This window comes from Homalodisca vitripennis, chromosome X, assembly GCF_021130785.1.
Source record: "Homalodisca vitripennis isolate AUS2020 chromosome X, UT_GWSS_2.1, whole genome shotgun sequence".
In the NCBI taxonomy this organism is placed as follows: Eukaryota; Metazoa; Arthropoda; class Insecta; order Hemiptera; family Cicadellidae; genus Homalodisca; species Homalodisca vitripennis.
In genome coordinates this window covers 29,597,997-29,732,726 of record NC_060215.1, presented here as the reverse complement: position 1 = coordinate 29,732,726, position 134,730 = coordinate 29,597,997, and the positions used below count along the sequence as shown (strand labels likewise).

The following is a 134,730-nucleotide window of genomic DNA, read 5'->3' as shown; positions in this document are numbered from 1 at the left end:
TCCAGTATCAGATAATGCTTACGTAGTGTAGCCCAATAATAAAAATATCCTTTTCAGCGATGACACTATTGCAAAAAAAGTCGTGGTGATGGCAGATTAGGTTACTACCAAGCCGGTGTAATCTGGGGATGACACTGTGAAATTCATAGTTGGTGGAGCAATGCTGTACACAGAAGATGTCCAGAGACCGAGTTCTACCAGGTATACTGAGATTAATGAGGTGGAGTAACTCCGAGCAATCGGACATCGCCAGTGAGGATCTTCTGTAGAAACACCAGGTCATGCAGTCTCCTTCTCGCATATAATGGAGCCAGCCCCAATTGATCCGCTACCTAACTCCAAGGAACTTCACTGTAGTTTGTATCCCAGCTTGGTACCAATTATCCTAACAAAGCGATCTTGTATGCTCTGGAGTCGCTGAATATGTCCAAGTTGGTAGGGACACCACACAACACAGCCGTACTCCAACACAGATCTAACTAGCGCTGTAATATGCTATCTTCATCGCCTCAACACTAAGACCGCCTCCTAGAAGTCCTTATGATAAACCCCAACATCTTAGCAGCCTTCCTGGTGATTATGTCTATGTGTAATTCAGGGCTTAGGTCCCGAAGACAACCCAATTCCAAGGTCTCTAATGTAAGACTTACGGCAAAGTATAGTGTTGCTTAGACAGTAATCAAATATCAAAGGCTTGGAGTTCCTGTGAAATGTTACAATAGCACACTTCTCGGCATTCAGTCATTCAGTCATTCCGTTGAGTAGGCACCACTCTTCGATTCTCTTAAAGTTACGTTGTAACAGATGGCAATCCTCAATGGATGAAATAGGACAAAAACCTTAAATATCATCAGCGGAAAAGCAAGCATCTTACGTTGATAACATCCACCAAGTCATTGAGAAATACAGTAAACAAGAATGGGCCCAAATGAGATCCCTGAGGCACCCCCGATGTAGCATAAAAAGGCCGAGAAGTGGCACCCAAAAACTTCACAGAAAGACTACGGTCTGCCAGGTATGATTGAAACCATTGTAGAAGATTGCCAGTGATACCATATGCGTCAAGTTTGGCGAGAAGATGCGGATGGGGACTCACAGTGTCGAACGCTTTGGAGAAGTCAATATAACCGGTGTCAACCTGCATTCCCATCTCCAAAAGCTGCGATGATAAAGCTTTCATTACAATGCAAGGTTAGTAGTAGTTGATCTATCCGGCTGCAAAACCATGCTGCGCAGATGTAAGAATGTGGCGAAAGGAAAATCCCAATGCGATCCAGTACAAGTGATTCAAACAGCTTCCCAAGTGCAGGCTGTATGACAAACTGGGCGGTAGTTTCGGACATCCTCAATATTTGAGGACTTGTGTATAGGAACCGACAAAGCTGGACTTGAGTCTATCCGGAAAAGCACCTTCGAGTAGAAACTTATTAAAGATAACGGTTAGCTGGGGAGCAAGAATATCACTGCATCTCTTGAGAATTAGAGGAGGTATATCATCAGGGCCAGTACCCTTGTAGGGATCCAGTAAATCAAGCTTTCGTTTAACTTCATCAACTTCAAACACACAAGAAGATAAATTTGTATGTAGATCAAAACTATATGGTGGCACAGTCACATTTGAAGCAGAGTATACGGAAGAAAAATGGTCGGCAAAAAGATCACAAACTGTAATTGGAGTTGAAGCCATACGATTCTCCAAGGGTATATGGAGTCAGATGATGTCCGATGACTTCCCAAAGTTCCATTGACAAAAGCTCCAAAAAGGACTTAATGTTCCTGGGAATAGAACCATTTACAGAGTGCAATATAACCCCTATAACATTCAGAGCTGAGGTCCCTGCAGAGAGCGCGGACATGCCTAAATTCCTCGTAATCTGAAAGTCGATTAGTGACCTTGTATCGCTTGTGAGCAGTCTTCTTAAGAATTGTCATCCTCTTCAAACTCGGCCGTGAACCAAATGGGAAACCTTGATTTGCCAACCTTCCTAGTAGGTGTGTTTTCGATCACAATACTCCGAATCTTGTCCAACAGATCATTGAAGAAATCAGAAAACATCAGGCAGGTCATATTGAACAGTTCCAAGTAAATAATGCAATCTTCGAGCAATTTCACTCCACATTACATTTAATAAAATTGTAGAACTACACGTTGGGTCATCGACAGTCCATTTGGGGAGAAGGTATTTCACAACAAATAGCCGGGAGTGAGCAGGTTCAATAGGCAATAGATGATCCAGGGCAGCAGTAACCAAAACAGAGGGGTCAGAGCCAAATATGAGATCCAACAACACCCCGCGCAGATTGAGCACAGCATTTATCTGGGTTAAACTATAAGTGGCTGCCATTTCAATAATATAGGAAGCAGCTCCATTAGAAGCGAGAGGATTCAATTCGATTCCAATCCACATCCGGCAAGTTGAAGTCCCCCAGCAACAAACTGTGGCAAAAAGTAGTACCATTTGAGAAAACTTCATCGACTGCACTGCAGTAGCGGGTGTAGGTGACAGCGGGCTGTTGTGGTGGAATATAGACTCCTCCAATCAGTATAGGTAAATCTAACTTATTGGCCTTAACAGACAAAAAGATGCATTCAATATCTTCTACAGAAGTATGTATAACATTAGATCCCAGATATGTCCTAGTGGCCACTAGAACCCCACCTCCACTTTCTTTATAACTAGTATGAGAAGATCTGTCGTGGCGATACACATTAAAAATCATCAAGACCCAATTCGGAGCTATGAATATCAGAATTTAAGTTTGTCTCTGTGAAAACCAGTATATCATAGATGCATGTAGCTGCTGCTTTACAGAGGTCATTTAATTTGGTACGGAGACCATTAACATTTTGGTAATATACCGTGAGATGAGATATCGAGAGTTAGCTAGTTTTTTGGACTCTGTTTGACTATCTTAGGAATGCCGAGAGTATACTTGATTGTGAGACCAATCTCACCAGCGTCCTCCTCTTCTCCTCAACTCAGCCCTAAGATTAGAGAGATGCTTTCTTTCCTGAGGGGTTCTGTCCCGGGAGAAACTAATTCCAGAGAGACGAGAATCCAGGCCGTCTAATGAAGATTGATCAAAGTGTTTCGCAAAGTCGGTGACATCATTGCAACTATTTAATGCTACCTTTCAAAGGTCTGGGCTTTTACAGCAGATGTTTTCCTATACGGAAAGACTTAAAAGTCATATCCTTGCTAGCACAAAATTGCTTATCAAAGACGGCGATAAGCTGATTGTCGTGCTCAACTCTTACAGCCAACGTTTTACTACTACTGCTTTCAGGTAAATCATGTATGATAAGGTTTCTAGTAACCGACGAGATCTATCAGAACATCTCCTCCAACACAGACTCAATCCCGATTCCGGGACTCATTGCCAGTCTGTAAATCCCCCATTCAAATGGGTCCTCAAGTGTCTCCACCCTCCACCCGTTTCTCAATTATCAGCAATGCGGGGGCTCGAATTGTTTAACTTTTCGTTAACTGAAGCAAGTTCATCCTTAATGGCGCCAATGTTCGCAGGAACATCCATTAAGTTATCCAATATTTGGTCAAAACAAGTGCCATTTGCGAAGCGACCACATCAAACCGAGAAAACATTTGGTTGAGCGGATGCTGGTTTGGCTTAGTACAGTCCACCCTATTACAAAAACCATTTACTTTATTATCAGTGGCCAACTTGCGATACTCCGTATCAGTCACAATCATTCATGCAATGGGAGTGAAACCATCTACCACATTCCTTCTCACACTGAATCCCTTTCTCAGTGTCTAATACTAAACCTTCATACAAACCAAACAGACAGCCACATCGGGCAATAAAGACATGTTGGAGTATAGTTAATTGAACAGAAGAATATGCGCTAAAGGCCTTCAGAAATGAATCTTTGACAGGGATGAGCAAAATACACAAAGCATCGATAGCTACCTCGATCCCACCAACGATGAAAGTGCATTTTGCTATAGTATAGGTGAAGAAAAGAAGAGATATGCGATGTATATCGAGAAGGCTGTGGCGCTTGTGCAAACTGACCGTGGAGACTTTACACGATGACAGTTGTTTGCTTTGACAATCGTTAGTGACAATACAGGGATATAGAGCAGAGTTATTCGTAAAAATATTTATTCTCAGATGAGTTTAATGAAACATTCCAGACTTCTACAGACACAAATCACTTAGCTGATAAAAATTAATTATTAAGTTGAGATCACAAAATCAGCAGGACACACGTAATTGAAGCATAAATTGAAGAGTAAATCACAAGTAATCCAAGCTAAGCAAACATGCAGGCATCATCACGGTGATAAAGTAGCTTACATGCACAGTTCATACGAATTGCAAACTGTAGGCATCATGCATAAAAGACGTTGCTGGGCTAATATACACTCTCTATATTTCACAGTCTATGACTATAAAAGAAGAAGACAATTTAAGCCACAATTTGTAAATCGTCTGCTATCCAGCACATTCAATGTTAATGAGATAGGCCTAGGTTGTTTTTAATTTAATTAATAGTGAAATATTTAGCAAAGCATACTTAAAGATTACAATATTGTTGCACTCACTCGATTAAAATGAAGAGATTAAATCCAACATTATAGCACCTGAACACCAATGAAACTAAGAAAATCAGCTTAATTATTAGAGAGATGCAGTCTATTGTTCTCAAAGCCGTCGTGTCGTGGTTTTATTTATTTATTCATTCATTCGCGAAATCACCATAATAAATTACAATATAGATCAATACAATGCAATGATGGCTATTGGCCAATAATTTAAAGCTAATATTGAGTTAAGCTAATACTAAAATTAATGCTAAGTAAACAATAACATTATTAGATTAATGAATATAACATGCAAAGCAATAATAACAAATACATAATAACGGATAATAATATTCTAACAACAACTCAATACAACAACAAATAATAAATAAACATAATATAACAGACATGTAATTGTGCTGTATGAGTAGAATATCAGATGGTTACAAGCAATAAATTAAATAGAACAAATTAATTAAGAGTATCAAATTATTGACACAACAAACAGACGAAGAGTAACAAATTGAAATATATAACATCAGCCAAATATAGTTGATTAGAGGCATTCATAAGGAAAAGAAGCAACAGTAAGTCATATAATCAATAAATATTAAATATAATAATGATTTATAATGAGATTTATAAATCATTTTGGGTGGAGTCATAGTTGAGTTTTTCCTAGAGTTACAGATGAAGACACAAAGGAAAAGATTAGGTCAAGGCATACCCCATCTATGTTGGTTATTGAGTTTGTTTGAGACAAGTTGGATGTAGTTGCAAAATCAGCAAGTAGGCAGGACGACTGTGTTCCCCTCGTAGCAATACAGCTCTCCCAATGATCTCCCGGAATATTAAAATCTCATTAGGAATATGTTTTCATACAGCCACATATTACATTTTACAGCCACTTACAACCTCTTCAACAGCATAGCTGGTTTGCTATAAGCTCGCTTGATATCGCTCTCTCACTCTCTCTCCCGTTCTAAATTTATAACCTTTAAAATTCTACTAAATTATATGTAAATTTCAAATTGTTCATAAAATAAAGTTCATTATTTAATTTGGCCAATCAATGGAGAGTTTCTATTTATTATAAATGCCTACATGATGACCTAGGGTCCATCATCGCGTTTTGAAAGTATTACTTTGTCACTTAATAGTTAACTCACTACTCACAATTTTAAGGCTAACATCTCTGGCTACGACCCTAAAACAACGGCCGCAACAAAGGAAATCATTATATATATATATATATATATATATATATATATATATATATATATATATATATATATATATATATATATATATATATATAGAGAGAGAGAGAGAGAGAGAGAGAGAGAGAGAGAGAGAGAGAGAGAGAGAGAGAGAGAGAGAGAGAGAGAGCAAAATGTTGCCCTGCATTACTTCACGGCCCACACATCTTTCGCTTGCCATTTAACGTCAAACTCACCTTACCGAAGCTCTTTACGTACTCTTTCAAGATTCAAGATCTTTATTGGCCATTGAATAACATTTTCAGTTTCAATAGACTTCGTCATACAAAAAACATTTGACATAAAAACTAATGTATACGCCTAATTAGTTATATATATATATTAGTTTGCTTATTTAAACGCATATGTGACAGATACGGCCAAATACAAAATAATTGAATCGGAAAAAGTAAGCGCTCTGTGGTGTAATGGTAGCACACTCACCCGGCAAGTGAGAGATCCGGGTTCGACTCCCGGCGGAGCAAGTACTTTTTTGTGATTCAATGTTTATTGAAATTAAATAAGGCTATTGCCATTTATACAATTTAATGTAAATAAAAGTCGTTTGACAGGTATTTGGTCTTCCGATCATATGTTTAGTTTGCTTATTTAAACGCATATGTGACAGATACGGCCAAATACAAAATAATTGAATCGGAAAAAAAGTAAGCGCTCTGTGGTGTAATGGTAGCACATTCACCCGGCAAGTGAGAGATCCGGGTTCGACTCCCGGCGGAGCAAGTCAAGTACTTTTTGTGATTCAATGTTTATTGAAATAAATAAGGCTATTGCCATTTATACAATTTAATGTAAATAAAAGTCGTTTGACAGGTATTTGGTCTTCCGATCATATGTTTAGTTTGCTTATTTAAACGCATATGTGACAGATACGGCCAAATACAAAATAATTTGAATCGGAAAAAGTAAGCGCTCTGTGGTGTAATGGTAGCACATTCACCCGGCAAGTGAGAGATCCGGGTTCGACTCCCGGCGGAGCAAGTACTTTTGTGATTCAAATGTTTATTGAAATTAAATAAGGCTATTGCCATTTATACAATTTAATGTAAATAAAAGTCGTTTGACAGGTATTTGGTCTTCCGATCATATGTTTAGTTTGCTTATTTAAACGCATATGTGACAGATACGGCCAAATACAAAATAATTGAATCGGAAAAAAGTAAGCGCTCTGTGGTGTAATGGTAGCACATTCACCCGGCAAGTGAGAGATCCGGGTTCGAACTCCCGGCGGAGCAAGTACTTTTTGTGATTCAATGTTTATTGAAATTAAATAAGGCTATTGCCATTTTATACAATTTAATGTAAATAAAAGTCGTTTGACAGGTATTTGGCCTTCCGATCATATGTTTAGTTTGCTTATTTAAACGCATATGTGACAGATACGGCCAAATACAAAATAATTGAATCGGAAAAAAGTAAGCGCTCTGTGGTGTAATGGTAGCACATTCACCCGGCAAGTGAGAGATCCGGGTTCGACTCCCGGCGGAGCAAGTACTTTTTGTGATTCAATGTTTATTGAAATTAAATAAGGCTATTGCCATTTATACAATTTAATGTAAATAAAAGTCGTTTGACAGGTATTTGGTCTTCCGATCATATGTTTAGTTTGCTTATTTAAACGCATATGTGACAGATACGGCCAAATACAAATAATTGAATCGGAAAAAGTAAGTAAGCGCTCTGTGGTGTAATGGTAGCACATTCACCCGGCAAGTGAGAGATCCGGGTTCGACTCCCGGCGGAGCAAGTACTTTTTGTGATTCAATGTTTATTGAAATTAAATAAGGCTATTGCCATTTATACAATTTAATGTAAATAAAAGTCGTTTGACAGGTATTTGGTCTTCCGATCATATGTTTAGTTTGCTTATTTAAACGCATATGTGACAGATACGGCCAAATACAAAATAATTGAATCGGAAAAAGTAAGCGCTCTGTGGTGTAATGGTAGCACATTCACCCGGCAAGTGAGAGATCCGGGTTCGACTCCCGGCGGAGCAAGTACTTTTTGTGATTCAATGTTTATTGAAATTAAATAAGGCTATTGCCATTTATACAATTTAATGTAAATTAAAAGTCGTTTGACAGGTATTTTGGTCTTCCGATCATATGTTTAGTTTGCTTATTTTTAAACGCATATGTGACAGATACGGCCAAATACAAAATAATTGAATCGGAAAAAAGTAAGCGCTCTGTGGTGTAATGGTAGCACATTCACCCGGCAAGTGAGAGATCCGGGTTCGACTCCCGGCGGAGCAAGTACTTTTTGTGATTCAATGTTTATTGAAATTAAATAAGGCTATTGCCATTTTATACAATTTAATGTAAATAAAAGTCGTTTGACAGGTATTTGGTCTTCCGATCATATGTTTAGTTTGCTTATTTAAACGCATATGTGACAGATACGGCCAAATACAAAATAATTGAATCGGAAAAAAGTAAGCGCTCTGTGGTGTAATGGTAGCACATTCACCCGGCAAGTGAGAGATCCGGGTTCGACTCCCGGCGGAGCAAGTACTTTTTGTGATTCAATGTTTATTGAAATTAAATAAGGCTATTGCCATTTATACAATTTAATGTAAATAAAAGTCGTTTGACAGGTATTTGGCCTTCCGATCATATGTTTAGTTTGCTTATTTAAACGCATATGTGACAGATACGGCCAAATACAAAATAATTGAATCGGAAAAAGTAAGCGCTCTGTGGTGTAATGGTAGCACATTCACCCGGCAAGTGAGAGATCCCGGGTTCGACTCCCCGGCGGAGCAAGTACTTTTTGTGATTCAATGTTTATTGAAATTAAATAAGGCTATTGCCATTTATACAATTTAATGTAAATAAAAGTCGTTTGACAGGTATTTGGTCTTCCGATCATATGTTTAGTTTGCTTATTTAAACGCATATGTGACAGATACGGCCAAATACAAAATAATTGAATCGGAAAAAGTAAGCGCTCTGTGGTGTAATGTTAGCACATTCACCCGGCAAATGAGAGATCCGGGTTCGACTCCCGGCGGAGCAAGTACTTTTTGTGATTCAATGTTTATTGAAAATTAAATAAGGCTATTGCCATTTATACAATTTAATGTAAATAAAAGTCGTTTGACAGGTATTTGGTCTTCCGATCATATGTTTAGTTTGCTTATTTAAACGCATATGTGACAGATACGGCCAAATACAAAATAATTTGAATCGGAAAAAAAGTAAGCGCTCTGTGGTGTAATGGTAGCAACATTCACCCGGCAAGTGAGAGATCCGGGTTCGACTCCGGCGGAGCAAGTACTTTTTGTGATTCAATGTTTATTGAAATTAAATAAGGCTATTGCCATTTATACAATTTAATGTATATATATATATATATTATATATATATATATATATATATATATATATATATATATAATATATATAAAAAAAAAACAGTTGTACATTAACCATATGTATTGTTTTACAGATCAAACATGTTGCACTTCATGTACTCGTCAACAGAGTAAAACGCTTTGGTCTTAAGCCAAGTTGTAATCCTTAGTTTAAAATTATTAATTGGTAGTTCTCATAAAGCTAATAGTAGTTTGTTGAATAATCTAGTTTGTTGGGAATTGTAACTGTTATAGGTCCGAGTTAGTATTACAAGGCGAGTTGCTACAAGATTATATCGAAACCTAGTGTTGTAATAATGTAGTAACTAATGAGAGATACAGGTGTTGATATTTTCTCTAGCATACATTAATTTCTGATATACGTAAATACAAGCAAGTCATTATTTTAAAGTTACAAAAAGCCTTAACCTGATTCCCTTTTTATTCACACAAAAACTTTCTGGAGGCACTAGAGTTGCCCCATAGACGGGTACAATAACAAAGGTGTATATGGAACAGTCCAAAGTAGGTCATTATAAGTACTTCAAAATTAACACAGTACTTAAGTTTACGTAGGAGAAAGATTACACTAGAAAGTTTTTACAGACACCTTCCACATTTGGCATCTAACTATGTTTACTGTCAAGTACAATCCCCAAGACCCCCAAGGCTCATACATTTTGAGAATGCCTCAGCACAGGACTGCAGTGTTTGATGTCATTCCATGTAATGGCTTGTAGGTTGTGGAATGCCCTTCCCCAAACAATTACTTCCATCGATAGCCGTTCCCAGTTTGTGGCGAAACTGAAAGATATGTATCTTGAGCGGTTAGCCGAGGCAGTTCCGGTCTGAGATGCTGTGGGCGTGACACTGGCAGAGGGATGAATGTGAGATTGTGTGTGATAAAAGTTCATTTAGCAATAAATACTTTAACTTATTTCTATATTAAAAATATAATTTTATATTATATGTTTTAAGAATAGTAGAGATGGTTAATTTATTAATGAATTAATGTGTTAAATTTTAATTATAACACGTTAAAATATTACATTAATTTCACCACTTTGTGTAAATGTAATTATTTCTTTATTTTATTATCTTTATTATTTTTTGTTTTATTCTTAGATAATATTAATTTAATGTATTAAAATTTACATTGCAACAGGTTAAGTGTAAGAAAGGGCCATGCGGCCCTAACTTTGCCTGTAAAAATAAAGAGTTTTTCATTTAATTTCATTTCATTTCAAGACCTTAACAGGTTTAATGTAGTTATTGTCTAAATATAAATTATTATTGCATGTAAAAATTATGTTATGATTCTTATTTTAATTTATAATACTTGATACACAAACGACATTCCCATATTCTATTCTCCAAAGCAACAGCGATGCCAAAGTGGTTCACACTAATAAATGCCTTAACGAAATATAACAAAGGACTGTGAAGCTAAAATATATTCAATTGCGCTTTAGAAGACAGCACTTTAAAACTGTAACATTCTTATGTTAAAGTACTTCATTCTCAGTCCGGGTTGAGTCCCAAGCAGATAACAGCTCTCTGTTATCGCTCCGCATCGCTGTAGGCAACGACCGACTCTGGCCTGACATGTTTTGAAATTTGTATTCTGTTTTGTTTTGAAAGTAATTTAAATTTAAAGCATGACCTCTTGTGGCGTTTGTAAAAATTCAGTCACTGGAAATAATGATGTGGTGTAGTGGAAGTTGTGATGGAGTGTTTCATCTGGAGTGTTACTTAGAGGGTAGGAAGACCCGCTCGACCAAGGATTGGAAGTGCAGAAGTTGCAGAGAAAATGGACACTGGTAACGCACGGCATAGTGTTACAGAAGACCTAAATACTTTAAAAGATTGGTATTATAAAATCAAAATGCAAGTGAATGTCAGCAAAACTAAATTTGTAAATTTCAGTCATGTAAACTTTGATTTCCCTTCTGACATAGTATACCACGTGGATAAATGTATTCAAAATCACGTAAATTGTCAAACTACAGAAATTATACAATATTTAAAATACCTGGGAGTTGTATTGGATGATCGGTTGAATTGAAAAAAAAACACTATGTAACTTTGCATAGTAAAACTAAATCATTTATAAAAAACTTGTACTATATAAGACATTTTGCAATGAATTAACTTTAAAAACTCTTTATTTTTCCCTTCAGTACGCAATGTAGTGTTGGGGAGGTGCTTACAAGACTAACATTTTGAAAATAAGGACAAACAAAAATCACCTTATTAGAATAATTATTTATAAGATAATCAGATATAGTTCTTTTTATTCTACAAATTAACAATTCTTCCAATTGAAACACCTTTTTATATATAAAGTGTTAGGAATATTTTACGTCGAAAGTGGCAATCAATCCTGGCACTGCACATCTGTTACACAATACGAGAAGTGGATCAAATAGAAAATTAAACTTCCAAAACTTTCCATAAGTATTTTTTTAATTCCTTCGAATACATTGCACTTAAGTATTTTAATATATTGCCACACGACGTGAAGGGTTCTAGGAACCTAAAGAGATTTTCATCTAAATTAAAATATTGGCTATTCACTCAACTAGATGTAAATTTTATGAACGTTTCCTTAGTTTAAATACGATACACTTAATGTCAGTATTTTTCTGATGTTTTTTTAAATGTTGTATTCCAAATGTGAATTTCATTGTTCAAGAATGTATATATTAAATTAGGAATCCTAATATAAACTGCAAACTCATATTTTAAACTTACTAATTTATAAGTCATCCAAACGCCACAGAGAGTGTTTTCTCTTTCTTTGTATAGAATATGGACTTGTTTACTTTATTTATAACCTGTTTTTTGTTAAATTAATTATTTTGTTGTTAACCTGTTTTAATAAATACATTTTATATTGACTAAAAATATTTGTAAATGTGGTAAGTTATTTCCGAAGTTAATGCAGGGTTAGGAAACGACACCTCCACAATTTTTGTATGCTGCCATATGATAAATGCTGCAACGCTGAATCATCTGCTTTATTACCTTAAGTGAACTGTGCAGTTTTAGTAAACATGACATTTAGGAGTCGCTAACACTTTGCTTTTGGTGTAGAAATGTATTTTAAGCACAGTGGTTCTTATCTAAAAACTGACAGATCCTGTACAACTCATTTTAATATTGGTTGACATGGCTCTGTTCCAGATTGAAAAAAAAAAAAATTAAAAACTAGGTAAGTGTATTTATAAATACGGCCTTTACCCAAAAGAAAATTGGGAAAAGTCTAAAACTGTTCGCACACCAAACAATGTGGTAAGAGTTAGAGTTGCAATTACTTGCAGGAAGTAAGTGTTGGCACTTGGGCTTTCAAACACATCCCTGCTGAGGATTTTGCACCAGGAACTTAATTTGTATCATTAAAAATTCTAACTATGTTCTAATTCTTAATACAAATATAAATTATTAATAGCCAGACTATAGTAGAAGAGTTGTATTCTGCGATGAATTATTGACATTAAAAATCAGTTATATAATTTGTATGACTTGTTGGTTATGCTTGATGAAGCAAATTTGTATATTTCTGGCAATGGTAACAAACATAAAATGTGTTACTGTGATGCTTATAACCCCAGAGAGCTTCAACCCAAGCCTTTCCATAGCTCCAAAATGACACAGTACGGTGTGCAATTACAACAGAGCGAATGTTTGGACCTTACTGCTTTGAAGATAATGGGGGAAACACGGTATGTTACAATGTAGAATAACCTTAATAATATATTACTAGAGGAGCTGGATATTGATACTGATGCTCTGCACACTCATCAAGACGGTGTACTTTGCACACTGCAGACATAAAAAACGTTGAAATGGCGGAACTGTGAAGAATACGTTTTAAAATCGCTACCAAGTTGTTTCTCATGTTTCGTGCTAGAACAGTGATTATTTTGCCTATAAACTGTATTAATTATTATCTGCTAATGACTGTAAGTCTCTGTGTCTCTGATAAATGTAAATAATCTTGGGATTTTAAAAGGGGATTTCACCTATTCTGTCCTTCACTAACCCTCTGAACATTTGAGCCAAGATAGGCCTTATCCAGCGATCTTTTTCATTGCTCCATGTCCATCATTCCTACTGTCCGATTGTCTATGCTGTCTGCTGTCACCATAGAGTCTCAACCTCAACCAAAGACATAGAGGATACTTCGACCTGTTTGAGTCTACAGGGAGGAATAAGGCTTTGCGTTGGATTGACTCCTGCACTATATAAACTGTCCTATATCGTGACTTATTATACTAATTATGTTATTTATGTTCTATGTCTGTAGTGTTGTAATGTATCTGTAATATATACATATATCTGTAAATATCCTAGTTAAATTTTTAAGTATTATCCTGTTGTCTTTATCTTACTTGTTTATTGTTGTATTACATACAGCATTTTGATCGGTACATTACACTTTACCATACACTCCATCACAACAACATGTCTTGCCCAGAGGTATGCCCAGTTTGCGTTATCCTTGTGACTGATGCTGACAAAGGTATACAATGTGATGGACCTTGCAATAGATGGTTTCATGCGTCTTGCGCAGGTATATCTCAAACTGAGTACAATAAATATAGCTAAAAATGATAATCAGAAGTGGTCCTGTGGGCGTGATGATTGCATCAATGGTTCTAAACAGCCTCTAAACATTCTACTACGCCAACTATCGCTGTTTGAATGAAAATGATCACGAGCTTGGCAGGCAAAATTGATACACTTACACCTTTGCCCAGCTAAGATCGATCAAATAATTGAGCAAGTTGATAGTCTAAAATAAAAATCTTGCCTCACTTGATAAACGTGTCTCGGATAATGAGGAAAAAATTGTTATTCTTGAGAAATCAATCAAAGATATTCCTAGGACTAACACTAACGATATTAAAAGGTGTCGTTGCTGAGGTCAATGAGCGCGCCCGCCGCCGTGCATCAAATGTGATGATATATGGTCTTCCTGAATCTAATAGCCCTGATGTCAAGTTTAGAATTACCCATGACCTTGAGATCGTCACTGAGCTACTCAAGTCACTTCACACTCTACTTTCAGCAGCGAGGGGGTTAAAACTTACCGCATTCGCAAAAAGACAAATGATAAACATGAGACCCCTCAAAGTAATCTTGAAGAGTGAGCATGATGCTCGCCTTGTGTTGACTAACTTCTCATCTGAAGCTGCGGCAAAGGTTGACCAGATTTTCTCAGCTGTTAAAATTGCTAGGGATCGCACTCCACAGGAACAAAAGTATCTGAAATCTGTGATAGCTGAGCTTGAGGAGAGAGAATCCCGCGGCGACGAAAAACCTGACTATAAAGTACATAAATAATGTCCCACAAATTGTTAAGAATTTAAAAAACTAGTAAGGCACAACGGTTCCCCATTGTTTATTTCCTGTTATTTTCAAAAATGTCAACGGTCTGAGGAGTAAAATGAACTCATTAACGCAAGGAATAAATACTTCAACCTATGATATTATAATCGCTGGTCGAAACCAATCTATCACCTGATATACACGATGCTGAGCTTAATCTTACGGGGGTTCCATATCTTCAGGTGTGATAGGTCATCACTTACTAGTGACAAGTCGGTGGTGGTGGTGGAGTTCTCATAGCCGTACGAAAATGTATTTCTTGCACCAGATTCCCACCAATGTCAATGACATTGAATGTTATATTTTATCTTGTGTAAGTTTCCCACCTCCTCAGTACTTCTGGGAAATGTCTATATACCTCCTAATCAGCCAACCATTAAGTATATTCGGATTTTAGAGATGCTATGGATGAGGTCTATAATTCCCTGGGTGAACCTGCAGATGTCATAATAATGGGAGACTTTAATCAGCCTGACACAAAATGGACGCGGCCCGACATTACTTCTGTGTCAAACTCTTCCCGTTGTCTGCTTGAACTTATTGGGTGCATATAGCCTGAGACAGTTAAATTATATAACCAACTACCGAGATGTATGTCTTGATCTGATACTCTCTTCAATTGAGACATCTGAAGTTGTGCATGCGCCTGATGTACTGTTTGGAGGAAGATAGACACCATCCTGCTTTGTCTTTTGAATTTGAAGTGTTGCAGCCTTCCACGACTGAAAGCCAGAAACGGGTGCTTAACTTTCGAAGGTGTGTGATGTCGATGCTGTTTTTCAATGGGCTGCAGGTTCTAAGCTACCCTGCATCAAGTGAGTTTGGCGATCCTTGAGCGGGCTTTCACAAACTTCAGCGACTACCTGGCCTCTTTAGTTAGGGTCAATACTCCACTCAAAAAGAGTTGGTGGAGCTAGATTCCCCTCCTGTTCTCTAAAAAATTGAAACTGCTGGTTATCAGGAAGAAACAGTTTACATAAAGTCTACAAGCATACAAGGGCGCACATTGATTATGATAATTTTTCGGAGAACTAGAAGGGGAGTGCAGAGACCTCACCCACGCGTGCTATTCAGAATACATCGGTAAGGTTGAAAATGGTATTCCTAGAGATATTAAGTCCTTTTGGTCTCATGTTGGTAGCCTTAAAAGTTCTCCTAACGTTCCGACACACATGACTTTAGACAAAAAGGAAGCTACTGATCTTACTAGCAAGTGTGATTTGTTTGCTCGGTATTTTTTCTTCAGTATTTAGTGATACTACAGTTCCTATTATTCCTAGATTTGATTATGGTTGGAACCAAACATTATCCAGCTGTTCAATAACAACCTTGGATGTCCAACAGACCCTCGAATCACTGGATGCCAGGAAGAGTGCTGGGCCGGATGATATACCACCACGAGTTCTAAAACAGTGTGCTCCAATACTTGCAGTTCATTTAACAATTCTCTTCAGGCCTCTACTTGCTTCTGGAGTCTTTCCATCAAACTTGAAGCAGAGCTATGTAAATCCCAATATTTAAGTCTGGAGATAGAGGGAACATAAGAGACTATAGACCCATTGTGATACAGTCTGCTCTCGCTAAGTGTTTGAAAGTATCATCTTGAACAATATATATTCTCAACTCAAGAGTCGCATCTGTTTGGAGCAACATGGTTTCTGAAGGGCCCGCTCTACCACAACCAATCTACTGATGTTTCAGGAATATATAATGTCCGCTTTTGCAAATTCCTCACAGGTAGATTGCATATATCTAGATTTTAGCAAAGCATTTGATAAGATTAATCACAGTCTACTTATATCAAAGCTTGAAGGTTATGGCATTTGGGGACCTCTGCTTCGTTGGATGAGTAGCTATTTGCGGGAACGTACTCTTATAGTCAAGTACGATGGAGGTACGTCCCTTGCCATTCTCTGTCCCCTCAGGTGTACCACAGGGATCTCATCTGGGCCCACTGCTTTTTAACCTGTTTATCAATGATATTTCTAGTGCAATATCATCGAAGTTTCTTCTTCTGTTTGCTGATGATATTAAGGTTTTCAGCAGGGTTACATCTCCTCATGACCAAGAGGAACTCCAACATTTCCCTTGACAGGATAAGTAACTGGTGCAGAGTAAATGCTATGGAGGCTTAATATAAGCCAAGTGTCTTGTCATCAGCTACACTCGAAGCAACACAGCCAGGCCCTTTGACTATTCTCTAAATGGATCCCCTCTTAAGATAGTAGACAGAGTCAGGGACCTCGGAGTTATTATGACACCCTCCCTAAGCCCTTACGAACACATAATGCATGTTACAAATAAGGCCTCTTCTATGCTTGGGTTTATTGCCCGAACTTGCAAAGACTTCAAATCCCCCTCTACATTGGCTATCCTCTATAAGACTCTTGTGCGTCCTTTGTTGGAGTACTGTTCCTTTGTTTGGTCTCCATATCAAGCAGGCCACATTGTGCTGCTGAACAGAGTACAGGTGCGTTGCTTAAGACTTCTTGGAGTCAAACTGGGATTTAATTATCTTGCAACCCCCGTCGCTGAGATTGAGATGCTATAATGGACTGCAACCTCTCCAGGAAAGAAGAAGAAAATATATTGATATTTTATTCCTGTACAGGCTGGTGAACGGCTTCCTCGACTGCCCTCATCTAGTGTCGGATATAGACTTCTCTATACCAAGAGGTACCCGCTCTAAGACACTTTTCTGCAGAAGATTTAGGCCCACATATTATGCATCAAACCATTGGAATATGCAGACTTCTAAAACTGGGTAGCGAGGCAGCGCACATCGACTTTTTTCACGATTCAAAATACACCCTGAAAAACCAAATTATTAAATGTAAAACACCTAACACATGCTTTAAACAGATCCACTTACAGTAACTAACAGCTACGATTGTATTAATTATTTGATAGTATATTGTTGAGTTTCTAAAATTTTATTAATGTTATAGCATTGGTCAACTATTTATTTATCGTTGCTGTTACTGTATTGTTATTATTCCTTGTTATTTATTGTTGTTTTTGTTATTTATATTTTATAGTATATCACTCTGTTATTGCCTATGTTGTTCAAGTTAGAGCTTACATAAGACTGTGTTATATTGATTATGATTTGTCATCTTGATTGCTAAGTACTTGATTTGTTGAATTACTTTTGTAAAAATGGTGGAACCGTTTGAAATAAATAAATATCAATGATAGCTATCAGAAATGATTTTAATGGTTGTTTGATCTTAAGATTTGGTGTCATACACTGGCTAGCGCGATCACCAGATTTAACTGTTTGTAATTTTTTCTACGGGGCTACTTAAAGTTCAAGGGTTTTTAAACTCGATCGAGAGTTTGCTTAAACTGAAGAAAATTATCACATAGGAAGTTAAGGTAATTCCTCTCTGTAACTAGTATTCGGCGGCTTTTTAGCCGTCTTGCGGAATGTCAGCGGGGTCAAGGTTGTCATTATAGGTTATGGTTTTCAAAAAACGACTTTGAAGAAGTAAAATTCCATAGTATTATCCATGTATTTATGTGTTTTTAGCAGTAATCATTAAATTTGTGAAAACAAATGTGGAGTTCTCATTGTCTCACTCTGAATTTTGTTTATATTTATTAAATCAAGGAATGGAAAGAAATCATTATTTCATTAGTTAGCTGACCGTAATTCATTACGTCAATTAACCGAAGACGCCGTACCGAAATCCAATAGAGATGTCAATCTGCCACTAACGCGATGCGAATTGATTGAATGTTGGTTGGGTGGACAGAATCGTATTTTTAGCAGTACAACGTTTGTAATCTTTGTACAATCACAGGTTTGCAAGAGTTTTCAGAACCAAGAACGAGGCCAAATTAAGATCTTACAATAGATGCTGTAAAAACATTTTGGTAATATTAAAGCCTAAACAAAGACGAGACAGGGATCTCAGCAGTATAAAATTTCACACATCTTACGTGAATCTTAGAGTGACAATTAAACCGTATTCCAAGGAATGTTGTACGCCACCAGAACTAGGTATGATAGGGTAACCTAATATTATACTATCACAGTTATGAGAGGAATTTACATTTCTCTGGAGACACTATACAGTACCTTTCTTTCAGCTGTGTTGTCATCCTTTCTATAACACTTTAAAACTCATCCTTATTTTTTTTTCAATTGAACATCTAGTTTGAAAGAATTGCGAATAAATAATGCAACGTGATACTCTCTGAAAACTTCATTAAATTTACTCCCACACGATTATTTCCACAAAACAGCCATTAAAAAAAAATTCACCTAGATTGCACTAGAAATCATTATTCCGACTTCACGTAGATCTAATTGCTGTTAACAAATAAATTATATTACATTAAGGAGGAATATTACAATTAACGTTGCCTTCATATCGTCTGTTGTTTCTTCACATTTTAATTTGATATTTGTTACATATTAAAAACAGTGACTTTTTTACCGAGGCTGATCATATCGGTGCTTAGTCTATAGAAGTGTTGCTGGAAACATGGATGTGATTGAAGCGTAAGAACTCTGTTATACCTACATAACCCTATATCAAGTAGCCACTAGCAGGTACATAACCTATATCAAGTAGCCACTTAGCAGTAGCCGAGCCAGTCAACAGACTAAACGTGCACACGCTGTATCGTGTTCTGCCCGACGCACGGCTTATCAACAAGCGTTCAACCCATCTACGCCAGGCTTCTGCGGTCTAGTGGTCAAGGCACTCGCTATCGGAACCCAAGATTCAGAGATCAATTCCAGACTGGAGACCATAACTTTTTGCAAGTCAGCAACCTATTAAAATAATAATATTTTAATATATAAAGGCCATTTCTACCTCTGTACGTTATTATTATTTATTTTTATTTTATTTCTTATTTAAATCTGCATCTGTATATAAAACAAGGAATCTTATTTCCAGTGCTCTCATAACTACGAGTTTACAGTGCTTTATCCTACCTGTCAATATTATCCTATTTATCTATTCTAAATCTGAACACTGTACTGTAAACAAATACCATCATCAGCCCCAGCTGCTGTTGGTGGATCGAGTAGCTAACAGTGACTGGTGTGGAGATTTACGGGAGATTATTTTTTGTATCCTCATTTAATTGTGGAACGATCTGCTTACAAATACAAGCTAGAATATGTCTAATCCTTGTCCAATATGTGTCAGGCTTGTCTTGGATGCCGACGATGGGGTCTCTTATGATGGAAAGTGTCTGCGGTGGTTTCACAGAACATGTTTAAACATGTCAAAATCTGAGTACCAGCGCCTAAGTGGTAATAACAATCAAAAATGGCACTGTAATAGAACAGACTGCACAGATACCGCTAGTCAACCCCTTCAAAAACTCGCATCACAAATGTCTGAGGTATTGGGAAAGCTTGACAGTCTTCTTGGAAAGGTGGGCAAGATCGATGAGATCTCTAATGATGTCAACAGAAATAAAAGCGGAGATCTTCCATGAAGGCTGGTTTGTCTGCCCTGGAACCTAGAGTAGCGCGTGTGGAGGACAGAATTACATCCGTTGAAGCTGCGATCGAAGATACCCAATCTGGAGCAAATTCAATGTCTCTCCGAATCCACCTTTGCTGAATTCCATGACCGTGCTCGCCGCTCCAAGAATATTATGGTCTAACAATTTGAAGGAATCCGAAAAACTGATGTAAATAAAAAGATACAGCACGACTTTGGACCTCTTAAACAAATTGTTCCCTGCAATTAACACTAATGTCTCCCTCACAGGAATTAAAGCTTATCGTGTTGGGCAAAAACAGCAGAATAAATCACGCCCCCCTTAAAGTAATATTGACCAGTGTGCTGCGGATGTTGTGGCTCTTATTGGCAAATTTAAACCGAATCAGTGGATCCCCTGTTTTCATCTGTCAAGTTGTCAAGAGACCCGTACCCCACGTGAAATCAAGCACTTACAGACTCTCAATGCTAAACTGATTGAAGCGTACATCACATGGTGAAAACAGGACTCACTATCAAATATATCCACAGCGTTCCTCAAATTGTTAAGCAGCAAAAAAAACGCATAAAGTTCAACGGTGCCCCACACAATCTAAATATTTATTTTCAAAATGTAAATGGTATAAGAAGTAAACTTTCCCAATTTTCACTCAGCGTTGCTACTTCTTCCTATGATGTTATTGCCTTAGTGGAAACCAATCTCTCTCCGGAAATCAGTAACTCTGAAACTTGGACTTTATGATTTTAATGTCTACAGATGTGACAGGTCCCAAACCACCAGTGCTAAGGCCAGCGGAGGTGGCGTGCTTGTTGCTGTACGTAACACTGTCCCCCTGTAAATTACTGAAGAATTCTCATGACTCAACTGAATGTCTGTTTGTGTCTTGCACACTATCATCATGCAGTTTTTCTTCTTGGTTGTGTTTATATCCCTCCAAATCGGCCGAATTTAGTCTACAATAGATTCTGCGACTCTGTTGATGAAGTCATCGCTTGTGCTGATTATCCTGAGAGAGTTTTACTAATGGGTGATTTCAACATTCCCGTTAAGAGTTGGCCCTCCAATGACACATTACCAAGTTTCAGGATCGACTCGCCATCTGATTGAACTGGCAGCAACCCACAATCTGCAACAGATAAACAATACTCCAAATATCAGAGGTGTTTATCTTGACCTTATTTTCTCATCCATCCCTGGCTCTGCAGTTGCTCCTTCTCGGGATGTATTGGTTGTTGAGGATGTACACCCACCCTGCACTCTCTATTTCTTTTAACATTCGTATGATATCCTCTTCTAATAATGTAAAATATATACTTGATTTCCGTCGTTGTAACTTGGAAGCCATTTTCCATGAACTGCAGAGCTTGGACTATCCTATAATACTAAGACCTGTGGAGTCTGAAGATTGTTTCAACTTGTTTTGTCAGAGTCTGCAGCAAATCATTCTTAAGCATACTCCTAATGAAGAAATGCTGTAGGACAAGCTTTCCCAAATGGTTTACTAAAGAGCTTCAAAGGTTTGTGATCGAAAAGAATATGGCACACAAGGTGTATAAGAAGACTGCCGACGCTGTTTCATCTGGAGAATTTCCGTAGGCTTAGGGATATTTGTGGTGAACCTGGCCAGGACCTGCTATAACGGATACACCAGAAACGTTGAAAACAGCATTCCGGGAAACATTAAATCTTTCTGGTCCCATATTAATAACATGAAAAGTGACTCAACCATTCCGAACACTCTTACCTTAGATTCAAGAGTGGCTCAAACGCCAAAGGAGAAATGTGATCTTTTCGCTGAGTACTTTTCTTTCCGTCTTTCAAGTTGCAAATGGTGCCAGCTCCAGACTTTGATTTTGGATGGAATTCTACAGTCCCTCAGTGTATCATTACACCAACTGATATTGAACGTAGACTAAATGCGCTTGATGCTGGTAAGAGTGCTGGACCTGATAACATACCGCCATTGGTGTTAAATTTTTTTGTTTCATCCGTCTTGGCCCCTCATCTTGCCTCCTTGTTCTCCCGCATTGCTTCAGTCCGGCATCTTTCCCTCTGCTCTTAAGCATGGATTTGTTGTCCCTATATTTAAGTCTGGTCACAACAACAATGTTAAGAATTATAGGCCGATTGTGATCCAGTCTGCTCTGGCTAAAGTGTTTGAGAGTATCATCATGGATCATCTGTATTTTCATCTCAGCAAATTCATTTCTCTGGAACAACATGGGTTTTCTACGCTCTCGCTCAACAGTGTCTAACTTGCTTGAATTCCAAGAGTATGTCATGACAGCTTTCAATGATTCTTGTCAGGTGGACTGCATCTATTTGGATTTATCTAAGGCCTTTGACAGAGTTGATTTTTGCTTGCTCATTTGCTAAAACTGAAGGATACGGTGTTTCAGGGTCACTCCTAAATTGGTTGAGTAGCTACCTTAGAGACAGAATTCTTACAGTTAAGTTTGATGGAAGTACTTCAATACCTATAATTGTTTTATCTGGAGTTCCCCAAGGGTCCCACTTGGGTCCCTTACTCTTCTTGATTTTTATGAATGACATCCATGGGATTATACTTACAAACTACCTCATATATATGCTGATGACATAAAGATTTTTGATAAGGTTCATTCTGATGGTAAAGCCCTGGCAATGGTCACTAAATAACATCGTTAACTGGTGCAGTTCTAATGGTATGGAGCTGAATGCTAGCAAATGTGTTGTACTACCTTTTAAACGTGGTTCTAAACATCAATCTTAATAGACTATTTGCTGGATAATGTTCCACTGAAAAGAGTTGTTAAATTCAAGGACTTGGGTGTGTTTCATTCATCTTCTCTCAGTCCCTACGATCACATACAGCATATATAGTTTCTAGAGCCAACTCGTTGCTTGGATTTCATCTTCAGATCAACTAAACACTTCGTCTCGCCATACTCTATGGTAATCTTGTACAAAAGCCTTAGTCCGCCCTATTCTTGAGTATGGGTCTATTATTTGGTCGCCTTATCAACTCAACCATGTACACAGTCTAAACAACGTACAGAAACGCTTTGTCAGGATGCTTGGCTGCCGGCTTGGCTGGACCTATTTTGGCACTCCCATTGCTGAGATTGAAAACCAATTTGCTCTCCGTCCACTGGGATTCGAGGCGTCAAATCAGTGACTTGGTTACGTTATACAAGCTAGTAAATGGATTGATTGACTGCCCGGTTCTACTCAGCAGTGTTGATCTCTTTGTCTCAAGAGGAACCCGTTCCAGAACGATATTTCAAAGACGCCATCGTTCGACTTATTACTCCTACCACAGCGGCCTCTCTAGACTCCTGAGAACTGGAAGTGATATTGCTACTCATGTAGACTTTTCCATATGAATCTGTTGTGTCTTTTTAAAAGTAAGGTAGCTTCCATTATTTGAAATGTAATTTAGCTCACCACTGGCCTATAGGTACCAATGTCAGTCTTGTTATTTATTTTCCTAGTTTAATTCAATATTGTTTTGTTACCATTTGTTAAGTAATGTATCTATTTGTTTTCATATTTTGTTATTGTTGTGTAGTATTTATTAATCCTAGTCATATTCTTGTTACTGTTGTACTTATATATGAATTTAAAACACCAAGTTACTCTGTACTATTCTATTTGTATAAATGGTGGTGCACCGTTGAAATAAATAAATAAATAAAAAAAAAATAAATAAAAAATGGACATGGAACTCTACTCTGTTGACGTAGCTTGAGATAGAGTGAGCAGGCCGGTTGCAATAGTTTTGATCCAAGGGAGGACTTTGAAAGTCATATCGAAGGGGATTGATTTCAACAAACTTCATATAATGAACTGTTGCCCCAGAAAAGGCTTCATACCGGGAGATACATCAGACATTCGTGGTTTCACCTAGAGAAGCGTTCACTGTTCATTCATCCTAGTTAGCGATAAATAGCTGGCATGTGAATAAGTTTTTCTTGTGTTGAAAGTATATTTAATATTATTTTTTCCACACTTTCAAATAAAATAAAACATTATTATTTTTTTATATGCTTGTATACGTACATTGAAAACTAATGTATTTAGTATGTAACCGGACCAATAATTATATTCTGTTGGTGAAATGAATCATTTAAAGACAACAGCTGTTAACCAGATGTTCTGTGTGTTGGCACCACTGCATTCCTGGAATTGCAGTCACAACTCGCCCTTTAGTTGTTTTGTGTCTGAGTGCACCCGAATTACAAGGGAAATAGGAACGATGAGTGAACGTAATATTTTGTGTAGAACTAGTGTTTATTTTAGACCGAAGTAATGCATGAATTCGTAGAATACTATTTTTTACCATCGGCAAACGTAGCAAATTTATTTATAGTTAAAAGCAACTTATTATGAGTAACCGAAATTACAGTATTATTTCTCGCAGCCAGAACCCTAAGTTAATTTTTTAGGTAATTATTGTCTATTACATTTTACAATAAAGCAATTTTATGGACGTTGGAAAGAATAGGCCCAGCAGGGCCAGATCACGTCTATATTCATTGTCAGTGAGGTCAGGATTAACGTTAACAATGGAAGAAAGTTTATTTAATAAGTCAGTGGATGAAACTGGACATAGGAGGTATTCTGATTCAGAAGATATGCCTAGACCTGCCAAGCCAATTAGCAGAACAGGTTTGTAATAAATATATCTATTATTTAACTGTAAGTGTGTTTTAAGTATTAGAAATGTTTAGTTGGAATCAGTGTTTTAGTATTATATCTGTAGGTTTGGCATTTTGATATCATCTATTTGAAAAAACAGTGTTTGGCCCTTGGCTATCAATATTATTGTTACCAGGTTTACTTATTATATACAACAGTAAAGGCATCATCGTTGTTAATTTCATTAAAATTCATTGCCTATGTCTTTAGTCAAGTTGGGTAAGTGATATGCCTGCAATGAAGCATCCCGCTAACTGCCTATAATGTTAATGACAGAATAGGTCATTGATTTATGGGATATGTCTAAGTTAGCTCATTTTTTAATATCAAGATATTGTAAGATTAGGCCTATAGATTTATTTAAACATGTTTAAATAAAGATAGGTAAGTCCAGACCTACCACTAATTCGAATTTAGCAGTTAGAACAGTTCTAGCATAGGGATTTATATATTTTATGATTCTCTAGTACCGATAATGTGATTTGATATTTAAAATATATAGAAGGCTGCAAATACCTTCAAAACCTCACTTGATCATTTTTAATTCTTTCAGTTAGGCATGCAATAAAAGTAACAGGAATATGTAGCCTAAATACAATAAGTGAATCTATTATTCTGACAATAGCCTTTTTAAATAAAATAATTTAGGATTTAGGCCTAACTAATTCTATTCAAAAACGAACTAACAAAATTTAACTATTGTAGGCCTCTAGCTTTAATAATGGAGCATATTTAGTTTTGTATTTATGATGTTATTGTAATCACAAAACTGGGTCCTGGCAGTAATCAGATGAGAATAATGCTTAGGTAGGCTACATGGGTGTAATCTGGAGGCCACTCTGTCCCCATCTACTACTCATTATTATGCGATATAGGCCTAAGCTGGTTTAGATTAGGTTATTATAAATATGTTATTAGTAGTAGTAGGAAACACACAACCGTCTATGTAGCCTAATTCAAGCTCAGAACACGTGAGCACTATTAAATGTTAACTTTTTATTTTCTAATACTATCTATTTACCTAGTTGTAGTAGTGGGAAAAAATAGCGTCTGGATAATACCAAAGTACCCATGCTTATTACAACAGTAGCCTGTATATATTTGCCAATAATTGCATCTTGTCTGATACATAAAATGCAATAAAATGCACATCAATTGCTTTTGCCCAGTAGTCCAAATTATAATCACATCATAATTCCAATAATGTGTTAGCTTAATTTCTTATAGCTGAACCTTTCTATTCAGGTTTACTGTTAGGTTGATAGAATATTTTTCACCAAAATGAACAACTGAAAGTACGGGAATGTTTGCTTATACTGTAATACGATTGACATTCCACAGTGAATCTTTTAAGATTTTAATTTACAGTCAATAAGCCGATCCTTAGTAACTTATTTATTTTATTGAAATAGAAGTGTATCAATATATTTTCAAAATTTAAGTTAGACTTGCAATATAAGAAACTAAAACATTAATTTAGAAGCTAGTTACCAATATTAGAAAATAGATTTACACACTTTAGTGTCCTGGGACTAATACTGGATTCAAAATAAAGACAAATCTTCTTGTAAACTGTAATTTTGAGTCTTCACATTAAAGATGCCGATCTGAAACTTTCAAAATCTGTAGTCAATGGCTCGATCTTTAACATAAAACTATTAACAGTAAAATATTTAAAACTGCAAGAAAATTAACGTGTGCTATTGTACGAATGCTGCTATGGCACCTAAGCATAGGCTACTTGAAGTGAGTGGTCAATATTGGGAGGAATAGTCATGTCCTCTCTTGACCCATTATACAAACACTACTGAATTCATGGGTTCCAACAGTAAAATTATTGGGCACTATTATAAAGATGCTGAGATGATTGCTAGCTTATCAATGTCAGTGATGAAATGCTTAAAACAAATTAAAAAACAATTAAGTTTTGGAAAGGGTAAAATTATTTTAACGTAAAAGATACTATTAGTTGAACTGTCAGTAATGTCTCTGGCTATCAGCTGGGTTGTGGTGCTGCCCGCACTATGGTGATGAACTATAAACATCTCTCAAGAAGTACCAATCAATAAAATATAAAATTAAAAAAAAAAAATGATCACTACAGTAATGTTTGAAAGCTAAAAATATTACAAACTCACCTAATCATATTATTATATGTAGCAGGGCAGTGGAAGCTATAGTGCAACTAGTTAACCCTCCGAGCGTCCATCATATTTCCCTAAACATCCACCTGTTTTTATAGGTTTTGCAGTCTGTTTTTGCATAATTCATAAAAAATCTTAAGAATAGTTTAAATATAGAGTATTGTACATCATTTTTCTTGGAAAGAATCACAGAGTATGATTGTATAAAAATAAAAATAAAAAAAAATTTCTTTTTGAAACAGCCTGTGAAAGGGAAAAAATATTTTAGAAAATATTTTTTTAATACAAAAGTATCCACATGTTATTATTATATTACTTCTAGAACAATTTCATAATAGGCAAATTATAGCAAATTTAGTCATGAACACATAAATATACAGGGTTATAGGGTTCTGTAAATATATTCATAATGTTATACAAGCGTACATGGATATGCACAAATTTGAGTTTTTGCCTATTTGGTATTGCTAAGTAACACAACAATAAAATGTTCTACTGATGTTGGAGCAGGCTTAGGGGCTACTTCTTCTGGTGCTGTTCTTGTGAGTTCATCAATTAGAACCATCACAAATTTTCTTCTGGGCATAGGCTAGTCTGTGTTTTTTTTTAATATAAGATGAAGGAGTCAAAAATTGCCATGTCAAGGAGATTATAAAAGATTTTTTTCCAATAGCGATTGGTGGTCCGCGAGCATGATATGTGATAGATGGATTTATCTTTCATGTCCACTCCACCCATGTATAAATTGTACTGCTGTATCATGTATGGCTTTACAGCCTCACGGTGACTTTTGAACCAGTAGGTCTTGGGCATGACAAGCTGTTGACAAAAGGTATACTGGTTTTCGGGCTTTTTGTTTGTTTGTACCCTACTGCTAACACAGGCCCTCTTCTAAAATAAACACTCTGTTGTTATATTATTTTAATATTATATGTATATTAATATAATATTACGTCAATAATAGTGCGGGTTGAATTAATTTGATCGGCAAGTGCCCGCCATCTTAAAATAAGACGGTGACGTTTAGAGAAAGGTACTGTCAACTTAAAACAAATCGGCCGACGCTCGGATGGTTAAGTTGGACCCCAGATAACCCGGATCGGTTTAGGAACATTTTAAATTAGCTTTTGACATCCGCCCAGCATGGGATGGATTTTTTAAAACTGTTGACTCAATAATTTCATGTATTGCGACTTGTTGCGATAAAGATGCCAATAACAGGGAAGATACTGACAAAGAAAAGACTGAAAATATCACAGTTATAAGCCATGCAGAGGCAGCATCTCATTTGGGCGAGTTAATGGTTTATTTTGAGCAACAAGAGAATACAGCACCGGCCTAACTTCTTAAAATGTTGAAAAGAATGCATGACTGCACGGCACGGAAACAGTATTCATAGCTGACGCATAATACTAAAGTTTCGAAATTCCCATCTTCTCCTGACCCTCTGTATCAAGGTAGGGAATTCGTGAGATCCAACTGGAAAATCTATACACCCCAAAGAAAAATATGGTAAAGAATAGTCATGTTACTAACCAATAATTGCAAACTAGGAATTATTTGGAGAATGCACCATTCTTTAATAAGTGGGCTATAACGAATCTTGATACGTGATCATCTATCGTTATTTATAATATGGAACTATGTACACAATTTGCTACTCAGCATTTACAAACTTAAGTAGAATGCATACATACATTATTTCTTCATTGATTCTAGCAAAAATAAATCATAAAGCTTATATAAACTAAACATATATAAAGTATACTAAGTTATATAATTGTAATAACAGACTGAAATAATTGCCGTTTTTAAACATGTTTTAAGTTAATTTACAAAAATATTATCAATGTTTTAATTATTTTTTTCTGCCTTGTACGTGTATGTACTAATCTGAGTTTAATTTTGCAGATGTATCTAATCTAGTTTTGATGAGGAACTCCACTCTGGGTCAGTCAGCTCCTAGTCTCTCCAATTGCATGGTATGTTTTCCAGATTCATTTCCAAGATAATTAGTCTAATTACTTTAGTAATGTAACAGTTATTTATGAGACAGTTTTTGTATTATATTTGCCTGGTATAAAATTTTATGAAAGAATACTGAAAATATTTCTTTCTTAAGGCGCGTTTCCACTGAGGCAACAATATGCGTCATGTAGCATGCTACAAGTGTCGTTCTGTTGCTATATGTGTACCGTGCGTCTTCATACTTTGTTGCAAGTAGTTTGTTGCCCAATAATATGTCGCCAGTTGTCACTTGCTACTTGTCGCCGTTACTTGTAGCAAGACCCAGAACATTTCAAGTCGTGCAACATTTCTCTGTCAGTAGTGTGCTAAAGGTCTTCAGAAGCAGTGATAGCTGCTGCTTATTTGATCCTCGCAAATGGCAGAAGAAGAAATAGGAAGAAGCCTAGGTGGTGGATCAGAGATTTATTTGTTAAAAGCGGTGACAATCGCAAGGAATTTTTTGAAAAACTCCTTTCAAACGATGATGTTTGTTTAAAAATTTCACACGTATGAATAGGCAGGATTTTGACTACTTAATCTAAAAAGTCACTCCTTTGGTGAAAAAAGCAGACACCAACTGTCGGGATGCGATGCCGGTTCAAATGCGAGTATTGTTGACTTTACGGTACCTAGCTACTGGTGATAGTTATGCATCTCTTATGTATCTCTTCAGAATTTCAATCCCAAGTATTTGTCGCATAAATTATTAAGATAATACAATTTTATTATATATAAACATTATTATGTAACAAATAATTAGTTGATGATATCGGGAACATAGTGACGTAAATTCAATCAAAGTTTATAGAAATTAAATGTCACATAATGTATAAAAAATAACAAGGTGTAAAAAAATTAGGTTTAAATATTTAAAGGTGGAATATGAACTCTATTGTTATGAAAAATACCCAAATAATTTAAAAAATATATACTTGTTAAATCACTATTGACCTACAAATGTACGTGTATGTAAAGACACTCTGTTCCTAATCCTAAATTTAATTAACTTACCTCAGAGTCTCTGCTGTTGAAAATGTTTCTCTTGGGATGTCAACATCTAACAAAAATTTCAGGAGATTGTACCCAAACCATTTCTCTTTTTTCGGAGATGAGCCACTCTTCGGTTTAGTGATTCTTTTATGTTCCCGATGAAAAGCAGATCTCAATTTTTTTACTTTCTTTTTTAAATCAGTAACTGAACAGTTGTAGTTGATAGCTAGTTGTTTTAATTTGTCACATTTAATATTTCTATCTTTATAAAACACACTTCTGTTGTCCCATAGCTCTGGTGTATTATGGTAGTCTTCAATAAATAATGTAGTTTTTTGATTACTCCACTCCATGTCGCCCGTCTACTGCCACACTCATCCACCTCTGCCTGGATAATGGCAACAGCGTGCGACACACTGTATTTTTGTAGCACAGTGTGGCATTCGTCTAGCGACACGTCGCAACAAGTAGTATGCGTCAGTGCCGCATGCTACATGTCGCAGCATGTTGCCTGACTTGAAATACACCGTGCTACATGCGACAGTGCCGCATGCCACATGTCGCCTACAAGTTGCCTCAGTGGAAACGCGCCTTTAGATATAAGACTAAGTGGATTTAAGCTAGAGTTTCCATATGAAAATGTTAGAAACGTACTCAGTTCTGTGTGTTTCGTACTAATGTATTTACAAAATTTAGTAGGTTTGAAGTCTAAAAAGTTATATGTAATGAGTAACTTAAATGTTTGTTTGCACTCGATAAATGAAGTAAGGAAGTATACGGGAATGTTCATGTTAATGAGCCTGTACCTCGAGGGTACCATGTAGAACTTTTTAAAAGGCTACAGATATTAAAAATACCGTCACTTTATATTTTTGAGATTGTAATTTGTCCATTTAGAGGCAAAATTTTATCATTAGAAGCAGTCATTCTCCGCAGTTATGATACTAAACGTAAAGCTCTGCTTTCAATTCCAATGTATAGGGAAATAAATACTATTTTGTGTAGGAATAGTAATATTAGGAATAGAACTACTGTGGAGGTCGCTGGTGACCGTGCCGAACACAATGTGCCACATTTTAAACTACAGTAGAGTCCCGTTAATCCGACCTAATTGGGACCGAGCCCTATTCGGATTATGTGATTGTTCGGATTAGCCAGAATTACAGAAAAATACGGTTTTAAACTTGAGAATGGGTCTATTTTCTTATAGATCAACATTGTTTATTAAAACATGTTTTCTGACTGTTGCATTGTATTTCTTGACAAATAAACGTGTTTGCGAATACTAAGCACATTTACCGTATTTAGTGTGAGAGTTCTATTGTTACGCAATGTGAGCTTACTGGATATTGTACGGATCCACGCGTTCAATAGTTGTACGAAACTACGCGTCATCCAATAGACTCTCTTTAATGCGACAGAAGACAATAACTGAATTTATGTCTTTTAACAATTAATATTGTACTCAATAATAATATCAGTACTGTACGTCCAATTTTTGTTTGATTTCACTTCTTAATACAGTAATTTAACTCATACTTAACCTATAAGTTTCAATTTGGTACTGTATTTAACTTCATTATTTATGTACTGTACCGTACACAATTTGTCTTAATAAAATACTGTATGTCTATTTAATTAAAGTTTTCTTTGTTTATGTACGAAATGATGCACCCATTTTCATTTTTTATGTAATTAGTTCCTATAACTGTTCATTATCGTTATAAATAATTCCTCCTGGACCTGTTCGGATTAACCGACGTTCGGATTACACGTGTTCGGATTAGCGGGACTCCACTGTATAAGTAAAAAAGATTTTCTGTGATTAAACATAGGAGCCCATCAGTTTAAATAATGGCATGAATGAAAGTTAAATGTTGTAATGGATCTCCCACACTACCTATCTTTCACTGATCCTCCCACTAGCAAACAATTCCTCTAAAGATAACAAGTCCAGAATAGTACTGAGAGTGTAGTTCGCACACTCTTGAATAAATGTGATCATAAAAAAGCTGGTTGTAACAGTAAAATTTGTATAGACCTGTCTTCTGCTTAAAAAGCATGCTGCATTGTAAAGCGTGAAGAGAAATCGTGCATTTGATGAGGTAAAACAGAGTAAAGTTTGGCATCTAATCCAGTAAGCTCTGCCAGTCTTCAGTTGTTTCACAAGATTATCACAGATATTAATCAAGATTATAATAATCATGATTCTTATACTGTCAATAGTGGAATATTCACAGTGATTTCTAACCTAAACCCTGTAAAATATCTGACAGATAGTAATGGTTGTTTAAAAACATCACAAAATCCATATGACCTAGCTGTAGAGATAGCACTGTTTATATATTCAGAGATCAACTTAGAAACCATCAAAACACCCAAGGCCTTGCTTGATAAGGTTTCTCTTGATCATCCAATTGTATAAAAAGAAACAGAAATATTTTTGGTCTATTATCGAAGATAACCACCTTGATGTTTTGTGTGATTTAAATTACAACAGATTTATTGTATAGTACGTCTATTTAACTCAAAAAATCGTAGATCGATTTTAACATCATTAAATAAAGGTTCATATCATAACTCAGGATAGTTGTTTATACAATTGATCAGGAAAATGAAAACAGTTCATGAATTGAAATCTGTTGAGGCATACCTGTAGAAGGAATAAAAGTCTTCGATTAACTAAACCTTCTTTTATTAACTCTTCTACAAATTGGTTGGATTTTACTCAAGAATCAACTATATGATATGTACTAGAGCAGAATGTTCTTCCATGTTTGTGGATTATGTGTTGATTATAATTTGAATTGTTATTGATTTGCCGATTATGATTTGTTTGGGTAAAAATAAACAAGTATACTAAAAAAATACTTAAAAGTGAGTCGTAATTCAATCATCATAAATAAATTGTAATAGTGTAACAGGTATTATAACTACTCATGTTTACCGTTGGATCAGACACTGACATAATAATAATATAACTTTATTGTCACAAAAATTACATATTTTATAGAGAGAGCCTAGATTCTAGGCTATACAAAGACAGGTGACATTGTCAGATAGAGAATATACATAAATAATTTACAAATGTTCACGACGATGTGTACCCGTTTAGGTATACACCATGCTTCGTAAAGTGCTGTTAGTGGTCTGTTAAATTTAATACCTCGTTTAAATAAATATTTCAGAGTATTGTGTACCCCGTTGGGCGTACAATTGCTTAATTTTTAAGGTAAATTAATCTTTTTTGGTACCCCTTGGGGTATACAGTAAAAAATTGAAAAAATGTAATGAAATATTTGTTTTTGTGCAACATTGGAAAGCCTACATACCTTTCTCATTATACTTAAATGTCTGATGCAAAAAAAACAAATCATGGTGTTTTGCCACTACTATTGAAAAAATTAACGGCAAATAAAAATGTCCGGAAAGACGCTGACTTTTTGAACATGTTAATGTAGATTTGAATTTGACATTATCCTAAATAAACTTTAACTCTTGTGAAAGCTATGCTCTCTCAATGTTAACCTTAGCTGACCATGTAATAGTTAGCATTGCCTAATATAACAACATATTATATGTAAATTATTACTCGATCAATGAGTATGTATCTGAACAATAGACTGAAGAAAATTGTCATAATTCCCAATGTTGCTTATTATTGTGACTTGCCTTATACATTTGTAATGAGATGTCTCTTTGGCCAATAAATATTATATTCTATTCTAAATCATGCAAGCACGTAAAATAATACTTGATATATCTGTATCATGCAATGGAAATTCAGCAGAGCTGAGCGCTCGCACTTTATGGATGATTCAAATGTTCGTGTACTATCCTCCAAACGGTGCTCTGGCTAACATTTGACTCTTGTGCTACAGCTCATCCCAGGCTTGATAATCTCGTCCATGATAAGTGCCACCAAACGCCCCCTTGTCCCTTAGGTGCTGATCGATGGCAGGGAAAGTACGCGCATTGGGAACAACTCTGCCTGGGTATTTTTCTTGATAAAGTTGGCGTGCATCTCGTGCCGAGCCAGCTGTGCCCAGTGCCAGTTGCATATCGGACTGTTCTGCCCAAGTGTAATAGTTCATCGGGTTTAGTGGGACCTCTGTCTCTGTATTTGAAACTAAGCTCAATCTCGTTCTCCACCTAAATGCAATGTTTGAACGGGACAAGCGAATAATACAGGAATAGACGTAACCAGAAAATTACAGCAACTGAAAAGAGAACACAACAGAACAACATTAAACAGAATGGAGATTTACTGTGCGGAAGCCGGCTAGGATGCAGACGTGCAAACCAAAACATGTTGTGTTATGATAAGTCAAGTGGATAAGAGCGGTGATAAGATAAGTCTACCTTCTGGTGTATCAGTACTTTTAATGGTTTTCATATCGATATGTTTGCGAACATAGTGTACTAAAAAAACATTACATCTCTACAACTTAATGTACATAAAAAATTAATATTATTTTACATTTTTGTTTCTATGAAGTAGTCTTTTATTTGTATATAAGAAGAAAATCACATTTATTTTCAGTAGCGTTGCATTTTTGTGGCTGAATCTCAAAAGAAACACTACGTGTTTCCTATAAGGAGGCGTTTCACAAATTCTCAATTTTCTCGGAAACGGAAAATTAGTGACTCAGTTTGTACTGGATAAAAATGTTTGCATTTACATCCTCTATCAACCCTGAAAAATGCGCACTTTTATCAGAATACATAATGTTATATAGCACAAAGCCAAAAATGAAAATTTTGAAAAATGAAACAGAGGAATATATTTGTGTGTCACACAACACAGAACTAAATAAGCCAATCCGGATAACCTTCAGTAAACAAAAATTCGAATTGAGTGATAAAACTAAGAAGAAAAGTTTCAAATTAATCAAAATTTACAAAGATCTAAATTCTAAACACCAATTGGACAAATTTCTAAAACCATAAAAGATTCATTATTGAATAACCAGAAAAGATCCTTAATCTTATTGAATACTATGCAACTTAATAATATAAAAACCCTGAAAAAATATGTTAATTAAAAGAAAAGTTTTCATTGTTATCTGTTTATTTTTTTGTTATACTTAGAGGTTAATTTACTATTACTGTATGATCATGGGCTTTATCTTGAAACATGACAGTGAAATATTAAAACACTAAAATGTTTAAAGCTGGTGTATTTGATAAAACATATGTTTATAGTATGCTTATTGATTGAATTTACAATAATTCTAGTACACCCAAAATTACATGATCACAATAAGCACAAAAACAAGAAAACAAGTCGGATGACATCCTTGCAACAAACCCAGATGTTTAGTATACAACATGTGCTCCACTTCAAAAACATTTACAAGCAGTTGTACAAATAAATCTCACAGAATATTTGATGACTTACCCTGTGAATTCAAAAATATTATTTATCAAATTCAATGCAAGATATATCATAAAGATTCCATTGGCTCCACAATAAATTCTCTGAGAACACAAATGACAGGGCATAGGAATGTTTATGAACATAAAAATACAGAGTAACCTGTAGTGGTGCAGGGCTTGATACATAATTTAAATTTTGAAGAAAACTATTTAGTCAAACCTAACAGGAAAATTTCACAGAATTTAAGTACAAACAACCGAAGAACATGGGACAAGCCAGCCCATCACCTTGTCTCATAATAAAAAATTCCAAATGGATCGAATTTAAGATGAATTATTCAACAAAGATAATTTACAAAATCAGTTAATATGTTAAAAAAATTCTAACCCATTTACCTCATTAATGATTTATTTCGATTTTCTGTGTTAATTTTTATGTTTATTATGTTCTTACAGCCCTATTTATAATATTTTGTTTAATATCCTGAAAACAGTTTAGTTGTCCATTTTTTCTGAAGATTATTTATATGTATATATACATAATCTTCAGAAAAAAAGATGATAATAATGGACAATTTATATATATATATATATATATATATACCTATATATATATAAATATATATATATATATATATATAAATTGTCCATATATATATATATATATATATATATATATATATATATATATATATAAAAACAATACTAATAAATACAGTTTGTTACTTATAGAAAAAACTATTGAAAAGATGCCTTACCTATTTAATTTGTTTAGATATCTTGCACTACTGTCAAATCTAGATTGTATTTTTTAAGGAAGTTTTAGGGCTTCATATTTTAAATCATTTAATTGGAATTGTAATGTTCTCTAAGCCTAAATATTTTAAACATGGTGGTTAAAATAGTGTTTTAATGCTGAACACTTTAAAAATATCCTAGGAAGGAGTTCCTCCTATAATAAATTAGTTAAGGCTAAAAGACACTCAACCGCAATTTTGAGTCCCAATTATTCTCAAAATGCCTGGTGGAACAGTGTAGGATGTGTATATCTTTTAATCCAAATTATTTTTAAAGTGAGGACGAAACTATGTTACTAAATACTAAGAAATGTTTAGAGAAGTAACATGGGATTTGTATTTTCACTTGAATTGAAAATCACTTGTATTTCACTTAATAACTACCTACAAACTGTGTTTTAGGGTGCTACATTTTCAAAATTTTCTTGGGGAGTACCCCTGAACCTCCCTTCCTCTTCCGTTGCTCAATTCTAGCCTATGCCTTGTTGAATGTTGTGACATTGCCAGGTGCAGTGAGGTAACAAATGCAGGTTGCCAAATGTTCAGCTGCTAAACTTGAGTTAGCCTAATTACTACTCTTTGTATTTATAAACTCTTTAAGTCCATCAACTGAACTGTTTACAAGCAGTAATTAGTAGAAGGAAAAGATAACTAATATTTATAATAAGATAATTAATATTTGTCAAATAGTATCAAGTAAAATATAGGATTTTAAATATATACAGTTTTAGTGTTGTTGATAAAATGATTTATTTGACCCTGAAGAAATTTCTTAGTAAGCGCAAATGTTCATTTATGAGTTTTTCTTTAAAATACAATACAGATGTATAAAGATAAGCTGATTGTGTTTTTATATATGCGCATCATCCAGTTTCCCATTAATATTTGTTCTTATATTAAATACAGTTTGAGTCACATCTTTAAATATGGAACTAATTTTTATAATGTTAAAAATAATTTTGCATATATTTAACATTATAAAATAGACCGAGATTCAAAACGTGTTTATTGTTGTTACGCACAATTTCAAATGGTAATAGAGATAGTCAATAATGTAGTGTTAAATACAACCTAACATATGATTCAAGATTTTATTTATACAATAGCATTTACACAATACTATTTCTTGGTAATTGAATATAATAATAAATAAAATATATTCATCTGTTAACAAGCTTTATAAAAAAATAAACACTTTTTACAAATTCTTGAAGTAATAAACACAGGTCATATTATATTTATTTACAGTGTAAAAAAGTGCCAAAAATATTAAAGTACGAGGGGTATTAGAAAAATAAGGTTCCCATGATTTTTTAAAATAGGTAGCTCTATATTTCTACTTAGTGTTATACATCAATTTAAAACTTAAAACTTAAGCTATTTTTTCACATAATCACCGTCTCTGTCCAAACACTTTTGTAGACGATGCTCCAAATTTTCTATCCCCATGTTGTAGAATTCTGCCGCCAATTCTTTGAGGAATTGAGTAACCTCTTCCTTGACTTCATCATCGGTATTGAAGCGTTGGCCACCCATGTTCCTTTAATTTTGGGAATAAGTGATAATCACTTGGGGCTAGGTCTGGGCTGTTGGAGGGATAGGGCACAATAGCCCAGCCAAAATTTGTCAGCAGTTCTTGAGTTTGACGTGAGACATGAGGTCGAGCGTTGTCATGGAGAAGTCTCACACCACTGGACCATCTTCCTCTACGACGGTTCTGGATCGCGCGTCTCAGTTTTCTTAATGTGTCTTATTGTTTCCCTATAAACTTCGATTCACTGACGATGAATTTCAATAGGTGAAATCTGTTTTGCATTTAAAAAACGTATCACAGCACGAATTTTGCATCTGGCGTTAACAAGGATAGGGAGCTCCATCTTCGAAGGCAGCTAGACCGGCACTGTTGGACGTAGCGAGGCGCGAATGGTATGGATAGAGAGAGGGACAGCTGATGAGTAAGACAGTGTTACCAGATTTCTCCCAACATATTGCGTTCTGTCTCGGCGGCATAGGGAACCTTACTTTTCTAATACCCCTCGTAATTATCAAATATTTAATTCTGTAAATAATATTACTATTTTTAGTTCTACGTAACGAAACTAAGATCAGGCAAGAAAAAGAGCTTTCTGTTTGTTTTGTTTATTTCAACAATAAACATGTGTGATATCAATATATTCCAGAATAATATTATTAGTTCTTAAAAACAAATCTATTATTCTTGTAACGTTACTGAAGCTTAAAGGTCAATTATAAATCAACTTAGTTTTCCCTTAAATATCACCATAAATAATGTGCAAAAAATGTAGGCATAATACCAACATTCATCCAAAACAAGACCACAAGGTAATTTAGGTTATGTAAACCGAATAACACTTTTTATTATATGAGCGTAGATGACATTGCTCATTGTACATATTGTAATGTAGTCATTAAAAATTATGACTATAACTTCAATGAAAGTACTCAAACATGCTTTCAACACGCAATTCAAAATGTTTCAACTTAGAGGTGGTAGTTTTTATTGCATACCAGCAATTTATTTTGCATCACCTATGAATATTTTTTCTACAAGCAATTTATTTTGGGTCACTTATGAATATTTTATCTATAAGCAATTTATTTTGTGTCACCTATGTGGATATTTGGTCAATTCTCAATTATTCAAGTGTCAATCAATGAATACAAGTAAAATGTAGTATATATTGTATTTCATAAAATACACATAGAAAAGTTTAATTTTGTTTGGTAATACTAGTCTCAAAGTTAGCAATTGACCAATGTGACTTTAAATACATCACATGGCCTTGGGTCTACTCTTATAATAACCGAGACACTGTGCCAGGCACCTCTCCAGTTTAATCTATGGACATTTTAATATTTTGGATCAGTGAGGCTTATTTATAAGTGCATCGTTCACATTACTCAAAGAATTTGAAAAAAAAAAAATGAATATTCGTTCAATATTGAACTGAACATTTTTCAGTATAAAGCGGTAGAAATCAATATTGATGTTGTAAGATTTGATCCTGCGGTTGTGTAATGATTATTTGTTTAATATTGAATTAGATTTTTTATTTTTTATTTTATTTTATTATTTTTTTTTTTTTTTTAAGGAGAAGCCCGTCCTCATGGGCCACTGGCCTGTGCGAGGATCTTATCAAACAGAATAAGGGGGAGAGTCGATACAGTACAAGGTCAATGGTACTGATAAAAAGTGCAAGGGTCACAGACAGGATTCGAACCTGCGCTTTCTCTAACTCAGACTCAAAGTCCGACGTCTTAGACCGCTCGGCCATCGGCACTCCCAATAGTATTAAAAATTTCAATAATATTTCGTGAGAATAAATATTAAAGATCAATGTGAGTATTGTAAGTTTCAATCTTGCATATCTGCAATGGAAATTTGTTCGTTATTTATCTAAACATTTCCTGAGGGTAAATTAAAGATCAGCATAAAGCAGTGACAATCAATTCCAATAATGTAAGATTTAATTCTGCGGGTGTACAAAGAATATTTGTTTGCTATTTGACTAAAAATTTATAAGTGTAAATTAAAGATGACCTTAAAGTAGTGACAATCAAAGTCAATATTGAAAGATGTAATCCTGTAGTTGTGCAGTGAGTTGTAACTGTTGCTGGCATTTAAGAGATGGCTGCGCATTGAGGCTCCGTCTTTAACATGGGGCCTAAAGTTTAAGACTGTGTTATAAGTAAAAACTCGTTTCAAGTTAAAAATGGATTTTGTTCTGAAACTTAAATTTTAGTGCCTTATAATCACACAATTATATATTTATACTTATTCTTTATTATTTGTAATTAACTTCATTGTACATATAAGTAAATCTATATGAATTTGTCTTGAGATTTAATTGTAATAGAAATTGTGATTTAATCGTGTTTTTTTGTGCATACTCCAAGTATACACAGAGTATACTTCAATAACTTCATAATTTTCAAATGATTTAACTTAAACTTACAAAGTGAAATTTTATGCAACCTATTATGTAAAATCCTAATATTTTATGCCATCATTCACTATCTCTTGGAAACTAAAAGTTGAAAATCCTACATTTTTGAAATTTGGTATATTTGTTCCTATTTATATAGAAAATAATATAAAAGGTGCATAAAAATAAATAAACAAAAATCAAATCAAAATCAAAACATCCTTTAATAACATGTTCATTGAGAACAGAAATGGTGTCAATTATACATAGTCATAATTCAAATCACATAGAGAAACAAATTATACATTTGTAAATGAGTCAGTGAAATGTTTTAACAGATAAAGCGTTCTTTGGAATCGTTTTATTCATGTTGAAGGAACTCGTTGATGGAGTAAAATGGACGTTCGGCCAACCAGCTGTGAAGTCTTGATTTCAGCTTGCTTCCACTTCCTGTTCTTATGTCCCTTGGTAGACGGTTGAAGAATTTAGCACCTTTATATGTGGTTTTTTTCTCATATTGAGTGATGCGATGTGCTGGGAGGTTGTAGAGGTTGGCATTACGTGTGCAGTAGGTGTGTAGATCCGAACCTCTCAGGAGATCTTCTCCATCCACGTACATCACAACTTCTTTGATGTAGAGTCCAACAATCGTTAAGATATTTAATGATTTAAATGCTTCTCTGCAGCTGTCAAGTCGGTGCAGTCCGGCTAAAGTTCTGACTGCCTTTTTTTGAATGACCAGGATTTTCTTGATGTTTTCTGCAGAAGCTGCACCCCAGACGGCAAGGCCATACCTTAAGTGTGTTTCGAAGAGTGCAAAATATGCAGTTCTTGCTGTTGCTAGGTCACTAATGGCCTTAATTTGTTTAATTGCATAGACACTAGTGTTTAATTTTTTACAAAGATTTTCTATGTGTGGGGTCCAGCATAACATGTTGTCTAGAGTTATGCCTAGAAATTTCACTTGGCTTTCCAAGGTGACGCCTGGTATCTGTGGTACATCTTCGTTTCGGTGCCCAAATCCAACTTGGTTAGTTTTTGTAAAGTTGACGACCAGGTCATTGTTATGGCAGTACTGATAGGCCATGTTAAGAGCTATGTATGCGGTAACGGCTAATTTATCAGTTGTTTTGTCATTTACAACAACAACATAATACAAACAACATAATAAAACAACAACATAATAAACAACATAATATTACAATTTTTGTAATTCAAAATTGCAAACAAAAATTTTTTGAATGTTTAAAATTATTTGTGGTATTAAAAAAGGTTTATATTTGTTTTAATTCAAATATATATTTTAATTTATAGCTCAGTTTTATCCCTACATAATACAACAAAAATCATCTTGTTATGTTTATTTTTGAAAAAGTTATAAATGATTTAGTAGAACACTTCACAAACACTAAAAGAGTGCTTGGCACTGAAAGAGGTGACCTATCATAAATGCTTGGCACTGACAGCACCACCCCATCAAAAGCGCCCTGCACTAAAAGGGTTAATTATATTATTAAGATGTGTTTGTTTATTTAACCTACAGGTATACAGATTGGAGACATGTTGATTAATGATGAGGCTGCCTGTTGATGTTGACTTCTACACTGTACAGTTTTCCTTAAAGACTCAGTATTTTGTACAAGTGACTTCTTCTAGCTCCAACGCCTCTTAAGTTTATATATATATATTTTTTTATTACTTGTTTTTCGTTTAATTGTATTGTTCTTTATGTTTGTTACAGAAAGAGTTAAATCTCGGAAGACGTAGTAGCCGTGTGATGCAAAGGAAAAGCTTTATTTCGAATACTTCTCCCACCTTACCTCGTTGCCATTCTCCAATGTCAGGTAACTTCTTAAAATTTTACACCATTTATAGATATGTTTTGACTTATTATATAAAGGCAATCAAAAAGTTGTTCTGCCCTACTCATTTTTAAAGAAAGAAAAATAAAGCTGGGGCGTATGTTTCGGTAAGTGGGACGTATTCAAAATTGTTAAAAGTTTGTCCTCTAAAAGAAGTCAACTACTCAAAAATTTTAAAGAGTAATCAATCCCTTTTGTGATACTATATTTTAAAGGGAACAGTAACCAAGAGTTTTGCCAAATCGTGGAGATCTTTATCATTCAAAATTGAAATAATAAGTTCTTTATTACCGTTAAATAACATTAATGTTACAATAGGTTTTGTCACGTGTCATCTAGATATGTTTAGTATTACATACAGTGGTATGGTCATAAGTATATAACAAATTTTAAAGTTGTATGTTTTAGTTTCATTATAATATTAAAATTTGAAATATTTTAATATTATAAAATATTAAAATATTGTTTTCCACGCAAGTGAAACAATATTTAAAACAACAAATACTATTGCAATAGATAAGGTTCTTAAGATGGAGAGAAGAATAGTCAGAACTTGCTTAAACAAAAACTATCAAGTAGATGGAGTTTGGAGACTAGCTTCCAATGAAACAGTCTACAAAAAATATAGAACCCATTACAAGTATAATTAAAAAGAAACGAATATCATTCCTGGGGCATTTGTTAAGAACACCTGAAAATAGAATTAGCAGGAAAATAGTAGAAAAAACTGTGGTATAGTAAAAGTGACATTAAATGGATCACAGAATTAAAAGAAGATATGAGAGAGTTACAAATTACAGTAGAGGATTTAAAACACAAGACAAACACATTGAAGATATTGAATGACAAATACTCTACACTACAGCTGAAAAGAAACAAACAACGAATAGGAAGAGTGGTTCCGGAGGAGGAAAGGAAATTACGCTCGGAAAGGATGAAGAAATATTGGGTGGATAAAAGAAGAAAGACTAGAAAATATAAAGTGACTAAAGTGGTCCAATGTAGGCCATAACATTATAAATAAAATAAATAAAATAATATTAAAATTATAGCATCTAGATTTAAATAAGTAAATAATGATAAAATGCAAAACAATTAATAAGGAACAAAAATAACGGCAATGTAACATAATCAACAAGAATAATTGTATAAAAAACAAAAGAAGTTGAAGTAACACATATAATCTAAATAATTAAGTTACTACTGATGTCAGAGGCTAGAAAATCATCTATAGCATAAAAACATTTTCATATAGCCATCGTTACAATTTCAAACTTTTTCAAAGCTACATACCATGCACTATGATATGCTTTGTAATTACAATAAAAACGATTCAAATTCTACTAATTAAGGTAAGTTATAAATTATTAAAATGTTAACTAACTAATAAATAATCAATAAATAAAATAACAAATATTAACAAAGTCACACACAAATAAAATAAGATTTCATAGCTTTCTTTACACACATTATTTCTTTAAACGTATCATAAGCTTTTTAATTTGTCAAACTCAAAATACTTAATAGTTCTGTTCAAACAGATGAAAAGTTAAATATGAGTGGAAATTAATCAGCATTGTTAGCACTTTCAACATAAAAATACATGATAAACCCTCAATAAGGTTTTTAACCCCAGATAAAGTTCACTTGATGTCTGTCTGTGGTTTATCAAATTTAAGTGTGTTGTTATCCTGTGTTTTATCCTAAGTGTGTGTGTGTCGAACATTTTTCACTGATGATTTAAATAGGAATTAAGAGTTACTTTGTTAAAATAAATTCTTAATCTTGAATATGGTATCTAAAAAACTAATAAAGACAAACACTTTTGGGGTATACCTGATTGCTTGGATTTTCTAATAGTGAATTATTTGGCGTTTGATCATTTTTGTAGTGAATACCCCATAAATATTGCCTATTGCTTTTATAGTTTAATTCATCAAGAATACCCTGGTAATATATTTATGGACATTAATATTTATATTGATGGTTTGATACATGGTGAAAACAAAATCACAACACTTCAACTACGTTCTAGTCTATGGCTATTTGATGAGTTAAGATCAAGTCAATGGAACATTATAAATGGAAGTTTTACAAGCTGCTATAAACTTAAAACAAAATTGTAGCGAAAAGTTAGCAAATTGTGCGTATAGAATCTATTCTTATACAATTAACCTCCAGGGTTAAAAAATATTTTTAAATAGTCTTTTGGTAAAAATTACCTTATTGTAAAATGTGCTACAATTTTCTATTAAATGTTTCTTTTTAACAAAAACATAGCATTCATTTTTAATTTATCAAAATTCATGTATATTCATGTATTTAAAATATTAATATTCTTCAGCAGATCTTTTCAGTTAATTGTGAGAGAACCCCACACTCACAATTTAATTAACAGCTATTAAACTGATGTTCCCACAACCTCAGCTGGTACATATATCAGTTTTATAATGAAGAGTGTGTCAATACGCTCTTCCTGAAGGGAGAGCCCCTTGCTCACAATTTAATTAACAGCTGCTAAACTGTTGTTCCCACAACCTCAGCTGGTACATATATCAGTTTTATAATGAAGAGTGTGTCAATACGCTCTTCCTGAAGGGAGAGCCCCTTGCTCACAATTTAATTAACAGCTGCTAAACTGATGTTCCCACAACCTCAGCTGGTACATATATCAGTTTTATAATGAAGAGTGTGTCAATACGCTCTTCCTGAAGGGAGAGCCCCTTGCTCACAATTTAATTAACAGCTGCTAAACTGATGTTCCCACAACCTCAGCTGGTACATATCAGTTTTATAATGAAGAGTGTGTCAATACGCTCTTCCTGAAGGGAGAGCCCCTTGCTCACAATTTAATTAACAGCTGCTAAACTGTTGTTCCCACAACCTCAGCTGGTACATATCAGTTTTATAATGAAGAGTGTGTCAATAGGCTATTCTTCATGGGAGTGCCCCTTGTCAACAGTTCAATTAACTGATACTAAGCTGTTATTTTTCCCCACAAGCTCCCAAACTGTTATATACAAGTGTTTATAGTGATGTAGCTTATATCCCTTCAGAAATACGTTATTTTTAACTATGAACAAGATGTGATATCTGTACAATTAATATTATATGTATAATATAGGCTTGGCAGTTTCCTCCTTATTTCTATATATTTTCGACAACATATAAAACTTAATAAAATGTTTATTTGCCATCCATAGTATTAAGAACCAGCCTTAACCTGTTTTCACCTTTTTTTAATAATGAATTTTATTAATATAAAAGAATGAATAAATTTTGTTTGAAAAGTGATCAAGCCCATGCTGTCCTATTGCCCAATATAAAAACTAATATATTTATATCAAAATATCAATAAAACTCCAACCTAAGACCAAATTACTGTATTATATTTGTTTTGATACAAAAATCTGTAACAATCTAATTTAAATTTTTAGAATTACTTCTTTTGTAAACTCATTAAAGCTGTTAGCACAAGAAAGGAAAATATGAATTTCTCAGTTATGTTTTGTTTAACTACTACGTTCACTATCTTTATTTCCATAGAACTATTTACTCTTTAAAGTGTATGCCAATGATTCATTATCAGTTGTACTAGATTATTCAGTGCGTTCACACTTACTGTTATTTACAATAAATAAAAATGATGGGAATGTGTAACTAAGTTAGCGTGAGAATAACATCAGCACACTCATGTTATACAAAAATCTAATATTTGTGTCATATCGAATGTTGAACAAAGATATACGTTTTGTTCATATATCTTATATACGTTTAATGTATGTTGTACATGATTATATTTTTAATAATATTAAAGTAAACGTTATAATGTAAAAACTATTAAGGCTAGTTTCATGAAAACAGCTTAGATTAGGAAATTAATGTGAAAGACAATTTAAAGTTTGTTCTTGTAAAATAATGCTTCCAGAAAATGATTATATCTATTTTGTACACCAGTGGTAATTGTTGACACACAGAAACTTATTTAAAAATTTATTATCGAAATATTTAGAAAAATGAAAAATATTTTTGATAATAATAGATTTGTCATTTACTGAAATGGAGTTCGGTTTCTATAATAAATGCAATTTTTACCCGATTTAATGTGAGGAATTTCAGAATGTTTAATTGTTATAATTTACTAATAACAATAACTATGTACCTTCGTACAGCTCAAACTGTAGTCATATACGAATATAGTTTCGACTTTCAATAAGTCATCTTACGGTGTTGGTGTCAATAAATATTTAAAATGAGGATTATCCATCTGGAGTCGTCATAGTTTAAAATGTATGAACACAGCACAAAACACAATGAATAAATGAATAGTACGAGAAAAACAACATTTGATAGGCCTATCACACACAAATATTAAACATGATATTCAGATCTTCTCCTGAGGATATCAAACTTTGTTTTTTGGTTTGTGTGAATGTATATTCCACCCCAAAAAATGTGTATGTTATTTTAGTGTTCAGTCAAATATGTATAGATTAATTACAATACAAATCTTTGCCCATATGAAATGTGATCTACAGTGCTTTTTATCTCAGAACTTCGAATCATTAAAATGTGTTTTATTTGAATCAGCAGGGTTTGTAAAACTGCTGTTTAGTTACCTCACAAGATAAAGACTGGAAGAGACCAAGATAAGCAGTTCTGAGATATTCAAGTGAGATAAAGTCCTCAGTGTTCACAGTAATAAATTAGAATTATTTTTCGGAAAAATAGATGTGAACATGCTTTTCCATTGTTTTTTAGGCTAAGAATACTTCCACTGCGGCATCTATATGTTTTTAAAGTGCTATGGTTATTTTTCCAAATTAGTGGTAATCCAGGAGTCACTGTTGATCTGCAAACAACTCTTGGAGGTTATATTACCAGGCAGATCGGCATGATCAGGCCACCGAGAGTTAATAGCTCTTTGCTACAGAAGTCTTTTATATACCTCGGACCCAAGTTTTACAACAGTTTACCTGTTTATATTAAAAACTCACCCACAATGAATACCTTAAAAATCCGTGTCAAGGATTGGCTCTTGAATCATGATACTAATCAATTGGAACAATTGTTTGCTGTATTAAACTAGTTAATAACTACACTTTTCTTAAACAATACTATAATAACCAAACAGGTAAGATAATATGTCCCTCTAAAGAATAAGTAAAAAATCTATTTAAAAAAATAAAGTTATAAACAAATTTACTTTTGGGTAAATTATTTTTGTCTCAAATGTACAGTAGTTGCCTCAAGACAGATAATAGATACAGTAATGATATTGCATGTGATAGCTTATGTTTTCATATTGGATGTGTGGATATGTGTGTTTTGTGTGTGTGTGTGTGTGTGTGTGTGTGTGTTTGGTTAACAGGAGACAACAGTAAAATTCCAAATTGAAAATATAAAATACTGGTAACTCCCACGCAAAATCAGAAGAGTTTATCTTCTCTTGCGTGTGTATTTATTCTCTCAGCAGTTCTGCATCAGCTTATATTTCTGTTTTGTTTAATAATTTCTATTATAACATTTATTTTCAATAATAGAAAAACACATCCTAATTAGCTAACACGTTATTTGATCAAACACTAAGTATAGAAGTATAATATTGTTGTTGTTTTGTTACAATTAATTGATTGTGAAGAGAGAATAAACGTTTCATTTCATTTCATTTCATTCATTTCATTTCATTTCATTAATAATTTTACTCTGGACATATTTTTTACATATATTTTTCATACGGGCAATCCATCTTCATTTAGGATCAATGAAGAAACCTAATATTGTTACACTTTCATAGCTGGCAACCAAATAGTATGTTTTTGTCCTTTCAAATTAAACAGAGATTTATTCGGGGAAAACCAATAAAGCAACGGATTGAATTATTTTAATTTATGATTTCAACTATTCCCACCGTAGTGTGCAAACCAATTGTACGTTTCTTTTTATTATATAAAATTTAATCATCAGTGTAAATAATCAATTTTATCCCACTACTTTCATATAAGTCATTTATCACGAAAATTATGAAAAAGATCCAAGAACAGCCGTGGGGAACTCCACCACACTTCGTGTAACGTTGATTCTCTTCCCTCTCTTCCCCTAGCAGTCAACAAATATGATTGTATGACTTTTCGTTAATGTTCAGATATTCCCCAGAAGTTTTGTTTTTGTTTTGTATAGATAGTATCAATTGAAATGCAACAAAAGCCTTGTTGCTTGAATCGAATTCAGATAAAGCAATGGCTTCTTTACTATCCTACGCTTTAATGACATTATCAGCTATAGAGTCATCGCTGCATTAGTAGTAGAGCATCTAGTTCTAAAACCAAATCGTGAATTTTAAAGTAAACTATAGATCTCAAAACATGACCTTTGAGAAGACAAGTACAATCAAAATGAATTAATCATTTTAAGGCTGTTTTTGTCTTAAAGACAAGTTCTTAAAAACTGAGGTACATTTTGAAATTTTAGTGTAGTCTTTCAGAGTTAGGTCTAAATAAGTCAGAGAAGTATCCAAAGTAAAAAAAATAGTTCTTTTGAGTAAAGTTGATTCCCTCAATAGTTCTGATGTCATATGATATCAAAAATATCAAATGATGTTAGTGATAAGAATTTATCGGTCAGCTCTTTTACAGAGCCAACAAAATAATTGTTTATTTGATCCATGTCAAGTGTAGTGTTTTGCACATGAGATGATTGATGTTCTTGAGAAAACATTGCAGCAGCTATGCTTGTTAGGAGATCCATTAGTAAACTTTACTCCATTGGTAAACAAGATAACTTTACCACAAGTGAAACTTGAAAATGTTCATTTAACATTACAGATTAAACGTTAGCGGGACAGTTTTTGTACAAATTCATCGTTATCTTCTTGGCAAAGGAGGGCAATGTCCAATTGACAGTGTTATTCAAGTGATTGTATCTCATAATATCTCTTAGACTGGTAGAGCTTGGTAGTCCTGGTTGTCCCCCAGATCGAATTTCGATCACTTGATTGTTTGCTTCACTTAAATGTTTATGTTTTGAGGCTTTTCCAAAATTTCTTGTGATTTTTTTAACATTTGCAGCTTACATTTATTTTTAATAGTTTAGAGTAACCATTAATAGGATTATGATTAAGCTTTCAATTTCTGTTGTGCTTTTTGCTGTCTTTAGCAAAATAATAAATTTTAAACTTTTCATAAATATTTTGAGTTACCTAATTTTATCAAAATAACAACCAAACAATATTATAAAAGATATATGGAAATCTGAATAATGGTTATACATTTGTAATAAAAAATTCATAAAATACACATCAAACGGATGAGATTTTAACATTTAGAAGTGTAACTTTAAATTTTATATAATAGCAGTTATTAATTCAAAATAAGGTGTTATATTGAAAGATACCTAATGTTTGTAGCTATTTAATTACATTTTTTATTGTTTTACACTTCTTCAGTAGATTAAATACGGGTTTTGTCATAACTTTCCAACCAACAACCATCATCATATTTTCATTTATTATGAATCACATAAAATATAAAAATTCTTAATTTTAAAATGTAATGTGGTAGCTTAAAACTAAACAAAATGAATCAGTACCGTGCTAGGGGGTCTCTCAAATGTTTTAAAACGGTTATATAATAAAATAAATAAATAATACTAAAAAAGAGATTTTTAAACAATCCTGTATAATTATTTAAACGGTTAGTTCAAATTTGGTTTTTATTTTCTATAGTTTCATTTTAAAAAGAAAAAAGTAACAAGGGATAATTTATGCTTAAAAATCATTTAAGCGTTGTACCGTTATTATAGTACATATATTAAATTTATATGGAGCTAATACTTCGTAAATCAAAACAACTTTTCGGAAATACTTGATTTATTCTGAGATTAAAGTTCACTCAAAATTTGACAAAGTTTACAAACTTTAGATTCAATTTTCTTCAAAACTTCACACAATTGAACAAATCTAATTAAGAGTCTGATCAAAAATGAATTAAAATTAAAATGAAACTAAAAATGTATACTTCTCCAAAAATGGTTTAAATTAACAAAATAAAATAAAAAGTTCTCTTCTCAAAATACTCAAAAATCAATGTAACACAAAACTTGATATTAACTTTACGACCAAAATTTAATTCACAATACTTCCAAAAAAATTGAATTAAATTCTCAGACTCTGTAAGATGGGAAACTTTAGAAATTTAATTACAACAGTATAAAAATAAAAGATATTAACTAAACGCTGGTACGGGACTTACTACTTTGAAGATTACGGAGGCTGATAGGGATTTAATACGCACTGAAGAAAAAATTAAATACTTGAATTAAATTTACACGCGATAAAAGAATTACTCTAGATCCCAAAACTATAGGATTAGAGGAAGAACACTGCTTCTCAACTCGAAGTCTGCACCTTCTCGTTCTGGCTTCAAGACTGATCTCCCTCTCTCCACCCAACAGGTTCGGAACGTATCACCGTAGATAACACGATCAGCTGATTGACCGGTCTCGAACCAACAATGTCCACGCACCGCGTCTAGTTAACAAGAGCCTACTTCCTACCGCGATTCAGCATAAATAATTACGACTACGGTACAGCGTGGTTAAGAGAAGGAGAGGACTTTTGATTTAAATATAATTTGTTTTATGTTCTTGAACCTGCTTAAATAACCAACAAACAAAACTTAGAATATTTTAATATGTTTATGAGCACCGGATGTGGACAGTTTTGAAATGAATACCCTGTACCAAATTCAGAGTTGTTAAGAAACATTTTCCTCGTAGACAAAAAGTAAAAGCTATCATTTTTTCATTCATTGGCAAAACAGATATGCTTATAAAGTTTTATCCCTATTATCATTCGCAACATTGTTAGCTGTCCCCTTTGTTAAAAGCTTGTTTTTGACATTAGAAGGAAATAGGATTTTCCGAACATTCCCTATCATTCTTTGATTTTTTTTTTATTAGTTGACTTAAATTTAGGTTATCGCAGAAATTCCTAATGTATTCCCTGTATAAACATTTATATAAGTAATAAACTAACTTAATAATTTATTTGTGTTAATATTTCTTGATTTATGTCACTTTTTATAATACAACCTAGAAATAGTTCATTGGTATAGAGCAGTTCTTAAAAGGCCGTGTTCTTAAAATCTAAGTCCGTGATCAAATAGGGATTTTTTCAATATCAACAATTCCCAATGAACTCAAAGGGGTTAGGTTAGATTAGTGTGCCAAGTAACATAAGCTTTTAAAAACATTCTTATAAAAATTTGACAACACTAAAAATGACCTTTAGTTACTTGCAATTATGTTTGGTTGTTCTGGTAATGCCTATACACTCAAGGACCTATTTATGAGAAGAAACAAGATTCAAGATCTTTATTGGCCATTAAATAACATTTTCAGTTACAATAGGCTTCGTCATGAAAAAACATTTCACATAGAAACTAATTTACTTACTAATAATTTAGTTACATTAACCAGATGTATTTTGTAACAGATCAAACATGTTGCACTTCATGTACTCGTCAACAGAATAAAAAGCTTTTGTCTTAAGCCAAGTTGAAATCCTTAATTTAAACTTTTTAATCGGTAGTTCTCTTATAGCTAATGGTAGTTTATTGAATAATCTAGTTTGTTGGGAATTGTAACTATTATAAGTCCGAGTTAGTCTTACTTGAGGAACTACAAGATTATATCGAAACCTAGTGTTGTAATCATGTACTAACTCATGAGAGATAAAGGTGTTGATATTTTCTCTAACAAACACTAAATTCTGATATATATAAATACAAGTTAGAGTCATTATTTTAAAATTACAAAAAGACTGTCTGCAGGACTCTTGATTAAAAAGATCCACCATTAACCTGATTGCCTTTTTTTTGCCACAAGAAAACTTTTTTGGATGCAAACAGGATGTAATACAACATTTTGGATACAACAGGTGTAAGTTAGAAAAATAAAGAGAAACCGTTGTCAAATGATGACTTTGCCATATTTTTTTATTACTTATATATTTATATAGTAGTACTTGTGCAGTAACTATCATTTACAGTTCACAACCTGTTGAAATATTGCTTACTCAATTAGATTCTTGAAATATTTTGTCCTCTTTATTAAGAGCAAACTTCAGGTAATAGATGTTCAACCGAACCGGTTGTTACATTTTCGGATCCTTTAATCCATCAAATTAAAATAGTGTACTGTTATAAAACCTTTGATTATAAGTAGATAACAAGTCAATTTTAATGTACACCTTCTGTATGGGGTTTTACTGTGGGGCAACTCTAGTGGAGCCAAGACTGTGTTTAAGTGGCAAAAGAAAGCCATACGCTGCATAGTAGGAATTAGCGACAATGAGTCCTGTAGGCCATTTTTTGAAGAACTGGGTATACTTACGCTTCCATGTATATATATATATTACACAGTTTAGTTTTTGTTAAGGAAAATCTCGACTCTTTCAATCTTAGAAGCTTTAACCATGAACACAACACTAGAATTAAAAATACAATTGATGTACAATATGCTAGGTTAAGTAAAACTCAACAGAACTATGCAATAACCGGAGCTAGGCTATTCAATAAGTTACCATTAAATGCTAGATCAATTTCTGTTGGTAGGTTTAAGAATGTTGTTGCAGAGTGGCTCAAGAGAAAAACGTTTTATTCTGTAGATGAGATTTTTAATGCTAATTTTAGTGACTTACAATTTTAAACTTTTAACATAGATATAGGTTGTATTTATTTTAGGCTCTGTAGGCCTACTTAGTGATATTTTTAATATCATATTTGACTTTACAATACAATTTGTAATTGTTGGACGACAATAAAATGATTCTGATTCTGTTTCAATTATTAAATAAATAAAATAATTTAGTATTAAAAATAGAAAAGAATTCGTCTATTATAAAAAGAAATTATTAATTCGAAATTCAAGTAATGTACTTTTAAGTAACTTTTATACGTTTTTGGATACATTGTGTTGGTTGAAAGATCGTTGGATATCCTCAAGTCCAAATAGTAATGCTCAGTTTCATTAGTGCAGCATTAAGAATTAGATAAGATATTGTGTCACAGTATTGGCATGAAATCGTGATAGAATCAAAGTTATAAAATGAGCTTGATTTTACTTTTGAGGTTTCAGGAAAGTGAGTTTCCTAATTAAAGTAAGTCAATCTTAAAAACAATATCGGAAACTTTTTTATTTTTCATAATTTGAAAAGTCACTCTTAGGAATAAAATTTATTGCCTTCTATTATTTATTTATGTAAATTGTATTGAAAACTGTTTAAAGATCAGTGTTTTACATTCATTAAATGCTAAATTTGCCTCAACACAGCCATTCATTATCCTCATCCACATACACTATCACAATAAATATCACAGATGTTATCTTCAGCTGATTTAATATTCCTTGTATTTAGAAATCTGTCTGACTCGCCATACTTCACAGTTGAGTATAGTTTCAATGGACTTTACAACATTCTAAACAATGAAATCAAGCAATAAATATAACCTGTTGTTGCTGTAATGACATTGCACAAAGTAGTATAAATCGTGTATAAGTACTGTTTCACAATAACAGAATGATATATCACACTTACTTTTCAAAGATGTTTTGTAAATCACATAGATGATTGTCTGTAGTGCCACTATGCATGCTCTCTACAAGTACAGTTTAACATGGTGTAATCGGTACCAAGGTATGTAGTGGCTAAATTATCCTTTTAAAATCAAACAAACTCTGCTGCTATGTGTTTTGGTTCTTAACAGTCTTAATTCATAAGAATAAGAATACGTTTACTGTCATAAAGCTTACACAAGCATCGAGACATGTCATGTATAAAATATGAAAACTAGTAGAAGTCCAGATAAGGAAAATTTTATACCCAAAACATAAGTTGCCAAAACAGTCGTGCCACTATTCAAATATTATTTTAAAATTTAAATAAATAAATAACAAATTAAAACAGGTATATAACAAATAAGTAAATAACAAATAACAATAACAAGTAAAACAGCCTCAAAAATTACAATGACAGAATTATATAACATTGATAAATTTTCTAATATAGTCTGTATAAATAAAAAAACACATGGCATTAACATTTAAAATCTTATTTTTGAATCATACCACCTTATAATTCCATCCATATTCATTGTATGTACCATTATAACATAAATCATCATGATGTCTATTATGCTGATGATGCTGATCATTGGAGTTGCAAACTATTCAGTTCTGCAATCAGCTATTATTTCTGCTGTTCAATGTGTTGAAATCAACAACATAATACTGAATCTCCCAGCGGATCTTCTCTGAACATGTAAGCAGTGTTGTTTAAACACCTGGGATGAGCTTAAGTCTTATTTATTATGTGGACCATCAGATTTTTCATACTTGTCATATACATTACAGATCCGAGGTCAGAATGCACCTTGAATGTACCACATTCGTCAGTAACAGAGCTGAAGGACAAATAGATTTAGCAACAAAAGCTGTGCAGAGGAAATTTCTTTCATAGTCTAAAAGTTTCCAGTGATAATTGGTGCAAGTGAGCACAAGAACTTTGTCTTTCTACTCTTTCAACTCATTGTTATTTGACAGACTTGTTTTTCTCTAGAGTTCTGTATTGACACGATTTATCAGCAGAAAATATAGGTATATATAAAACACAGGGTACAAGAACAGTATTTATAATATAAATACGGTTATTATTATGTAATAATGTGTCATATTTTTCAGCTGGAAGTCCCCTAGAGAGCCCAAGAATGTCACCAAACCAGCACTTTCCATTTGCACCAATTAAAAGGTAATTTATAAAATTCCATTGAGCTTTTACAAACTTAAGTCCTATTCAATTTCAAGAACAAGCCTATGATACTGGATCAAATACGATACAGACCGTTTTTGACTGCTTACTAAATGGAGCCATTTGTGGCCAGACACCTTAAGTTCTATTTTGTCAAAAATATAGAATATATAGTGTCCATTGTCCCGTTTTCAATTTTGTACTTATGCGAGCCATCATTACGGCACAAGAAAAATATTGAGAAACATATAACAAATCCATATTCCAATTCTTTGTTTGTTCAATTTTGTTGTAACCCTTAAGGAATACAAGATTATTTTGTTTATTTGTGTGTATGGCATAGACTGCTGTAACTCAAAATGAATAGAAGGTTATTGTATTTAATTTTTGTTTATGCTATGGATTTTGTTGTAACTGTAAAAGAATAGAAAATTATTTGATTTTGTTTGTATGTGTGTTTTTGTTCAATCATTAAAGATGAAGACAGGCTAGAACTAAGAAATAGTATTAACAGAACATAATTAAAAAATCAAAATAATCTTTTCATTACAGAACGAGAAAATTTTGATTGCAAAACATGTAAATAGGAGAAAAATTACAACTGTAACAACACCGTAATGATTATAACATACACAAAAAAGGTTATCATAAAGATCATCAGTTTACAAATTTGATGTTGTTACAGAGTAAGCAAAATATTAAACAGTGTACTGAAATACATACCAATATTACCATGTAGTACCTAAGGTAAAATAATTAAAAATTACTATTTTTAAATAATAATAATTAATTTGCAACTATTTCATTGCATCGTTTGGTGTAGCATACCTATAGATACAATATTGTGTAAAAAGCTCTCATGATTTATCCTCGTAACAGCATGATCTGTAGGATTATTAATAATGCCTTTATCATCTGAAGATTACCAGAGTTAACTACAATCATAAAAATACATTGCAACGAAATCTCTTATTATAGCTCAATTTTTTTATCAAAGTACAAAATGCGTTAATAAAATCCACTGTGAAAAACAGTTTATCAGACATCATGGCATTATGACCTTATTAAAGATGCAGAGTAGTACATTATTGTAGAAATGTTTTGACACCTGATGAAACATTAGACATTGTAACATTCTGAAGGGGTACATCTTTGGTCGATTGGAAAACACCAACTTTTATCCATTTTACAGAAATTGGCTTAACAAATTTCTCTATTAAATTTTTGAATTGTTATATAAAACAATAAATCAAAACAGAAAATTATGAAATTAACAAATGTTAGGTAAGGTTTCAATTTACAGAAAAGTAATATAAGATTTATTGTAAGTTTTATATTTGACAGTTCAAGGTTCAACAGTGAGATAAGTGACCAGAGTTAGTATTAACGTTCCATAACTAAATACAACATTTTGGATCTATCAGTGTTACTGAGAATTTCCATGTTCTAGTATTTAACTTCATGTAAAGTAGATAAAAAGCCTGAAAATTTGATGTAGTGATCCGAACCAATGTATTCATGTTCTACTGCTTATGATGGTAATAATTATTCCCTCACAAGTTCATTGGATCTGATAGCAATATAGTAAAATACTATTAAAGGTAATCATGTATAGCATATTATAGCAACCATAATACCATATGCACGGTGTGTTGAAGGACCTACAACCACCTGAGCAGTGACTGCAGAGGAGACGGACGAAGGTGGTCAGTTGCATCTCTACCTTCTTCAGGTTACGGAACCACTCCAGGAAGCTCTAATGTTTCGGTAATGACCATTGACCACTTTGTCGTTTTGTTATATTTACACCCATGGTTTTTAAACTATTGCACAAACTCATGAAAGACTCAAAATTCTGGAAGTTTTAATACTTAAATAAAAAATAACTAGGCTATTTAGCATTCATATTGATACTTTTGACGTTTTTTTGTGATACTAATATTTATTTAACTAATTGAACAATGTTACTGATTGACAGTAATGAGCTTAACCCTACAACTGGCAGTCGCCTGATTATCAGTCGATATTAATGTTTCTGTAGTGGCAGTCGCCTGAAAATCAGTCGATTTGACACGTGCCCGTTTGACATCTGTTATAATCAATACACGAACTAAACTGCAATGATTCATATACCATTGGAATCAGAAATAGTTGCTGATTTGATCGATGTATTTTGTTTTGTTTTGTATGCCATGATTTAAGTATGACATATTGAAAACGAGAGTTGTTTGTAAACAGTCGGCCATTGTTGTTGTATTGTTACCCTGTCGCGTTATTCTTGTCCATCTAAAACGTAAGTTTATTACATGAAATAAGTGTTTTTATGTAATAAGTGTGTTTATTTATGCGTATAAATTCTCGTATATTGTGTTTTATCAGTTTATTTTGTCATGTTATGAAGAAATATATGTGAAAAAATATATTAGTGAGATTTTGTGTTCTAGGCTATGTGCAGTGTTGTGTTAGTTTTAGTTTGCTTTAGGATCAATTTCATATGCGATGATCATGATATAAAGCTTCTTTATTTATTTTTATAGGCTTACTTTTAATGTATTTTATGTATTTTTTGAGTAATAATTAAGGTTTTGATGAATTTTTGTAACACAGTCGTATCCACAGCAACGAATTTAGCCGTATTGTACTATCTTCAGATTAGAGTATTTCATAATTGTTTTAATTAATAAAAGTGTAGTAAACTATACATTTTCTAAAACTATAAAAAATTTTCAACATTTTGGGTATTTTGGAAATATTTTTTTTCACACAATATGTCTTTTATAGGTGCACCCCCACCACTTTTACATACCTTTTTTATTTTTTGAAAACAAACTTAGTAAAAAAAAGTGATAAATTTCTTATATTTTTGGGTTTTTATTTCCATGAATAAAAAGTAAATTTTCTTGTGGAAACAGTGATATATAATACATATAGGTTTATAATCAAATTATACTAAAAAAAAAAATAAAAACCAATACTACTGCAAAACACCTCAAAATGGCCTGCCACTTGAGGAAATTTCAACTGCCAGCTCGAGGGTTAACTTTGAAATTTTGTCTGATCCTCATGAAGTCAAACGTTTTTACAAAGTGTTCTGACTTTTATGTTTTCTGAACAGGGAGGCACAGTCTTGATCACAACAGATCAGAGAGTTGGTATTCATCTCAAAAGTAACACAAAAGTATATTTCATTAAAAAAGCGATTTTTTACAAAAATTCATTATTGAGGCATATTGACTGCCATTGAAAGGAATGAAATAAAAAAACTGTTAAAAGTGTGCAAGTTTGTTCAGTCTTCTTACCAAATCCTGCACACATTACATAAATAGATATTGGATATTGTTTTAAAACTCCAAAAAAGGAGTATTAGAATAATGAAAAAATTGAACACAAATGATAGTGTTAAAGACCTTTTTAAACAGCTTGAGATTTTTCCAGTATATGGATATATATATATGAAAGTATAAAATATGTAAAAAATAACAGTCCTTCCGTGTTAAGAGTGAGTCATAAGTACAGTACAAGATGTGATATTACACTGTACAAACTCTGATGAGAAAAACACTAATTACATGAGAAAAGTTGTTTTAACAAAAATTCTATTAACAATAATTGCAGAGAAAATTAATGTGATATTTGCAAAAAGTTGAAGTCATACTTAATTTTGTTTATCTCTATATTCATTTGAGGAGTTCTATAATTTTGGGTTGAGCTGAGTTTTTATACAACAGCAATATATCAATTTTTGTTTTTGTGTTTATATATTTGTTTGGATTGTTTTGTATATGTATTTCAATTATTGTTGCTAATTTATTATTGATTACTAAAATATACTGTTATTGTTATAGTTCCACAGTTTAAAATGTTTCTTTTTAATTATCTATAATATTGTTAACTATTTCTGAATTTAAAAAAATCTGTGTTATGGCTAAAGCTGCAATTATTGGGCATTTGTAATTAGATTGACTCTTAGTTTATAAGTAATTTTTATGACGCTATTCGATGACACAAAATTTATGTATATTCAATGAATAACAACATTTTCAATTCAATTCAATAGATCTTATTTGTATTTAAATATTATTCAAATGTTATAATACAATTATTGAATTATTGTAATAAAAGATATTGGAATAATTTAAACCTAAGATCTTCTATTTCAAGTGCATAAAGCTAGCCAGCTTTCTGTGGTGTACTTCTATTGATTGGAATTATGTATGGGCTTTATAAATGAATAAATAAATACAAATACCTTTTATTGCAAGCATTTATAGTTACATCTGGTTTTTCAGGACAACTCTAGTCTCTTTAAGTCTAGTAGTATTGTCAGTTACTACACTACAAAATAGTATTATAATTTCTAACAAGCTCCCTTACACTATGCTTGATCATATTTTGGGGCAACTTAGGAGGCCAATGTAGTGGGGAAATCTTTTCTACCAGCTTCAGGTCTGACACAGAAAGTAGAGCGTGGAGCTGACGGTCATTATTGATGCAACACCTAAGACCTCATCTCAAAATTTAGCTTCTGACATAGGTACTGTGGTTCCCGGTGAATCAGTACTTTGTGAGTCACGTGGTTAAGTAGAATTCTGTAAATAGTATCCATTGGGAACATTTCGACAGCATCTCTATTGAGGAACTTGCTATCATATTGTCACAGTGAAAAGATGATGATCCAAGTACATCCAGTTTGATCATGTTTAAATTAACCGTTTATAATTTAGTTTTTTTTTTCGAAAGATGAAACATTCTACAAGGAAATGAATTTAACATCTGTACAAAGGTACCTGTATAAAATCTGTACACGTGTGTATATGTAAGGGATAAGGTTAAATGAAAGTCCCAATTAAAAAGAAGAAACATTAAAAAGATAATTAATTACACTATTTTTAATTAAATAAAAGTAACACTTTTCTGACATCAAATTATTAAAGCAGTTTATTGGGTGTGTGTAATAATAGGTGAAGTTATTGATTTCTGATAACCGAGGCATATGTTATGTGAAGGCTTGTAGCACTTTGTAACAGCTGTAAAGATAAGGTACTGCAATAAATACAGAGATTAGTGTTACAGTTTTATCATATGTTCTCTCAAATTAATTGCTTGTCGATTCTAGACAAGTACGAATTGATTATATAATTCTTACAATAAAACTCATTTGGTACTTTTTTTGTACTAAGTATTATTTTATGAATAACGAAGAATTTTATTGAAATTTGCTTATCAATAAATGTACAACAAATTCCTTTTATACTTTCAACCAGTCCATGATCATTAATAAACCGCAAACAAAGAATTGACTTTAAAATTGTTTTGCCGTTTTATAATACTGTATAATTTAGCCTCCTGGCTTCAGTGTGGTCTGTGAAAGTGAAGAGGCATGTTGTATTATGTGCAGTCTCAGTGTTCAAGCCAAGAGCGTCTCCACCAACTGCCGTCGGTACCGACCACTGATGAACTCAAGCTTCTTACGAAACACTTCTCTTCCAATGACAGCAATCCAAGTGGCGGTGACTGTACTGGCAGCGATGAGGGTCGGAAGTCCCCTTTTAGTAGGCCACGATCCAGAAGCCTTAGGTAAATTTCATATACCAATATTTATATTCTTTCAATAAAGTTCTTATAATAGAGATAAGTAGATTCCAGAAATGGTTTATTCCAACTTTCAATTGACACTTCCAGTTTGTTTACAAGTTGGTTGCGAAAGGTTAAGGCGAGTTGTTTAGGCTGTATACAGTATTTTTAATCACAAATAATAATTGATTTAAATTAAGGTTTAAACAGTTTTGCATTGATGGTGCTGAAATGCTATAAACATTAAATGTAAATAAAATTGACTTAAACCAATTTGTACATATGACTCCTATACCAGTGCTTGTTGATAAGTTTCAGTATGGAAATCAGATTTCAAAACTTAAAGGAAACTTATGAATAAGTTCAATCCTTCCCATTTGAAAGATAATGCATTTTCAAAGTTCATGGTATTTGGGTGTCAGTCATAAACTCTTGAGTAAAGCTTAAACGGTTGTAGAAACTAACGTAAAATACACACTAATAACAATTATTGTCAAAGCATTTGTAAAGTTTTAAACTTTTTTGTAAACTCTGCTTTGTTGTTCAAGGAGGTTTATTTTAGTACTTCTAAAATTAACATCTAGAAGTTCAAATCCTTTTGGTGCCAGTGAGTGAGTAAGTGAATGAGTAATCTATCAGGTTCTCAGATTCTTGCTTATAAATAGTTATGAATCATAGTTGAATAATAAAGGTTTTTAATACTATTAAATAATAAATTTTACTATATTTAGCTATAATGCAGGGTGGCCACCTGACCAGGAAAACCGGGAATAAGCTGGGAATCTTCTTCTAGAACCAAGAAAATTTCAAAACAAATTTTCCGTCTCTAAGAACTTTGTATAGATATCATAATTTGACAACTCCTTGACTCAAGAACTGATTAATCTCAAAACATCATATTTTACGCGTTGGGTTTTGAAATTGTGAATGAAAATCGATATATGTTCATGACCTCCTTCTGATGGTGGTTGATCCAAGGTTGTCTCCACTAGTGTAGTGGAGTTTATCTTGATTAGTTGTACTCCTGTGCCACGGCAAGCCCCCCAACCAAAAAACACGTAACAATATATTGGATAATTAAAGTCGGCCGAGACCTCGACACTGTACAACCGGTATGTTCTAAGCGGTAGAGCGGTAGTGACCGTGATACAAATAGGTTTTTTCTGTTTAAGTATTATCCTGTTGCCAAAGTGGAGTTTCCAGACAAAGTTGTTCAACTTTTATTCTTGAGTGAAAATAGTATTTTTAAGAAGTGTGTTAGATAGATTGCACATGCCAAAAATGTTCAGTGTTCACCCTATAAACAGTCATGGAGTTCAGTTCGTTGAATAATATATAATGTTTGATGGGTTGATGAGAGGTGCAACCCGGTTTTTTGGGCACACCAGAATATCAGTTTGATTTTACGAGGCCTGATAAGAAGACATCTTTTGGAAAAGAAAATAGTGCGTTAGCTACAACCGAGAAGAGGGCGTTTGTGTCCAACATGATGCACAGCAATGACAGAATAAGCTGAGGGCTGAGCGGGAGGAGAAACATTTAATATATAGAATTGGTGGCGGATAAGCGGCATTTTGTGGTACCCCTCTGCTGAAAAAAGTTTAGATAATCAAATTATCGACTGGGAAAACTGGAAATTCAAAGAGATTTTGAGTGGCCACTCTGTAACAATACAATTTTGGATTTATTTTTATGGTCAAAAGTTTAATTGATTTTTTTCATTACTTTTGCAGTAGTCCAAGTAGATCTCCCATAATGGACAACGACATTGTAATGATGAACATGATGTATAAAGAACGCTTTCCAAAGGTACGTTAATTATATTATATACTGTATAAAAATGCTTAGATATTCTTTGCAGGTGACAATTCTTTGACTTTACCTGACTACATTCAAATTTACGCACAGTATAAGAAATAACATGTGACGGTGGAAGTTATTGAAACAATCCAGTTGTTTAATCTAGTAAAGCTTCAGTAAGCATTTATCCCAATCATTTCCTGAGAAAATTGATTCAGACTTGGGAAAGTGGGATAAATCGGATATTTGACAAATTTAAATGTTTTTAAAGTGGAAAAATACTCTTTATGATAAAATTATACTTTTTCCAGGGAGTTTTTAAGTGAGACACCAAATTTGTGTCAGATTTACAGGTTTTTGGCAACATGAATTGTACATTATATATGATTTGATATTCCACCCTCTTCAAGGTTTGCTCTGTGAACTAATTCGCCACTGTTAGAAATATTTCTCATATCCGTACAAAATTAATTACAAGGCACATCTGGAAAGTAAGTGCACACTTAGGGCATGCACACTTATTTATTTCATGAGCTTCACACTGACATGTTATGGTCAATGTTTGGTATTTATTATGACCATTTAAAATGTTTAAAACGATTGATGATCTCAGCGACTATGATATTCAGTTTTTGAATGTAACGAATGTCAAGGCAGCGTATCACCAGATTACGTGTTCTAAAAATGTTAAAAATGTTCGCAGAGATTAAAAAATCCCTAAACCTAATTGTAGTGTTTGGTTGGGAACAGTTCACTCACCTGTCTTATAATCCAGTCCTCCGACAACCATGTGTACCTGCACATGAAACGCTAACTTGGCGGTAAGTGCTTTGAATGCCTTGAAGCACAAACTGAAGCACAATGATGGCTGTCTTCATTAGAGAGATATTCTTTACTGAAGATTAGATAAGCGGTCATTCAGTACAAGAAGTTCCCGGAGAAACAGTGGAAGCTATGTTTAATGTTACTTTAAAGACATAATCTTTCATGTAGAAAATAAAAATATCTTTTAAAAATGTTGAACTTTTATCTCAAAATAGTCTTGCATTCCAATAGAGTGCCTTGTATTTATTAATAAAATAAAATGAGTAAAATAATACAAACAAAATTGGATCTGGAGCATTAATAAACTAAATATATTTGAACTTTTTGTTTACGTACAACATTATTGAAGTATTGGTATATAAAATAATAAAATCGTTGGGTCTTTGTGGAAGAGAGGGAAATTTTGGAAAATTCAATCAAATTTACCGTAAGATTTAAGTAATGTTTCTTTTATATTATCAATTTACAACAAGAAATTGTTTATTCCTCTTTTTTTTAAAATTGAAGTGTAAGCTTCAAGTTTCCTCTCAGAAAAAACTTCAATTTGAAAATATTGTGCCTCAAGTATTACGACAATTTGTAAATATAAAATACAGGATATAATCTCATTATATTACCAATTCACATAGAAATTAGCTAAAATACCTGAAACATTTGATTTTTCAGGCTACGCATCAAATGGAGGAACGTTTAAACACTTTCATCAAGGAGAACTCTGCTCTAGCGGAACAAGGGAGCATAACCCACGAGTGTAGTCCTATCGTTCGTTTCGTACACCACCAAGTAGTAGAGATGGCTAGGGATTGCTTGAAAAAATCCCAAGAAAAACTCATAACAAGAGGGTATTTCTACGAGATGTCGGAGAATCTAGAGCGCTTACTTTTAGAGGTATTTTGCATGTTTTAGCTTTCAGAAGTTAATGTCTCATTTAGTATTTATTGAGTCCTTTTTAAAGTTACGGGCAAATAGAGACAGGACCCGTAAGAGTGATTATCCAGAAAAGTCACTCTGTAATGGACCTAGATTTTAAGATGAATCAGAAAGAGGGTCAGGCCTAAGGATGTTTAGTTAGAGAACAAATGATTAACCACAACTCTGATATCACAAATTACATCATGATTCTATAGTTGTTGTCATGCACATTCATTCATCACTTAACATGGATGTATTATCAGGTGTTCCTTCATATTCACGTTCTGTTGAGCGCAGTCTCGGACATTTCCATGCAATTAAACCTAACAGGCATTTTAAACATGCATTTAGAATGTGCAGGGCTGTTTTCTTTTGAGACCTCATGGAACATAAAACATGTGGGATTCAGCGGCAATTTTTGCCTGAGCCACAGCCAGTTTAGAAGAAGGGAAAGTCTGCACAATTTGATCCCTCCGGTTTTGGCTTATAACAACCTTCAACTCTGACCATTTCCTCTACAGTGATTTAGATCTGTTAATCAAGTCATCACCCTAATCCTTGTTTATTGAAATTTGTGTTATTGACTAGAAAAACTTAAACAAGCCAGAAGTGAGCCCCTGTCAGTATCTGATTATCATTTACTGATTTCTTTATTGTCTTTCTGGTGGCTTTAGAATGAGTGTTAGACATCTGCATGAAGTCCAGAATTTCCTATTAACAAAAACAGTAAGAAATAGATTTATTTTTTTTTAACATGTCATTGCATACTCTGATTGGTCATGAGACACACATCTTAGGCAAATTTAGAATAATATTGGTTCTAATAATTGTACCGTTGTATTAACCACATACAGCTATTCAATACTTTGTCAAGCATAAACTAGACTTCAGTGAGTACCAACCAATCTAGAAGCTAGTGATGCCTTTGAAAATAAAATTTGAACCAATTGGACTACTCTGCTGTCACAAATGCATATATTACCAATATTGAATAGCTTATTCTGGTCCTTGCATACTTTCGTACAATGTTGTGTAATCTAAGAAATTTTTCAAAAATTTCATAGAGAGTTGTTAAGCTTTAATGTTGTTAAGCTGTACCAGAGCATTCTTGCATTCCCAAACCGCTTTAGAGTCAAACAAACAGGCGTCAAGTGCCTTTAGTATTAGTTAGGCATAAAATAGTTATGCCTTATTCCACATTTACTAGTGGTGTAATCCATGGCATTGTGGTTCAATAGACCAAAGAGAAATCACCAGAAGCAGCAGCACAGGTGCTGGGTAAGATCAAGAAGCTGCTGCTGGTGATTTCCAGACCCGCTCGGCTGCTGGAGTGCCTGGAGTTCGATCCTGAAGAGTTCTACCATCTGCTAGAGCAGGCTGAGGGCCAGGCCAAGACTTGTCAAGGGATCAAGGCTGACATTCCTCAGTACATCATCAACAAGCTCGGCCTCAACCGTGATCCCATGGCCGGTAAGTTCCACCTTCTCGGACATATTTCCGTAAGTTAATCTATATGATATTAAGTGGCCCAGAGTAAAATTACTTGGTGATTTATAAAAAGAAATAAAGTTTTACTTTCTCCCCCAGTCATAAAATAGTACGAGGTGGTATCAGAAAGTTCCTGGACTGTACTCACCATTTTTTTTTTGGACACAACTGTACAAGCCGTGCGCAGTTAGCCTCTATCGCAATAGCAGCTGAATCATTGTGCCGAGTTTCGTTGTTGTGAGTGGTTCGGTTATGTCTACAAGTTGAGCTTTGTTGTTGTGTGTTATCATTACGTAGCAATATTGTGATGGCTGGTAAATTCGAGCAACAGGCAACAAGTTCATCAAGTTTTGCTTTAAACTAAAGAAATAATAATAAACTAAAGAAACTTTTGCAATGCTTCAAGAAGCTTTTCATTGAGAAGAACTTTCACTGAGCAGAACATTGGTTTTTAGTGGTACATCATTTCAAGGCTGGCAGAACTTTAATTGAAGATAATCATCGATGCCTTCCACAAGTAAAACAGATGAAATAGTTGGAAAATTTGGTACCTCATTCATGAAGACCATTGTTGGAAATAAATGACTTATGTAGTAGTCTCGGTATTAGCTATGGAAGCTGTCAAGAAATTTTTAATGAACATCTAGGCATGCATCGGGTTTCCGCAAAATGTGTGTCTTGGCTTTTGACTGTCGACCAGAAACAGCAACATGTTGATGTGGGCAGTTAATTCAAAGAGACATCTGAAAGTTATCCCACATTCATATGCAGGATCATAACTGGTGATGAAAGTTTGTTTTATGTTTATGATCCAGAAACAAAACAGCAGTCATTAGTGTGGAAAAGTCCACAATCACCAAGACCGAAAAAAAAAAAACAAGACAAGTGAGAAGGGCAACAAAAACAATGCCCATGTTTTTTTGACATTAAAGGCATTGTCCAGTGTGAGTTTGTGCCACCTGATGTTAAAATGAACTCTGATTTTTATTGTGACTTGAGGGAAAATGTGTGTTGAAAAACACCTGATTTGTGTAAACACAAAACCTGGCTGTTGCTTTGAATTGTTGCAGAAATTGGCATTGTCCCTACAGATTATTATTTTTTGCGTTATTTGCCCATAACTTTTGCTAGAAACGGTGTAGAGATGTTTTCTTACTGTCGTTGTATTTCTACTTAATAGACCTTTAATATGACATATCACAAGATAGGGGGTGAAATATTTTTATCCTCCAAAAAGTTCAAAAAGGTATTTTAATAGGCAAGGTGAAGATTGTACATTGATGTCTCAATCCGTTTGGAATATATCCAGGTGTATCAGGACTTAATTTACACCCTGTGTGTGCGTGCATGCGTGTGTGTATATACATACATACAAATTTTAATCCATATATCAACATATCTCAACACCATAATCTTCAAATTAAAATTGCTGCCGTTGTTTTGACAGTTTTGGTACCATTTGTGAACAATTTATAAAACTGAACTGTTGTGTACCAATGAAACTTCAGCTAAAATAAAGAAACCATTATTAATTTTCAAAATATTTAACATACTAACCGTTTTAAAACTGTGTACATTTTTATTTATTAGAATTTTGAAAGATCTATTTTTAAAACCATGTATTTTCAAAATTCAAAAAGTTATTGAGTTGTAGGGTATTGATTCATCTTTAAACAAAATATGACTATTTATTTATTGGTTCTCATTATAGAAATTCTGAAAATTGATATAGAAAGGCTAAGTATGCTTGTCTGTAATTTGTTCACTTAAGTTTGTTTATAGATTGACAATTTAAATAAACTTGTGTTATGATTTTATTTTTTACAGATTTGCAGTTTGGTTGTGGAGAGGTTGAAACCTGCAGACTTCCTCATACTTCCACTCCGAAGAAAGAGAGCAAGTTTTCTAAGGTAGTTTCAATTGAGTAAGGATTTTTTTATGAGGGGAGGTCCTTAGTCGAAAGGACCTTCGCGTCTCCCTTACTTATTTTTAACCCTCGAATCTGAGGCTTCTGCAAAAACCTATGATATTAAGGGTTCCTGTTCTCGGATGTTCTTTGGTCTCAAGAGATAAACTCCTAGGAATTTTTCCCTAGTTTTGCAAGTAGCGGAACAGCTCAACCGTATGTGTTCCGCTGATTTTTCTGCCACTCCGCAGAGTCTGCATTCATCTGTCTAGTTTAGATCCACCTTCATCAAATGTTTTAAAAGAGGGTCATGTCCTGCCAAAAATTAATACTTATATAATAGTTTGCATTTAAAATTCTAGGTTGTGAACTGGAAGAGTAAAGTTTTTTCTCTAAACATTGCATTACTTCCAACAAGGCCACATGAGCAATGTCTCATGCCTACAAAATTTCCTTGTTTTCAGAAAAAAACTTTGATGAAATCTTAAGGACCTTGTTCTGTACTAGCTCTGGCATTGTTATTTTGTATTATGAAATTTGGCTGCTGTCTAACACCAGAATCCCTTACATCACAGATAAACTGATTGCTTACTGAATTGGCAAGAAATATGATGCCAACTGCACTAGAAAAGATGGTATTTTGTTTGTTGTCATCGCAGATTCAATATCGTTCAGAAGACCTGATTTGGAAAGTTTATAAATTAAGGTTACAGTACTTCCTAGTGAAAAGTTTGTTTTTTAAAATTTCTTTTCCCTTTTACTTCATCTTAACATCCTCAACACTAACCTTTAAAATACTTTTTAGCAAATTTGACTTAATGAAATGTAACATCATAGTGATGGGTAACTTTAAAGCTCCTGCAGGATATAACTGGGATGACTGCTCCTTTTCTTAGTTTAATAAAAATCCTTGTGTGGAAAATTATTGAATACTGTGAATTCATTTTTAGGGCTTAATAAAATAATAGTCTTAAAAAGTTACTAAAAATAGGTAGGCTTATGAAGGGCTTAGCATTAATGACCAAGAGTTGTTTAAAATTTCATCAGCGTGAGCCGGATCACTTTCTACATGTGATGTTTGAAATGATAAAAGTTTAAAAAATATTAAATCTTTATTACTAATTTTGCAACAGATTAATTTGTTTGTTCAGTAGTTGTGAAAGGAATGTGGATGCTTAATTGTTCTACACATAGTTTATACTTAGCCTAATTAGTGAATAAAAACTTTCTAATGAGCCCTGTTTTGCATTTCAAGTTTTGTTTGATTTTTTATAAACTTAAGATTTAGTTCTTAAAAATTATTATAGTGATTCTGTGTGATGTGAATAGTCTGTTAGTATTTGAACTGAGTAATTTGAACAGGTCCCGTCGGAGAGTGACTTTGACGTTGTGAAACTGATATCAAACGGAGCGTATGGAGCAGTATACCTGGTGCGCCACAAGGAGACACGTCAGAGGTTTGCAATGAAGAAAATCATAAAAAACAACCTGATGTTGCGAAACCAAATAGAACAAGTGTTTGCCGAAAGAGATATTATGAGCTTCACCGACAATCCTTTTGTAGTCAGCATGTATTGCAGCTTTGAAACTAAAGTAAGTGTTGAGAGTCTTGTCATTTTTTATTACACTGTAATATGTATTGCATTTATGTTATTATTTTGAACAATTCAAGAATAAGGCAAGACAAATTTTGATCAAATCTGCTAATATATTTTCTAGAATTTTCAAGCTATTCATTCATGCATCATTCTATGTAGATACGCAATATTTTGTTGGTGTCAAATACCTAACAGTGTAATACATATCACTCACACAAAATATTACATATTCTACTTACAGTAATGTAAATCAATAAAATAATCTAAAGAAAAAGTATAATTGAGATACGACACAAAGCAATGCAAACAAAACACCTGACACTGTAATACTGAGCGAGCAAGGACTAAGAGAAACTGAGCTGCAATAAACTAACCTAAGTGTGTACTCATGAATATCAAGATTTTGTAGACGACAATATCAACATAAATTTGTACATTATAACACAAAATTACATACAAATAAAAAGATTATTCTATTCTATATTAACCCTTTGAGTGCCGGAGCATCGCTGTCAGCGATCCCGCATTATATGCAAGAAATGCCAGAATCACTGTTAGCGACTTCTGCAGCAACGCTTATATTTTATATAGTATTTATCTAAATTCGCTCAAGGACTATACATTCTCATTCCAAAGGCTTCAACGTAACTTTTGATGTAGGTTTTGTTGCATTCTGGTTAGATTGTGATTTTTATGGCGGTTGTAAAGTGAGCGCGTCAGTTGAGTTTAGAATCGACCGCTACGCGGATGAGCCGTCACATGTTTTGTTTGCGCTGCTGTTTATTTCACAAATGATATTAAAAGTTTTTAAGTGTAAATGGGTTTGTAGTGTTAGTATCTTCAAATTATTTCGTTTGTGTATGTTGTTCTAGTCTGTGTGTAAGTAGAACAATGACTTGACCGTGAGTTACGGCGATCGTAAGCAACTAGTACTTTACTAAATACATTTGTATAGTTTTTATGTTTTTTGTGTTTGTTCAGTGATATTTATAAACAATGAGTCGTAAAAACATTGCTGACAATGAAGACCTAGTATTGCAGGCATTAGATTTAAGCATTATCAGTGTAGACAATACACAGAGTGTTAGGTTAGGTTAAAAAATTTCTAGTTTTGTAGTGGTTTATATTTTCATATTTATTTTCTAAACTTTATTTATAAGTATAAAATAATGTTTATATGTCTTTTTGTAAAGAATTAAATGGAGTATAAGATAGAATAACTAAAAGTGAAAAAATAAAATATTTCAATAACACTAAGTTGTGTAAAAATAAAAAACTAAATGTTTTAGCTCATAAAGTTTTTGTTAATGATTTTTTTTATTTGTATAAAAACGTTAAATAAGTGATCAATATATTATATGTATAAAGAAAATATATTTATCTAAAAAAAAACAAAAACCCAAGACATTATACCAATAAATAAATTTGTTATGGATTTTTAACCAGACCCTTGCAGAATCAGGCATTTTCGCTCGGCATTTTATGCATACCATATAGCAAAACGACACTCAAAGGGTTAGTCAATATCACAATATCAATGCAGTTGATCATACTATACGACACTATTACATAGGCTACTGTACTGTTGATAGACTTAGGGTATTTTGTTACACTCATCTCTTCCAGTTTATAAGTATATTATTTAAACAATTTTTATAGTGCTGTTCAATGTATATTCAATGAATAAAAAGATTTTCAATTCAATTCAACACTAACAAACATTACATGAAGTTGCAAGATAAAAAAGTCTGAACAGAGACAACAATGGAGAATACAGGATAAACTTGTGGACCTGGTTATATTGTTGTTAGGAAGTTATAACTGTTGTGTTGTGCGATTTCATCGCTTATGCTGTGTCGTGCGTGTTGCTAGAGCTGTTGTGTCAAGCTGTGCGTCTGTTTCAGAAACATCTGTGTCTGGTGATGGAGTACGTGGAAGGAGGTGATTGTGCAGCCCTGGTAAAGACTATCGGTCCTCTCCCCCCGGACATGGCTCGTTTTTACTTTGCTGAGACTGTCTTGGCCGTCGAGTACCTTCACAGCTACGGAATCGTTCATCGAGATCTCAAACCGGACAAGTATGTGAACTACCATTTCTAATGTATGGTCTTTACGTGCACTTAACGTATTGAAACGTGCCTAGTCATGATGCCATCAAAAAAAATATTGGCTTTTAAAGTTACAGTATCTAACAATGACACAGTCCTTCAAAAAGTCTTTATATTTAGTTTGATGTATTCTTTTTACTTATATAAAATAAAACGTTAGTTTTAGTAATAGTTGATTTCGACTATGATACTCATGAGGAAATATTTTACAAACCTCAGTTATGTTTTATATATTCATCACTCAATGTTTACTAAATGTCTGTCGTATTAAATTGAAAACGTATTGCTTTTGTTTATATACCACACAGCAGTTCCTAGTACAGTTTGATGAATCCATCAGACCAACATAACATTACACACCATAACATTATAATTTAATGATTTACCGAATTTGTATTAAACTATTGTAAATTGACTGTGTATAATATGAGGTTGAGTGGTAGAGAGGGCTTGATAGCCCTAACTCTGCCTCATTAACCCATTGCGGATCACTGACGAGTTGGGATCGTCACGCAGCGGCCGGGTCTAACGGCAGGATGACGAGCTCAGGTCGCAAAAGCGATCTGCTTTTAAGTTTCCCTCCAAATAGTTGTATTAGTGTCTGATAGATTGGGCAATCGTCTTCACTTGTCAACTAAGAGTGTTTAAAAACAGTCTACGTTTAGAGTTTTCAAAAGTTTTATAAATATCCTACAGATCGCAGTTGTATGTCAAAGTTGAAAAATCATTCATATGAGTTTACTTTCTGCTTTTTAGCGCTTCTGATTGGGTGTTTTCCTCAGTTGTTATTATAATACTTTTGAGGTTAGTGACACAACTAATCGATGCAGACGTACATGATGGCGGGTTTAGTCTAGACAATGGCCCGGATGTTGTAATCGCTTCGCCCGAGCCGCTTTATTTAGACTGTGATTCAGACATCATCTCTGCCACCCCGGAACCTTGCTCGCTTGTTATCGTTCCTACATCATGGATACCCCAGCAGGCCCATGTTCCATCTGAACAAATACCTTCACAGCTGAATTTTCTAGTATACAATAGTGAGCGATACAATGTGGCGCACCATTGCTGTTCGTGCGGCCTTTGCCGTAAATTAATTTGTGCCCGCTGCCCGCCAAAACAATACGATCCGCAATGGGTTAATAAAGGCATTTTTAATTTAATTTAATTTTCATTTCAACATATTTATTTTTAACCCACGCCTATCACAAGGTCTGTTCTTGTTGGTGTATAATAATGGCTTGTTCAATTTACATTGAGCTACTTGAGATATGTGCAACGAGTCTTACCGGCCGTGTCAGTTTGTTTTAAAGAGTGTAATTATGATTGATTAAGAGCGTGATTGTCCATTTATTGCATGGTAAAATTGACTATCCTCCTGTTTGTGATGTGGACATATAATTGTTCATGTAATGTGTAAGCTTTTACGCAAGTCTGTTTCTGAAGGCTTCACGCTTTGTCAAAAATCAATAATGTAAGAACTTTGTGAAGTTTAAATTGACATTAAATCTATGCTTTGTGCACAGTGAATGTTACTGAAGACATTATGTCATGCAAAAAAATCTTAAGAGGACAGTGAGTTTTAAAAATAAAACATTGAAGGTAAATTGTTACAGTGTTTACGATTATCAATCATATGATTATAAGAATTAGGTGTTTAGACGTATGTGATATTTGGTCAAAAGTTTTAAGCTTGTGTCTGGTGAAAGTTTTAATGTGGGAATTTGCTTGGCTAAAAACACCTCTGCTATTTGTTCAAATATTTACTTTGTGTTTCAATAAAATAATAGTTTAATTGGCAATTTTTGGTTATTTCATCTTTAAATTTTAAGTTGTGAGGCAGGTTAGTAAAATGAGTTAATGTTAGCAAAAACCAATCAGCTTAAGTCAAATTTTCCTTTTATTACTGTTTTTTATGTTGGATACACTTGTAAAACATTTATGTAGAAATGTTCTGTGTGCCTGCCTGTTATTGTAATGTCATTGACACATTTCAGGGCTGCCAATTTTAAAATAAATAGTAATTACTATCGCTTAATTTTACCAATTTCTCAAAAAATATCAAACACGAACAACTTTTAATTTAATCTAATTACAGTCAATTTCTGATTATCTGAGCCAATTAAAGTGACAAACGTCACAGACATGGTTGATTCACTGTCAAAATTACATGCATACTACTGTGGCATACCATTGCTGAGAGACATATATAATGTATGTCCAGGAATAAATAAAGTAGCAGTTGTACAAAAGCTTAGGAGTCACATAATTGTATTGAATCAAATTTTCTAAATCAATTAGGAGTCAATGTATACATATAATAAAATTATTATGCATTTTTATTAATGAATTGACTTTTATAAATAGTGCTGAAAGGAACAAGGCTTTAAAATAGTTTATTTCTTCTTTCACATTGTTTATGTAATCCTTTGCATTTTTTTTATTGATTCATGGTAAATTCACAATATGATCGATCCAATCATAAATTATAGGGATATAGCTGTCATATGAAAATTTAGTGACTCCTTTCAGGAAATGTTTGTAAATTGGCCAATTATTGCTTAAATAATCCAAGCACAAACTGTACAGTCATGATCCTGCATGATATTTTTTTGCTGAGCATTTATAAGATTTGTAGGCTTTTGCTGCAATGTAATATGCTTTTTTAGTGGTAGCTATACGACCACTTTTACAATTTTAAAAATCCTTAATTATTCATGTTGTTTGTCAAAACACATTGAAAAGTAATTGAAACTCCATTCAGAAGACTCTGTAAAAATTGAACTCAAACATTAAAACCGTAGTAATAAGAAAATACATTTTTTAGTTCAGTTTGGATATGAGGTTCTACTACTGAGCCAAAAGAGCTCTTAGGCGAAAAGCGATATTGAGGGATAGGTATTTCAAGTTGTCAAACAGCTCTTTGGCTGTACAGTAAAGCATGCATAATCTAGTGGTGGGGTCCAGATTTGTTCCAGATTATTGAATCATGTTGACTTTTAAAATAAGTCCATGAGACGCATTAAAATGGTTGTAGTTCATTGTCATGATTAAGGGAACAGGATAGATTAATTAAAACATTATTGATTCATTTGAAATAAAAATATAATGTAAGTAAAGAAACCAATGCTTATGTAATCATTGCTGAGCAGAGATGAGTAAAAAAGGTAAAAAAAAAAAAACATAAGATATCAACTCACTATCTACTTTGTTAAAGAAATTACTCACTTTATCTGATGAGTACTATTTATGTATTAATTTACAATAAATGTTTAAAAATATAAAGGGATCTATGCTAGACCACACTGCTGGTATAATCTTGTGAATATAGATAAGTTCAAGGTTTGGGAAAAGTTGAAAACTATATTTATGGAAAGTATTTTGATTTATAATTTATTAAATGGTAGGTGTTGAATCAAAAGTGAGTTATGGTCACAGATTGGATTTGAACCTGCAGTTTAACCTTAGTTCTAAAAGTCCAACGTCTTCCACTGCTCGGCCATTGGTTCTTCCAGACTTGAGGTTTAATATTGTCTATTAGAAGTTTGGTCCCACAGATTACAGCATCCTAACGGTGTTAAATTATTATTAACTCATAATTTATTCTAGTTCTACACCTGTTTTTTTATATTTACACTCTTTTTACATTAAAAATTAGTACGTTTGGCCATCAGTTAAAATAATTAGTATTTTTTGAAGAAACAGTTAGTAAACTTTGTTGTAAATAGACGCCAGTTCTACATTTTTAGAAATAATAATGATTAACAAATGTTTTACCAATCAAATATGATAAAGGGGGACAAATACAAACAGTATATCAAACGAGCTATGAAATATGAGCACAGTGGAGCTTACATACTTAGATGTAACACGAAGTGGATGGAGCATCAACTTGAATCTTTCTTACACTAAAATTGCAGCAATATTAGTGCAATGATGTACAACTACAATGATGTTGTTTAAAGTGGAAAATTGATTAGCTGTGAATGGTATTTACAGCAAACTTGATTTAAACTGATGTTAGTAAATTACTGTAAGGCCAGATTTAAGAACTAATCATTATCTTCTAAACAAAAGAAATTATACTCTTGAAAATGTTCTAAATAGAGTTTCATAGCATGTAAATAATAAGGCAAATTGTGGAAATATATTTCTCCCAACATTATCTAAAACAAGTAACATTAAAATTGTATTGAAAAATAATCATCTCAGGTATTGAAACCTTTGATGAGGTTATACTGAGGGTGGCATCCCTAAGATAGGACTTTCTGGAACAAAGCAAGACTAAATACACAAAAGTACCTCCATATCTGAGCTAATTTTGGTCTGATCTTCATGATTTTTTAAATCAACTAACGGTAACAAGACTCACAATAACTATAATACAATAATTTTGTGGTTCAATATTTTATATGCTTATATGTATTTATAACGTCAGATAACGAAGATGCATCCTTTGATCAATGTCATTGTCCCGAGCTGTCATTTTTACAAATTGTCACTTTGTTTGCTCACGCCACCACAACTGCAATCAGCTGATAGAAGCCTGTTGAAAGTTGATTAAAAAAAAAAAAAAAAAAAAAAAAAAAAAAAAATACCTGAATGAAAAATGATGAACATATATTCCTCGTTGTGTCTACATTGTTCTCTTACAGATGCAGAATAGTTCAAGAATTAGCCGCAAGATAGAACCATATGACGGGCCGTTGCACGCATTATGTGGACGTCAAACCACATAATGAGATCATAAGTCTGTGCGCCCATATAACGTCAAAACCATGTCAAAGGGTTAATTTGAGGGAAGAAATACAACAGGTGTGTTGGTACGTCAGGTGTTTTTGTTTGTTTGTGATACCTTGGTTTTACTTTTACAGTTTGCTCATCACAGCTCTTGGACACATAAAACTCACCGACTTTGGGCTTAGCAAGATGGGTCTCATGTCTTGTAAGTTGTGTTGCATACTGATTTTTAACTTTCATTACGTAAAATATTTTTAAAAGCTAAAAATTAAGTGAAAGGCATGTTTAAAAAATTAATCATGGTACAGTTTTGTTATGAATAGTACTGGTAACACAGTGTTGTGGACAAATGATGTTTCCATTTGTACTAATGTGCATAAATACACAAAACTACCTTTCATTTAGTTAACATCATTTTGAGATTGTTGTTATATCAAACAACGGAAAAATAGCTGTAAAATTAGACTGGTTTTACTGATAATGTCCTTATTGACCATGGATGTTACATATGGCATCACCTATTAATATAGATTTTAAGAAAGTTAAAGTGCCACGAACTAATATAGTGCTAAAAATACTCATTTATCGATCGAGATCGTAACAGATCTTATTCGTCATTTGATAAATTCCAATCAAATTGAAACAATACCATTCTTAGTAGTGAAATCATGTCTTCTAACTTGTTAATTTGTATTAAAATAGTAAAAATATATTATAAAACGGCTGTTTCTCTTTGAAAATTGGATATAGGTAATTCAATTGTGCTGGTTGTGAAAACTATAATTCAGAAACCAGTTGTACACATGCATTAAGGAATTTTATTTTTTAAATATTTTGAATTACTTGATAATAGCTGCCAAGAGCAATTCTTCTTGAGATCATTACTTAAAATATTTCCAGCCAATTAAACAATATCTTTGTTTGGAACTAAGAACCTCAAGTTTTTGATTTTACCCTGAAGTACTTACTTTAAATACTTAAACTAAGTATTAAGTATCATATACCCTTAAATGATTACTTTAAACTAAGATATATTACTAGTTTTCTTGTTTAATTCATAGAAGTTGTGTTATTAAAATTCCACCATGTAGATTATTTCAGTAGCGAAATTTCAGTCCAATCAGACAATATTTTCTGGTTAGGTCAAAGTGCTCTCATATACCCGAAACCCCATAATAATGACTTCGAACTAATACACTTCTGTACTGTACTTAGCCTGCATGTTATTAATGGCCTGTCTTAAGAGTTTTCACTGGAAAAATTTCAGCATCGTTGAACAACATTAGACTGAAACTTTTTAAGGTGGAACACTTTCATGGAAGGGCATATATAAATATCGGTTATGTAGCTTAAGTAACGTCTAAAAGCCTATTTGTTCAAAGTCACTATTTCTGGTTTTCAAGGCTAAAATTTAAAATTTCATGTCTCACAGTTCTGACAAAACATATTATCTGACTGGTCAGAACCACATGTGATAGTACAAAACTGTTATGGCTTAGGTAATAATAGTAGTGTCGTCGTTTCATAATCTCGGGCTAAACAGAATTTGAAGTTGTTCACTGCAACAGGACATATTTTCTGATTGGAAAGAAGTTTTATAGGTACCATAATAGTCTCGTGTAGGACCGATCTTGTCAGGTACAGGAATTGATTAAAAAGAAGTTTAAATATAAAACACTTAAGTGTACACCACTGTTTCATACAACTATAACTAATAAGTTATAGCGAGTTATACTAAATGTAAAACCATTGTTATAAGTGTAAATAACGTGAGTAATTACATTCATAAATGATTGTTATGTGACCGTGAATACTTGTGCAAAGTGCTTGCTTTATCTGTCAAATGTGCCATTTTGTGTAATAATATTCTACACGCCTCTGTACAGCCATTTGTAAATGCACAAGATACTTATTCGTATTCCTGACTTGTTCGTGGCATACACTTCTGTGCTTTAATTTATGTTTGCAAACATGTGTTAAGAGTTAATGTTCTGGAAAAATTACCTTGTTATTTTAACTGTTTCAACACAAAACTTTATGTAGTTCTGCTCGTGTTGGTTTCTAAGATTAATTCGTGTGCGTTAAGAATGTAACGTCATACTCAAATTGTATTATTACTGTCCCTTGGTTTAGAAAAACCCTTTGATAGTCTATACAGCATTCCTATTACGTAAACTTGTTGGAACGTTCAAGTAGAAGTAAGAAAAATTATAGTTTACGTTATCCGTTTAAAGTTATCAGTTTTAATTTTTGCGGGTTTTATGAGTGTTTTTATAATTTCAGTGGCCACTAACTTGTATGAGGTCTATGTGGATAGAGATACCCGTCAGTTTTCAGACAAGCAAGTATTTGGGACCCCGGAATATATAGCTCCAGAAGTTATTCTAAGGTATGTAACATTTTCAATTATTTTTAACCCCTTTGATTCATCATTATTTTTAACTGCATAAGAAAGAAAAAGAATGCTCCATCATTGCAATTATTTTAGCTTAAATAATTCTAATGATTATTTAACTTCAGTATAATTTGAGCTTTCGTTTATTTTAGTGTACTGACGAATACTGATGTTAACCCTTCGCACGCCACTAATAAATCTATTAACTTTCCTACAACTCCAAGGCAAGTAAAACATTTTATTTCTTTAAATTCAAAGCTAATTTTTGTTGTAGCTAAATTATAAAAGGTAAAAGCAAAAAAGTATAAAACAGGGCATTTTACTTACAATTAGCAATTAGCAAATTACAAACCGAAATGTTTTACATTTTACTAAACAAGATAAATATTTCAAACTAATTACAAAACTACCACGATGAGGAATAATAATGAGATACATAGTAAATGCGCACTCATGACAACCAAGAAAGCAGTAATACACGCCACGGATATGTTTGGTTATGGCTCTGTAGGAGACACAGAACTGACAACAGGTGGTAGGAGTTACACAAGGGCACTCGCCTCCCCCTGCCGCAGAGTGAAGGTCGTTTATAAATACCTCTTTGGTAACCGCGATTAGCACAGAGCGTACACCTGGCATTTCGAAGGCCTTTTGTGAACTAAAAAAAAACCTCTCCAAGAGACATAATTTATAATATCGGATAAAACTGTATTTAGCGTTTTGGTCAAAATCTACCATTCCAGTATATCCGTCTATGGCGTGGGAAGGGTTAAGATTATCTTGCCTTATGTGGGTCATGGAGTACTGTGAGAGTGCTTGTGTCTTGGATGATTAACAGTTTACGATACATTTTTGCATTTGTATATAAAGGAAACAGTCATTGATAATGTATTTTCTATATTCATATCTCAGTTGTAAGCACTGTATGGTAAGGAACTGTGAATAACATTAAGTATCAGTCTCGCTGTAGATAAATTATGTAATTATGTATGGAGTTCCACACATACCTACATTGGGCTCTCTTTTATTGAAACAGAAGAACTCAGAAATCTTGTCTTATATGCAAATAGTATAACTTTAATTTAACATAACTAATTAGATTAATTGTTAAAAAGGCAACTAGAACATCACTTGAATGTTTAGAAACATGGTTAACCCTGGAGCTACCACTCGTTAAAATTCCGGTCGGTACCATTGGTACCAACTCTGTCTTTTCTAAAATTCCATCAGTACTGTATGGTAACGACTCATGTTTTTATTATTTATTGGAACATAAGCCGGAATTTTCATATGAAAGTTTGTATAGTAACTCTCAGATACATAATTTATAGCCTTCTGGTATCCAAGTTCTTATTCAACTGTGTGTAACCTGATTTTGTGTTTACGAGTTCCATATTTGGTCTGTGATGCCACATACTCTGAGGTGGAGTCAAGTGTTGAGGTTATTATACAGAGATAGTCTGAAGTGGTTCTAACATTCACACCACAAACCTTTTATAATTTTAGATACAGTTCTTTAGTCAGTGTCTAAGCCTACAGTTTTGAGACGATAGTGTGCAGTTGTATTTGTATAAGAGTGTACTATCTTTTCCACATCATTAGATTCACAGGAGGTAATAAAGGTAATTTCTATTTGTTGCTGGGCCTGTAAGTGAGCTAAGTGTGTTTGATAATACGATCTCAGAACTTTTTTGGACTCTTGTGTCTTTGATAATTCTATTGCTAAGGTGCTGTCAGTCAGTAGAAAGATTGATGTGGTGTAGCAATGATGGAATTTCTTTGTTTTCGAATTGGTATACGCTTGGCAATGACATGACTGATGATTGGAGCTTTCCAATCATCTGTCATGTCATTGCCATCAAGACAGTTTGTCATTGTTCACAGGCAAGGCTATGGAAAACCAGTTGACTGGTGGTCCATGGGAATAATATTGTACGAGTTTTTGATCGGTTGCGTCCCATTTTTCGGTGAAAACACCAGAAGAACTTTTTGCTCATACAGTTAACGGTGAGTATTCGTAGTAAAACAGTAAACTATTTGGTTTATGTAATGTGGTAGAGTTAGAAGGAGATATGAACTAGAGTAATCCTGTGACATGTCGCTTTGGTGGTCCATGGGAATAATATTGTACGAGTTTTTGATCGGTTGCATCCCATTTTTCGGTGAAACACCAGAAGAACATTTTGCTCATATAGTTAATGTTGAGTATTCGTAGTAAAACAGTAAACTATTTGGTTTATGTCTGTGTGGTAGAGTTAGAAGGAGATATGAACTAGAGTAATCCTGTGACATGTCGCTTTGGTGGTCCATGGGAATAATATTGTAAATTATTTGGTTTATGTCTGTGTGGTAGAGTTAGAAGGAGATATGAACTAGAGTAATCCTGTGACATGCCGCTTTGGTGGTCCATGGGAATAATATTGTACGAGTTTTTGATCGGTTGCGTCCCATTTTTCGGTGAAACACCAGAAGTACTTTTTGCTCATACAGTTAACGGTGAGTATTCGTTGTAAAACAGTAAATTATTTGGTTTATGTCCGTGTGGTAGAGTTAGAAGGAGATATGAACTAGAGTAATCCTGTGACATGTCGCTTTGGTGGTCCATGGGAATAATATTGTACGAGTTTTTGATCGGTTGCATCCCATTTTTCGGTGTGAAACACCAGAAGAACATTTTGCTCATATAGTTAATGTTGAGTATTCGTAGTAAAACAGTAAACTATTTGGTTTATGTCTGTGTGGTAGAGTTAGAAGGAGATATGAACTAGAGTAATCCTGTGACATGTCGCTTTGGTGGTCCATGGGAATAATATTGTAAATTATTTGGTTTATGTCTGTGTGGTAGAGTTAGAAGGAGATATGAACTAGAGTAATCCTGTGACATGCCGCTTTGGTGGTCCATGGGAATAATATTGTACGAGTTTTTGATCGGTTGCGTCCCATTTTTCGGTGAAACACCAGAAGTACTTTTTGCTCATACAGTTAACGGTGAGTATTCGTTGTAAAACAGTAAATTATTTGGTTTATGTCCGTGTGGTAGAGTTAGAAGGAGATATGAACTAGAGTAATCCTGTGACATGCCGCTTTGTTTACTCATGTCACTGCCGTAACTGTCATTATATAATGAATTTCACTCAATCTTAATTGTCGTCAGTATTTGCAAAATAAAACAACTAGAAAGAGAAGAAGAGAACTTATGTGTAATGTTTTGTCTACAATGTTCTTTTCTCGTAGGAACTGAACAGGTCTAGCCACAGATTCTTCTGAATTCCTCTTTTAATTATTTTTTAATTTGATGTGCATACTTTTCAATTATGTATGAAAGCTCAAACAAATGCTTCCCATTGCTTAAGTATGATTTGATCCAATACAAAATTGACTCAAAAGAGTGCTTTAAACATGTATTTATAAGTATGAACGAGGAGAACACCTGGAGGTACCCGGAAGCAGTAGCATAGGCGAAGCTTTTTACGGTATGCAATTCTTCCTCTTGTCAAGCGTAGTATAAATCATTATGAATGGATTTGTAGTGAAGTCGTGTTTGTTGCCTGGATAGGTTGATCAGTTACAGTAAGTCTTTTGTGAAAGTAGTTAAGGTTTCTCTTCAGTTTTTCATGAGAAGGGTTGATTTGGTTCATTACTCTTTTCTAAATCATTAAGACTCTAAGTTTCAGGTGTTTCTTCATAAAAACAATAGGAAAGTGCAGGAAGTATGTACGGATGAGTAAGGGATGAGGGAGTTGTATGGTATTTACTAAAACTGGTGTATTTATATGAGTAATTAGGAGAAGCATTGTTAAGTGGATAATTTTTAAACACACATTTTTAATGTTCCTTTTTATTCCCATTTCATTCAATGTACCTTCATTGTCACTTGCTATTCTCATTTGTGATGTTGATTTCCAAACTCAATTGATTTAATGGATTTTTTTTACATTTCTGTCATTTTGAGAAGTTCATCTCTCGGCCAAATAAGTAGTTAAATTTATATTTCTCTATTTGCAGCACTTAGTCAACATTGTTCATTATTTTTATCCCGGTGTGAATGTCACTGTAGCTGCTATAGTGTATCCTATCAGTGTATTAAAATACTAGTGCATTTGGTGGAGACAAAGCTCAAAATATAAGAACGAGTTTGTATTCTGTTGATACAAGAGACCTACTTGAGACGAGACTGATCAATTCTTTTTGTATATTTTTAATCTTTTTGTATATTTTTATTCTTTTTGTATATTTTTATTATTTTTGTATATTTTTATTCTTTTTGTATATTTTTATTCTTTTTGTATATTTTTATTCTTTTTGTATATTTTTATTCTTTTTGTATATTTTTATTCTTTTTGTATATTTTTATTCTTTTTGTATATTTTTATTCTTTTTGTATATTTTTATTCTTTTTGTATATTTTTATTCTTTTTGTATATTTTTATTCTTTTTACATATTTTTATTCTTTTTAAATATTTTTACTCTTTTTGGTCAAATAGGTAAAGTGACGTACATGGTTAGCAAGAACCGAGTGGTAACGCAAAACATAGTCGGCTACTATGCATGGCCTGGCGAGCCGAGAGGACAACCACCTAAAACTAAATCCGAACTGAGCAAGAGATACGTTTTGCAAAGGGTTAATATTCATTTTAACTATTTGCTTTTCCAATAAAATTATTAGGTACTGGTTCTTCTATGTGTTATTCATGTTTATCCGAAGTATGGAAGATCTTATGGACTTGACACTGAATGTTTTAGATGACATCGAGTGGCCTTCAGAAGACGACTGGCCCATTCAGCCTGAGGCTAAGGATATAATTACAGCCTTACTCCATCAAAACGCCAGGGATCGGCTGGGCACAGGAGGCCCACATGAGGTCAAAGAACATCCTTATTTCCATGGAGTCAACTGGAATTCCCTTCTGAGGCAGAAAGCTGAATTTGTACCGCAGCTAGACAATGAAGAAGACACTAGCTATTTTGACAGTAAGTCATTTTTGTTTATAATTATTGTAAAACATTTTATTTGTGAAAGAATCATACATGGTCAGGTAGTTTTTGAGGTGGTGCTCAAAGTTTACATAAGGGGAAGTGGCATTACTTGTTTAAAGGGGGTTTACCTTATACATCGTTCTTAAAATAAAAAAAGTTCGGTTAATTACATTGTATCTATTATACCTATTTATTCTATATCGAGATCTAATATAGCTAGGCCTATTTCCATTAATGGAATCTTAAGTAGAATAAACTGGCAGTGGTACAATGTGAAACTAATTAAAAACAGTCTGTAGGAAAGCAGCCTACAAGCAGGTTTTTTGTAACGTTTACAAACAGAAAAATATTCAGTTGATCGTGAGATAATGTTGTGTTACACTAACAATACTGTAAATTAAAACATATTAATCAGAAAATAAAGCTGTAGTGTATTCTACATTCCAACATCAATCCAATAATAGAATTTGCAAAAAAATTATAAAAAAAAACTTATAAACTTAATACAAAAACCAAAAATAGGGCTTTAAAGGATCCATGCAATTTTACATTAGCTTCCACAATAAACTTAAAAAGGAAATAAAAGCAGTTACATTCAGTTACTATAGTAAAAAGGTTGAAAATAATAGTGGTAATAGTAAGGCGACACGAAAGATGATGAGTGAAATAACAGGACAGAGTAAATGTGCAAATTTGTTCTGCCTGCATTTAAATAATAAAATAATTACAGATCCTCAAGTAATCATTGATGATGCTAATACATATTTTATTTTTTGTTTAGTAGACAAAGTTGTTTACACACAACCAAAGCCATCAAATTTAATAATTTTAAATGCAAAAATGTTTTAAACTTAAAAAAAAAGTTGAATTATGATAGGTCTAGTTTTAAAGTAGGATGTCCTTCGAGCAGTGAACTTATTACAAAAGGAAAAATCACCTGGAATCAATGGATTATCCTGTATTTTACTTAAAAGAATCTGTCACTGTATAATTGATGTTTTAACTTCTATTATAAATCTTAAGTTTTACCACTGGCGTCTTCCCAACAAAATTAAAGTGTGCTGTTGTTGTATCGGTACATAAAAGGGGGTCAAAATTGTTTTTCAATCAATTTAGGTTTGTATATTTTACCTCAAGATTTGCAAAAGTAATCGAGAAAATAATGAGAGAAAAACTTGTGGAATTTCTGAACAAGACCAATTTTTATAGTAAGAATCAATTTGGATTTAGAAACAGACCGAGTGTAGAAACAGCGTTGTAAAGTTGTATTGGCTTAGTTATTAAAAGAATAAATAATTGTAAAATTGTTAGTGCTCTCTTTTTGGTTATAAATAAGGCGTTTGAGATAATGAATCATTGTATTCTTCTAGAAAAGTTATATGCTTGCAGTATATGTGGAATACTATATGAATGTTTTAAAAGCTACATAGCAGATAGGCAGAAACTGTTAGAATAGATAAAGTTTTAAGTAATACGGGTATAATAATAATGTACGGGGTGCCTCAGCGGCTTTTATGGGACCAATTATTTTTATAATTTACATAGATGATCTGTCAAGGGAAAGTAACAGCGTTCACTGATGACACTGCACTTTGCATTGATACAATGATACACTTGGGTGATACAATGGAGGATGTTCAAAACAACATGAACGCTGATTTAACCCTTAAAGCGCTAATTTAAATTACTGTCAAACGCTAAGACATAAAAAAATATTTTTTAAAAAAATTTCCCATTGCTAATTTTTGTTTCATATTCCTTGGTATTACCTTTATAAGAAAAAAATAATAAACATGTAATATTACATATTTTTGAGAATTTTATACGCATGAAAACATTTGAAATTTTGAATAAACTGCATTGCAGGATAATGTACATAGGAACACTATTTGACAGATTACATTACATTTATACAGGTTATTTATAATTAGTAAATTGTAACTGAAGTTTCTGTATAATTAGTACATAAAAATAAATAAGTTCAGTATAAGATTTTGAAATGTAATAATATGAAATTCAACACAAACTTATTTATCGATAGCCCACAAGGGAAATGAAACAAATATTGTACTTATAAACCTTATTTATTTAGAATAAATAAACTGGACTTGTATGGTGAAACTGGTATAAAATACAAAACAAATAATTAAAAAAAAATATTACACATAATATACCAAAAATGCGCTCAAACTACGTTGTTCGTAGTAAAAATGATAAAAGTTGGAAAATCAGTTCACGTAAAAATAAACTAAAACACTATTAGAATAACAACGGACTGATTCAAAACACTTTGTTTAACAATATAACCAACATACGACCAACACACACATAGTTAAACAGCTGAATGAAATGAACGCGTCTGTAGGCGTATGCCGCGTCACAGGCCATACAAAAAATGGCGGCGATTGCTTTCAACCCGAGTAGATACCGTCACAACGTCCACCAACGGTGACAAACCGTTTTGTCTAGTCCCGACAGTCGAAAGGAAAATCGACCTGCTCTCTTACGGAAGTTTTAACTAATTCTTCGCCATTTCAAAAGTAAAGCTTTTGCGTTTGTAGACGTTATCCGCGTTTAAAGCATCGGCAGTTCCGCGTCTATAGGCCTTAGCCGCGTTGGAAGGGTTAATATCTATCAAATTGTGGTTTTCTAAAAATAATCTTGTACTGAGCTCAGAAAAAAATAACTTCATGTTTTTCTCTCTTAGGAGAGTTATAGTTGTAAAGAATAGACTAGTCTATATTGCTTCAACTGTTAATGAATAAATGGAGAATGTTTGAAATATTCAAAGATATATGAAAGAGATCAAATTAAATATTAGTGTGGACAGCCAATTAAATTTGAAAAACCACATATCATGTATTAAAACAAAGTGTATTCAGAGTGTTTGATTATTTTATTTCCTACAAAGTATTTGTTATTAACAGAGGCTGTGCTCTTTGTACTTTGCATTACTGTAAAGTAGGCTTGAGTATGCAGTTGTATATTCAGAGAGTGAATATTATACATCACTGAATCCCTTGATTATAATTCAAAAACATTTTACTAGATTAATACTAAGGAAACGTATTAGTGCACCCTCATACACATTTTAAAACATTTTCCTTTTAAAAATTTGTACATTTACAAAGTGTTAAAGGTTTTTTTTTCTCCAGAAGTGGTAACTTTTTAAACTTTGTTTTCAAACAAAAATTAAGAATAACAAAAAAAATACATTTTTAAAACAGGTAAACACTGGCTATTTCATGATGAAAATATTGAAATCATTTTTGTATTACCAAAATGATGTTTGTTTTGTGGTCTGTTGTCACGTTGTTGATAGTAAGTGTTTAGTGATAATGATAAGGCTGTATAAAGGTCCATGCAGGCACACCTCTCCATCATTTTCAGTTCAGTTGTTGCCGGAAAGTAAGATGTTTGTTTTGTGGTCTGTTGTCGCGTTGTTGATAGTAAGTGTTTAGTGATAATGATAAGGCTGTTTAAAGGTCCATGCAGGCACACCTCTCCATCATTTTCAGTTCAGTTGTTGCGGGAAAGTAAGATGTTTGTTTTGTGGTATGTTGTCGCGTTGTAGATAGTAAGTGTTTAATGATAATGATAAGGCTGTGTAAATGTCCATGCAGGCACACCTTTCCATCATTTTCAGTTCAGTTGTTGCAGGAAAGTAAGATGTTTGTTTGTGGTCTGTTGTCGCGTTGTAGATAGTAAGTGTTTAGTGACAATGATAAGGCTGTATAAAGGTCCATGCAAGCACACCTCCATCATTTTCAGTTCAGTTGTTGCGGGAAAGTAAGATGTTTGTTTTGTGGTCTGTTGTCGCGTTGTAGATAGAAAGTGTTTAGTGATAATGATAAGGCTGTTTAAAGGTCCATGCAGGCACACCTCTCCATCATTTTCAGTTCAGTTGTTGCGGGAAAGTAAGATGTTTGTTTTGTGGTCTGTTGTCACATTGTAGATAGTAAGTGTTTAGTGACAATGATAAGGCTGTATAAAGGTCCATGCAGGCACACCTCTCCATCATTTTCAGTTCAGTTGTTGCGGGAAAGTAAGATGTTTGTTTTGTGGTCTGTTGTCGCGTTGTAGACAGTAAGTGTTTAGTGACAATGATAAGGCTGTATAAAGGTCCATGCAAGCACACCTCCATCATTTTCAGTTCAGTTGTTGCGGGAAAGTAAGATGTTTGTTTTGTGGTCTGTTGTCGCGTTGTAGATAGTAAGTGTTTAGTGACAATGATAAGGCTGTATAAAGGTCCATGCAGGCACACCTCTCCATCATTTTAAGTTCAGTTGTTGCGGGAAAGTAAGATGTTTGTTTTGTGGTCTGTTGTCGCGTTGTAGATAGTAAGTGTTTAGTGACAATGATAAGGCTGTATAAAGGTCCATGCAGGCACACCTTTCCATCATTTTCAGTTCAGTTGTTGCGGGAAAGTAAGATGTTTGTTTTGTGGTCTGTTGTCGCGTTGTTGATAGTAAGTGTTTAGTGATAATGATAAGGCTGTATAAAGGTCCATGCAGGCATACCTTTCCATCATCTTCAGTTCAGTTGTTGCGGGAAAGTAAGATGTTTGTTTTGTGGTCTGTTGTCGCGTTGTTGATAGTAAGTGTTTAGTGACAATGATAAGGCTGTATAAAGGTCCATGCAGGCACACCTCTCCATCATTTTAAGTTCAGTTGTTGCGGGAAAGTAAGATGTTTGTTTTGTGGTCTGTTGTCGCGTTGTTGATAGTAAGTGTTTAGTGATAATGATAAGGCTGTATAAAGGTCCATGCAGGCACACCTTTCCATCATTTTCAGTTCAGTTGTTGCGGGAAAGTAAGATGTTTGTTTTGTGGTCTGTTGTCGCGTTGTTGATAGTAAGTGTTTAGTGATAATGATAAGGCTGTATAAAGGTCCATGCAGGCATACCTTTCCATCATCTTCAGTTCAGTTGTTGCGGGAAAGTAAGATGTTTGTTTTAAACTAAGCTCCGCTAAGGACTTTTCTGTAATATATTTTGTTATAATAGAACCCCGAAACAGGTTGTACACTTTAGGAGCCCTTATTTTGTTTTCTCCTTGTTTTATACGTATAACGTTAACGTGCATTCGTAAACACAACAAAACGTTTACAATCAGGGCAAACGGTAACGTTAAAATGAGTTTACAACCTGTATTCACTACATACAGAAATAGAATCAGCTGATTACTAGGAACAACTGATTGAATACCATCATATGGCCTGAATACCGTCAATTGGGTCTGAAAGAAATAAATAAAAGAACAACTGCGTTCTAGTGGGAACGACGAAAACTACTTGAAACCTTTTCTTACTTATTCTTCTAGATCGCATTCGTATTCAAGCGAGAGATCATTCATCACAAAACATTATTGTGAAAACTGTGTAGCGTCATAGCGCTTCTTGCACGGCTATCGGGATTACTGCAGGCGGCATGAAGGGTGCTCCTGAATTTGTTGTGAGATTACTAGTCACAGGGTTAAGGGTATGAGTGACGATAATTGAGCCCGACATTAAACTGCTTGGATTGTATTTCAGCACGGCTGGACCGTTACAACCACGATATTGGAGAGGATACTGATGACCCAGAGGAAAGTATTCTGTTCGGCTCCTTCTCCTCGTTTTCACCTCAATTCAAGAAGGTCCAGTCTCGTTTGAGCAGCAGCACTGAGGAACACGAGTATAGTTGTAGCTGCAGAAAGTTTACCTTCCGTTGTGACTCGGACACAAGCGAGTCGACGACTTCATCCACTCCCTTTACAGGTAAGCTATTGGCTACGGCCTTGGAAAGTTTAATAATTGGAGTTTTTCATTCAATTTATTTCCTGTTACCGAATTCAAGACAAATAATTACAAATTAACCTTAATTTATAACAGCTGGTATAATAGTGTTGTGCACACAAACCTTTTAAACTTTTTCTTAAAACCCATGTTTTCAAAAATGTAAGGCAATGTGATTTCTATAACTAAAAAGTCACATGCTTATTATGCTAGCAAACTTTTTCTTTTGTTTAAATTACAGATACATCTGTGTAAAGCATCTGCTTTATTTCATAAAGAGAATGTGTGAAATATGTAAAATATATCCCTACAGAAAAGACATTGAGTTCTCTATTTGTCATGAATTCTATTTTAATTTATTTTTGTGTATATATTGTATATTTTGTTTGTTTTGGGGCAGTCCAAAACAAACAAAAAATAAATTGAACTGTCACATTTATATGTAATCTTAATCAAAAAAATGTTTCTTTTGAAAATAAGTTGTATACAGCTTTGGATGGTATCTTATTGTCTTTATCAAGTGATAAGAAAAAGTGATAAATAAGTAAGTGACTGCATGTAATAAATTCCTCGTTTATCTCTGAAACATTCCAGATAATTCAAGATTTCAAAAATTAAAAATCAGTTAAAAACATATTTTTGGAAATGAATGGTGATGGAAATCTTTAGATTAGTAGAGAAATAAAAATTTCAATAGATCTGTTGGCATCAGAAATGTTAACTATTTTGTAAAAATAACCTTCCTAGAATTTAGTATGAGATCAAAAATATTTTGGAAATCATGTCTTTGTCTATAGTAGTAAGGTAGAAAATTTCAGCTTAGTCAGTTAAGCCATTCTAGAGAGATAAAATATTTAGTAATAAAAAATAACCAATGAATAATCATGTGAAAGTTTATTTTTGCTCATACATTCAATCATGCGAAAGTTTATTTTGGTTCATATAAACGTCTTGAACTATATCTTTTTATATACACCTGTTTACTGGTTAGTGGTGTGTCAAAGCAGAATCTTCAATCGACAGAATCTTGAAAATAAATTCGGAACTTATTATAGATTGATGAGGTTCACCGTGTCATTTGGCAGAATCGCATTTATGTTCCACCACTTCCAGATAAGTTTGTAGACATATTCATATGTTGCATTGTAAACTACAATTAGCGATCATATTTTACAATGGTTCGTGCCATTGACAATGGTGTTGTGAAAATGTTGGATTGTCTGTGTGAAGTATGTGGAAGTAGTTGATGCCACACGTTGCAGGGATAGAGCGGTTACCACAGGAGCAGTCATCAGGAGAAGAGCAGTTGACGGTGCTGGGAGCCGAGCAACCGAGTACCCCGGACTCGTCCCAGACCGAGAGTGATGACGTGTCACCCCAGGTGCAGCGGAAGCGACGGTTGCATACGCGGGAAGGTCTTCCTCGCTTCTCCATATCCACTGAGGATGATCAAACCAGGTATATTTCACCATGGTTAGAGATTTGATAGAAATACTCAAACAGCTTGAGTGTACAAACCATTTTATTGTTATTGGTGGTGTTTGTTCATAGTTTTCATTTGAATACTTGACAAATCACTGGTTTCAAATTTTTTGTTATAAATTTCACTACAGCCGGTTCATATGAGGTAATTTTTGAGCTTTTTCATAATTGATCAGGGTTATTTTCTGACATTATGTAGTGTCTTTTTTAAATATTATGGTGCCTATTGTTAGACTGGTGTGAGCTTGAAGTTATGTATCAATGCAAAATTGTTTGCACAAGTTATTTTATAGTCTCAGTAATTCTACATGTAAAATCCTGTCCAAACCAATTTTTAACCCTCCCAGTGGCAACTATTTTTTCTCTAAGTGGCGGGACTTTTTTCTCCTATTTTGTATTGTATCAATATATACATATTTTTTAGGTCAAACAATTATACAAATATGACATATTATATATCAAATTAAACTGCACAAAACACACAATGTAACAATGTTAAAATAATGTACTTACCTTGGTTTAGTTGAAAAGTAGATGAGTTGAAAAACCAAAATATTTTTTTGAAAATTTTAATTTTTATGTTTGGCTTCAATTATGAAATTAAAAAATAGCTAAAATCAACTATTCTTGATAGCAGTTTTGTTCTAAATATAATTTTAATTTGAAAAACACACAGTTTAAATTAACTAAAAAAAAAATACACTAACACTAATTACATAAAAACTATTATGTAAACCTCATCGCTTCCGGATGAGAAGTCCTCTAGGCTAACGTCGTCGGGGAAATTATCAGCTTCTAAATCACTAACACTTACATCACTTAATTCTTCATCTGCTACAAGTTCCCTAATATCACTAGAACGTAAAGCACTATCCATTTTAGTTGTTAGAAACAACAGAACGCGAACAGAACCAAACAAACAACGCTGTTGGCGGACTACGGCCACTGTCAACAAGCCGCGAGTGTTCTATCAACGCGACTCGCCAAAGGCGTTTAAAATCGACATACAGTAAACAAAACGTATAGCCAGTACAATATAATACTATATGAAATTAAAGTTTGGAATCTGTTCTTTCTATCCATACCACTTCAGTGTGGATACGTCGCGGAATGTTTTTATAAACCGCTTAACAAAAAAGGCTTACATAAATAGACGCTGCAGCATCTTTGCCACTGGTAATAGAAAATAAATAGACGCTGCAGCGTCTTTCACCACTCGGAGGGTTAAAAGTGTCCAGAATGCAAAAGTTTGACATCCTCCTTGAGGCATAGGGGTCTTATGAAAGTTTACTACAGGCATAATGGCATTTACTAGAGCTTTATTCAAACTCAAATTATTATTTACCCAGTCCTTGGAATTTAGAGCTTGTACTATCCATTTAACTTATTTCATTGTCCTCAGTATCACTATAGGATTAACTGAAACCCCATACTACATTGTATCAAAGTTCAGTAAATTAACCCTGTACTATATTGTATCAAAGTTCAGTAAATTTATTTTCAGCATTTCTATTCATATTAAGAACCATCTTATAAATTAATTAAAAACCTTAATATAATTTAAATTACAGGAGTATTGTGTTTATACTGTATAAGACTATTCATCATATAGATGTTTAATTTGTGCAGTTTTTGGCTACTCGACTTTGTTAATTGTCATCATTCTTGTGTAATAATATTGTCTGTGTTCTTATTATTGTTGTTATCATTGAAAATAATATTTTGCTTGTAAATATATTTAATTTTTAGTACTTATAAACTGTACAAGAGTTATAAATTTAGTGTATGTTATTAATTTTAATGTAAATATTTTACACATTTTAAGTATATTTTGTCTGGAGTAATGAAATAAAGTTTACAATATTCAGTGTTAGGAACCGTTTTATTCCAGTTGAAATCCACCTTTTGTTTTTAAAGAATAGATGACAAGGAGGATGTGAAAAATGTGATTACATCAATGAAATATGAGAGAATAATAAAACTCGTGATGTTATGTTTCCAGCTCAGATTTCAGTCAGCATGCGCCTGAGATTGGGCGTGACCTGACTCCGGTGGTAGAGAAAGCCAAACCTACCAACATCGAGAGTAGCTCCAACTTCTCTCCGGCAGCTCTCCGCATGCCAGTGTCTCCAATTTTCCCGATATCCAAACACCGTTCACGAGCTGTGATCAAGAGTTTCTCTGCGTCTGGCCTTTCTCTCATCATTCCACCTGGTAAGTTGATCTGGTCATCAGTTTACTGTCTCTAAGATGGTATACTAATTAATCAACTAAAATTTAAATACGTTTGATTGAATAAATAAACAAAATGTAGACTCGATTTGAAAATTAAAATTGAATTTTGTTTTGTTAATGACATAACACATTTACATTTTGCTTCTAAAATATACATGTACAGGGAGCGGCAAAATGATCTGACGGTTTTCGCTGCCGCAATGTCAAGCGAGTGAGTGGTGGGGGGTGGTGGGGATAGGGGCGTGGCAGAGCCTACGTGCGGACATTTTTAGTAGCCATGGAGCGGTGGACGGCTGAGCACCGTGCGTTCGTTGTGGAAGCATTTTTTTAAAAGTGGCGATAGTGTTGTTGCTGTTCAGCGGCAGTTCCACAGACGTTTTAATGTGGCTCCAAGAGGGAAAGTGCCAACTCGAAACACCATTTTGCTGTGGGTGGGTAACTTTAGAGCTACCGGTTCAGCTTTAAAACGAAAATCAACAGGCCATCCAAGGTCAGCCCGGACGCCAGAGAACGTCGAGAGAGTGAGAGGAGCTGTGGAAGCCAGTCCTCGGCGGCCTGCACGTGAACAAGCTGCAGCTCTGCAGATGTCTGACCGCTCGGTAAGAAGAATATTAAGGTACGACCTGCACTTTCATCCGTACAAAATGGCTATCGTGCAACAGTTGAAGCCCAGTGATTATGCAAAACGCATTCAATTTTCAGAGCAAATGATTGATTTGCTTACAGATGAAAAAATTCTCATTATGAGCGACGAAGCTCATTTTCATTTGAATGGTTATGTTAATAAGCAGAATTACCGATATTGGTCAGAGAACAATCCAGAAGAACTGCATGAACGACCTCTTCAGTCCCAAGGTCACTGTGTGGTGTGGCGTAACAAAAAATTGTGTTATAGGCCCATACTTTTTTGAAAGAAACGGTCTAACTGTAACCGTCAATTCACAACGATACCTGACTATGTTGAAAAACTTCCTGATCCCCGAAATACGGATAAATCGCTTCAACAGCCACAGAATTTGGTTCCAGCAGGATGGGGCAACTGCCCACACAGCCAATGTGGTAATAAATTTCTTAAGAAGCAAGTTTCGTGGCCGAGTCATCTCGCGTTTCGGGGACATTGCGTGGCCACCTCACTCCCCGGATCTCAGCATCTGTGACTTCTTCTTGTGGGGACTGCTGAAATATAGAGTATACACAAACAAACCCCGCACATTGGATGAACTGAAGGAAACCATACGCCAAGAAATAGCCAACCTCTCTCCTGAAATGTTAGGGAAAGTGTTTGACAATGTCAGTGCAAGATTGGAAGAATGCATCGCCAAAGACGGACATCATTTGAAAGACGTTATATTCAAATCTTAAACGGATCAACTCGCCCTTTTTTGGTTATTTTTATAAATGTCCATAAATACCAATCTGAAATCTGCAATAAAACATTTTGTACCACTTTAAACGTTTGAGTTGTTTACATTATAAAACCGTCAGATCATTTTGCCGCTCCCTGTATTAATGACCTAATTTAACACTTCAATTCAATTCAATTCAAAACAGCTTTATTCACTTAGCATGTACCCATAATATACAAGAATAGTGTTGGGATTTAATTTATGTTCTTACTAGATTAAAAAAAAAACAAGAATACACACAGAAAATATGAGATATATCACAGGATATAAAAATAGTTTAAAATACAATTATTACAGTTGTTAAAAGGTTACAATTAAAATTAAAACAGTTACAATTAAGACTGCTTTTGGCTCAAAACTGAAGTACTCTAGCTCCAGAATCATCACAGGAATTCAGTAAAGGAATATATAGCCTTGTTGATGAGAAACTTTTTTAATTTTAGTTTAAATTTATTGAATGTAGCCTCTGACTTAATTTCAATAGGAAAATTGTTATACAATTTTGATCCAATATACTTTTGTTTCTTTTTCCTTGTAAAACTTGTAACAAGTGTTGATGCTGTTCATTACTATTCATAATATTATAGCTTATGTGATTGATTATTTTAATGTATTTGAAATATAATTACAGTTTTTGTTGCACCCAGATCTTCTTATTGATTTAAAAAACATGTTTACCACCATCACCATCATTTTGATCGTAACTTATTCGTCAGTTGGGTACTTACTTACTACCTTCAGGACACGTAGTACGTATCAGAAGCTCATTTACAAAGAAATGTCATTCCATGCTGAGGTGATCTTGTTTTAAAGATATATACAAAAACACTGATCTTGATTGCAGTAAATGTGGGCTTGTGTATGTGTTAAATATAAATAAAAAGATGTCTCCAGCATGTTACCAGAACACTTGAGAGACTCCTGGAAATCAAGCCTATAATACACCCAGTACGCTTTTTCTTTAAAACCGAATCAGTCTCTTTAAAGTTCCAAACCAATTGTTTTGAGGGAATTCTACCATGAGGCGGTATCTCGTATTGATGTTAAAACTCTTTGTGCAGGTTTCACAATGTCACTATGTTGCTCTCACAGTAATCTTATGTTTACCATTCCTCCATATCGATTAATATCCATTACTACTTTTTGGAATGCTGTCTCCTCCTCACTTACTGCAGACCTGCAGGGTTACGAACAATTTCAAATTTCCCCGCTTTTCTGTGCCACCCTGTAGGTGTATTAAAAATATCAGTGATGCTCTGAATTTAAGTTGGGTTCTTTATGAGTTTCCCTGCAGCATTTTATAAAGAACTTGTATCAAACAAAGTTGGTAAAGAGATTTCTCATATTTGTGATATAAAAATTAAGTGTAAGAGTGTTACCAACTCAGGCAATGAAGTACACAGCTGATATATATATATATATATCAATAAACATTGAATTACAAAAAGTACTTGCTCCGCCGGGAGTCGAACCCGGATCTCTCACTTGCCGGGTGAATGTGCTACCATTACACCACAGAGCGCTTACTTTTTCCGATTAAATTATTTTGTATTTGGCCGTATCTGTCACATATGCGTTCAAATAAGCAAACTAACATATGATCGGAAGACCAAATACCTGTCAAACGACTTATATATATATAAATATGAACGTTACAGCGGAAGAGATGCCACAACCGATCCAATCGCCCGGAGGATCCAGTACAGCGAGTTCTAGAGACACATCACCATGCAGAGAGCTGTCTCCCTTAGTCAACAGTCTCAAGCCTCCCATCATCATTCGTCGTGGACCTGCAGGCTTCGGTTTCACTGTTCACACGATCCGGGTATATTACGGGGACACGGACTTCTACACCATGCACCATCTTGTTATGGTGAGTTCACTTCACTATCAGTGTTAGTACAATACTGTGGTCATGACTTTAACTCATAAGTAACTATTTCTATTGTATTAAATCATTGTAACTATTACTTAACACGTTCGCTGCGGGCGGTAACTCTGGTTACCACAGAACCTTTGTTCTGAAATGAGGTCAGTGTGCGGCTAGCACTCGAGTTATCACAACGCTGTATTTCTCGCTTCTTGGGAGCTACTTTTCCCGCATTTTTATGAACTTCTTTTTCACATTAGACTTTTTCATTATTTTTATGATTGTTAAAGTTTTTATAGTAGTAAGTGATTGTGCAACACAATGGATGTTCCCCACGGGACCAAGTGGTGTACAACAACCAAGTTCTAGGCGTATTTGTAAATAATAAACGACTTTTTGGGTGGGTTGGTTAGGATGTATATACACATTTGTATCAATATTTTATTTTAGTAAACTTATTTCTTCTTTTTTATATAAACTTATGTACTACAATATTTTTTGTAAACTACAATCATTTCAAGTAAAAATTTAAATATATTTTGTTATAATTACTCACCACATATTTGTAAATAATAACCGAATTTGAGTGAGTTAGCGGGGATGTATATAAACTTTTTCACATTTTTATAAACTTTTACATTCATTTTGGTTTACACACTTACGTATAAATATTGTTTACTTTTGTCTAAAACAAATAAAACACATTTCACTTAGCTATGATGTATTCCTTTGGAATATTCCCATTGCCATAAAAGGGTGTTCCCTAGTGCAAGCGGTAACTAGAGTTACCAGCTGGCAAGGGCGACTGTCCTCAGAAGCTAGCGGTAACTATAGTTACCGCATTCCCAAAATGGTAGAGAGTGATAATTTTTGGAACGCGTAATTTTCATACATTTCTATCATATTTCATCCTAAAGCAAGTAAAAATATATTTAATAACTTTCAGCATATACGGAACTCTGTATAGGGATTTTTAGCAGTGAATGTGTTAAGTAGAACGAATAATAATCACTGAAATTGAATTTTTTCAAATAAGGGAACAGGGTACTGTGGGAAACTGCATTGAAAATGGAAATAAACTCCTGAGCTATAGTTGGAATGATGTAATTGTTCCAGTTAAATTCCTGATGGATCATTATAATTGGAACTGTCTCATTGATAATACTTTGAAGCATTAAACACTGCTTAGGACAAAGAGTACGGTTCCATTTGAAACTGCCGTGTCACAGTGCTTAGCATTACATTGGGACAGGAACTAAACAAGTGTGACCAAATACATTAACACAAAGAACAGATAGATACTATTTTCACATCTGTTCTGTTGTAGTGATACATTATTAAGCTTAGATCTGTGTGTGATGTTGACTATGGATGATAGATGTTTATCACTGATATTTGATAACAAAATGTTATAAAGACGTACCATCTATCATTATATGTGACAAAAATTAAAGAATCACTGTGTTTCGAGATCTGGTATCCCTTCTCATCTTCAAGTGACAAAATATAAAACAAATTGAAAAACGTAGGATTGTTACTACTTAAAGAAACTTTGCACTGAACACTCCAATATCAAAATTCCCAAGAGTTGTATACCTAAAAGTAAAATCAACCACCAATTTCGCTTGGATTGTAGTGATTGGGAGGTTACAATGAAAAATATACAGTGGAACCTCGATAAGTCGGATTAATCGGGGACCGCGGCCGATCCGGGTTAACGAAAATCCGGGTTAGCCGAAGAATTAATAAAATAAGGTATACTTATAGATAAACCCCATTATAATTGTATAACATCAAACATATGCACATTTAATTATTATTAATCCTTACAGTACATTTATAACTGTTCATTTCCTGGTAAAAAACTCAGTCAGCTTTGGTTGTGCCAATGTCGTCTGCCGCTTGCGTGCTGTGCGATCCCGCAGTCTCTTCAACATAAGCAATTCAGCCGGCGATGTTTGTGCCTGCCGCTTGAAATAAACCATTAGTTCGTTTAGTTTGGTCACTGCATCTCCATGACCTCCGGAGCGAGGTAGGAACGGTACTGAGGGGCCAGGCGTGGCGGTAGCATGGGAGAGGATTTAGGGAAATACGCGTCTGTTATTGTTTCCGAGAATCCGGGACAATGACCGCCACTCGGCCTCCGTGTGCCATGAGTCACACACTCACTGTCTTACAGTCCCATCAAATACTGATGCAAAATAGATTCACGGATACTATACCACTCAAACATATTACGTTTTTATTATTGAAATGTTTGTCTGATTTTTTAATTTTGTTATTGAAAATCTGTCCGGGTTAGCCGGACTTCCGGGTTAACGGGCGCCGACTTATCGGGGTTGTACTGTAGTGGAGCGATCATGCGTACAAATCCCTACAAACAACTTCATCATCATTATCAGTAAAAGCAGACAACTTCAGATTTGCTGACATTAATTCAGAAAGCTATTTTGTTTTTCTGAGCAAATCTGTTGAGTGAAATTGTTCTTTGTTAGGGTAATTTTAATGAAAAGTGGGCTGACAAATAAATACCCATGATGGTGATAGAAGTGACTGCCCTTCTGTGGCAAGCAAATGACTTATTTACCCAGAACATTAATCAAAGTGTCAAGTGAATGGAATTTGACTATATCTCAAATCTCATCAAGTTTTCCACAAATTTCCTAGACTATGATTAAAAAGTTAGGCCATCACAGGTTTTTACTTGTCGGGTGCCTTAAACTCATAATAAGAACCAAAACTCTCAACGAATTAATTTTTCTCCTTTCATTTGCTTTTTTATAAGATGCAGAAATAGAAGGGTTACTAAACAGAATAATAACTGATGACGAGTTATAACAATAAATGAGACGAGTATCCTACATTAATCCTGTGTCAAAAGATGATTGATATATAAATCAATATTACTTTATTCAAGTATGTGCATGAAAGGCATCAGAATAAGGTCACGTCATCTCACCTAACAAATTATGGAATTTTTGGTCCGAAAGGTCTTTGCTTCTGTTCTTTTGACCTGATTTATTAACTTTTGTTTTAGCAGAATACACAAAAAAATTAAGTGTTTGCTGGAGCAGCACCTCATAGTTAAATTCATTTACTTTTAAAACTGCTTTCAAGGTGCTTTCGTTTGTTAAGCAGGCTTACAAAGACGAACTGACTCTGTCAGGTTTTCTAGTGGTTCAGTGAGTTCAGAACGGGTGAGAGACTTTTTACCTCATTCGCTGCTGATAAAATTTGACCGGTCATGGTAAATGGTAAAACAATAAACAATACAGCACAGCCAGCGAACAAAAATTGCGAACTGTGAACGGATTGCGAATAAACGACGTATGAAACAGTCACAACACACACATCAAATGACACAACGTTCCATAGCAACTGCTAGGCTCACACTGAGGCAATGGCGGCCAAGCGAGCACATGTCTGCTATTGTTGTCATCCGCATGGTGCACCAGTATTGCATGACAACAATTTCGTCACCCGCAGCTAACGTGCAGATATGAGCGATCTTCATCAAGTGGTGTGGACAGAAATGTGGCTAATTAAAAAAAAACTCTAGACTCTGGTTGTTGTTTGGGTGTCCCCAATCAGGTAATAAAATTTAAAAAACCATTATCTGTCATGATTGTTTGCATACAATTTTCTTCAAAGTAAGACATTTTTAATCGTTCGAATGAATATAACATCTTTGAACGGTTCTAAAGAAAATATTGAATGTAATGCATTTTTCAGTAAGTATAATGATTTGGTGTAAATATATTTTTAAATGTTTGCTTGTAACCGTAAATATGACAGCCAGCTGTATGTAGGGTTGATCTTATTCAAGAATTGTGAACAGGCTGTGGAGTGTGGGAGTCCTGCGTTTGAGGCAGGCCTGCGGCCCGGGGACCTGATCACCCACATCAACAGTGAGGCCGTGCAGGGGCTGTATCACACACAGGTGCTACAGCTGCTGTTGTCTGGTGGAGACCATGTGACAATCCGCTCCACCCCGCTGGAGAACACGAGCATCAAGTCCGGAGGCCGCCGCCGCGAGCCCGGCCAGGGCAAGCTAGCACGACGCAGTCAGGCCAAACAACGCCGCCAGAAGCGTGACCTGGGCGACAAGCGGCGCAAGACCTCATTGTTTCGCCGTATCAGCAACAAGCGTGCGAGTGTTGAAATGCAACAGGTACATCTTTTTATGCTTGATACTAAAATCATCACATGGATGGCTTAACACTTCTTGAGTGTAGTTTACCGAGGTCTTGGGTTAAAAAATTATTGATATTGGCACTAATTTTATTGACACCAGAAAGTTTATGCAATTAACACTTATCTGTTCTTGGGGATAATTTCACTAGAAAACTTGACAGGTTTTAGAAAGCGTTGAAGGCACTGGTTCTCTGGAAAGGAAAGTGAGATACTTATCAGTAACCTTCAACATTTTCCAAAACGTGAATGCACTTGTCTGGTGTTGGTTATTTTCTAGTGAACCTATGTCCAGTTACAGGTTAGGATGCTGAAATTAACTTTCTGATGATCAGCAGATCTAGTAGCCACACGCTCTTTCCTTTGTAAAACTGAAATTATATTTGTTAGTTTTATTTGTTAGAGATAGAATATTGAAAATAAATTAGCTAACAGTTAATGAAAATATAATTGTACAATATTTTTTGTTTTCTAGAGGTGGTTTTTTTGGCTTTGGTTTAACCCTTCTAGTGCTATATTTTCATTTAAAATTCCAGCACTGCTTAAAGCAACGCTATGTTACGCATTCATTCAATATGCTCATTTTATTCATTGCTGCTATGGTAAAGAAAGTGTCCTATTCCAAAGGCTTCTAAATATCAATTATTTTGCACCTGATTCCAAGGAAGCGTTTCTTAATTTATGTCTGTTTGTAGTGTGCATATGTAATTAGATTTTCAGGCAACTAATTGTCTGTTTGCCCATACTTGGCATGTATGTCTAGCATAGTATATTGACAGCCCTATACTTTTTCTCATACTTTTATTTTTAACTTCCTATCTAAACCCATGTTTTTGTAAAAAGTGAATATGTTTCCTATACAAAATCTTGCAATTTAAATTATTTGTTTAACCCTTTTAAGGCTGATGGAATATATGACGTTTGTGGCAAATGGCTATAATAGACACCTGTCATTGTTTACTTCCTGATTTATTGTTATTGTTCCAAATGCTATGCAACTTAGCTCTGCATAGCTCCATGTAACATCTAATGTATTGCAGTAAAATATGCATGTATGCATTTACATAAGTAAGTTTTAATGCATTTTTGACAAATTAGATATCAAATCAAATCATTCTTTAATCACATATACATTGAGTACAGTGTTGAGTAAAGACAACAAGTTTTTAAATAAGGTTTTAAATCAATATAGATAACTAGTCCAGTAGTGTTCTATTGCCTCCTCCAGTCCAGGAACTCCTTGACTGTGTATACGGATCGGCCAAGGAGCCATGTTGTTAATGCAGTCTTCAAGTTCTTCTTAGGTAATTGCATGTAGGGCATGTGGCAGCCGGTTGAAGAAGACAGCACCACAGTAGGAAGGCCTCTTTTCATATAATGTTAACTTTCTGATTTGCTGTCATAACTTTACTTCTATTAAAGGTAGGGACTTAAAATTTGTTTCATTTACCTAAATTATAAGTTTATTTCATGGAAAATATATGAAAAATAGTTTAAAAGTATAGTTAAACATTTATTTTATAATAGATCAAACTTGAAAAATAACAAAACATATTTTTTACTCCCACTATTTGTTCTTCAAATTATAATATAGACATTCTTTACTTTGAATGTCTATTTTAAGAGACAGAAAGAAATATGAAACTTGTTTCCTTCTAACAAAAATAAAAATTGTAAACTTTTACTAAACCTATGCTTTATGGCTGAAAATGTCTTGGCCTACAAGACACTGAGTAACCATTTAGTATGTGGCCTTTTTCGCGCATCACTCCAAAGGTAACGACAACTTTAAAAGGGTTAACCAAATGTAAAAAACAATATTTTATTTAAAAAAAACTCAGTCAAAATTTATAGAAGGTTGAATATTCATTTTTCATTAAATACATTCATAACTCTAATGAGGTCATTTTAAATTTGGATTATTGGATGTAATTATAGTGTGTTAAATTATGTAAGCCATGGTATACAGTAAACTTTATGATCATAAAAGTTCTATTTAACCCTTTTCACGCCACTGTCTGATGTATCGTACAACTCCGTTTTGATGTTTTTGCACTTTTGACCATCCATCTGCATGGTTTCGTTGGCTGCATATCAGCTTACGCATATGCAATCACATTTCAAAAGAAGATTCCAACATGCATGTCTTTTATAAACATCCTTATAACAAAGTAAAGTCATTTTCATTGTGTAAAGTCATGTTTTCCCCTTATATGTTTTGGAATAAAAACATATTTGTCATAAATGTACAAAATTAATATACCTTATAATATATTGTTATTGTTAAAAAATCTATTCAATTATTTATAATGAAAAAGAACTATTAGATTTTTTATAAATACTTTGACTAATTGGTAGTTTATGTAAAACTTCCATATTGAATGAAATACGCCTTTGTGGTTTTGGCTAATTAACAACAGCAAAATGGTGGCGTGAAAATGAATAAAGTTTTTCTTAAAAAATACAATTGCAACTCTGTTAGCCAAATGATGCACCCAACTAATGTAGAATATAGAAAAGTATATAGTGCTTGTAATATGCATTGTCTACATACTACACAGCTAGATAAAGTTTGAGTCATATTTTGCACTAATTTTAATTTAACCCTTTGAGTGCCACGGCATATTTTCCAAGTCATACGCATAAATTGCCGGAGCATTTCCTTCTGTTTTGCAAGTGTGTGTGGAAAAAACTATATTAAAAAAAACTATTCAACCGATTTGAATAATTTTTTTTTTAGTTTGTGAGTTATAAAACAAGGTTTTTTTTCAATATAATATTATAATTTTATTTTTTATTTACACAAAAAGAATATAGGTTATAACAAAAAACTAAAAAATGAAAAAAAATAAATTTCAAGTTTGAACTAAAATTTTATTTATACAATATTTTTTTTAATTTTTTTTAGCTATACCATATGAAAGAGCATGAAAAACTGAACAAAAATCATGCATAATATGGTGTGTTACAGTAATATTTAACCAGATACTGCAATATATACAAAAACAACAAAAAGCAATTTTTGTTCAAGTTTGTCAAAAGTTTAGAAACAATATTATAACTATCCTATTTCACTCAATGAAGTAAGACGACTGTAAAATACTAATTATATAAAAAGTATATAAAAATATACACAGGCCTACAATATAACCTTACTTCACCTAAAATCAATAGTTTGATTGGAACTTGCGTTTTACTTCATCACCAATCCAACAATAAAATATACGTCACTAAACACGAAAAAAGAAGTTTATAAATGCATTGTAAGTTTTACTGAACACAATTGCAGAATAGTAATAACAACAGTTTTCAGCATAAACACACGAAACTAGCACAATGTAAACACACAACAAACGAAACTGTGTAGTTAATGGCAACAAGTAGCAGGTGACCAACTATTGCGTCATCTGTTTTTTTTGGGGGGGGCGGTGAACAATAAAAATCAATCACAATTGATAGTTCGAAACTTGTAGATTGCCGTGAAATAAGTTATTTGTCAAAACTTTATATGTGATATTAATTAAATTCAAATCGTCTACTGGGTAGATGCTGGCAATTTATGCACATTTCACAACATCTACTATGTAGACGCTGCGGCACTCAAAGGGTTAATATTTTCCCATTATTTTGGTACAAAGTTATAATTCTTGTTGTTACTGTTGTATGTTTTGGTGTTTACAAGTGCATTGTAGTGTTGCAATTGTATCATGATTGTTCATTATCTATTTGATGTATCATGTAACGATGCGTAGTATCATACATGGTTACAAATAATTGATGTTTCATATTGTTATATGCTATGTTGTTTGTTATAATCGCTTTCATATGAACTGTGGACCTTAAAACTGTTTTTGGATGGAATTGGTGTAACAACTAATATTTTTAATTTTAACTACTAATATTGTGAGACAGTAAAAAATTAAAGTAGAAAGTTTTAAGTTTTTGTTTTTCTTTATAGTGATACCAAGTAAACATAAAACAAACTTGTGTGCATTTTTTATATAAAAATAAAATGTGTGTAGAACAAGTTTCAAAGGAAAAGGAATATTTCATTACTTAAATAATATAATATTTTATTAAACACATAACTTGTATTATTTATACAATAACAATAATTATCTATTTATTACAATCTGTTAAAGCAGTATAATTGACATAAATATTGTTATTTTATTTAGATCACTATATTTGATTATTTTATGAGTCTTTTCAAGATTACTACGTTTCATACTAAAATAAAACAATATTTTTATTTGGGTGTTAAAAAAATTTTGTAAAGTTGTATTAATTGGCTGTTAACCCTTGGACTAGCAGTTGACTATTCTATATCTGAGAGACTGTTTTGGGGTTATTTGTTTACTTTTTATATAAAATTTACAAAAGATATTTTGTTTACTATGAACCTACATATATTTCATATAATTTTGTTCCTATTGAACTAAAGAGAACTATGATGTATAATACTTTTAATTGTATAAGTATGTTGGATTTTCTTTGTTTCTTGTCAAAGAAAATGATTACAAAAATGACAAAAGCATAGTAAAATTATAGTCATTTAACACGTCACTTGTTATCACAACCTACTTTTGTTCATTAATATAGTTACATAAATCAAAATAAATCTCTAAATACCATCTATTTGTCTCAAAACAACTATGTAAATAAGACCAAACAAATCGTCACTGGTTTTCGGCGACAATCGCTGACATCATAGTTAACATAAATGAACAATAATTGGGATCACATTATTCAGCTGTTTCTCACATTCTTATGGTATATAAATTGTACGGTTGTTCACTTGTATGAGTACTTTAACCCTCTCCCACTCATAATACAGCCACGGTGCTACATAATACTATTAATTCATTACATCGACTCTGAAGGCGTAGCCTGCGTTGTCCCCGACATATTATTTTATTATGTAATTATTTTGGCATTATGTAATTATAACTTCCGATATCACTATGTTCACTCAGAACAATCTTATCAACAGTATCATTATCACTAGAATTGTCACCATAAAAACACATTTCAAAATAATTCAATAGTCTCGAAACGGACGATTTGATTTGGCCATGTTTTCCGTGCTCAAGTCTCCTTATAACGAAACAGTCGTAATGCTATAGAATATTGCCGCTAGAACAGAGCACTTGACGGAAGAAGATGGTAAAGCAGTGGAAGTTGATCTGAATCGTGCGTTCCACAGTTGTACTGATTTGTCCAAGTCGATTCAAGTCATGCGTGCGGGAGAGGGTTAATAAGTGAAAACAGTGAATAATACAAATCGTTGGACTTGCATTACGGCGTTGATCGACAGTAGTAAAACACTGTAATAGAAGGAATATCCGTTGATCAACTGTTCAAGGGTTAACATTCAATTACTTGGTCAACATCCAAAAGCATAAGTAACAAGTAATTCCTTACACAGTAATTCCATCCTTATTCTTTTATTGTTCACAAATTCTCAGTGTAATCATATATAGAATTGCAAAGAATTTTATGTTGTGATATGCACTTCTTGTTACTTTCTGTTATGTTATAAACTTCTTGTTACTTTCTGTTATGTTATAAACTTCTTGTTACCTCCATGTTTCAGATTGACGAAAGTAAGGAATATTACAAAGGTTATGATTTCATTGGCATTGTACGAGGTTTATTAACAGAGGGTAAAGGTAAAATTATAGTTTATAGTAAAACTTCATTAATACGGGCATCAATGACAACTTTCCTTCTTCCAGTTCTGTCCCATGTGTGTGTATGTATTTCTCATTTTTTATGTACACATGAAAAAACAAATTAAATTCCAATGACATATCATGTTATATTTCGTTGTGTTTAGGTTTTGTGTGTGTCTGCTTTTTTATTTAAAGATTCATAACTTAAAACAGTTTTATGTTATAGCATTGTAGATTTATTGGTTTTATGATTATTTGATTACCCACCTTAACGCTAGACATTAAATAAAAAATTTCAATTTTTCTAAATGTAAAAATTTTAAAAAACAGAACTATGTCAAGAGACTGAACACTAGAGATAACATAGGAATTTGTGTTCATTTTTGCATGTATTTGTTTCCAAGTGTGCCCTGAACAACAATGAACAGTTTTGAAGCAACAATGTATTTAAATGACACATTTTGAAAATTGATGTTAAAAGTGTCATCAATATGTTTAAGTTTTGCCAGGTATGAATGATTTTAGCGAACATCTGCATGTTCAAAATTTTCAGTTAGTAACGTCATAATGGAAGTGTAACTGGGATAGCGTTTTCTGGTGCTTGTAATTAGTGATATTATCAAAGACACTCTATTATCGTTTTTATAATTTCTCTGTACTCTCTCTCAATCTCAGTTCTTTATCGCTAGAACTGGCATGCAATCTAGTTGAATAGAACAGCAACAGCGTGTGTCCCAAGTGAGCCATTTGCACATGAAATACATCAAGTCAGGATTGCTGTGTGGTCTAAAGTGCTACTCTCGGAAGCAGGAGTTAGCCTTGGAGTCGCAGGTTCAATTCCCACACGTGACGTTAGGGATTTTTGTGGTCTGGTGTACATTTATGAGGGTTGCTGGTCTGTGGTAAAGCGGGTGGGAGGCCAACCTTAACCCTTTGCTCTCAAATCACTTTCAACAAGAACTGGTAGCCTAACCAATTTATCATTTGCGGGTTTAGGAGTGATTTCGCGTTTTAAGTGTTTCTTGATATATTCTGTTCTCTTACAGGGGTTTGACAGTTTCATTCTTGAAAGTTTTTTACTAACTTATATGAAAACCCTAATGTGAGTAATTTACACAAATTACTCATTAATAACATTTTTTAGAACCAAAAATAAATAAAAAATGTAAAGTTGTAAAATGCTTTTTTAGTTATTTATTAAAAACAGTTGCAGGAAATACTTAAAATTTATGTTATTTACACATTTCTTTCAGGATACCATATTTGGTGATTATATGGATGTACATAAATAACATTTCAATACTTGTATGGCAACAAAAAACAAATAATTTCAAATAAATGTACAAAGTCTAAAAACAAGATTTTAAGACTTGTTAAATATATTGAAGTAATAAATTGCACTACACACATTTCAGTATATTCCACAGTTCTAGATGTGTTGTGATCTCATAAGTTTGTAATGCACTACAGTTTTGACTAATAAATAAATATATATATATATATATATATATATATATATATATACATATATATCACACATTCATAAACATATTACATTGTCATCTGAATATTCATCTAAAACTGCACCTATTTTCTGCCGCTTCAAAAAATCCTGTTCCATGGTAAAACAATCACTTACACAATAGTATATCAATCACTTATTATTGTGTATATCACTTAAATGAAACAAAGGAATTCCTTATTGTAAAGAAACAATGAAAATACATCACAGTTACAGAAGTGTTGAATGAAGTTAACACAAACAACCGGCTTGTATCAGACTACAATCCACATGACAAGTATCGAAGTACATTCTTTGTTTGAGTTTGTTTTTTACGATGGAAGGATTGTGAAGGAAACAGGATTTTTCCAGACATTTGCCATCGTTCAGTGATACAAAAAAAAAATCATTAAGACTATGTTTCGAGATCTGCAATTAGATCTTTTCTTCAGGTAAATAACTAACCTAACACATAATTACAAACTAGGTTAAAATTAAAATAAACAAATCATATACCAGAGCGTTGCATCACTCATAAGTCAGGAATCACAACCACCATGTCATGTGTCAATTTCACTAACTCTAAAACATGCACTTAATAAAAAACTAAACACAACACTAATTATGAAAACTGAACTACAGAATACAGGTCACAATAGGTCTGCATTTGCCGACCAACCATCTACCACAGTCGCGTTTGTCTATATCGATCGATTTCTATTCTGTTTTCAGTGAAATATTTGGTCTATGACGCAAGAAGCGGCAGCTATACAGTAGGCGGGCCGGCCCCGCCCTGCAAGCGCTAAGAGTTTAATTACCCGTGGTTGGCTTGGTTGGAATTTGACGGGATCAGTGATTTTTTTTATAAGTGTACCAGACTTAAAACACCTGTTTTGTATTTTTTCTTAATTATTAAAAAAATCCTATAATTTATGTTTATATCATGCTCTACGAGGCATTTATTATTGAATCATGAGCATAATAATTGCTTTTATAATCATTTATACTACAATAAGACCCAAATTGTAAGATGCACAAGTCCATACATCATGGCAGGGAAAATGAGTTTTAAAATATGACTTTGCCAGTTCTAGGGTTAAGATTTTATGATTACAAGTGATTAGGTCCAATCCAACTCATGGTTACATGTATATCAACTGCACATTTTAACACCTTCAGTACATCAACTGGTTACTTGTGCTCCTTTTAGTATGTAAAATATAAAACTGCCATACATACTGTGGTGTGTATTGCATATTATTGAATTTGTTGTTTAATTGAAATAAAAGTTTTATCTCCAGAAAGAAAATTTTTTTAAAGTATTGAATAATTGTTGATCTTGTCACGAGTAACAGTTACTCACGCCTTACTGAGGTAATAAGTTGCTATTACAAAGCAACAAACAAATGGTTTCTTATACATAACTAAAAAAAAAACCTTTTGAGATCAAATGACAAAGAAATCATCTCACCGTTTACAAATAAACTATTACCTTCTCACTCCCCATATTTGCAATAAAGTTTTAACGGCTCCTCAAACTAACCTAGAGTACTGTGCAGACAGTTTCTTCTGCAATGAGTAATGAGTAACAGTTTACTCATATTGCACACACGTTACTCGTTACACACCCAAATAGTGTTTAATGGAATTCCAATAATGTAGTGAATGTGTTAAAATGCCCACTAAACCAGCCAGGGACATTGCTTCCATGTTTGATGTATTGGCCAGGGAAATTGTTTGATGCATTGGCCAGGGAAAGTGCTTGATGCACAATTCATATCCAAGCTGCAGGTGTGATGGCTGAATTGCTAGGAATTATGATGTTATAGAATGTTGTTGAGTGCAATCTCTGAATAAATGGATTTCAAAAAACTTCTGTATATTAATAAAAAATAGTAATGATTAAAATGTGGAGTGAAATAAAAAAGTACCTATATAAAATATATGTGGCATCAAATCTGTTCAGTTGGTATGACACATTCTATATTTCGGAGTGGGTCATGTTTTGTGGAGGTTAAATGTGCTTGGATTCAATCATTTTAGTGTAGACTAATCTCAATGTCTTGTTGCCTGGATTAATGAGGTTTTACTGTAACTACCCTTTTATTTCATTTATTTCAAACTGATTAGCTATATAATTTAATCTAAATTTTTATCTAATACATAGTGCTAGGGACAACATTTTGGCCTGTAAATGAATTTGTGTATTTGATAATTTAAATGTCTCAGTTGAGTCCATTTGGGAAAGTGAAATTGAAAACGAACTAGATATGTCAAGGCTGCGCATTAGAGGGTTTGTTTTTATTTTACTACCTGCCAGTAGTATGTCATATGTAAATTGCTCCCCTATGTGACAGTATCTGTGTCGAACTGTGAGTCTCAAATACGAGTTTAGCCTGAAATACTGGAAACATCAACTCAAATTGGTGAAACTTTGCACGTGCATTTTCACAGGGACCAGTGAAATTCATTTGGTTTGAATACTAACTATTAAGATTATTTATTGAACACTATCACTGCTAAATGTTAGTGGTTATTGAAATTTGTTTCTCTTATGGAACTGATTGTATGTCATTACTAAATAAAAGAGTTGGGGTTGGGAGCCAATATCGTTTCGCCTGGTAGGGGCATAATTAAGTAATAGGATGCTGACTACAAGTGAAGCTGACTACCCATGTGTACTGCCAAATGCTTCAGTTCAAACAAAATGTTTTTATTTACATATTAATTCTTTTTGTTGTTACATAAAACATTTGTTATAAGTGAACACACATATACTTTCCGTAAGGCCCAGAGATCAAAGTGTGGGCAAGATTGGGCTACATACAAATGCCTTATGAATCATACGCAGCATCAAATAGGGAATGCCAATGTTGGGTTTTACCATAGAACTCTGTCTCAGCAGCAGCCCTCGAAAGGTCTCTATGGAACAAGGTTAAGGGGCTAGGTGTTGGAAAACCAAATGTCTATCCCTCTGTTTTCTTTGACCTCAATGTAATAAATAACTATTACGTAAATTTCCCAATAGATAAATCTACAGCTCATGATTATGTCGTTGAGTTGAGGGCTGCTCTGTGGTATGCGGCTGGCTGCCAGTTCTCGGTCAACCTGCGAGTGAGTTTGACATACTTGCTACGTTCTCGAGGATGACTTGCAACATGATCTGTGCTGATAATATTCCTCTATGCTTTCTGAAGGATACATTACCAATCACACTGTCTATTATATAGTTGTAATTTTTAATTTTTCTTTGAATTCTTCTGTTTTTTCCCAATGTTTGATTCGTCTATTGAGGAAAACATCTAACCTTCAAAATCTTTCTGATCTACGCCCAATAAGCATTCTCTTGAAATGTCTCGAAAGAATAGTCCATCAACACTTTAAATCTTACCTCAATAACTATGATATTTTGACCAAATTCCAATCTGGATTCAGATCTAATCACAGTGGCACTACATCCTTATTGAAAATAACTGGTGATATCTGATTTGCAATAGAAAAGAGACCAGTGATCCTTTTTATATTATTTAACTTTTCCAAGGCCTTCGACTGTGTATACCACCCCTCCTCCTTATCAAATTACAGAAGTATGGTTTCTCCGATGGCTGTGTTAATTGGGTCCAGTCTTACCTTACTGGATGCCAGCAATGTGTAAAATATCTGACTGGAAACCTGTTACGTAGGGGACCCCACAGGGCTCTGTCCTTGGACCCCTTTTATTTTCACTTTATATAAACGATGTCACTTCAATTATAACACATTAAAATTTTCATCTTTACACTGACGATTTGCAAATAACATACATATTACTGTTTACTAAACGAACTAACCACTTTTGGATCACTACTCTTCTTGGTTATTGGAGCCATTAACTTTTGGGTAGTACAACAAGGACTGAAACTACATGAAAACAAAATGCAACCAATGATAATAGGTAACTCGAGAATGATAAACCGAATTAATCTTGACACCACACCCAAACTTAAACTTAACAGTTGTGACCCAAAAAAATATTTTAAATCTCTGAGTCTTTATGAACACAAATCTCAAATGGACTGACCAAGTTACGATAACATGCAGAAGAGTATTTGCTGGCATTCACGGTTTGAAGCGGTTTGCCTTGTACCTACCTTTCAATATTAAGGTGATGATCATTAAGACTCCACACTTTGACTACTGTGACTTTGTGATGAGTGAAATGACTGTCGAGCAATGATACAGACCAGCGTGCTCAGAACTATTGTTTTATATTTAATTTTAATCTCAGATGTCATTGGCACGTTACACAGTATTTTCAGCATTAGTAACTTACGAAACTTCATCACCTATGTAAATTCCATGTTCTTTCTATTCTACATTTAATTATCAAAACCAAATATCCTGTTTATCTGTCCGATCATTTCAACTTTCTCTGATATTAGTGAATGACCTACAAGAAGGAGCCACATTATTGTCAATTCCAATTCATCAATCAACAATTTTTATAGGTCCTTTACTGTTCAGGCTGGTCGCCTTTGGAACCCTCACGATGATATTAGATGTATTGAGGACCATGTACGCTTCGGGGCGGGTGTGGGATTTGCTGCTGGGGGGCCTGTGGGGGTGACGGGTTGTACTGCTTGCCACGTGCATGTGCATTCAACCGATGTGTTAAGAGTGGTTGAATGTATGTTTTTGCTTTGCGTTTCACATTTTGAATTTTTCTTGTATTTATTAATATATATATATATACAATGATTTTTGTTTTTTATTTTAAGTTTTCTTGAATTCATTTAAATATATAGAATTTTACTTTTAAGTTCATTTAATAATTTTGTACAAGTTAAGCAATTTAGTTATTCTTTAAAGAATAAGTTAATAATCTGCCATACTTTTATTAATTATTATAAATGTACTGTATATGATATGAGGTTGAATGGTAGAAAGAGGGCTTGACATCCATAACTCTGCTTCTTTAATGGGACAATTTTCATTAAATTTTCATTTCATGTACAGCCATCCTAGCGTCCTATGTTTCCTTTTTTATATTTTTTATTAAGGACATAAAACTCATTGGATATCAATGTCCATGGCCTATGTTTGCAACATTTCAATAGCATTGGGCAAGGCTTGAGATATATATATATATATATATATATATATATATATACAATGTTCAGAAAAGGATGTCGCAAATTTCTGTAACTGAAGTGAAGTGAAGTGGTGATGATAGCTCGTTCACATTCACCACAATACTGTCACGGGTCACCTAAAGTCACCCCAAGCACAAAGTATTTTTTTTCCAGTCTTTGACTTAAACAATCTAAAAAGGTATGCTGTAATGATTTTTGTATGTACAGAAGTACACATGTAAACATATCCATGACTACAACTGTTGCTCATGAAAGTATTTTCAATGTGGCATAATTTTTTTAATTTACTCTGTATTAAAATTTGGTTTCAGACACTAACGCCACTTTGTGTTTCAGGTGATGCCATTTACCACATTCATTAGTGTTAAGTCGTTACTCAAATTATGTTTTTTTTTAGGCTAAACTCCAAATCTTGATGACTCATAGTTCTCACAGAAGATATTTTGCTTAAATTTGGTTGGCAACAATTTTACAGCTAAAATTGTTTGAGAGGATACTAAGTACCATAAATCAATCAAAAATACAGTTAAAAACCGTCACCCTTGTGTATGCTTGATCTGAACTGAAAAGGATACTTTGCTTTAGCTTTGCTTTCATTCTACCATCACTTTTTCTTCAAATACTGAGGAATAATCAGGCTCTTCTGTTTACTGGTTATAATTTTGTAGTCAAATATTATATTCAATTTATAGTCAGATTTAAGTAATAATTCTTAGAAAAGAAATAAAAAAATCACTCGACAATCACTGATTACAATTTTTTAAATTTCATGACTATCATTTAATAATTTCAGATCATACATAAAATTTGTTACACTTTGACAACTTTGATTTTGAATTAAAGTGAGTTAACTACCAGACCAAATTTGAGTTAATACTTGGACTGTTCCCTGTACTAGTGTTGTTTACCAGTAACTCTTGTTATTGTTCAATGGGCAGTGTTCACTCAGTCATTGTATTTTGTATTAAATTTATTCTGAATTTTAAATGAATTCTGAAAATTATAATAGACAGTAACAACTTGTTGATCATGTTTCTAAAATGTCATATTTACTTATTATTTTTAAATTTTGTACAAAATTTTCCAAGTCCTTTGTAAATAGTACTAGTTTAGCTTTCAGAGCTTCTGCAACTTTCACAAACTTTAAAAACTCACTTTTTTCTAGTCTAACTAAAAAATATTTTTGAACTCAAATCTAGGAAAACCGTTAAAATTAAAATTGTGTTCTTACCTGATGTTGTTATTTCAGATGGCCGTTGGAGTTTCCTCCCCGCCCCTGGTAACTCCAAGCCGAAGTTTCCAGTCTTTCAGTCGAACTCTGTCCCAATCGACTCCCGAAAGTTCGCCTATAGACACCCCACGCCAAACGGACAACTCTTCCAGTTCCAGCAGCTCTTCCTCCGCCAGCCCCGGACCAGCCAACAGCACCGTGGTTACCCCCACCACCCCCTACCAACGGCCATCTACTTTGCACGGCCTCAAACACAAACTGCATACCGCAGCCAAGTCGGTACACTCCCCCGGACGGCGCAAATCTGTAGGTCACATTCCACTCTCTCCTTTGGCCAGGACACCCTCCCCTTCCCCTTTACCTTCTTCCCCCACCAGGTCACCCAGTCCCCTGGCCTTCCCACCCGGTCACCAGCCCGGCAGCTCGAACACGACTCAATCTTACAGCCCCGGGACCTCGGTTGCCACCCCGGGCTCAGGGCCAAAAAAAGGTTTTGGCCGAGCTAAGAGTGCAGAGCCCGGGTCTCCGTTGCTGCGCCGTGCCCTGTCCCCCGACAGATTGCACCCACGCACTGCCGAGAAGCCCGGCCCTGCATCTATATCTCCTCTGTGTGACCCAGCTCTTAAAGTGACCATCACTTCCGCTCCTAGAGTCACTATTACTTCCAAGTCTCCTCCTGTTTTAAAAAACATGACTGTTGATGAAGATAAAGATACGATAAAAAGTAAACCACCTGTTAAAGCTTCCTTGTCATCCACACACGACACTGAGAGAAGTAACATTAAGTTGGATGAAGATTTTGTCTTGGGTAGTTCTCAGCCATTGCCGCGAATAGCAGAAGAAAAGGACTCGCCGACCGCATTAAAAGAAGATTTACCTAATTTGAGACAGGAGCCTAGTCCTGCTTTTAGAGAACCTCCCCCGATTCCTCAAAAACCTAAAAGTAAAGGAAGTACTATAAAAAATATTTGTACGGGAAAGAAATGGAAAAACAGAGATAGCCAAAATCAAAAACAGGGTAAGGAAGAAGATGTGTCGGAAGTTAAAGCATCTTCTGCTGCCTTAGGAGGGTCAAAATCTTCAAACAGGAAGTAAAGGGAAAACTTTTTTCCTGATGATTTTGAATATTCCCTTGTATGTTGTTATATTTCCTTTGTTGTATTTTTGTCTTTGTTGAATTCAAAGATGGTTTGTGTACAATTACGTGTTAAAATATATAATTTCATTACATTTATCATATTAACATGTTCTACAATGTACAGTTTATTAAAGAAACTAAAAAAAACTTTGTTTAGTAGCAAAATGTAAGGAAAAACAAACACCAGTCTTTCTTTTTAAACATATAATATATGTTCTATTTTTATAAACTTTCATGTGTCTATTAATGCTACACACGATTTTGTAGTAAATAATTGTTTTTAAATGTTGGACAAGTATTTTAAAAGGTTGGTGATAGGTAAATGGTTGTAGAACTTAGATAAATGTTTGAAAATGTTAAAAATCGTGTAAAATGTTATATTAACGATTTTAATATAATATTGTGAATTTAAAAGATAATGTTGTGAGCATAAGTTAGTTCCCTGCCCCGATGTAGTATAGTCCGACACTAGTTTCTAAAGTTATATCTATGTGAACAAGTTATACATTAACGAGTTCTTGAGTGTTTTCATATAAATATAGTAAAGTTTTCTTTTACGCATGAGCAATATTGTTGCATTCAGTTTACTAGGTCTACAAAATCTATGTCACGTTTACAAGTCTACAAAGAGATCTGTTTTACAAGTTATTAACAATTCATTTATATTTCGTTATTCCCTCTCAAAGGTTATATTCATTCTATTTTTATTGTGTCATTTATGTTTATGGATACTATACAAAATAGCAAAGTATATATTTTGCTTCTTATAAATTTATTATTGATGCTTCCAATAGCATAAAACTTAGTTGATATTATCAATACATCACGTTACGTTATCTGTATATATTTGTTCAAAACCTGATCAATTAGTTTAGTCATATGGTAATGTTCACTCATTAATTTTGTAAAGTGTGGAGTGAAAAGCGTATGTGTGATATTTTTTCTGTTATTATTGACAAGTATTTTCCTACTTTGGAAATAAGACTTTAGTTTTTGCTTCCTCTTTGTTCGTTATCTTGTACTTACTAGGTTAAGCTTAAGTCTTTTTTTAAATCCAAATAACTGAGGTGTGGATGAAGCTTATACTGTTAGTCCTATGTATATATTTTTTGGTTCGAACAATACTGCCATAATTGATTTGTAAAATGTTTATACATACATTACTCGAGTTGTATTTGGACTTTTGTCTGTGTTTACTTGAAAGTCATCACTAATTTGTTTCGTTTCACTATAAAACAACGAATTCTTAATATCAATTCTAATCCTAAATTTAAGAAGACGAGTCGATATGTCTGGTCTGTTCACCGAGTTTGCATTTCATTACTAAACATTACATTTTTGCCTAGTTTTGTTACAAGCTTTACCGCTTACAAGTGAGCTGACCTGTTAGCCACAGTGATATGTGAATGACTAGTGAACTTGTGGCCAGGGAAAGTACTGGCGATAAGTACAAGATTTGGATGTGTTGGTTACTTCGAGCTTACTTTCCAGTTTTCCTTGAATAGGGAAAGGAAGTGGAAAGCTGTTGGCAGTGAGAACTTGAAAATTATACTTGACACCAGTACTTTCCTAACTCCCACCTTAGGAAAAAATTGAAGTTAGAGAGGAGGCAATCAGATTTGTACAGGGAACCCCACACTGTCCTCCAAATGCGTTCCATTCACCACGTGGAATCTGTAACATTTCTCAGCACTTTTAAACTGAAAAACTTGTGACGAATCGTATACAGAATATTATATTAAAATTATGTAAAAAATAATTCAGTGTAGATTAACCCCATTCCACTCATTATACACTGCCTAGGTAGGGAGGCGGAGTTTTGTATGAACACCCTGCATTTATATACAAGTAAACTACGAAGAGTGAACCCGCCCTTTATCTGTAGCACTGGCACAAAATGTTTTCCATACCTGCCATGTATATACATTAGATATTTCCCGTCTTGTTTAATTTCTGTGCATTGTATTGATTTTCTTAAAAATTTATTTTAAACAAGTTGAAACAAAAAGCATCGAGGACGATTTTGCATGTTGAATATTTTCCTTTGTTTTTAATGTATACAACAGTTTTATCTGCTTAGTTTTTGAACTTATTTAAAATAAAATTTCAACGAGGAATGTATACCGAAATAAAACATTATGAGAAATATTAAATGAATATATATTTTAGTGGGCTCTAATTTGCTGTCCAGGACTGCAGATAATTGGTCCGGCCAAAATTGGTGTAATTGGTTTGTATGAATAAAGGCGTCCTAATGTGTATTAAAAAGAAAGACACCTTAGGCACTGAACCTTTAATATCTAAATGTCAATTTGAAAACGTTACAAGTTTTAATAAACAGTTCTGTAGCATAAAAAAAATTAGTCATTTCTATTCATAGCCCCATGAAGTGTTTCTTTCTTATTGCGTTTTGTCCTTTGCACCCAAATATTCATGTGGTCCACTTTTATAATTTGAATGCTGTTCCACTTTTGACTCTGGTTTTCTTTACCATTGCATGACTAAAATGTAAAATAGTGTAGATCAGGAGAGAAAACTGTCAGAAACTATTGTCACTGTTGGAAAATTCTAAAATGCTAGCTCTCGATCAACAAATGTTTTGGCCTGTTTTCCTACTTACAGCAAAATTTAAAAAAGAGGAATTTGGTAACTTGCTTACTAATTAATTGACTAACGAAACATTTTTTGTGTGTTAAGGATACCCAAAATCATCTCATGAGTTTTTTTATCACTTTTCGAGTGCTTAATAAAATCCCTAGGATTGGTATTACTTTATAAAAATTGATACTATATTCTGTAAAAATGTAGTTTTTTGGCTAATGCTTGTTAATCATAAATTGATGTTGAATACAATAAGTGTTTAAGGCAGATCATTCCACTATCTGGAAGAGGCACAGGAATTTTAAACAACTCTAAATTACTAAAAATTCCTTAAAATATCCAATATTTTTATAGAGGAATGTTTAGAAAAATAATACTCTCAATAATAATTCTTTTGTACATTTGTATTTTATTGGTTTATAAAAGTTTTTCATCTGTACTTGCAAACCTTTTTTAACCTAATTAAGCTGAGACTGGGCTGCATTTAAATAATGTTTATCAGAAAGTCAACGCAACTAGAAAGCCAGAAAATGAATTGAAATAAATTAAAGTGTTACCCAGAAATAAGAGTAAGAATAAAAATATTATTCCTCAGCCTTTTCCTTATTGGGTATATTTTAACCATTTGGACCACTACTGGATTGTATCGTTATTTTATTTTGCATTACATGTAATATTCTATTTAACAGTTGAATATATTTGAAATGATCATTTATAAACATTGAGCCGTTTCCAAAATAACCAAAAATATTTTGATTGAAATTTGTTTAACACTGAACAATGGAAATATACAAAAAAATTACACTGGTTTTATTCCCTAGTATATTTTTATGAGTGTGAATAATTAAAAAATGTTTGATTTTGGATATGTGAGGGGTTTATATAGAACGAAATAAAAAAATTTTTAAATTGATAGCTTTTAGTGGGATATTTCAGTTTGGCTTTTATTTCTGAAATAACAATTTTAAAATAAAAAATCATTTCATATGAGACATTGTAGTGGTAATACTATATAACTGTTGTAACAATTTATTGTAACACTTGTTTTACAAAAATTATATCATTGCTTTTACGCAGTATTTGGGTCTCATTATCTATTAGGTAATGTTAAATGCATTTAAAAATTAAATGAATACTTCAAACTAGTTTACTGTGATTATCTCTCTATATAACACTAATATGCCGTTTAAAGTAAAATATGAATAAATTCAGTACTGTAATATAAATATAAAAGTGTATAGTATAAAAAAATTAATACTGTAATCTGCCATAAATTTTTGTTGACTGGAACTATAATTTAAAGCTAAAATTTCGTTGATAGTCAGAACATAGTATATTGTTGTTTGCCATATTAAAAATAAGCCACACAAGTTTCTGAAGTGGAATGCCATGGAGTTTTGTAAAAGCATAGATAGCTGGAGTTGGTACGCTTACAGTCTATAACTAGATCACTTTAAAGTTAGCATTAAAGTGATTTGGCAGTAGGACTGACTGTACCTAGACTAGTGTTCGGTTTGTGACGGCTGTATGAAGGATTCACTTGACAGCACTTTTCACGTCGATTCAGGTTTTCAATCAGTCTCTTAAAAAGCATTTGATGATTCTAAAACAATAATTTAAAAGACGCTAGATCATTTGTATTGCATTTTAAACTAATTATTGGATCATGTTATTTAATTCAAGCTATTTATAATAAGCTCTTGCACTCCTTCAGCCATTATTGATTAGCAAGTGCCATATGTGGTGTCCATTATTTGTCTTGTTCTTGTGAAAGAATCGTTCTTTGTGTGTTTATTTACCACCTCGATATCTCAAAGCGTCTGGAAACCTGATAAATAGAATGTGTTATTTGTGGTGTAGTTGACTGAAATATAAATAAACCCTAATCCCCGTAATTTAAGTAGCCTTACGGTTATATTATCTCAGTTTTGGATTATGCATCGTAAAATATTTCAAACTAGTGTGCACTGTACATTAGAAGCTTGTCCCTCGCTAGGTCTGGCTTCGGACCCCCAGGCTTGTTTCTTATGAACCATATTCTACAGAAAAATCTGTATTTGAATTCATTATTAACACTTTTTCAATTTAGTATTTTAGAAATATTGTATGTAATTATTTGTATTAGTTTGAAAATAAATAACGATTAATTCAAAGCGCACTTGGAAAATCTAAACTATCCATAGTGGCAATTTTTATCATTAAAACCTCAATTTATTTCCATTATATTGTCTCCACTACGTAAATTGTTTGTTATTCTGTTAGAACTATAAAAATGTATAGACGTTCTAAGTCCGTTTTGTAAAGAATTCAGACATTTTCCCATTAACTAAAATGAACAAACTGTTAATTGTTCTGGTCCCGGTAGAGCTTCGTGTCTGTGTACGGTGTATTAGTGTGTATTTGTATATAATATAATATGGTATTTCAAATTCGTGTTTGTATCTTTACAGTGTGTCAATCAGTGTAGATCACCTGATGAACCACTTATACACTACATCCAGCCGTTAACAAGCAATAATTTTCTGTGTCCACTAAACAGCGAATATTCACTACCTAAATCTAATATATTTCTGCTTTAATAAAATTTACCATGGATGTTTTTATATTGTATAAATGAAAACGCTAGTCATCGTTCTTGTTTCGTGTATTCACCGATGGATTGTATGATGATTTAAATTGTCTCTGTGTTGTAACAATTCTTAGTTTTGTCATCTGTCTAGTCTCTTTCTCTGATTTTCCTTTTCCCTTTGAATGTGTTGCGCTGTTCCATAAGAGTGGCTCCCACAATGCATTTCACAGTCACTAGTTAACACTTGTTCGTAAACCCATAAATTGGTTGTATCCAAATACTCGTATGTTCATATTCTAACGTATGTACTGTCGTATAGATCTCTGTTGTTTAAAATTATAGTATTTATATTTTTTTTAGTAAATGTGTTTAGGTATTTTGTGTGCTTCTAGTTATAATGGAAACCAATATTGTATTTTATTATTTCTTTGTGTGTAAAGTTTATATTTATTAAAACTAATTAATCAATACATACGTATGTATATATTTAGCATGCTATATATACATATGTATGTATTACAGATGTATTTGTGTATATAATATGAGTAAACATATATGCTTTATGTTTTATGGTTCGAGGGAGTTTTCTGTCTTATAAGTTAAACTTGGTACCCGTATTTGTTAATTGCTCAATATACCTAATTAATTTTAGATTTTGTTAGTCTTCCCCTATTTTAAGTTTTTCTTGGTGATATAAAAAATTTATTGTGTTTATCCAAATTTTGAAAACCCAACATGTTTTTAAATTTATGTCAAAAGTTTATGTGATACATCATCAAAAGATGTAATTATAGTTTAAAATTGAATTCATTATTATACCTATTACTTATATTCAGTGTACACATTTGGTGTGCAATATTGATATGTTATATTTTGTAAAATAAAAAAAATTATAAAAATATTTTTGTCTTCTTGAACAAGAAATATGGTAAGAATTTCTTTTGATCAATTTTCCAATACTGCCATTTGCGCGATGTCACGGTTCAATGTTAGTTTTATTACAAAAGTACAAAACTTGATGGTATTTTCAAGCAGGAAGAAGTGACAACGACTAATACTTGTGTAAGCATTATACACTTTACTAGACGTAGCATAAAACTCTACTTCAACTTTGGTATTAAAAATATTAAATTAAAGGTTAAAACTATCTGTGAAATATAGCAAGGTGTTTTATGCATGCTTTATAAAAGCTATTGGTTTAAATAATTATAAAAATATGTCTCTGGACACGATGTGAGTAAAATACTTAATGAGTGTTTAAATTTACTGAGATTATTTGTTGTACATTTTAAAGTTTAGGTAGGTAATTTATTTTACATACGTGTATGTTTCAGTGATAATTAGAATTTTAACTTAAAAAGTTTGGTGCAATAACCTGTTAGATTTGTAAAAGTCAGCTGAGTTTAGTGCTTGTATTAAGTAGAAAGTTTTGAAAATGGCATAACGGCTGCAGCATAGCCTTCTTTAAAAGATATCAAATATCTTTGTAACAAAATAAACGTAAATATTGAAAATCAAAATGGAATTTTAATATTACCTTGTGTATGTCTTTGTATTTAGTAAGTATGAATGTTGAGTTCACCAATCACCTTCTTAGTGCAGCTTCTGAAATCTGGTGTTGTTACATCCATGTTGCAACCTTTGAATGCCAGCGTCCAATTTAACCAGACGCAAAAGTTGGCCGAAAAGTGTCAGCGTCCGATTTTACCGGACGTTAGGGAAAAAAATCACTAAAAATCGAAAACTTAATATTTAAAAATAATATTATATTAAATTGTTTGTGAACAACTGTTCTTTTCAAAATAAATTGTTATAGTACACTTTCAATCAAGTAACTTTAACGAAAATCAATCTAGAACTCACATATAAACATTTTTTTTATAACTATACCAGTTTTTTTGTTATTTGACTAAAAATTTGGATCATTTTAAAGGATTTTGTTAACATTTTATTTTCGAAAAGGTCTACCAAAGGTTAATACAATTCTCAAGTTTCATAACTTTATCTTAACTGGTTCAAAAGATATAATTTTCTTATAAAAAAACATACGGTCAGATAGATGAAAAACTAAAGGTTTTAGGACATACCTTCATATGAACCTTTTTGTTAATTTTTGTGAGTAGAACAAAATCCATTTATAGAAAGGGTTTCATGAGTTTTGATTTAGTCTGATGAAGCATTAAAATATTTTGGCCCACGGTATGTGGATGTTTTTTGTTAAAGAATTCATGATGATGCATTGGCACCAAAGGACAGTTTTTGAATTATGTGAAATAAGGATGTTTATGTGCTGGAAAAGATTACAGGTTTTTAAAAGTGAACAGTCATTGAATATATGAATAAAGATGTAAGGGTAAGAGATGTTCACAAGGGAATACTTCTTGGCAACTCTCCCGAATCCTGATACCAAAAATCACACTCACAGCAATTTTCTACAGTCTGAAGACCAGGTTGAAAGAGGATGATTCTGAAGTTTCCTAGAAGAGGATACCTTATGATAACAGTGGAATAAATTTATTCAAGAATATATATATATTTGTTTTATCTATGTATAGAGACAAACTATGTCTTCCTAACTACACACCAAGATTGAGTAATAATGCCTGTAACGCATCTCATGTAATCGAGTAGAATATTTGACTTAGACCGCTCGGCCATCGGCACTCCCAAATCCAAATATTAACCTAACTTAAATATTTACCAATGTAGACTTGCACTATTTAGTCAATATTGTATTGAATATTAAGTTAAATATATTTTAAAATAATTTTTAAGTATTAAAGTTGTAAAAATTATCAAAAGAATACAACGACCTGGCAATTAAGTGCTGTTTAAGGTAATTTTTAAAATTCATAAAACTGTCTGTTGATAAAATATCTATAGATAAATTATACTTGCATTACTATAATAAACTTGCATTATCAGCGTTTTGCACAAAGTGATCATTTAAGTAGGCTTTAAGAAAGGTCATATGCTTGTAATAGAAACAAAAGAGGACTTATAATAGAGCCTTGAAAAATGCCAGATATTATAGGAAGAAACTTAGAACATGACTTGCCCAAAGAATTCATCACCTCGACACATTGGGTTCTACCAGAGAGGTAGGAGTCAAACCATTGTAGTGCAATTCCTCTAACACCATATTCCTCCAGTTTTTGTAGAAGTTGTGATTAACAGTATCAAAACCTCGACTAAGATCACAAAAAAAACCCTCAGATCCAGAGCTGAGGGTGCCGTAAGAAGAAAGTCATTTATGGCATTGACAGTAGATTGATTTATTCCTTAAAAATCTTAATTGAGTTGGTGGTGAATTAAGTTGATGTTCTCAAGAAAATTAATCAGTCTGTCATGATGCATTTATAAACTTTACTTCATACAGGAAGGATAGATATCAGTCTATAATTTTCTGAAGAATTTATGAATTCCTTCTTAAATATAGGTATAAGTTTTAAATGTTTAAGACTCGATTGAAATTTACCCTGGAATACTTGAATTATTAAATGACACTCAACAGCACTGTTAAAGGTGCTGCTTGTTTGATTATTCAAATTCAAACGAAACTTTATTTAAAATTTTACATAAATATATATATATATATATATATACACACACACACACACACAAATGTTGGTTTTACACTGTTTAAGTGTTAATAAACCTTTTTTTATTTTTTAAAAAAGGAGAGGTTGATCCCCTTTTAAGCCTTATTCTGTCCGTCCTCATGGACCACTGGCCTGTGCGAGGATCTTACCAAACAGAATAAGGAGGAGAGTCGATACAGTACAAGGTCGATGGTACTGATAAAAAGTGCAATGGTCACAGACAGGATTTGAACCTGTGTTATCTCTAACTCGGAGCCAAGTCCAATGACTTAGACCGCTCGGCCATCGGCACTCCCAAATCCAAATATTAACCTAACTTAAATATTTAACAATGTAGACCTGCACTATTTAGTCAATGTTTTATTGAGTATTAGTTAAATATATTTTAAAATAATACATTTTAAGTATTAAAGTTGTTGTAAAAATGATCAAAAGAATACAACGACCTGGCAATTAAGTGCTGTTTTAAAGTAATTTTTAAAATTCGTAAAACTGTCTGTTGATAAAATATCTATAGATAAATTAATATACAATATAATGCCTGCAACTGTTGGTTATTTCCAAGTAAATTTGTGTTAATCTGTGCAGCTGCTAACTGGTTCTGGTTTCTTCTGGTGGAAAGTGCCTAATTTAGGTAAACTGTTATTAGCTAGCCTTACTGCTAAGACCGTTTCTATTGTATATAGCCCATAAACGGTTTGAATACCTTAGTCTGAAAATATTTGTTCCACTGACTCCTGCTTCTGTGTTTAAGGTATAATACTAAAGCTTTCTTTTACATTATTAATATACTTCGAAAATTTATATCACTAGTTCCTCCATACAATATAACACCGAAAGAAGTATAAAAAAAGTAAAGATGTCTTATTTTACCAGGCAAAGTTAGGGCTAAAAAGCCCTCTCTAACACTGAACCTAAATAAACCTTAAATGAAGGGGTCAGAAGCCAATGGGTACAAGTGACTCTTTTTGAGTTTTGAGAAAATAAGGTTTAAAGTTTAAGTTATATAATCAAATCCAGGTACAAATTTGTTCAGTAAATTTAGCACATTATTTTTTACTGGTATTTCAAAATGCTAAAAAAACCTTTTTTTATATTGGTTTTGAATTTTCCTCTTTATGATATGGGCTACTATCTGATAAGAGGTGCCACTTGTATCCCTTGGCTTCCAAGTGGAGTTAGGAAAAAATTAAGAACACAGGCTTTTAATTCAAATAAAAAACCACATTTTATTACAAAGAGTAAGCTCCTATCTTAAATATTTAGTCAGGAATCACTGTCAAAAAGTTTTCCCAATTCAATGTTGTCTTCTTCATGATGAGGGTGTTCCTCACAAGGTTGATCTTCTCTCTTGTTAAAGTATTCCCTTGGTAGTCTAGAGATCTGTAAAATCTGTGGTGAACCGAGATACAAATTGCAGCAGATTAGAAGATCCTTGTACTTAGATGCCTTTATTTTCTTTTTGTTTGTTTTTGGAGGCAAAGGTGGCAGTTGGGTCGGAATCCTTCCTGGGTTCTTAGCGATCATGCTATAATTCTGAAAACGGTAAGTCTTTATTGAAAGTAGTTTTGTAGGATGATTTTTTTCTAAATTGTAACCACTACATCTTACTGATACCCTTCACAGATTTAACATAGAACTTTGTGAAATGGCTTCCAGGGAAACAAAATCTTCATCTGACATCTTTTTTACCATGAACTTTTTACTTGCTCCGGCAATAATCTCTCCATCCTCGTGTTCCTCTTCATATTTTTCAATCTTCACAAAGTCCCTGTCACAGTGGTTGTAGGAGTGCCCAGTAAGCAGAAACTTCAAATCAATGGTCTCAATGTTAGTTGTATTAACAACGTGAAACCAGAACTTTACTGTGATGTGACTCTTGTTCTGGCCCCCACAATTGTCGCTAAAAGCTGTCAAGTGGGTTACAGTTGGAGGAAATGATTTTATATACTACAACAACAAACAAGAGACAATTTCTTCGCACCTCTAGAAGCTTGTGCTTCATGCCACAGGAACATGAACGCATTACCTGTACAGATATCATGGACGTTGAAATTATAGGTCCAAAGTTGACGAGAGTAGTAAATTCTAGTACAAGTTAGTATTGGGGTTGGCAAACATTTTTTGGAGGTCATAACATATCGCAACATGGGTTGGGTCATCTTTTACCTCCTTTTTTCGCATGTTCCATTGCAGTTTTAGCACTCTCAGCTTGACGGAGGTGAAATTCTTTAGCTGTAAGTAGCAGCTACCTTTGCTTCTTCATCTCCGTGTTCGATGGTGTTTTGCAACTTATTCACACGTATTGCAAGTGTCTGTGTGTGGTCGATGGAAAGTAAGGTTGAAACATGTGTTGAAAAATGTGTCTGTAATAAGATACAGTAGTAGGTTCCACGCCCCGATCTTCACAGACAAACTTGTAACATTCATACATCTTTTTTTATGTTAAGGTTACTGTCAAGATATTTCCTGTTTGGATTTTGATGTCGAGAATAGTGACTGGAGTATCTTGGAAACATTGCAATATGCTCCATGACCAAGTCAGTTTTTTCCTGCACAATTTTGTTGGTAGGAACTTTAACGCCCTCTTTTGTTCGAGGTGGAATACCTGTTTTCAGATATGTGTTTCTTAGAAGCAACATTAGTAATTCGCTTGTTGGACACATCAAGAGTCTTTAAAAAGAACTCTTTACAAACTCTGACATTTCCTAGATTATATTGACAAGAAAAGGATTTCCCACGCACTGCGCCATCTTTCTTTTTATTAGGCGCCCCTATATATTAACAGCCGAGTTTAAATAAATGAACTTATACACTTACTTACCTCCAAAAATACTTGGAATACTGTCTTCGGGCATTGTCTGTGGTTACACTGAATGAACAATACAGTAAACAGAACACATTCCTGAACAAAATGTCTGTAGCTGTTACAGGCCAAGGGATACAAGTGCTTGTACCCCTTGGCCTCTAACTAAAACAGCTGATGCTGAAAGTAGTTTTTTCATTTTGCCGCTAGATCTCAGCATTTAACAGAGTTTTACTTATACCTGTTGGCCACAAACATTTTTAATACACTCAGGATATGGCTTCTGCAGTTAACTCAGAAAAAAACCATAAAGTCACTTGTACCCCTTGGCTTCTGACCCCTTCAAATATGGTAGTGAATATGAGAGTAATAAACAATTTTTAATGTTTCCAGCTACCAAACTTTTGAAATAGATTTTAATACTTACAAACCAGAAGATATTTTCTTTTGAGTGGCCAGAATGTGTGCATCCAAAGATAAGCTCTCATCTAGTATTAAACCCAAAAATTTAGTTTGATTCACATTTTGAATTTGAGTATTATGTACTTAAATAATCATTGGCTGTTGATTGTGTTTGATTTTTTGAGTAAAAAATGTCATAAAGTTGGGTTAAGTTAAAGGTTTTAAAGGTTTTTTCTGCTAAAATAATTATAACTTGAAAATAAATTTTGGTTTGATAGATTTTTTATTGCATTGAAAGATACATGAGATATGGTAAGGTTAGAGTCATCAGAATATAGACACATTTTACTGTTTAAATTTGTTACACTGTTTGAGAATCCCCTAATATAACAAAGAAATAATACGGGTCTAAGGATGGAGCCTTGAGATACTCCGTATTTTATTGTTTTCATTGTTGGTCTAGCAAAACTCAGCTGTCTAATATGTGTATGGGGTAGTTTTAAATATTGTTTTCTACTTTTTATGTATGATTTAAACCAGTTCAAAATGAAAATGAAATGAAAAATTCTTTATTTATACAGGCAAAGTTAGGGCCACATGGCCCTTCTTACACTTAACCTGCAAACTCTCACAATCCTTAAATTTTCTAATGTTCTAATAAGGGTACTATGACATACACTGTCAAACGCCTTACTGAGGTCCATAAATGTACCCACAGCATGGTCACCCTGGTCTATGGCATCTAAAATTGACTCTAAATACCCAACTCCTGCAGTAATGACAGATTCTTTTCCCAATCTGAACCCATCCTGGTCATCATCAAATAGCTATTGGTTTCCACTAACCTGATATACATTACACGTTCATATATTTAAACAACCGTTGGTAATATGGACAATGAACAATAATTTGTAGGATCATTAGTATTCACTTTCTTAAACACTGTTATTGTTTTAGACATGTTTAGTCTGTTTGGAAATATTCCACTTACAAAAGAAGAAGTAATAATGTTAATTATTGGCTTAATCAATTATTTGGCATTTTTAATGATAGGCATAGGAATTTTGTCAGCCAGTAGAGAATTTATTTTTTATTTTTAAAACATGATATGACTTTGTCAAGCTCATTTTCGCTTAGAGGTTTTACCACTGATTAAATGGATTATATGCAATAGAGTTATTAATATTGCTGTTTAAAAATTTAGGAAGATTAGATTTGGTACTACACAATTATCAACAACGTTTATAAAATAATTATTAAATATTTCACGTACCTTAAAGTTATCAGAGCTCACTTGGCCATCCACAATCAATCTAATGTAATTTTTACTTTAAGTTTTCTTTTGCTTTATTTATCACATCATAAATATCAGTAGCGTAGCTAGACTTGTAATTTGAAATTACATTACCAACTTCATTTCCGGTGACTGGTGTAAAGAAAACAGAACAATTGCACCAAAGAAAAGTAGTTGATTGTTAAATATTACATAAATGTTGAGGAACTTTGGAAACGTTCATAAGCATTTCTTTAAAACATTCGGCAAAGTCGTTTGGTTGGGTTAAAGATGACTTATTAATCTTCATCTTCTGAATTTTGTTGCATGTCTGAGTCTTCCCAGAATATTTAGGTACGACCTGTTAGACCTATTACTGCATTTTATATGATTTTCAGCATTGATTTAGCCTTGCAGATGAATTTTCAGTAATCTTACTTTTTTATAAACATTGCAAAGACTGTCAGTTGGGTAACCATGGAGTGTCTCTCGGGTCTTCTTTAACTTGTTATATATCATTTGTTAGTCACTTTGGCTTATGCATTTAGATAAAACCAGTGGAAATGCATCATTAACCAAGGTCAGTAAAATTGTCATAACTGAAGAAAATTGAATATCAATGTTCTCTTTAATAAAGGCAATCAGTAAGTAACCAAGACTAGTTTACTAAATCTATTGGAATTGGCCTTGGAAAAATATTGAAAGGCGAAGGACTAAGGCATTCTGTTGTTTTTGGAGTAGCCTATTATTAGAAAAATCTTTTATTAGCTGTGCTTCATGATCAGATATACAGTTATGAACTGAGGCAACATTTATTTGCTGAGAATCAATGTTTGTAATGACTTTAATACAAGAACATCCAGATGGCGTGTTGTTTCATTTATTATAAATGAAACAACATAATAGTAATTTGAATACAAAAAGAATTGATTATGTCTAAAAGGAGCAAGAAATGTCTATTATTTCGATCCCAGAAATGGACAGTAAGGTCCCCACACATGGTTGCATTTGAAATATTCTTCATAAGAATTCGTAACACATCTTCAAACTTGTCACAAAATGCTCTGAAGATGTATGACTAAACCAATGACAAACAAAACAATGACTAAACCCAATGAAGATACAGCACATGCCACCGACACAACAGGAAGTTCTGAATTGAGCTCAGCCAGTTTTCTTATCAAAAACAGGGTGTGACAAGTCTTTAGTACAAGGATTCCCACTCCACCCCTTGAGGTACAGGACCTACAGTAAAGGGAAGCAACTTTGTAACCTTCTACAGATACAGTTGATTGAGTGGTGCTAGAGAGCCAGTGTTCAGATACACAGGCTATGTCAACACTTTCGATATAATGGAAGAACTCGACTATACCAATTTTGTTTGAGAGCGAAAACTGTGATAAAATGTGGATAGATTACCAGGTTAGCAAATTACTGTGGTTTAACGAATACATTTAAGCTAAAATTATTTTTTAAATTTATTTTGGGGAATCGTTAGTCTATTCGTGAACAACAACTGACCGACAGCACGCAAATACTGATTGCTAAAACAAAACGTGTTTTGTAGTTGCAGTCACAAAATGATGTGATTTATAAATAATATTTAAGTTGAAGTTCGCATTTTCTGTGTCTATATTTGAAGGGTGCAGGAGAAAAAACCAACTTAGTCCAAAAAAATCGATTTACAGATTATGATGCCATTCGATAGTCTGTGGTCCATATTTTAACATGCCAAAAGCTGCAGGAGAATAACTAACTGAGTTACAAGATACAGCCATTTAAAATGTTGTACCGCAGGGGAAAAACTAACTCAGTCCATCTGGTTCAGGGGAAAAAGCAACTGAGTCCACAGTCAGCTGGACCTTAGCGCATGCGCAAACAATCCATACTCTGTGGTTCAGCTGTAGCAGACTAAAACAACACACTCCTTATTGTCTCTGTTGTGTTAGTTTGTACTGTTGAAGTGAAGTTTTAGGTTATTAGTGTTTATTTGGTGTGCGTATTTGAATTAGCGTTGGTGAATATTGTGTTTAGTGCCCAATCACTTGAAAATGATTGACGGTGAGCTGCAAAGTGAAAGTGATGATGAAGCCACTAGGGTAAGTGAAGTAAAAAACTACGAAAAAAACGAAAAATAACTGGGAGAGTTAGGGATGTCGCCAAAAAGCTACGGGCTTGCTCATATGAAACGGGTGAAGATTGCCGTTGTAAAACGATACGAATGTTTTCAACAAGTTACACCAGAAGAGAGAAATTCCTTAAATTAAACAATTCAATGACATAGGGCGTGAAGGAGGTACCAATGCTCAAAACAGCTACTTGGGTGGACTAATTGCGTTGCATCCTGTTTCTCGGAGGAGACCTCGGCTAGACGAAAACCAAGCTAGAATGAACGAAGGTTCTTTTTCATACAAAGTTAGAGTTGTGAGAGATGAGTCTGCCGTTGAGATCCCTGTTTGTTTTAAGGCCTTTCAGTCTCTTTTTGGTGTGTTAAACCTTTTAGGCTACACAGAATCAAGCAGTCCAATAATGACCACTGGTAAATCTCCCGTAGATAACAGAGGAAAACATTTTAATCGACCTCGTAAAGTCCCAGAGGCTACACGCGAAGCTATGATGAGCTTTTTTTGTTCTTTAAAAGGTAGACGGGCTCATTACAGCCTTCATGGACAGTACCAAAGTGTACTTACCTGAAAAATTTAAATGTCAAGGAGCTTCTGTCAATGTTTTTTAAATAAGAACCCAGGCATGGAAATTTCCTACGAGACATTTCGACACACCTTTGTCACTGAGTTCAATATCGGGTTTGGATACCCAAGAACTGACACATGTTGTTTTTGTGACGAAAATAATGCAAAGGTTTCAGGAATTGAAAGAAAGATTGCTGCAGTGTCAGTTGAAGAAAAAGAATCCCTACTTGAAGAAAAGAAAAAAACTGGAGGAAGAGCAAAAACTGCATATTACTAAGGCCAGATTGGTTTTACAAGTTGAAACGTAAAGCCAAAAAATCAGCAAAACTACGCAATGAAGTGGAAGGCTATTGCGATTGATTTCGGGAAGAATCTACCGACCCCCAACATCTCCACTAGTGAAAGTTTATTTTAGACGACAGTTGACATTTTTACATCTTCAATGTACACATCTTGTCCACTGGGGAATCCATCAATGTTACACCTATGACGAGACTGTTGGTAAGAAGGGATCTGATGATGTTGCCTCTTTTTGTACGATTTTGTCCAAAATTACCTGTCAATGGAAGTGAAAACCCTCTACATCTTTGCTGATTCATGCGGAGGTCAAAATAAGAACCACACTGTAATGAAGATGTTGCACTACCTCACAACTGAAGAGAAACGGTTTTGACAAAGTTATAGTGACTTTCCCAGTAAGAGGACACTCTTATATGGAAAATGACAAAAATATGGGATTAATCCCTAAAACAGCAAAAGCTGAAACACCTGACGGTTGGAGATCTGTGTTGGAGAACGCTCGAGTAAAACCATCACCCTTCACAGTGGTTTCTTCTGCCAACAGAAAATGTTTCAAAAAATGGGGAGAGTTTTTTGGCATCCAAAGACTACAAAAATAAGTTTCTCTTTGCCGTCAGACCGGTAAAACAACTTAGATTTTTCCAAGATAAATGTCTCAGCTTAGAATATCGGAACGGATACAATGGGGCCTTTTTCACATCATCCATAAAGAAGAATGATAGAGAGAAAGAAAGAGAAGAAAAACAAAGAAAAAAAGAAGAACTTGCCTAGGCCTGAGCATATGGCTGAGCCTGAACAATCCTACAATGCACCCTTAGCACTGTCAAAGGAAAAGTGCAACGACCTAAAAGTCCTTCTAAAGTTTTGCGAAGAAGAAGGTTCAAAGGAATATTACATGAACCTTTTTGTGGAAATGAAACAGCGATTGAGGTTCCAGCCGTTGATGTAGCCGCTCATGAGACTGCAGAAGCTAACTTTTAAAGGTACGTTTTGAAAATCTATATCATATTCAACTGTTTTACTATTTTTTCCAATAAACTTTCCGTTAGCAGTGATTAATGAAATAATTATGTTCCTAAAACATTCTAACACAAAATTATTTGTGAAAAATAACAAACCTAAGATACTTTGTCTTTGCAAATATTGAATTATTCACAATTTTCTTTTTGTTAGTATTTACAGTTGTGAGGATTTAAAACTATATCCTATTAGTTGGATATTATTTGGTTTTTTCATTGTGTTTTAGGAAGAAACCTCAAGTGAAAATGTAACCTAAAGTGGAGGTAACCAAAAGTGTGTGGAGCTAACTAAAAGAAAGACGTTGGACCATATCCAATGAAAATGACAGACTTTTCACAGTTTTCAAATATTTACATATATCTAAGTTTTGTTTTGTCCTTTTTTCAATCAAATGTGATAATAAACCAGAAGTTAAAAAATATTGACTAGTTTGTTTCATTATTTACAGGGGAAAACCCAATTGAGTCCATCGTGTGCAGGGGAAAAAAAACCAACTAAGTCCATGGCGTTGTTACCGGGACAATTTTTTAAAATAAACTAATTGTTGCAATGAGCTAATTTTTTTATATTTTATAAAAAAAAACAGTTATACTAAACCTAGATCCAGTTTTTTTAAGGTCAAAAAGTTATGTTCTTTTTTTACAGACCGTTTGAAACTTTGTTTTTGCTCTCCTGAAAAATTTTAGTTTTGTGACTAAGTTGGTTTTTCTCCTGCACCCTTCATTTGTCAACGCCAGCAGAAATATAGCTCGGCCGTAAACGGACGATCGCTAATTTTTATTTTATCTATACATTGCTGTGCTTCGTCTTGTCGGACCCAAACGCACCTTATCGGCTTTACTTGTCACAAACTCATCATTTTCTTCCCCAAAAGGTGTCTTATCAGGTCTGGTAAAAATCCCACTGACATTCTGGTGTACTCAAATAACCGGGTTGCATCTCTTATCAAACCGTCAAACATATGATAATATTCACCGAACAGAACTCTAAGCCCGTTTATAAGGTGAGCAATGTACATTTTAGGCCTTTGCAATCTATTTTAACACACGTTTTTTCAAAATGTTGTTTTTACTCAAGAATACGAGTTGGGCAACTTCGACCGGATATCCCATTTCGGTGACGAATAAAACCTAAACGCAAACACTGCACGGATCGCAGCCATTACCGCTTTACTGCATACAGCGACCACTCTTGTAGTGGCCGAGGCCTGAGATGGCCTGAGGCCAAATGGTCGACTGACTTTAATTGTCCATTTGATTGTTATGTGTTTGGGGGCTTGCCGCGGCACAGGAGTAGAACTAACCAAGATAACTGGCATACATTAGTGGAGGTCACCTTGGATCAACCGGCGTCAGATGGGGCTTGCGAACATATGACGATCTTCATTCACAGTTTCGCGGAACGCACGACGTTTCGAGATTTATCAGGTCCTGATTCAAGGAGCCTTCAAATTATTTCTTGATTTCAAGAGTTCTTAGAGATGGAAAAATTGGTTTTGGGATTTTCCAGGTTCTACCGGAAGATTCCGGGCTTATTCCCGGTTGGGTGGCCACTCTGCCAAATGTACGTGGCATTTCGGTTTTTGCTGTACCCGGTATAGGTTCAACTGGGAGGTATACGCTAGCTATGCATTCTTCTGGGATTTCGCTCATAAGAACAATTTTAAATTTAATACAGTTTTTCTCTTATTTTAGTCACAGATTTTGAAACAAGTCTCAATCTAAATGTTCAATTTTTATGTGTTTAAAATTCCTTTGATTTTGTAACAATGCTAGTTTTTCGTAACTGTATACTTTTATGTTTAAAAGTTAAGCTTTATTTGTTGAATAACTAGCAATAGTTCAGGGGGTAAAGGGTATTTGTAATATAAGGTGTACCTTTAAAATAAGATATCTCCCTAAACTGCTATAATGATTATGGATAAAATGGGTTATGGTTTAGCATTGCTGTGATGGATTAAAACATTGTAGATGCTGCCAGTAAATTCAGTTTGTAACAATATACAGCAGGATATTTAGAAGGTACTGGCCCGAACATTGCCAAATTATTGTACGCCTAAAAGTCTGATAATATATACCTACCTTGCTTACTTCGTCTGTAAGAGAGTTTTACTCAGTGTTTAAGTAAGTTAAATGTTAACTGTACATATCTGTTAAGTTAGATTTGGAAACTACTGACTAAATGGAATATTGAAATTTGAAACTATAGTTGGCGTTAGGAAAAGTAATATTATTCTAATGAACTGACCTGTGTAAGACCCAAAGGGTAAAGTAAAGAGCTTGAATTTAAGAAGCCGTCGAAGTTCTTCCTTCTTTTCCAAAGCAGCCCAGCCAGAAGTATTATCCTTATCAGGCTGGGTTTTTTTTAATTTAGGGCTGACAACTGATTTCCTGTCGAGAAGACGATCAAGAAGATGTTTACTTCACAACAATGACAGAGAAGGCACAAATCAAGCAATAATATTTTTCTCAAATCGTATTTTTTAGCATATGAGACATATAAAACCAGTAAATAAATGCTAGATCAGCATCAGTGAAACCACATGAAGACTGTCTGGTAATAGCCGATTTAAGTATTTTTTACTTCGTTAGCTGCCAGTAACATGAGTATTATCTAGGCATATGATGATTGAATTTAGGTGTACCAAGTTAATCAAAATTATCTGGAAGAAAGAATTATTGTTTGATATTTTTAAGGGGATACTCGATACTCCAGAACAACAAAACGATATATGTTTTAAAACTTTTTTTGCCTAATATTGTTGGTTGTTTAATTCTGAACAAGAATAACACAAATCTTTAGTGTATAGAGATGTGTTTGGGTGTAAAAATAAAAAAAGGGGTAATTA

At 33.6% G+C, this 134,730-nt stretch overlaps 1 protein-coding gene across 1 annotated transcript; it reads left to right on the top strand.

The window, feature by feature from the left end:
• The first annotated feature begins 24,229 nt into the window (after nucleotides 1-24,229).
• On the top strand, nucleotides 24,230-121,309 carry LOC124368864 (microtubule-associated serine/threonine-protein kinase 3). Its single transcript, XM_046826326.1, is given in 23 exon segments — nucleotides 24,230-24,700; nucleotides 28,786-28,856; nucleotides 41,736-41,838; nucleotides 54,595-54,661; nucleotides 56,320-56,428; nucleotides 60,060-60,238; nucleotides 61,969-62,044; nucleotides 63,527-63,748; nucleotides 65,011-65,242; nucleotides 67,088-67,170; nucleotides 68,529-68,759; nucleotides 70,669-70,841; nucleotides 75,746-75,816; nucleotides 77,895-78,000; nucleotides 79,891-79,978; nucleotides 79,980-80,013; nucleotides 82,751-82,978; nucleotides 88,516-88,740; nucleotides 90,021-90,216; nucleotides 92,243-92,454; nucleotides 95,540-95,754; nucleotides 99,590-99,922; nucleotides 113,500-121,309. Coding segments are annotated over 23 exon segments (4,515 nt in total). The 5' UTR covers nucleotides 24,230-24,516; the 3' UTR covers nucleotides 114,577-121,309.
• Nucleotides 121,310-134,730: the final 13,421 nt, after the last annotated feature.